The sequence below is a fragment of the Lycium barbarum genome, chromosome 9, assembly GCF_019175385.1.
Source record: "Lycium barbarum isolate Lr01 chromosome 9, ASM1917538v2, whole genome shotgun sequence".
Taxonomy (NCBI): Eukaryota; Viridiplantae; Streptophyta; class Magnoliopsida; order Solanales; family Solanaceae; genus Lycium; species Lycium barbarum.
Window position 1 is genome coordinate 24,043,202 of NC_083345.1, and position 141,317 is coordinate 24,184,518.

Sequence of the window (141,317 nt, forward strand, 5' to 3'; positions counted from 1 at the left end):
TTGTGATAGATCCACGTCATTTAATGAAACTTTGTTTTTTTTAATAAATTCGTCGAAACTAACTAAAAAATTATTTTATTATTTTTCTTTAATTTTTTTCTTCTTTCCCTATTTTCTATTCTTTCCCATATCGGTGGCAACTTATAGAGTTCCACTTCCATGACAAGAAAAATTCAAAGATTCACAACGCCCCCACCCATAGGAGCTTTTCAACATGGTAATTTATTGATGAGAATTGAGATAGACATTAAAAGAAAGATAGCCAGAATTTGATTTTCCGGTGAAAATGCATTCACAACAAGTTTTTCCCTCTACAAATCTTGAAATACCCAGCAAACTTACACATTTTGCATACCCAATTTACAGAATTCATCAAGAAATTAAGCTTGTGTATAGTTGAAGAAGAAGCCCTACGGTTTAATCGACTATCAATTCCTTCTTTATTTTCTTTTACCTTTTTTGTTGAGAAGAAGAAGAACGGAAATTCAAGAAGAACAATTGGGTTTAGTTGAAAAAATTAGTTGAAATGATGGGGAGTAACATAAGGGAAGAAGGGATTGTGATGGTGAAGAATTCGAACGAATTTGCGGCGCTTGATAGTTTGAGGAAGAAGAAGAAATCTGACAAAGGGAAGAGTGAAGAAATTAAATGTACCGGAAGGGGTTTTAACATCAAAGTTTCAGAAATTCTTGAAATGACAATTTAGCTCAAGAATGGATCAATTTTGAGAAATTATAGTCATGAAAATAAGATTTGATAAGAGACAAAGAGGGGCAGGTTTAAGAAAAAATAAAAACTCAACAAATCGGCATAGCAACGATGATGAAAGAGGAGCCGGAAGTTTTGTGGGCTCCGGCGCCATTGACAGTGAAATCACTGTGAAAAAGATGGAACGGGGTGGTGATGGGCGGCGGCTATGAATCTGAGAGAAGGAAAAAGAAAAAGAAATCCTACATGAAAAATGAAATAATAAGAAAAACATAATTGAGTATAACTAATTGCATTTTCAATTAGAATGACAGTTACACCTCGAAAAATTTCATGTCGTCATGTGGTAGATAGACTAACGCAGGGTGAGATGTATATGATGTCCCTATAAGTTAGAAAGGTTACTTGGCGATTCTAATTAAGATTCCAAAGACATTCGAGGCAAGAGAAGAAAGTTCGTTGATATAAGTCGTGTTTTGGAAAGGCTTTGCAAAGTACCAAGCTAATGTTGGTTTAAAATTGTCTTGAGAAAGAGTTAAATGCTTCTTAGATTGATAATGAAGTGTTAAATAAATATTAAGAAGGTTCCATAAGGATTGGAGATCAAACGAAACGACAAGGACAAGTTGGAAAAAGGGGTGAGTTATACGACCCATTATACAGTCCGTATAGTGGTCCGTATAACCGTCACAGTGAGGGGTGATCACTGGGAGTATTATACGGTCACTTATACGGACTGTATAAAATTATACAGACCATATAAGGTACTGTATAATGGTTGCAGAAAGGATGATTATTGCTGCAATTTCACGGTCACTTCTACGGACCGTATAAGTTTATACCAGTGTTTTAAAAGGCGTTTTCGGGGCGAGCCCTGGGGCGGGGTGTACCAAAAATGCCCCGGGGCGATGGGTCGGGGCGAAAGTCTCCAAAGGCGTAAGCCCAGCAATTCGGGGCGTACGCCCGGGCGTTTGGGGCGAGTTTGTTTTTTGTTAGGGCGTGTTGGGGCGTAAGCCTAGAAAACTTCTTCAAACTAAAACAAAATTTGTTAAATAAGTCCTTAATATAATGCCCAAATTCTCAAAAGTCAACATGTAATTACTCAAATGTTTTAAAAAGGAACTGAAACATTAAATTTAAAAGTCAAGACCTTTTTTTATTGCTAGAATGCCTAATATATATTCTTTTCCAATTATTTATCTTGTCTTCTACTATCTCAAAAAAATAACGAGCAGTCACTTGAACTTGTAAGTAGCGTATATTAGATTGTTCTAATTAGTTTTTTTGTGGGGGTGGAGCATATATATATATATATATATATATATCACTTATTTATACTTTTCTTCAATTTTTTACGCTATTTCACCTATTTAAAAATATTTATTATAATTATATCATTTTATAAAATACTAAAAATTAAAATCCCATGGGGTTTACGCCCCGTGCCTCGAGGCTTACGCCTCACTGAGGCAGACATAAAACGCCCCGCCTTACGCCCTCGCCTTTTAAAACACTGGTTTATACGGACCGTATAAGTATCCGTATAATCAATGACGGGTCAGATTTTCCCAATTATAAATATAAGATCCCAAGTTATTATTTTCATTTCTCATTTCCTCAACGCTTCTTGAAATCTCTAGAACACTCCATATATCTTATGAACACAAATTCAAGAGAGATCAAAGATCAAATGCCAAAAATTAGTGAAATCAAGTGCAAGGATGCTAACTAGGGTTGATGGAAGCTAGAAATTTCTTTGGAATTGAAGTTAGGGTTTTCTCCAAGTGAAACATTTCCATCCAAAACCCATTTCTACACAATCAAAGGTGAGTTTTATGTTCATTTCATGCTATTAAGAGTATTGAATGGTTGAAAGACTTGGATTATGGAAGGGAGTAGAAAATGGAGTACAAATACGAGAATAATGGAATTCTTGAATGGTAACTTGACTTGAATAATAGTTCTTGACATGTTATGAGTATAATCTTGTTATGAATGATATTAAAAGTGTTGAAGAAGCATTTTATGTGAATAAATACGACATTGGGTGATAACCATGGTTAAGGATGACTTGAAGAGGGAGTTTTAAGAATTGAATAATATCTAGCTTAACAAGTTTATTGATCATGATATTGTGGATGTTGTTTTTGATGTTTGGGAGTTGTTATATTATATGGAGGAAGTTGTAGAAACAAAGGAAATACTGTCCAAATTTCATTAGCTTTTAGTCGCTTTAGCTTAAGCTTAAGTATATTATCGATTATCTAATCTTAGTACAAATTCTCTTGAATATAGAATCGCCAGCTTCGAAGGAAACCATTTAGTTGATAGAGCTAAGGAGACGAAAAGGTATGTGAGGCTAGTCCCTTCTTCTCTAAGGCATGATTCCTACAACATGACTTCCTTTATCTTTCCATGACTCTCTTATATTCCGGAAACTATAAGTCTATGAGTATTAAGAGCTTCTCATGAGATAAAGATAAGAGATGTGTTATGAATATGACAATGATGATGATGAATCTAAGTCTAGAGACTCTAAAGCTTATGATATGGTAGTCTTGTGAAGCTAATGATCCTTATATGATTCCTTGATGTTATTCATTGTTGTTAAGCTCACCTTATAATGCTCGTTCCTTCAAGGTGAGATATGATGACCATGACTACTCCATAATGGAATCGGGGGTTCTTGACCTTACGTCACCGCGATAGAGTTGTAACTTTTACTTGAGTTCTTATGCATGTTTTATGATAAGTACATAGTGATGAGATTACACCGTGCCTACATGGCCGGGCAGACACCGCTAAGGCGGGCGGCATATACATCATGTCTAGATGGCATGGGCAGACACCACTAGTGGGCGGCATGAGATGTTTACCCCGGACGCAGGCTAATGATGATCACACCGTACCTATATGGTCGGGCAGTTGCATACATATGCTTACATGATATGATGTTGTTTATTATATGAGTTAGCATGCATGACTCCGCCTTAAGAGGCAATCAGTTACAGGTTACCCCGTTACCTTATACTCTTGCATCTCTTTATCATGTTATTGTGTATGCCTTACATACTCAGTACATTGTTCGTACTAACGTCCTTTTCTTTCTATGGACGCTGTGTTCATGCCCAGAGGTAGGCAGGGAGGAGGCCCAGATTCTTAGGAGCTACTCAGCAGATTCATAGAGCACTCCACTACTCCGGAGGTGCCATTGGTTGATACATTCTTTTGTGTACACATTTGGGCACGACGGGGTCCTGTCCCGACCTTATGTTTCAGTACTCTAGTAGAGGCTCGTAGATACGTATGTGTAGGTAGTAGTTGTCTCATGAGTACATTAGTGTATATTTGATACATCGTTTTTGCAGCCGTGAGGGCTTATGTATATATATGTATTGCCTTGGAGATTATGTGCGTTCAGGTTGAGTATGATAATTAGCCTAATGAGTGGTGCTCGGTAGTCGGCCCGGGTACCCGTCATGGCCCCTAGTCGGGTCGTGACAATGACATGTGTACACTTTGGACCATTATTAATGTAATTCTTTCCTCTTCACACGCTTTCCAGAAAGTGATAACGCTTTCCTGTCACGCCATTCATTAAGGGGTGTTAACTTCACTTCGTACTAGAATATGAGGTAAATAAACGCCCGTAAAGTTAAATTGCTAAAGTGAATTTTGGCGACAAGTTAAGGGGAATTTATATGTATTTTCTCCACACTAATTAATACAGCGTTCACATCTTATTAAAGGTTCTTATTTATTTCCTTTCGTCCTTTTCACGAGTCTACTTTCATCTTAAAAAATGATAAAAGTTAGATACATTGTCTCGAAGTATCACATGTTTTCTGGAAGTTATTTCCCCTTTACCTTCTTTCTTTTACGTGAAAGTTCATCACGAAGCCTTTGTTTCAAAAAGAAATTGACAAGATTTGTAATGGTGTGAAGTATAATGGTTAAGCACCAGTATATTTTACCTTTCTCGAATTCTTTAAATAGGACGAAGAAGAAACAAAATTTACTCCATCAGGCAGGAGATGCTGAATGAATGGGTAAGACAATTGGACAAGTAAAAATAGATTATGTGATTTCAACTTGCACAAATCATTTCTTTTTAAAGATCATGGTGTCTAGGCCAGCTTGCGCGCATGCTAATTCCGCTAGTCTGACATATGAGAAGAAATCATCAAATGTTTTTGCCTCGGCTAGTTTAAACATGAGATTCTGGGGTTCTCAACCCACTTCAACTTGCACAAATCTTGTCAAAGGTCATTATGGTTGGATCAAATATGAGTTGAGTAAAGCCAGTCATGACATAACTTGTCCAACTAAAAACTAATTCTCAGACAACTTCTTGTTACAAATTACAACTGGGACAAAGGATTTTTTTTTTTTTTAATTTACTTTAACTATCGTATGTGGACTTTAATATTATATACAGTATATCTAATTCAATGCAATGAAGCACACATTCACTAAAAAGAGCATCTGCAGTAAACAATCCAGTGTTACTAATCCCCATATGACAATGAGGCACTATGATCTCTTCATGACTTTATCTGCGAACCAGCCGGTCAGTCTCCTAAGTGTCTGCCTGCTTAAGCTTAGTGGACGCATGGAGACCGCTAATGCCAAACACTACACCGGCATAGCTTGCCTATAAATTAATGAACGTCCGCAGGGAGAAGAAACGACAGAGGGTATATACAGAAGTCATTTTCTTTAACCCGGAATGAAGGTTAGGATATGGATTGAGGAATTTCCTCAATAATCTTTACACAGCTCAGCGAAGAATAACCTGATGTCACAATGAAAGAGAAGCAATACATTGCAATAGTTGCAGAGCGAAAATGGCCATAACAAGAAGTCAAGAATCAATTTACTTTAAGATGAAGGATTACCGCGTGCTTGATGTCCTCTTGGTTTATAAGTAGTATGCTCTGCTACCCTTGTACAGAAAACCGAAGAATCAACACAACTCCTGCTGTGGACTATAAACTTGTAGGATCCTCAAAGGAGTCCTCACAAAGTACTAAGCCAAAACAACTACAAAGCCCATTTATCCACCTCTTACTTCCATTGCACTTCGCGTACTTAATTTTTAATTTGAACACTGGAGTCATAGAGTAAGAGGAATCTGTACATTATGGTACAACAAACTCCAACAAGCCAATTGTGATCTACTGGCAAGAATAAGATACCCATAGACAGAAAAAAGAAATGTACTACCATCTTTCGTCTCCAAACCAATTGTTCTTCTCCTTTGGTCCAGTAGGGCCTTCCTCCTTAAACAGTTCCATTGGCAACTTATCACAAATACTCTGTACTGAATTCCGAACCATCATTGGCAAGCGACTAACAATTTTCTCAAGCTCCTTTCTTGAGTCATAAATAATGGTTGGACCCCACTCTCTCATATATTGTAACCAACACGGCTCACTGACAGCTGCATGGCCGAGATACTCTGCTGCTATAATTTCATAATGGGTACTTGAATCTACGTAGAGATTACTGCGGGCAGCATCATTTCTAATTCCAACCCCTAGCTTTGAGGACCCTTGAATGTAATTTCCAGGATGAGGAAAGCTAGCATGACCACTTTTTGATGAGTAAACAATAGCTTTATTTCCTGCAATAAACTCCAAATCATAAGCATCCACCCATTCACCACCACTGTGCTGAGAAAAATAGATACTGCACAACTCTCCTGTGAAATTGCTCACTCGAAGAGTGAAATGTTCCCAATCACCTACATGCTGGCCGACTTTGCTAAGAGGAACATTCACTACCCCTACCTTTAGAGTAGCTGGCCCATTGAAGGGGCAAAAAATCCACATTGCAAGATCCGTGAAAGTACCACCTAAGGTTGGCTTCACATGAACATAAAGTTTTGCACTCTGTAAGTTTCCAAACTTGACAATATCCCTCCGAACATCGCTTGGCAAATCAATCCAGCATTGGTGATCGTTTGTCCCATCACCAGGTAAATTGGAACCGTCAGGCTCAATAGGCTTAGCAACTGAATCACCTCTCATATAGAGCATTGCGCCATTGTCGAAGAACCATTGTACAGAAGATGGAAGATAGGCCTCGTCGGGATGGAAAAACAAAGTAGGGCCGTAGTGCCTAATGATTGCATGAATCTGATCAAGGTTTGGCATTGCTTGTAGACTCGTATCAAAGTTCTTTAGGCAAGCGATGTTTAGCTCTTGCTCCGTGCTCCAATAGCTACTACAGAAAAAGGTACCAACTGAAATACCTTTACCATGCAATCCTCTATGCCGCGGTCTTATGCTCCAAATTGCCAGTACTTCTGAAAGCACAGAGCTGGTTTTGAGTATCAAGCGGTAAGCTTCACATTCATCAGTGAGGTCAGCTCGAACACATTTAACTTCCCCTAACTCAGGTTTAACAGGCTTACTAGTCGCAATGAACCCCAGGGCTTTATAACCTTCAGGTGGTTGAGGTAACCAGAAGTAACCAGATCCATCGAAATTTTCTTCAATTCCATCATTAGAACTCCAGACTAACGTGTAATCAAGGGGATTCTGAAGCGCAGGCAAACAAGGATTTCCATTGCAATGATCACCTGGCTCAGGTTTAGCCACTTCCCGAGCAACAAGCACAAACCCTCGTAGAGGCTTGTTGTTAGATTGGCAGTAGTGGCCAAGGCTGAAAAATCCATCAGGCACCCCCCTTGGCTTATAAAAGCTAACACCCTGTTTCCGATCTTGTGACAGATTACAACCCCAGACAAACTCAAACTTGCTGATTTTTTGAACCTCCAATTCCCCTAGTTTAATTGTTCCACTAGCAAACCCTGTACCTGAACGTTCTAAGACTGGTAGAAAGCGGGGAAAAAAACTAGCATTAGAGGTGATCTTCTCTTAATTGCTTTTTCAAGGAAAGGAAAATAAATAGGTTTGTATGCAATCCGCTGGCATGATTCTAACAGTCTATTGGGGTACAGTGCTGATTCGATGACCCATAACCAGACACATCACATCATGTGACTCTGAAAACTAATGCACGTCCAAGAACATATACAATGTCTTTTCCAAGGAAAAGAAAGAAAGTGAATAAAAGAATTCTTGCATTTAACCGCAAAAAGAGATTTTATCACAGTGAAAACTTAAGCTGAACAAAAACCCATTTAAGACGAGAAATAATTAGCTTTGGTCTCAAATAACAACGAAAAATCCTAAACCATCCAAAAAAAACATATCCAAACTCTTACGAATAATCAGTCAGCAGAGTTTTTGTAAGTCTTCTTCAAATGGAAAAGCACATCTTGAGAGATAAGAATGAAAGTATAACATAGTGAATATGGTTAGAGAGGGAAATTGAAGCGAAACTTAATAAATTGAACAAGAACTTGTCAGAAAACAACATCCTATTTTAATATGCGGAAGCTAATTATGAAGGAAAACTAAGTGCATTAGATAAATCTTGAAACCAGTAGAACTTAAGATTTTACTGATCAAAATCGGTTGACCAGATGGGGTACGGATCCCACACCCACACCCATGTCATGTCGACACGGGTGCGGCACCGAAAGTGAAGAGTCCGAGTAACATAGAGAAACAACGTCTGGAAGCTTTCATTTTACTACTCATTATCTCTGTGCCTATCAATCAAAAGACTACAGTAGCATCTTCCCAGACTAGTGTACTTCATAAAGAAACTTGTAGAGCCTTTGTAAGAAAGGGAAAATAGAATTTAGAAGCACGAAAGAGCGGTAAAAAAGAAACTACCAGTTCAGAGTGTCTCATACTCAATAACAAGCTTGGAAACTACAACAAAGTTTAGAATCTTTTCTTTACAGCGCTAAAGAATCAAAAGTTGTGACCACCTCATGCAGATTTCACCAAAAACAGTAGTATACATTATTCTTCTACAAAGCAGTACAGTAATCATTTTAAACTTTAAAGTTGATCACTGTCAGTCACCAGACCACATTAGAAACACGAACCTCGTGGAATACTGAACCTCTATTAAATCAAGCTACGATAAACATACAAAAAACCTAAGACACCCTATAAGGCCCCTCTGGGATGGATGTGTAATTTCCAGTTTGCTGGAACATAGAAGCAGTTCAATCTCAATCACAGTGAGCACAAAATGAGACACGCCAGAGTAGTAATGAAGAAAAAGATGTTCCTTTCTTTCCTTCTTTTCAATGCAAAGGTAGGCATAAAAATTATAGAAAACAATGGCTACATAAAAAAGACAACCCCACATCTTAAATCTAGTGTGTAATTAATTACCCAAGTGAATCCTTCCAGGGCCAGAGCTAGAGCTTTGCCTACGGGTTCGGCAAAACTCAGTAGTTTTGGCTCAAACCCTGTATTTGTATTTAAAAATTCACATACTATAATATATATAAATAATTTATCAAGAACCCATAAACTCAAAATTCTAGAATAAAAAACAACCTAACAATGAGCTTGGATAAAGAGAGTTTATGTAGCCCAAGCAACTAATTTGATATTAAGGGGCAGCAGATTGACTGATTAAAGTAACTATATTTCGCAACAAAATTCTAATAAATGACAATTGCCAGCCAAAAGAAAAGATTAACAAGATAATTACAATAAATTAATTCCCATACCTTGAGGCCATTGTGGGATTGGTGCAGGGAGAGTAAAAGTATCAAGTTCTCTGGAATAAAGATCTGAAATTTTGCTCCAACGAAAACATTTGCATCCAAACATATTGCACCCCCCAACAACACAACCACCTTTTTCTTCACAATTCTAAGATTTAGGTGAGTGGATCTCTATAAATATCAGTTTTTTAGAATACCCAATTGTTGGGAGATGAATCTTTGTTGGTGGGAATCAATTGTGTTGCGTGTCTTTGTGTTTTGGTGGAATGTTTGTGGGAAAGGAAAGAGAGTGGACGATGAATGACAACGTCAACTGTTGTTTTCGACTCATCCTCTCCAACATTTAAGGCCAATCCCGGGCTACTTATTTTAACTGGATTTTGAGCCCGTTTGGATGGACTTATGACTTTTTTTTATCAGGAATTTTAGCTTATTTTTGTTGTTTTACTAAAAAATAAGTATTTAAAAATATTTTTTTATTTTACTCAAACATCACAAAGGTGCTTAAAATCATCTAAAATAAGTCAATCCAAATAGGATCTTTATTCCTTCTGGCCTGTTTTACATGTTAAAATGGTCCTCCCCGTCTCATATTATTTGTCATGTTTATTGAAAATAGTTATCTCAAATTATTTGTTGTTTTAGGAGTTCGAGACACGATTAATTATTTTTCACCATTTTACCCTTAATGGAATATTGTAATTAATGGAGATGACACATAAATAGAGTAAATATTTAATGGAGAGATTATTATAACATACACATAAATAAAGATAAAATTAGTCAAATATCCCTCTTAATGAATATTTCTTAAGAGCATGTAAACAAAAAGCGATAAATAATTTGATAAGGAAGGAGTACCACTTTAAAGACTCCCTCAACCATGGCATACAAATGTTAAGAAATTATTATTTTTTTAAAAAAACTTTAACTTGTAATTTTACTACTATATATAAGTGAGGATAGTGAGTTTTTGTAATTCTCACATCCTCACAACACTACTAAGATGCTTACATGTGACTTCTCTTATTGATTTTTCCTTGCATTTTTTCATTTTTCATTTTTTGCACTCATTCATTTTTTTGAGACCACTCCACATGGATTTTGATAATACCCATTTTTTATAGTCCTCAAATGAATTTGTTTTATCTCTTTACCCCTAATTGAAGTTTTTATGACTTTGTGAATCCTCAAACATTTTGGTAAATTTTGAGAATTTTAGGAACATTTTTATGCCACTAAAAATAATGATGTCATGGAAAAGATTATAGTGGACCCCACAAAAATTATGTATGGAAAAGATTATAGTGGACGTCGCAAAGCATACTCATATATATTTGAGCCTTTTGAGGAAATGTTATTAAACTTTGTTTTAAAATATATTTTTCCTTAAGAATTTATTATAGAAACGTAAAGAATTATCCTGTCATTCAAATTCTATCTTAATGTAAGCTTAATAATTGAATTAAAATATTATTCTTGTAATACTATTTAGTATTTGTTGATGTTGTTTACTAATTATCATTTGTTATTTTCAAATTTTATTCGTCTGGTTAGACGTAAAGTTATTTTATTTTCTCCTGTAATTTTGTGTCGTACATGCTGGCAAAATAAGTAATTAACAAAGATTTCACTTAAGATAGAATTAAGTTTGAAATTAGAGTAATAAATACATATAAACTTATATTGATGTTAAATACTTTTAAAATGTAAATTTTAGTCCTTTCGTTTCAATCGAAAAATGAACTTCGAAGTACAATAATAATTAATCAAATTTTACATGCGCACACTTTTAACATAAAACTTATCTAATACTGTAATATCTTTTGGTAAAAAATAAGTTAGCCAATATGATTCAATTTGAAGTATCAAATGAAATTAATATAACATTTGAAAAGCTAAATTTGGATCATCAGAGACTTTAATCTCAAAAGATTTATGTAATATATAAATTAGAAGAGCTTTCTATTGTTTGATTTTTTTTTTTTTTAAGAATCTAATACAACTAAGAAAAATATTTTCTAACTTTCATATACCTTTTTGTACTTTGAAATTTAGAAGTCTTTTTAAAGTGTCAAATTAATGTTACAAAATAAAGAAGCAAGAGCAGAAAATTTTTAAAAAGATCTACAAATTAAAATTTTAATGTTGGTTTAGACCTAGGCCAAATGACACTAGCTTTTAAATATATCATGATATTTGTATGGTTTATGAAATATATAAGGTATGTGAACCTTAATTAGATCATTCGGCCAATTTCATTTTCTGTTGTAAGGACGGGTATTGAGAAACAAGAACCTCGTGGATAGGACAGCTCTAAATCTCATGTCCATACTTTTGGTAAGACTCCGCACTTGTAATCATGAAAAGACATTTACTTTAACTATTTTAGTCACTTGGCCTATAACAGTTGGCTATTCATTTTGTCTCGTAGAGGTTTCATAGACAATAGTTATTCTTTGGGGTTGTAATAAGTGGCAGATCTAGAATTTTCATTCAAGGGTTTCGAAAAAAATAATAAAAGCTAAATATAAAAAATAATGTTGTGATGGGAATCACACCCAGGACGCTAGACACAATTTTGAACATCCTAAACCGCTTGAACTAACCTTTTGCATTTGTTCAGAGTATTTAAAAGTTAATATATGTACATAAACACAGAAATCTACCCTATATATATGTTGTAATTTTTTGCTGAGAGTGTTCGGGTTGTAGTGTCGAGGGTCAAATCCGCCCCTGGTTGTAATCTATGGTTACTAATATGACACGCATGGATGAAACATTGCTACCTTTATTTATTCTCATCTATCGATAAGTGTTGATCTAAAAGTGTGTTCATGCATGGTTTTAATTACTTCCTCCGTGTCAATTTGTCTGTCTTACTTTCCTATTTTGTCCGTTTCAAAAAGAATATCTCTTTCCTTTGTTTTTCAACTCTTTAATTCCAACTTTTCACATGTCATGTTTAAGACCACAAGATTAAAGGCATTTTGATACATTCTATACATGCTTAGTTTAAGACGAAAAGATTCAAAAATATTTTTTACTTTCATAAATTCCTAGCCAAGTCAAAATTAGATAAATAAATTGAAACAGAAGGAGTATTTAAAATGATTGTATTTTGAAAAGGCTTTCACATGCATGTAGGGGGCATATAAGAGGGGGTTTCTTATATGGATTTGGTCCGCTCGAGTCATGTAGCGTGTCAGGTGTCAATCACGTGGATTTCGTGACAGTATATATATCTGAGGATAGCTACTAAATGTAATCATAAACATATGGAACTAGAGGTTTTTAATTGATTGATATTGTTCATCCCTATTGGCTAAAGAAAATAAGAGTGATTATCTACATATTTAATCTCATCATCGTGAGATTGATCAAGTCTGCTCATAAATGGTAATGTGATAACCCAAGTCTATTCATAACAAATGTTCAAATAGTAAAGCATATGAATATTTTTGTGAGGCATAATTTTTTTTGTTTTGTTTAGTCAGTGTAAAGTCCCATAGATTTTCATTGTTCAATTCGGTTTAATTTCAAGTTTTGGGAGTGTTTAAATAATCTTCAAAATATATTTGAGCTCACACAACGTCAGAAAAATATTTGGAGTGTGGTATTGAATTGATAATATCGATGAAGACGGGTTGAACTGAAAAAAATAACCAAAAGAATACAAACAAAAGTCATGATTTTTATTTTTTTTTCATGAATTTTGGGCAAGAGTTCAGCCGGAGGCGGTCGACTTAGCCCTTTTTTGCCATAGCAATACTAGCCCTGTCCAAGGTTGAGGGGCAACTATGCCCAAACTCAATACATTAGAAGGGATATGTAACAACGATAATTAGAAGGAGCAAGCTGTTAATATGAGCACAGAAATATCTAACACCTTCATAAGTTATAAGTTTAGTTCAAAATTAACTTTATATATGAAAATTATAGATAAAAGTAAAAAGATCCACGTGACTCTCATTTTGTAAAAAATATACAAGTCAAATTTACCATAACCATTATTGCCAAATTCTTAACAGTGTATACATTTATTAGAACCAATATTAACAAATTCTTAACAGTGTATACATTTATCAGAACTAATATCATCTTCTGAACAAGGCCCACCATGTTCCTAGCGGTCTTTCTTAATGAAACCATTTTTGGTGTTCTGCCCGGCTAGTCATAAGTACTTGCAGTAACCTTGGTCCAATAGTTACTTGGTCGTGGGGAGGAACTTGACTGATAAATTGTCGATAAATTGCCTGATTGTGACATGGCATCGGCATGATAGATGGATGTCGATACCAAACAAACTGAGGGCGAGCTATCGATCTCTGAATGATTCTACCATTATCCAATAGTTATTGGATCTCTTCTTTCAAACAATGGTTGTGTGATCTAACATGCCTGAATGAAAGGCATATTGTTTGGTTGGGTTAAAAGAAAGAGAAGGGATTTTGCTAGGCTTTGGTTGCAAGATTCTGGCTGATCTCAACCTTGCAAATATATTGAGAGCGGTTCACTGAAAGGGTGAAAGTTCGGAAATTTCTTGTTTTAGGCACTAGAAGGGGAGCATTTTGTAGTTCATTAACGATTGCTTGCCCTTTGTTCTTGGACTGCGCCTCAACCAATCAACAATTTACCTTATCATGCCCCAAGGTTAATTTTGTTACTCTTTTGAGGTTCCTTTGCTTTCGGACTCTCATGAGATTCTGTAGATTTTCTTTTCAACAGACTGCATCTTTCAGAGGTTTTGCTGGAAAACTCATATTTCTTGATGATATCTTTAACTAGATCACCCCAAAAAAACCATTTCCATGTGTCTTACTTTGCATATCAAAGCTGGCCCAGTAAGCATCCTAATAAAAAGCCTCATCTTAAGTTCATTTCCTTGCCCTATACTTGTTAACCAGTTAAGATATGCCTTCAGGTGGATTTGAGGGTTACCTATCCCCTAGGATTAATGAGGTCATGAGTGTTATCATTTTCATTTTCCATCTTAACTAAATCTGCCTCAGGTTGTAAAGCATGCTCATTTGTGAAGGAAATCTGATTGGTCTCGATATTGAAACGCCTTCCACCATTTTCTCCATCCTTGCTTGTCTCCATCAAACTATTGAGTGCCTCTTTCAGTGAAAATGGAAGCATATTTGGGAAGTGCTGAGCATTGCATTCAAATCTGGCAGGTGCGGTTCTGCGAGTGGGAGAATATCCCTCTGAGTCTTCATTGGATTAGTTCTCAAGGTCATAATCTTCTGAGTTTTCATTGGATGAGTTCATAAGGCTGTCGACCTCTGAGTTTTCGGTGGATGAGTTCTTAAGGTCAGCTATCATTTACTTAATGTTGTCAATTTTTTGTTCCATTTTTGTCATTCTTGCCTCAAGCGTAGCAATTTTGTCTCGGTATGATTCTACTTTTTCATTGTTAAACTCGTCTTCAACTAGTTCAGTCACAGTGATTCGGTCAGCCATATCGTCTTTGAATTTGTGTTGTCTTTGGTGTTCAGCTTAAGTCAACCTTTGGTAGGAAAATGAAATATTTGGTAACGGCGGAGTGGGTATGATTAATGTGGGACAAGAAAGTGTTAAAGGATAAGAGTGGAGCATTTAGAAATGTGCACCTGAGAAGAAATCGACGGATCAAGTCTTGTGTAGGCTATGTTTTAAAAGAAGCTGAAGACGGATCATGGCTTGGACATATTTTGGTATTTTTTGGATTTGTGGTAGACAAGCTTAGGATCAAGATAATTGATAAGAAAATTGGGATTGATCGAGCGCACGAAAGTAGAACTCGATTTATCTAAGGGTTGCGAATGGCTCTTAAAATTTATTTATGTATTGATGGGTTACAAAATGTCAAGGACGGGAGACCCATGAGATTGTCCCTCGACTTACATGCCAAAACTTGAAATACATGGGTGCGCGAAGACAAATCAACGACCCAAAAATAGGAATGACACAAATATTTTGAATTAAATGAGTGAAAACTCCTAAGAGGTATTAAACTTGAAAAGTCGTTCTCGAACAATTGATGGCAAAAAATTGAACAATTATCAACGACTACTATTTGGTAGATTTCGCAAATAAATGTCACAGCCCAACCGGAGGGCCATTATGGGCACCCGGCGCCAACCTGCCGAGCACCTATCATTATACTCCCATAATCATATGTAGGTGAGCCACATGGCTATCTCATAACTAACATGCATCAATAACACAATTGCCATCGGGCTAAGGCACCATTTTATACAAACATCATCAACTATGCCCATATTTATACACAAGCCAGCAAGGTTGTCAAAATAATATACACAATATGAGCCGACAAGGTTGAGATATATCTAACTATACACAATTGTCTACGAGCCTCTAAGAAGAGTACATACTATCATAAAGACGGGACAGGACACCGCCATGCCCATATATGTACACCAAAAGAAAAATACCAACTATTTCGGCTCTGGATCAAATGGAGCACCTTTATGCAATCACTAAAGAAACAGCCTACTGGTCTGGTCTGTCTCCCTATCTACTTGCGGGCATGAACACTGCGCTACAAACAAAAGGACGTCAGTACGAATAATGTACTGAGTATGTAAGACATGAACAATAACATGATACAAGCATGAAGAATAACATAAGATAAAAAATCATTAATACCTTGTAAGACGTTTGTTATGCTTACTTAACCTTCCTTTGACGAGAATATTTTATACATATACTCGTAATGATACCATACCATACCCGACCATATAGGTTCGGTGTCCTGCATATCCGGCCATCACAAGGCTCGGTGTTAACCATACCCGGCCATTTCAAAGCTCGATGTTATCCGTACCCGACCATCACAAGGCTCGGTGTTATTCGTACCCAACTGCAGAGGTGTGCGCGCAATAGATATCATACCCGGCCATATAGACTCGGTGTCACAACATATCCTCATACATTTATAACATACATAAGTATCCAAGAGAAACATTACAACCCTATCGGGGTGACATAAAGTCGGTAAACCCCCGATTTCTATTATTGAATCATCGTCATCATTATCATCATCAATATTATCATCGTCACTATGAGGAGTTTTTGCCAAAGTATTGCAAGAATATTGGAGGTCATGAACTTCTAGCACTTCTAGGAATAGGACATTGCGAATATCTTAGATGGTATCTCTAGAATTGCACTCATTATCATAATTGTTATCCTTACCATCACAAGGAACATTGCCAACAATATCAAGAGAATCTCGAGGGTTTTGAGCTTATGGCATTTATAAGAATAGGAATGTCATGGATATCACGTATAGATTCAAAACGAGTAAAACATGCCTTTAGAAAGAAGGGTTAGCCTTACATACCTTTATGTATTCTTAACTACTTAATGTTCTTCTTCAAGACCCGCAAACTCTACATTCAAGAGAATCCATACTAAGGTCAAGTCATTGAAAACATGCTTAAGTTCAAATTAGAGCAACTAAAAGGCTAACGGAATTTGGGCAGCACTTCCCCTATTTTATCAACTTCCACCAAATTCCAAATCAACTCCCAAACAATAACGACAACATTCTCAATATCATATTCAAGAAGTTATATTCAATACAATCTCAAATTTATTCAAAATCCCCTTTATAAGTTCATCCCAAAGTCATCTTCTTCACTTCAACATTTATGATTTCTCCACTTTAATTCTTTTCCTTTCCAAGGGTCACTAAACCTTTATATCAACTTAATCATGTAAATAATAGGAAGATCATACCTTATTATAGAAGAACTTCACCTTCCTCAACTCCTTCCAAGACCAAGTTTGCCACAACTTTGGAGAGAAGCAAGAACAACCACCTTCTATGGATTCTCTTTGAGTTTTGATGTTGATCTTCTCTCTTGATGATATGGAAAGGTATGGAGGATTATGGAACCTTAAAGAAATATTGAGAAGCCTCTAAAAGTGTAGATAAATAAATGTGGAGAGTTGGAATGAAAATGGGGTCTTTTAAAATTTAAAAAGGTGGCAACTTCGCACCCCCGCACCGACTTGAGGTGGAGATGCGGCCATATCTCCCCTCCCCTCCCTACGGAGGACGCTGGGCAGTGGGAGCTTCCATTTTGGTGAGTTTGCTGCCCATATGCGGTCCAACATATTGAGTATACGGCCGCATATGGCCTTATTTTTTCCGATATCGCAAAAATGCGATCTTTTCGATTCGTCTGACATCCAATCCTTATGGAACCTTCTTAGCACTTGTATAAAATTTCATTAACCATCCAAGGGACCTTATAGCTTCCCCTCAAGGTAATTCGGGACCTTATAGCTTCCCCTCAAGGTAATTCTAAGTAATGCATAACCCAAATGATATGGAAACTTCCCGAAACCATGACTCAAATTCCAAGCTTTCAACAAACTTACTTTCATCGCTTCACGTGACTCTGAAACCTTAAGGTATACACTTAAAATTATTAGATAACATCCTTAACCTTATAAGGGCTTCATATGCACTTTAGGCTTGCGCTAGTTTACTCATAATGTAATGACACGAAATTTCCAAGAGGTAACAATAAATTTGGACATCACAAGATCAGAAAAGAAAGGAAGAATACAAGTCAATTAAATCTCTTGTACTAAAAGGGACGAAAGAAAAATGATAAAGAAATCATGTTTGAACTTACCAATTAGAATTTAACTTTTCATCACGAGATGTTTCATGTCTTGCCCGAAATTGTGAGACCTTTTCTGAAATTGTGAGACCTCTTCCGATTTTTGGATTAAAGCTCTTTGAAATTTTGTTGAGAATGGTTATGGAGAGAGAGAAAAGACACAAATAGGAGCGGTTGTAGAGAAATTTGACAATGTTAGATTTGGGTCAATCCAATTTAGACTTAACTCCCTGTGTGTTGGGCTAACTTATGAGTTTTAATTAGCCAAAATATAATGGGCTATTCCTTTTTCAAATTATTTATTTTGAGCTTCTAATTAAATCAGATAAATTATCTTTCATATTGGATATGTAGTAATAACAGTAATAATAATAATAATAACAACAACAACAATACTAATACTAATAGTAATAGCAATAGTAATAGTAGTAGTAACAATGGTAATAATAGTAAAACTGCCAGTCATAGTAGTACCGGTAATAATTATAATAATAACAAAAATAATAATAACGATAGTAATTGGTAAAATATAAGGTATTTAATTTATTACCAACTTAGAAGCCTGAAGAAATAAATTGGAAAAAAAAAAGGTCAAAATTGGGTGTCAACGGGAATGATGCCTCTATCCAATAGCGAGGGTCGAAAGCAGAGAATAACATCCTATAAGGAAGATGCAGATGCAATAACAATGTAATCATTTTATTGCCTTAGGTGGAACAAAGGATTTGCTCAAGGGAAGATACCAAATAAAGAAACCTAGAAATATTTAAAGAAGTCGATATCAAGTTAGATATATTTGACAAATTAACTACTTTGACAAAGAAAGAAGGAAACTTACAAAGAAAAGAATTGAATAAATACCTCGTGGAGAAGCATGCATGCAATTTCCAAAAGTAAAGTTCTTCGTTGCCCGAAGAAAGTGTATCTCAAGTAGATTCGTTCTTTGCGCCAACAAGGAACAAATCTAGAAATGTGACGTGGTAGGTATACTCGGTAGACTATAAGAACATGGGCCCAAAAAATATGACGTATTCTAAGCATAAACTAGCTGAAAATTTTGTGCGCCTACATTAATCACCAAAACTGGTGAGTGTAGCAACTTCTTCTGAGGCTCCCTGCATTCATTATCTATCAGGTGAGCTAACTTTTGAAGAAAGACACACTGTTCACAAATATTAAAATAGTAAGATGTTAATATGAGCCCAGAAATTTCTAACACGTTCATAAATTATAAGTTTAGTCTAAAGTTAACTTTATATATTAAACTTAAAGATAAAAGTAACAAGATGCACGTGAATTGCACGTGACCCCCATTTTGTAATAAAATATTCAAGTCCAATTTACCAGAACTAATATTGCCAAATTCTTAACAATGTATACCAGAACAAATATTGACAAATTCTTAATAGTGGATATATTTATAAGAACCAATATTGCCAATTTCTTAAGAGTGCTACATTTACCAGAGCCAATATTTCCAAATTTTAACACTGTACTCCAACAAAGTAGAAACTAGAAGTACGTAAGGCCTACTATACTCCACCCGCACTATCATCTCCTGGAAGTAACCTCTTCCAAAACCAATGCGACTTCCAGATCTCTACTTCTGTTAACTCACCTTTTCTTCTTTCCTATCTCAGGTAAGAACTTGTATATTATGCATCCTACAAAGAGAATCACAACTGCAAGGAGAACAAATACCCATGCTTTTCGGGCACACCAAATCGATAACGTAGCTAGATTCATGACTAGTGTCTTGAATGAAAATAAAGTTGTCTCACAACATGTACCTAAAGATTTAATATCGCTTGGGTATGCTATCTCTGTCCACTCTCGAGGGCCAAAAAGCATAGAATAACATCCTCTGAGAAGGATGCTAGATCAGTGACAGGGTAATCACTTTGTTGCATTAGGTGGAACAGAGAAATTGCTTCATGAAAGATGCTTAACAAGGAAACTTAGAAATATTTTTAAAAAATCGATATCAAGTTAGATATATTTGACAGATTAAATTACTTTGACAAAGAAAGAATCAAAAACTGACAAAGAAAAGAAATCAATAAATACTTGGGGGAGAAGCACACATGCACATGCAAAAAAAAAAAGGTTCTTCGTCGCCCGAAGAAAGTATAACTCAAGAATGTTAGCTCAAGAATGTAAGTCCAGTCACTCCGGTCCGAATTGCACCAACAAGAAATAAAGTTAGAAATGCGGCGTGATAGGTATACCCGACTGTAAGAACATAGCCCCGAAAAATATGACGGAGTCTACGCCTAAGACTTGCTGGAAAATTTGCGCGACTACATTAATCACCAAAACTGGTGAGTATGCCAGCTTTTTCCATAGCTCCATATCTTCATTATCTATCAGGTGACCTAACTGTTAAAAAGAGACACAATGTTTACGAAAATTAAAAGGAACAAGATGTTAATATGAGCACAATTTTTTTTTTTTAACACATTCATGAATTATAAGTTTAGTCTAAAGTTAACTTCACATATGAGAATTAACGATAAAAGTAACAAAAGATGCACGTGAATAGCACGTGACCCCCATTTTATATTAAAAAAAAAAGTCAAGTCCAATTTACTAAAACCAATTTTGGTGAATTCTTAAAAGTGTATATATTTACCAGAACAAATGTTAACAAATTCTTAATAGTGCATATATTTATCAGAACCAATATAGCCAAATTTAATTTGTCAAATATATCTAACTTGATATTGATTTTTTTTTTTTAAATATTTCTAAGTTTCTTTGTTAAGTATCTTCCATGAAACAATTTTTTTGTTCCACCTAGCGCAACAAAGTGATTACATTGTCATTCATCTAGCATCCTCCCCATAGGATGTTATTCTCTGCTTTTTGGCCCTCGAGATTGGATAGAGAGAGCATACCCAGGCCGGACGATATTAAAGTTTTAGGTACATGTTGCGAGACAACTGTATTTTTATTCAAGACATTAGTCATGAATCTAGCTACGTTATCAATCACTTTTTTAAGCAAAGGGCAAAAATTAAAGATTTTCAATTTGATGGGCAAAATTAAAGGCCACCCCAAAATAGGGGCAATCATGCGAATTGCCCCTTTACCAGTGAGCCGATACTGTTACTACAAGGCTACAAACTGACAATTCATGCATTTTCATGAGAACCTCAAGTTTTCAATCTTCACAAGCGTATAAAAGACTCTCCCAACAATTAAAAGTAACACTTCCTCTAGTGAATAAACCTAGGCTATTTATGATATTCAAGGGGCAAAGTAGAAAAGAAAAAAAAATCAAACTTATTTTTGAGGAATAAAACTCAAAAGTAAATACTTTTTTTTTCTTTTCGAAACACAGTTACGTGACCATAGTAAAAAATGCGGTTATATCGTGCAACATCCTGGAGCTCATAGGTGATTAAGTTGACCGCAAACAAATAACGCTCAAATAGCGCAACATGCTAGCTCTTCTACGTGGTCAAGCTGGCATGTACATATAACACAATTTCTTCCCTTGGTATTTCTCATTTTTTGACATAAAATTTGTCTTCTGTGTTCCGTTGGTCTTTGAACGAGTAAAAGGCTCACTTTACTTCTTGAGATCATCAAAAAGATTACCCATGTTCTCCTCGATCATTCATTACTTGACTGCTTAAAATCTTTTAAAACATCGTTGATGCTCCTTGGAATCATATTTGAAGGTCAAAATTTCTGACTTGATTTATGATAGGTTACTCGACACATTAACACTGGTCGTTTTGTAAATTATATATCAAATATTTAAAAAAATTCAATGTATAAATCTTTTTGACCATCCTTAATTTTTATTTAAAAGATGGAGTAGAAGACAAAAAGGAAAAAGACAACTACAAATCTACAAAGCATTTCCTAAAACTGAACACCTAATGTGATATTTTTTCGTTTAACTTAAACTTGATGAGGTAATGTCATTTTTGACACCGGGCATTTGGTATTTCGACTGTTTGTACTTTGTATCATGTGACAAATATCCACATGAATTATTTACTTCAATACAATAAATATAATAGTATGATTTTATTATAATTAAACTCATCTCAAATTTGGATGTTAGAATTCTCAAATCTGAATAGGGAGAAGTAAATCACTTTTGTATATAATTTTTTTATTTTTTCTGGCTTACCATTTGTGTCCGATATTCGTATTATAGTCTGACCAAGTTGCGAAGGCTGGCGTTCTGTACCAAGAATTAAAAAAAAAAAAAAAAAAAAGGGAAAAAGACACAAATGGGCATGAAATGAAATTTAATCGGATTAGATACGTAACTTTAACCCTTCTCCTCAGGAAAATAGGTGCTTCATTTTTATTTGCCCTAATCCCCTTCTCTCCTTCCTCCATACATACAACTCAAAAACCCCAATACTCGTCTTAGAGAAGAAAAACAACCCTTTGCAGCTTTTTCTCAAAACGATACGAAGAAGCTTCTCGAAACTCTTCTTCGACCTAACGACGTCATCTTTCCGTCCGTCAGGTTAGTTCCATTTCCGTTACTTAATTATCCGTTATCGGAAACATTAATGCTCACTTTTTTTTTTTCCTTTTTATTTGTTCTATGTTATTATATATGTTGTAAGTTATCCTTTTTTAGTTCCTTAGTTTTCAGAAGTATTATTTGTATCCAAAACTGTAGTTCATTAGCTTGTATTATTATGTGAAGATTTATAGTTTTCTCGAGTTTAGAGTGTAGATTTGTATTCTGATATTTCAAAATTTTGTTAGATTAAGGCGGATTCAGGATTTTAAGTTGTTGTGTGCTGCAATTGGTGCAGCTTCATGACATATGTGGATGTTTTTTCGGTGCTAAGTTCCAACTGTACAGGCATCTGTTTTTATGCATTTTCAGATTGTTTATCGAAAGCCCTGTTAGGATCATCAGATATGGTGAAATTGCTTGCCCTAATAGTAGGATAAGAAGGGTAAAGTAGCGTTTTGCTTTGACTAGGTCTACAATAACAACATACTCAGTGTAATCCCATAAGCGGGCCAGATAAGAATTGATGAAAGTAAAGAAGCCATGACACAATACTATGAATAAGCATTATGAAGAAAAGTAACAGTAACTGCAGCAAACTAATACAATAAACGAAGTACAGGAGATAGCAGATAGTAGCAGAGAGTCGAAGGGCAGACCGACAAAACAAACAAGACTTAATGACTGAAATCTGAATGATTTAAGATTAAGACCTTCATTAAGTGAAACTAAAATGAGGCCTTAGAGGTGGTTGAAATTGTGCTGCGAGGAAGTTTTTCACAGGTAAACAACGAGCATACTGATCGGGTGGAGCCTGTCTGATGGTCTGTATTGTGCACGTGATAGTTAAGTTCACTTCATACAACAACAACAACGACATACCCCAGTGAAATCCCACAATGTGGAGTCTGGGGAGGGTAAAGTGTACTCAGACCTTACCTCTACCTTGGAAGGACTTAAGTTCACTTCATAAATATAGAAAAAAATGAGTAGAAGGAAGAGGAAAGTATATACTCCAACATTTTACTTCATTTTACACACTCACTAGTATATCTCATTTCTTACAATGTTTAGTTAGTTATCCTACTCATTCTTGGAAATATTTATATAGATATGCTAGGGTAGTATCTGTTGCTACATTTGTGTTGTATCTTGCTACTTTGCTGTCTCTTTTCTTACAATCCTATGTCGGATACTTTTCTTTTGAGCGGAGGGTCTACCAGAAACAACCTCTCTACCTTGCAAAGGTAGGGGTATGGTCTGCGTACATCCTACCCTCCCAGACCCACTTGTGAGATCACACTGGGTTTGTTGTTGTTGCTAGGGAACCAATGTGTATAATGTTAATTTTTCTTTCCTAATATTTGCTGCTTTACTAATCAATTCTGCCTTTGATGTAGACAGGTTCTAAACTATGGGCGAAAGTGAAACTGTGGTAGCTCAAACCTCGTCAGTCACTGATTATATATCTGCTGGCTACTCGTCAATAAATCCTGATGATGCTGGCGCTCATGCTTCTTCTGATGCTGGAAATGCTGGTGATCTGGCCACTTCATGTCCAAATGGCACAGGGGAGTTAGCATCTTCTAATGTAGAGGCTGGAAACGTTTATTCTACTGATCCAGTGTCTACTCAGCAAGAAGGTGCTACAGCTATGGCATATGATGTTAGTCAGGATCTTGCAGCTCTAGCAGAAGCACCTGTAGGTTCATCCCAAGTTGCTGATTATGGATCTTCTGCAAATGGTAACAACACTGCTGAAGCAAGAGACATTGCAGAAGCTGGAACTGCTGAAAATGGGATCGCATCTGACGTTCATGGAAGTTCCAATATGCATCAGCCAGAAGATGGCTTAGGTATATTTTTAGCTGTTCGGTGTTCTTGGGTAAACTAAAGAAGAACTTCTTAGATGTTAAGGGATGCTTGCCATCAATTTAATTAGTCACAAGAATCGTAATACAGATACATGATGCTAATATGAATTTCTTTAGTAGACATGTGGTGTTACTCTTTCTTTTCCAAAAGAAATGCTGCATAAACAGTAGAGTTACGCTAGGATGCTGCCGTAGCTCGATTCTATGTGAATGTCTTTGGTGATTGGTAGTTACAGTATTTGTTTTCTCAGTAGTCTTTCATATTGTAACCAGCTGCTTTCCCCAGTCGATTTCCTTTTACTTCTTCCTGCTGCATGTTGTCTACTAATCAATTTTGTTGTCTTCCTTCATCTTTCATCTTTTGTAAGTTATGAAATTTCCCTTTTTGTCCCTTTGTCCTGATTGTCAGTTGCATCAGCAGTTACTAAACTTACTACCTATATTTTCTGTTGGCAGCTTTGTCTCCTGAAGAGGAAAGATTATGGAGCATAGTGAGGACGAATTCTATAGACTTCAATGCCTGGACTGCCCTTATTGAGGAGACAGAGAAGATGTCAGAGGTACTTTAACTGACCTTCTGTCAAGTGGATTTGTCATCTTGGCATTCTTCATTTTCTAGTCTTCGTTTTTGTTTATTGGGTAAAGAGAGTTTCTTATTGTTCTTATTATATATTTCAATTTGCTTCTCTTACTGTCCAACTGGTAAGAACCTATCCAGAAAGGTGCTGTCTTTTCTGATCTTTTGCTACAAATACACCTGGCTTCCGTGCTAGGTAGAAGGATAGTGGGTGGCACAAAATTTCTCAATTACATATAAATTTGGGTACTATTCCTGGCAAATAGTTTCTAAGCTATAAATTAATTGCCCACACGAATTACTGCAGGAGCTTTGTCACATAGCATTTCTTGCCTTAGCTTATATCTTTTTATTTTTATAGCTATTCTTTAGCTAAGCTAAATCTCCTGTTCTTTGAGGCACGGGGCACTATAGAGTTGGGGGCATTTCTCTCTGTCTCTCTTCCCATCCATGCCATGTGTTAATCTACTTAGGAAAAACTTTTGGTGCTAAAATACCAGTATATTTTGTATATGTTTTATTTGGTACTTGGCACTGTTGCCAGGACTGTCATCAGTGATGTTAGTCAGAAAACACCATTTTTTCATTAGCAAGAGATTTAACAGTACAAGAATGGTGATGGCGTGATGCTCTTATCCATGTTACGTTATGCACTTCTCTTTTGGGTCCCAAAAGATTTGATCCATTTGCTTTGATTATAGAGCTTCCTATTTCTATGAAATCAAACTAATACACATTCATATAATAGATCTTAACATGGTATTTCTTGGATGATCTGCCTAACATTTAGCACATCTTAGTCATAGTTAAAGTCAGCTCTAATTTCTTAATTTTACATATCGCAAACAAGCTCATCTATAATGTGGAGCGTGTATTTGTCTTTTGAGAACAAATTTTCTTGTGGATAGAAATTTCCTCCATGCTGGATTTATTATGCATTGTGAAAATGTGCAGGGGAACGTTTTGAAGATTCGGAAGGTTTATGATGCATTCTTGGCAGAATTTCCTCTGTGTTACGGTTATTGGAAGAAATATGCTGATCATGAGGCACGTCTTGGCTCTGTTGACAAAGTTGTGGAGGTCTACGAACGAGCTGTTCTAGGCGTGACATATTCGGTAGATATGTGGTTGCACTATTGTGTTTTTGCTATAAGCACTTATGGAGATCCTGACACCATTAGAAGGTAATGCTATTGCTGATTTGATTTGTTGTAGTTTTGTATGGTGATCATCAACACGAGATGCTTACAATTTTTCTTTGTGCCAAACTATATGATCTTTCAATGCTCTCTGACCTGATTTCAGCATGTCTGCAACAGCTCATATTCATCTACATGGCGTAAGGTTTGTTTGGGTTGCACTTCAGAATTGTATAACTGATGTGCAATCCACGTGATTCTATGGCCTGCTCAGTAGCCATATGAATTTTCTTCAGGATTCAATTCTATTTTGTGGCCTTATTCTCCCCCTTATATTTTCCCTGTCCTTAGGGCTGTGTATAGTCCATGTAGTTCTCCATGATATTTTGCTGTTATTAACCGTCGCACATGAGATGCATCAATAAACACATTGCTGCTGAGAAGATCTCGTCCAGTAAGGCTAAGATGCCCTCTCACTGCTCCTTTCACGGACATTGTAAGATTGTTTCGAGGAAGGTAAATGCAGCATATTTGTGGGAGTGTCTGCTCTTTGAGTGAATTAGTACTTTAACTTGAACGCTTCTCATGTACTGCATTTTCTAGAGCCCATGCAAAGACGTGTGTGTTTTTAATGCTATAGTACGTTATTCTGTTGGTTTGTTAGGTTATTTGAAAGAGGATTAGTCTATGTTGGAACAGACTACCTGTCCTTTCCACTTTGGGATAAGTACCTGGAATATGAGTACACGCAGCAGGCTTGGTCGAACGTTGCTGCCATCTACACACAGATATTGCAGAATCCAAATCAGCAGCTCGATCGCTATTTTGAAGGGTGATTATCTTCTTTGAAGCTTATTTTGCATTTTCATTATTCATTCAAGGCTCTCAGATTCTCTCTGGCACTATCATTCTGGTTGCCTGTAGAAAAAAAAAAATACTCCATTAGTATTTAATTATAAAGAAGCTTAATTTGTTGCAGTATCTTTCATTTGGTATTTTGCTTGTTTAAACATTTGGTTTTTGAAAGTTACTTGTTTAAGTATGGCTAAAGTTTTAGTCTGGGTGAAGGCAATATTGTCAAATTGCCACTTGCTAATGATTAAGGCTCTAGCAGGTGATTAATTATAGTATATAATGCTAGCCTGGGCCTGCCCTTATTGTTTGTTAGCAACTGCGGAGAATCGAAGTTCCATGCTAGTTTTTAGAAATCCACCTGTAGGAGCAAAAATCGTAGTTAATTCAGCTGCTGCTGGTAGTGAAATATATTTCAGACAAGTCAACATGTATTATTTTAAGGGTTTAAATTATGTACACCTATAGTGTAATGAATCTTTTATTGATACAAGAAAAGTAATTGATGTAACTACTGTTCCTTTCCTGGTGCAATTCTATCTGCAGTTTCAAGGAGCTGGTGGCTAGTAGGCCTCTATCTGAGTTACGAACTCCTGAAGAAGCTGCAGCTGCAGCTGCAGCAGAAGCTGGGGGTGAACAGATTGAGGGAGAGGTCAATCCTGGTTCTGAGCCTTCTAAGCCTGTAAGTGCAGGCTTAAAAGATGCCGAGGAGTTGGAGAAGTATATCGCCATTAGAGAAGAGATGTATAAGAAAGCTAAAGAGTTCGATTCTAAGATAATTGGTTTTGAAACAGCTATAAGGAGGCCATACTTTCATGTGCGGCCTTTGAATGCTGCAGAGCTTGAAAATTGGCACAGTTATCTCGACTTTATAGAAGGAGGAGATGACTTCAATAAGGTACTTGCATTTGGTTATTTTGTGGATTTTCAGTTTCTCTTTATTTATAGCTTTAGTTGCCTTGCCATACATTTATTTACAGTTAAAGTAATATCTGCTGCCTCATATGCTATATTGGCTAAACCATCGGATGAAGCATCTTTTTAAACGGGATATTGAACTTGGACTAAAGCATGGACCATCCATTTGCTTTCGATAAGGCTAAGTACTTCAAACCCTCATTTGTGAGTCGACGTTCTGGGTTCATAATCTGTTGTATAATGGAGTATTTGTTTTGAAGTTCCAATGTTATGCATGCAGGTGTGTTCTTATCTTCCTAACCATGTCAGGCTAGAAGGGTCCCCCCCATTGTATTAGAGGGGCCCTGTTCCACCAGCGGAGTACTCTTGTGCATCACTCCTTAGTCCTTTCAGTTTTTTTTTTTTTTTTTGGAATTTCTTTATTGCGGTAGATTATTATTATGTATTTAACCCATCTGTTACTTGTGCAAGTCAGGTGGTCAAGCTGTATGAGAGATGTCTGATTGCGTGTGCCAATTATCCTGAATATTGGATTCGGTATGTTTCATGTATGGAAACAAGTGGAAGTTTGGATCTCGCCGATAACGCCCTTGCTCGTGCCACTCAAGTCTTTGTCAAGGTAAAATCTCATGATTTTTTTTCTCCTTGTGACAATATTTGGTCTGTTCATCATGGGATTCTCTTTGCTTTTAGGGGGTCAGTTTCTGAATCGGATGCTACATCGTTCTTATTTTTTAACAGATTATTTGACTCTTTGCTTGCCTGGATTAGCAGTTTACTGGTTATTAATTTTCATCTCAAAGTTTAGTATTTAAGACATTGTAAGATTTCTGTTCCCTCATCAAGATGATAACTGGCTTTTCTATTGATTGGAATCAATTAGTATCCTTTGAGAAGGTTAAATTTTCATATATACCCTTATCACAAATACACACACACACACACAAAAACAATGAGCGGAAAGATTGGGCAAAAAGAATTACAAGCAAACTCAGTTCGTTAACATTATTGTTGGAAGCTGAGAAATTCTAACATACTGTGCACCACTGTTTTTACATCTTCTAGTCTACACCAAAAAGCCAAAAAAGAGATACATCTATATTTCAAGATATGAAATATTCTCGTATTTGCTTTCAAAGCATCTTTAGATTCTTTCCTTACATATCACCTCTCAAATGCAAGCCAGGATCGTATCCCAGATTCTGCTCTTATGTTTCCCAATGCCTTTACTGTCCAACATTGAAGAAGCTGCCTAATAGTCCTAGGCATAACCCAACTGGTGTGGAACATATTGAAGAATGAGTTTCAAAACCTGATATGTGAAGCTACATTGTAACAATAAATGATTAGCATCCTCCCCATTATTTTCACAAAGTAGACATCTCCTACAATCTCTTCTGTGTAAAGACTGTTGATTGAGCACTGCTTCATAAGTAAGTGTCCAGCAAAAACGGGCTACCTTGTATGGTACGCTAGTGCTCCAAATAATGGGATCAGTATTCTCCTCTCTGTTCTTTCAATATAAGAAATATGTTGACATAGAAGGTTGAACTCTCTGCTCCGGAAAACTCAACGACTGCTATAATATGAATTGGCTGCAACGATGGACAGAAATGGTAGACAGTTATTCCATCGTATAAAGTAAATTGGATTCATGTCAAAAACGTTGTGTCCAACTGTCGCTCCTTGGTAAACTTGCTTGTTTGTCGGGTATCTTTAGCATTGAGATCGCTTTTTGATATATTTTTTGCACGGGTTGGCAATTGCTCCATCTGAATAATCTTAAATGGTGGCTGGTAATGCTAATGCCGCAGTGTTTCACTGGTCATCCGCTAATGTCAATGAAGTATTGCTGGAAATTGAATTGTTTGTGTCTAGAGCTGTTCCTTGAACAGGCTGCCCCTCAACCCTACTATATTTCATTATCAAACTCATTTGTCCATCTTTAACAGAGGCAACCGGAGATTCACCTTTTTGCTGCTCGATTGCGGGAGCAACGTGGTGATATTCCTGGTGCTCGAGCTGCATATCAACTTGTGCACGCTGAAATATCACCGGGGCTTGTAGAAGCAATAATCAAGCATGCAAACATGGAACGTCGACTTGTAAGATTGTTTTGTCACCTACTACAGTTTCAAGACCAGCTTTGATCTTTGTTAACTTATCTGATGTATCGTTTTCTTGGTTATTTTTTTTAAGGGGAATCTTGAGGATGCCTGTTCCATATACGAACAAGCTATTGCCATCGAAAAAGGGAAGGAGCACTCACAGAGTCTGCCGTTATTGTTCGCACAGTACTCTCGGTTTCTGTACTTGGTAAAGTTCTTTTTGTCTTGTGTTTCCATTTTTTACATCTTTGAGTCAAGTAATTGACTACTGCCTTTCCATCTCGTTGTAATGTACCCCTTCCAATTGGGGTGAACAGCTATAGATATTGCTTTCTTCCAGATTTGTTTGTGGAAATTGGAATTAATATTTCCGTTTTGCTAATGTGTTTTTTTTTGTTTGTTTTGGGGGCGATGGGGGGGGGGGATGACTTTTTGATGTCATATAACAAAATTATGCCTGTATTTTCTGCTTATTGCAGCATATGAATGTGGCTATTCCCTGTGCACTTTGTAGTAGGTGGCTGCCCCTCCTGCGGCCTTGCATATAAACACATGGAATGCTGTTATTTGAATTGGATGATATATGAGACTTCTCCCTTGGAATGTTGCATTCATTGCATTAGTTTGCGGATATATGAGACTCCTGTTCCTTAAATTGCAGCATCTTTTTTCCAGAAATATGAAACTCCTGGTCCTTTTTTTAATGAGTAACTTGGAAATTTAGATGTTACGGGTCAATATTTCATGTTCTTATTCTCGATATTGTTATCCTAATCAGCCAGTTTTCACTCCTCACCCTATTTAGTATAATATCTGAACCGACTTCCCTATTTTGTTAGTGTAATCTCGGAAATGGACTTCCCTGTTCTGTTTTTCCCATTACCGATGATTCTCTTTTTGTGGAAGTGCATCAGCATGATTTTTGCTGCAATCATATACTAACACATGATAGTGAGACATAGTTATATAGGCCATAGCTTGTCGCAATATTCCACTTAATCATTTGATTCTCAATCATTTTAGTTCACTTTAACACACACTTCACTGCCCTTGTGGAAAGCTTGTCAGTAGGAAAAGAAAGCAGAATTAGTGTTAGTGCGTGGAGAGTCCTTAAGGACTTTGCCTTGATACCCTGTATTGTTGAGTGGTGACATCATGGGAACACCTTTTTTTCTCTTTGCTGCTCTTCATGATTAGAATCATTTTTATTTTATTTTATGTATTTGTCCTCCTTTGGCTCACTGTCACAAAATTTCTGTTGGAAGGTTTCTGGGAAGGTGGAAAAAGCTAGGGAAATTCTTGACCAAGCAGTTGAGAATGTCCAGCTGTCAAAACCACTTTTGGAGGTCTCTCTCTCTCTCTCTCACACACACATCCAAGGACGTAAAGTGTGGAGGAATTGGTGTTTCTTATTGACATGCTGTTTTCATGTAATATGCAGGCACTGATCCATTTAGAATCCATTCAGTCACTCCCAAAGAGAATAGATTTATTGGATTCATTGGTTAATAAGTTCTTAGTTCCATCTCCTGAGAACCCTAACGTTGCAAGTGTTGATGAAAGAGAAGAGTTATCAAGCATTTTCTTGGAGGTACAAACTATTACATTTGGGTACTTGACAGTGCTTTGGGACTGTGATGCTCTCATTGTTAGAACAAATATGCCTTGCGCTGTTCTCATGGGCACCTGGAGTTATTTGAACTTGTGATCATGATCAGATATTCTTGGAAATGCATTCAATTATATATTTCATGTGCTTTGACAACAAAATTCTGTTTGTATATTCCAAGATTTGTCGCACTTCCATATTCCTGATGCCTGAATTCCCTCATTTTGATACAAACTGACTGAACTGAAATAACAAATGAACTGGACTTGCATACTGTGCTAAGCTGGTAACCCATCCCTGAACTTGTATTCCTGTTGGATGTTTGCCTGGGTTATAAAATGGTTTGTCTTTAGATACTTTTCCAAGTTTGCAATATTGTGTAAAAATGGAGTTAAAATTGGCGTACAAATTTTACGTTTAGAAACGGACACTGTTGTCGGACCTCCCAAAAAGCAGGAGGCCACCATCTTTGGGATTAGGAAGTAAATACATATAAAATTCAGTTGGGAGTTTGGGTATCATGTTGCATTGATGTTCAAAATATCACATGGTTTAAATTTGAATCATATGTATGTACTTGATTTCATGAAAGTTGCTAGTTGTGGTTGTATTAATTTTTGTCTCAATAACCGGACTACTGTACCGGTGGTGGTCTAAATCAAATCGTATGATGGTTTAAATTTGAATCATATTGGGATGTCTTGGCGATGCAACAGGGAACTAAAGAGAAATTTGTGTTATTGGGAATCATTTCTGATTTATGATCCTTTACCATTTTCCTTTTAGACTTCGAAGCGTAAACACCATGGAATGTCTTGGGGATGCAATTGGAATTCTGTAGAAAGATCTGTCTTTTAGGATTTATTTCTGATTCAATCTTGCTTTTTAGACCTTGAAGTGTAAACATTTTGGAATATCTTGGTGCGGAGTCTGGATGGAGATTTGCTTTACTGGGAATCATTTTTGATTCATGAGCCGTCATTTTTTTTTTTTTTTGAAGACTGAAGTGTAAACATTTTAGTAAATCTTGTGGGTGCAAGGGGAGTTCACAGAGAATTTTGTTTGCTTGTGAATTATTGCTGTTTATTGTGATAATGCTTTGTGCTAATTGTTTACCATGATTGTCTTGTCGTGGCTGTTCACTTTTGATGGTTTTGCCAAAATGTTCTGAGACAGAATGTGTTTGCAGTTTCTAGATCTTTTTGGAGATGCACTGTCAATTAAGAAGGCCGATGATCGGCATGCGAAACTCTTCTTACGGCATAGAACCTCTTCGGATTCAAAGAAACGTCAGGCTGAAGATTATATGGTTTCTGAGAAAACAAAGCTGGCAAAATCTGCTGTTGCAGCAACCAACCCCTCAGTGGTTGGTGCATATCCTGGAACACAAAATCAATGGCCTGCAGGTTATGGTGCACAAGGTCAAACCTGGCCACAGGCTACACAAGCCCAATCACAGCAGTGGAATCCTGGTTATGCGCAACAGGTAATATTATGACAATGTAACAGTTTCACTAGAGATAGTTTGCCCCCCTGGATCAAGCCTCTGTCTAGATTTAAAATCCTGATGTGGATCTCAGAGCAATGCAATGTGAGACCACTATGCATGTGTTGCTTGGGCTTCAACCAAAATGTTGATTTGGGTTAAACTGGAACTTCATCATGGAGAAAAACAATTGAAACAATTGAACTTCTTTATTCAAATGAATTTTAGAAGCTATTTTCTCTTTTCCTGTGTATCAGATTTCTGTCAAGATATATCTTTTCTGTGCACAAATGTTTTAGTACTCTGCTGTCAATTTCTCGTGTCACATATTTCTATCCCTCTCCCCCTCTCCCCATGGAGGTGTCCTTCATTACGTATTTGTTTCAGTTGGATGTGCATGTGTGTGGTCTTCATATTTTGCTGTCTGTATGTTCTTTCCGATATATCAAGATTAAATTAAAACTTAATGTATACACTTCATAGAAGCTATGCTATCAGTGGCTTATTTTTCTGTCTTTTGTGTTTGTTGAACTTTAGGCAGCATATGGTGCTTATGGCAGTTATGGAACTGGCTATGCACCTCCTCAAGCGCCGGCAGCATCAGTGCCCTCAAGTGCTGGTTATGGTGCTTATCCTTCAACATACCCAGCCCAGGTATGCGGAATGCCTTTTATATATCAGCGTGTTGTTGCTTGTCTTGCATACAGTGCCAAATGGCATTGTTGTTTCGGCAGGGATACTTTTATTATCTATGGCTTTCATGGTTACCTTTTGTTTTATTGTTAAAATTGATGTCTTTGCATGCTAAGAATGGTTTAGTGAGAAGAAAATTTGATGTCCTGTAAGCTCCCAGCTTTCTATCTGAAAATGGTGGTGAGGCAAAAAGGCTTGCTAAACTTATGTCATCCCCCAAATTGTAGCATTCCACTGTTGGAAATTGAATCGCTTTATTTCCATTTTGACACTGAGAACATAATCATCAGTATGATAAATTGCCAATTGAACTAAGAAGTATTTAATCCATTCATCTCTATTATGTTGATTTCGTTGGCAAAATTACAAGGGGCATTACACTTGGTTCCTGAGTAAGACTAGAAATTAGTCTACTACTGCCAGTAGCTCTTGTACAATTAAATATTATGTTGGAGAAATTGCAATTCATACTTAGTTTCCGTTTAACCTTTGTGTTTGGGGTGGAGTGACAATGAACCTTTATACTTACAGAAGTACACAAGTTCGAGTTCACCAAATTGCCACAACCAAGGGTCCAGTTTACTTCGGCGATCCTCAGCTATTCCTGCCAAATATATATAGATAGCGCATGAGTTCTAGTGGGGGGTTTGAGTCACCAACAGAGCAAAGTTGGAAAAGCCGCTGTGTTTGACTCTTTCGCCTTGGTGTTGGGGTTGGTACTGTATAAAAAAATGGAGAAAGTTGGCTTCAATTGTCAACTAAGGGTATGTTTCCTCTTGGTATTTTGAATCAGTAGAATTTTGGCTAATAAGACAGCTGCAACAGCTTAGTCCATATACCTCCACAAAATTCATAAGCAAAAAGCAAATGTGCTACTGTTTCGTGATGTATGACAGAAGCAAAGCAATTGTCATCAGTCTCTCAATTTTTCCAGGGGATGCTAAGTCGTCGTTGATCACCATCTAGAAATGTCAGGGGATGCTAAGTCCTTGCGGATCGCCAACTAGAAAATAAGAGCAAAAATAGGAGTTGTCTGTGTTACCAACCAGTCTCACCCATTCAAGATGTGGTTCCTTTGGCTGAGGTGATTATAAACACTCTTTATCATGTTTATCTCATCCCCAGTCATCGGCGCGACAAGAATTGATGTACTTCTATTAGGGCTACCCTCATGCAACTGTTGCATTAATATATAGCACACCAAGTTTTTGTAAATGATTGGAAGTGAAGCATGCGGAATGATAGCTTGGTATACCTGAAGGATGTCCCCTCACCATGGCCAATTTGACTGTGAATGTAAGGTTTGATTAGGGGCCTATGAGCATTTTTAGGAAGAAAAATCGACAGAATTTGGTGTTACATTAGACCATATGCACCAATTGTTCACAGTTCATTGTAACAATGCATATGAATATGATGGTAAATGAAGACATGATTACTTGTTATGGTATTTGTCATACCTTCTCTTAAAGACTACAAAGATCTTCCGTTAGATCATATCCTTGTCAAATTTTATGTTGTGTTGGCCATTGGGGCAAGTTCACTCCAGTGGACAATTGTAGCAAAGCTTGAAAGTTGATGAATATTTAAACTGGTCTCCTTTTGATGGTGTTCCCTACCTTGGAACATTTCAGTTATATAGCTCCTGCTATGTTGAATTGGAATTGATAATGTCTTCCTTGTACTTGAACCTTTTTTTTAAAATCAGTTCAAACCCTCCCTCTAGCTTTCCCCCCTCTCCCCTTCTCTGGGGGCAGAGAGGGGAGTTGTGTGTTGTTTCCATATTTGCTTGATATTTCCATAATTTCATGCTACACAAGTACCCTCAGGCGTTGATTGTTTTATGTTACTAAGTGAACTTTGTTATAATCTGTCCAGGCCTTCCCTCAGCAGAATTATGCACAGCCAGCTGCCGCAGCTGCCGTTGCTCCAGCACCACAAGCTACAACTGTTCCTCCTACAGCTTATTACGGCAGTTACTATTGAAATGGCAAAAACTTCTGCGTCAAATTTTTGCTGGATATAGTTTGTATCTTCCCCTCAACGGCCAGACTATGTTGCGATACCATGAGTTCTTCCACATGGTTGTCATTCGAGTTAATGAGCTGTCAGGATAGGAAATTGAGCAACTAGTGATGTCTTACCTTAGGCTGATGGAACAGTGGTTTCTATCCATTGTTTATCTTCTGTTGGCTTTTTTCTAATTAATGTACCATACTTTTGATTTTAATGTGCTAGTATGCAGGAAAAATCTGTCGCAGGATGTTAATGTTTTCCTAGTTACGGGTGGGTTAGCTAATACAATACAAGATGAGATCTGATGGTTTATATTATTTTTTGACAATGTTGTGCAAATTGACGAAATTAGCAAGGATTTCAACCAAGGACTTGAACTAAGGAGAAACACCCTGGAAAGTAAGAATTTTAAGATAAATAGAAGATTGAATATGCACCGCAAGTTTTGTCAAGATAAAAAGAGTGAATTTGGGCTAAGATTAGATAGGACTATGGTACCTAAAAGCAGACAATTCATATATTTAGATTAGTTATTCAGAGAATTGACTAACAGATGCCAATGTTATACATGGAGTCCAATTCGGATTGTTGAAATCGAGAGTGCTACAAGAGTGTTATTGATAGGAGGATGCCCATCAAAGTAAAAGGTAAGCTTTATACAACTGTTATACGGTCATCAATGTTATATTGGAGTATGTGTCGGGCTACTAAAATTCAATAAATCCACAACACAAATTTAGTGCAGATGCAGATGTTAAGATGAGACGCATGGTCATACAAAATTAGACAAGATTAATAATGAGCTCATTCACCAGAAGGTGCAAGTAGCATACATTGAGGAATACCCATTACCCAACTTCACTGTGAACAGCCCATGCTAGTAACTCCTTACTCCTTATCCATTCTTAATTGCAGTGACACCACTAGTTGGACAATTGCTAGAAACAAATATGGGTCACTATTGTCACGTTATAATCAGACCTTTAATTCCTGTTAAGAAAAATGAACCTTATAAATCTTATTAAAATCAGCATATGTTAAATTCTGGTACAGCAGTAATGAATTGACAATTATCTCAATTTTCTGAAGGAAATTAACACAATACATGTGGCCATGCTAAAAGGGACATGTGACACACCTTTTCGTTAAATCTCTTATAATACATATATAGTCTTTTCCAAAGTGGGAAAACCCCACCCACACAAGTGCTGACGGGCCTTTTGTATTTTGGATGAGCTGCCCTCAAAAGTTTATTCGATATCATTTACTTTATCCGCTCTACTTTATTTGCATTGTTATGAATGGTAGTTATGGTAATTTCTGATGGTGATTATGGTGGTTCTGATGAAGGGATGGATGTATGTCCTGTGTCTGTCACGTGTATCATAAGAAATACATACGATATTATAGGAACAAATATTATGTATGTCACATGCATATCATTGTAAATCATGTGTATGTTAAATATATGACCTATGTATATAATGAAGTACATACGACATACAATGATATATACTTACATACAAGTGTACAAGAGAGAAGAAGTTGAGAAAATCGTCAGAGAGAATTCTGGCGAAGAAACACCAACAACAAACAATATCCGATGATCTTCTGACGAAATAGCGACAAATTTCAGTGAACAAATAGAACTTGGCATGGCAAATGATGAATAAGGTCTATGGGAAACAGAACATAGAAAAAAGAGAAGATCTCTAAATTCTTAATTCTGTGAATTTTGCTGAAAATTGTACATATTATATAAAGATTTTGGAGCTATGTTTTGAAAGTGGAATTATATTGAATTTTTGTAAATGTTGATTTATTTTAGTATATTTCTATAAATCTCCCCAAAAAGCATGTAAATACCTCCGTTGATCCGTGACCCCCAAAATAAAAGTAGTTGTGGCAATTTTTCCCTAGTTTTCACACGTAATATATCCTGATATATAAAACCAACAGTTTTAATGAATCAATTTCTGGAAACAATATTCTCAAATTACGATGAAATATGAGATTTGGAGTCAAATCTTGTGAATAATTGTTGTAGAATTCCTCCAGCTGAATTGTATAATTATTATCTTTCCTATTTGATCATTCAATATATAAAGCTCAATTGACCAGACTAATTCGAATTCGCATTTGCATAAATTTATTGAGGAACTAAAGTGTCCCTACCAATTAAGCAGCGGAACGCGTAAGTTATAGCCTTAAAAAACGTGCTAAATGCCAAAAAAATGAAGTGCTAAATGCATACTACCATCCTCGAAAAATGAGGTGCTAAATGTATACCACCATTCTTACCCTTTTACCTTTCCTACTCCTACCAAGAAAACAAGTGGACATGAATGCCAAAACTCAAATTTGTTTTTTTGGTAACCAACGGAACATATCACCCCAAACACACATGTGAAAAAGCAGCCACTCTTGACCTTTTTAAACTAATAAGTGAGGCAGCCTGATATTTTCAAGCTAGCTGGAGCTTCATTCTCCACCACTCCTTTTTCTTTTCATTCCACAGCTATTCATATCTTCTATTAATAAATAATGTCAAAATCTTTTCTTTCTATATAAGAGGTCATATATTTAACTATTGGTCCAGAGAGTTTTCAAGAACTTTGTGTTTCACCCATTTGAGGTACATATCTCTTTGTTCTTCTTGCAATTGATTCTTTTCCTTTTGGATTTTTATAGTTTATGCCTAAATCTTTTCTCTTCTCTACAGCAACTTTGTTAGCACATCAGAAAGATTGAATCTTTTTTCTCCTGATAATCAAGAAAATGATGCTGAGGAGTTCTTCAACACCACTTCTTGGATCTTTACTCTCAGAGAGTCCAAGCAGTCATCACCACCACCACCACCAATCTGATTTAACTCCAAATCAGACACCTAACCATAGTTACAGCAAACTCTCATGTAGCCATGGTGGATATCAGAATTTCAGCAATAAGAGTTTATACCCTTCTAACTCTCCCATCTCTCCTTCAATTTCTGAGCTCAGCAATGGCAACAGCAAGTTCCCATCTCATGGTTTTCGAAGAGCTCAATCTGAAGGGAACTTGGAAGGATTAGTAAAAGCCTCAACTGAAGCTGTTGATGAATTTAGCCTCTCAAAACCACCCAAGATGAATAAACCACCAAAATCACATTTGGAAACCATTCCATCTTTCACCATTCACAATTCAAGGGAGCTTCATTCAGATGACGAAAGCGATGAGGAAGAAGAAGACGAAGATGGTGACTGTGATTACATCAGTAAGCAATACAGTTTGGGAACTAATGCTGTAAAAGAGGAAATGAGTTATATGAGTCAAAATGCAAAGATAGAATTAGTTGAAGGCAGAGAGGAGATGCACTTAGCAAGAGGACTTGGGGTTGCTGATATTGGTTGCTTTGATGATGGTGGGCCTTATGGAGGCCGTGGCATCGGAGGAGGCGGTGGTTATCGTCCAGTAGCCTTCGATAGGGATGGTGGTGGTGACAGTCAGGGATTCCATATAGAAGAGCATTACAAGAGAATGTTGGAAGAAAATCCTGGCAATTCCTTATTCTTGAGGAATTATGCAAACTTTTTGTACCAAGTAAGCCTTTATCCTTCCTCAAGCTACTCTTCTTTTGCTTATTCATAGGCATCTAGGGAATCCACAATAGATAATTTTGCTTCTGCTAAACATCTTCTTTCATGATGGAACAGACAAAGAAAGATCTCGAAGGGGCGGAGGAATACTACTCAAGAGCTATTTTAGCAGATCCAAGTGATGGTGAAATTCTTTCACAATATGCTAAATTAATATGGGAGCTTCACCGCGATACAGATAGAGCCACGAGCTATTTCGAAAGAGCAGTCCAAGCTGCCTCTATTGACAGGTACCAAGAATAAACTGTCATATAAAACTTCTCAATTTAAGAACTGGTTGTTATTTACTTTACAAAACTGACTGCTTCATCTTTTTTGATGTGTTAACAGCCACATACATGCAGCTTATGCTAATTTCCTCTGGGAGATAGAAGATGAAGAAGATGAGAATGGCGAAATGCAAGTGCCACCGTTGGTGCATACCGTAGCTACAGCCTCTATAACTGCATGACTTGAAAGTACATAATTATTCATTGAAATATTTGTAGCAGAATTAGTAGAAGCTTAGCAAGCAAGTAGGAAGAACCTGTAATTTAGCCTCTTAGGTACTAATAAAACTGATGCACAGGACTTCTATTTTCTCCCACTGTCGTGATTGAATGCCTAACCCCATGAATAGCAAGTGCCACCAAAGGGGCATACCGCAGCCACAGCCTCTAGAACTGCTTGACTTGAAAGTACATCATCATTCATTCAAATATTCGCAGCAAAGTTATTAACAAGCTAATCATAATTCGTCATATTAGGTCTCTTATAAAAAAAAATAAAAAAAAAAATCACCACGTTGTTGTCACTATCATCACAATATTTAGTAAGTGTTTTGCCAATAGGTAATTAAGATATGGCCCATCAAAATATTAAGTAAAGGCCACGCGCTCATCTTACCAATTGTAAGGAAATAGAAAAGGTATTCAGATAATCAAGTAAGCAGGAGATTCCTCGAAAAGCCAAATATTCCATCAGTTATGCCAACAGGAGCAAGTTGAAGCTACTGAGGAGCAATTGAAGGGAAGATACCAAAGATCAGGAAACAAGAAAAAAACTTTTTTGGTCCAAAGGTTTGCCCTACCTCTCATCAGCTCCAGGGGAATGTAAAAGATATAGACTTGTTGAGTGGCAGGATCTTCTAGCCAAACGGAAGTGGTAGTCTTCAAGTATTACCAATAATCACCACATGAAAAATATCCGTCTTTAAAATGGTGGAATCAGTTAATATCTCTAGTAATAATGATCTCTTTCAAGATAATCTTACAAATGAACTTGAATGCTATATGGCTGTCCAACATACCCTGAGGTTCTTCTTCACTCTAATAGGAGCACCGGCAGGGGCGAATCTATGCACTAAAAATGGGTTACGTGAACACATAGTCACCCGACTAAACTCAGTATATTATGTATAAAATCCTTAAAATATATCTAATATTAACTGAAGGAACACATGGTCAAACTAGATCGAGTGGAGCACTGGTTAAGTGTTGGGTTTAATCCCTTAAGGTGGTGGGATCGAACCCTACTAAATGCAATTTTGCGTCTTTTTAAAAAAAAAAAAATGCAACAACTAGTTTGTCAATATGGTAGGAGAGGAGGATCTCTTTTTGTCCCTTTTCAACATCATGGAGATCAATCTCTACCGTTGGAACATAACCAGCTTAGCCATTAACTGTCCCACCTCCTCCAATTTGGCATAGATTTCTTCACTTCTAGAATGGCTTTTGTCTCACACTATAAATGTATAAACCCTATCTTTGACCTCAATCCAAATCATCCAAGGTTTCTTCTTTGTTCTCTACAGTCTTTCATCAGTCTTCTTACTTCCGCAACAATTTCCCACAGTCCAACTGATGCATAAATGTCTGCAACAGATACGAGTGCCAGGTTTCTCTGGTTCAAGATTAAAATGCATCTCAGCAACACGTTGCCCTGCCTCTAAATTCTTATGGATTCTTGCAGCTCCCAGACAGATGAACTCGCTTCAAAGGCATCTTATCTATGAGATCAATAGTGTCATCTAATTTTCCTGCCCGGACAAAACATCGACCGTGCAGGCATAATGCTCTTGAGTTGGATCAATCCCAAATAACTGTCATGTCAAAATACTTCCTGCTTCCGCAACTAAGCCAGCATGGCTACATGCACAAAGGACACTAACCAATGTTATGCGATTGGGTAGTACACCATCATTCAGCATCTTTGCAAATAAATGAAGTGCCTCTTTTGCATGTCCATTTTGTGAGAGTTGTCCAATCATTGGAAACCATGAAACAATACCTTTCTTAGGAACCTCACAGAAAGCAAGGTCAATCTCCTCTATACTTCCACATTACGCATATACATTCACTAGGGTACTACCAGCAGACATATCTGACATGAACCAATATATCAAGATATGAGCATGTATTTGTTTCCCATATTCATACGCTGATAGATCTGCACATGCATTTAGGAGAGAACTGCAAATAAATGAATCTAGCTTGAGATCCATATCTTGCAACTTCAGATAGAGTTTCACAGCATCTTCACCTTAGCCATTCAGGGCATAAGCGTTTATAAGAGAGGTAAAAGATGGTAAATCTGGTATGGGGCACTCGTCAAAAGTTCTAGTTGCGTCATCCAGCAGGCTACATTTTCCATAGAGAGGGCATGAACTTGTTTGGAGACATTAGCAGCCTGAGAACCAGCAGCAAAGTTGAGGACGACAAGAAAACTTGTCTGGTCAGATCTAATTCCTAGGTTGTACATCTGAACAAAAAGTCTAGACATTCATCTTCTGCCTCAGTCTTGTGACTTGTGAGTAACCAGAGAACTTGGCATTCAATACAATTAATTCCTTCCCACACACCAGGTCATAGATCAACCTCGCATCCTTGGTCAAAACACACTTGCAATACATATCAATAAGACCAACATTTACAAACGGCTCCAATATGATATCTTTCTTTTTCAAAAGCGAATGTAACCCTTTAGCATATTCTGGAAGCTCCAATGCAGCCCAGGCCTTGAGAGCACTCAATGAGGTGAACATATTAGAGAAAATTCCTGACCTCCTCATCTGATTCAACATGACTAATAGCCTGGTGATGACATTCATGAAGAAACGCCAGCAATAATAGCATCCCATGAAACAATGTCAGGTACCGCAATTCCCTTAAAAACTGTAATAGCGTCCTTAAGACGATAAAGGATCAGAATCATTACCAAGTTTCAACAAGTACCCATTATTTCCTTTCCCTGAACAATATCTCCTGAGTACAAGCATTCAGTATGTTTCATAAAGTATATGCTATACTCATCAGGCTTAACTCCACTATCAATCATGTCACGAAACATACACATTGCCTCACTGAAAAAATCATTTTGTGCACAAAGCATTCCAATAAACAACATAGTTTTCTGGAATTTCCTCAAACAAAAAACCGTGAATCTAAAAGCTCACCAAATTTTGCCTACATAACAACCACAGTATTCACGACGAAAACATCAGACTCAAACCCTGTCACCACAACAATACCATGAAGCTAGTTTCCCAACAAAAGTTCCTTCCCAAAAGAACACGCCTTAAGCACACTAGGAATAGTGAATTCATTAAATTTAAGACGCAAAGAATGCATTTTGAAGAAAACCCAAATAGCATCTTTACCAAAACCATTCTTGGTATACCCAGGCTTAGGCGGATCCAGGATTTGAAGCTTGTGGGTTCCCAGTTAGCAGTGTCTGTTGTTACTGGGTTCTCAGCTCAAATTTCTTATATATTTGAAGGGTTTCACGTTATAAATACAAGATTCGGATAAAAGTTGTGGTTCCCGCGAACCCACACCCAATGGTGTGGATCCGCCCCTGCCAGGCTACAAAGATGACCAAGAAACCAAATCTGGTTCAGGACTTCTATCAATCAGTTTCCATGCATAGTTAAAAGTACCACATTTAGAATACAAACCAATTAAATGGTTCTTATGTTTACTATCATTAGATAATCCAATTTTGGTTAAATGGGCTTGGATTTGAAGACCCAAGTTCAAAGACTGTTTGAGATAGCCGTGAAAGGAGTTTTGTGTAGGAAATGTAGTTGGATATAGAGTTTTTTTACTTATGTGGAGCTTAAAAGTAGCCTACCTTTTTATTGTTATTCACTGGTAAATCTTGAAAGTAAAGGGTAATTTTAGGGATGGAGAAGAATACTTGAATTGCTGGTAAATACATTGATGAAAGAGCTTTCTTCCATTGTCATAAAGGCGCCAAAGGTTTGTCATGTATGTTCTCAAAAATAAAATACTCCGTATTATTTTTATAATATAAAAACAAGATTAGATTTATAGTCAAACTTTTAAAATCAGCTTATTTTAAATTTTTAAAAGTGCTTTCAAAAAGTATCTTTGGTTGAAAAATAATTTGTATTTGGTTAATTAACTTAAAAAGTATTTTTGAGTAGCAATTAGTGTTCGGCCAAGCTTTTAAAAAGTGTTTCTAAGTTTATTTTTCTCAAAAGTGTTTTTGGGGCAAAACTATTTTTTTTTAGCTTCTGAAAAACTGTTTGTGCTACTCTCCAGAAATACTTATTTTCTCCTAAAAATTTGGCCAAACACCTTACTTTTTTTAAAATAAGCACTGTTGAGAAAAAATAAATTTGGCCAAACAAGCTATTACAATAGATGTGTGCGTAGGTGGCTTTGACGGAGGGAGTTTAAAAATACCAAAGGCAAAAATAGAAATTGCATACACGGTTGGGGAACTGTCTACCGTTCGAAGTTAAAGGGTATTAGGATATAACTTATAAGTTGTTATCAGGTTATTAGGACTAGATTTAGGCCTCATTTGCTTTATTAAAATTAAGACGTCCGAAGTTGAATAAGCATCTAAATATTAAGATGTTGTATTTTGTATATTAAATAATTAAGGTAGTTTGTCTTTACAATGCATAAAATTTATCTTTATTAAAAAAAAATACTAAATTAATCTACTACTACATCAACAAATATTTAAAAAAATCTATATGAAGATTAGTGGTGGTGATCGCCAACAGTGATGGTTGTGGGTGCCTATTGAGAATGGTGTTGATTGAAGACATGGTAATGCACAATAGCTAGCGGTGATGGTGGCTGGAACTAGTTATTAATGGTGGTTGTCGATGGTGTTGATGGTAGTAGTTGTTAATCGAGATTGATAATAGTGATGAATGATACTACTAGCTAATGGTAGTGGTAAATGATAGTGGTGGTTAACAATATATAATGGTGGTTGATGGTGGTAATGCTTGTAAATGATAGCTAATATAATGGTGGTGACTGTTGATCATTTTGTTTGTTAGTTTAGGCTCAACTCCTCGCTTTACTTAAGTGCATCTAAAGGTCGGGTCGGGGTTGTATGCTCTTTCTTTCCATGGGAGTCGATACTGGGAAGAGACAGAAATACATCAACGCGGCTAATAAGACAACTATATATGGTTTTTTCCCTCCATAAGATGAGCGGCATCACAAAACTGACCAAGTAAGGATGATGATAATTCAGTCGGTAAGCTAGCAATCTTACGAAATAAAGGAAGAGGGACCCTTTTATTATAAACTAGTGAAATTGTCCGCGTTTAGCGCAGTCCTATAATACATCAGCCAATTTATAATCATATCATGTTTTTAATTTTTTTATTGACATAGAAGATCCTTAATCGTTGAAGAATTTAAATCAAATTAGAGGACTTTGTTGATTTATGTTAAGAAATTCGTGGAAGTTAGTATAAAAATGGAATTAACTTTCATCTTCCTGAGAAATTGAAACCAAACTCAAATTTTGGAGGATTACAAAATTAATACATGTGAGTCAAATTTTTACTGAGCTAAGCAAACAATAAAAAGTCATGTATATTCATATTAAATGAAAAGTCATGTTTGTATCAAATTCATTGAGGTAAGCAAAATCAGAACTTCTTTGTCTCCTTCACCCTTCGCAATTCTCTATCTCCTATTGTGTCGTTTCATTCCTTTATTTAGAGAGCTGGAATTCAAATAGAATTGAAGGAAAATGAATGTGATAAGACAGAACAAAATTCTATTTAATTTTCACCTTGTAAATAAGGATAATCAATATGACAAACAAAATAATTTCATTTTAATTTTACACTTGACTTTTCCATAACATCAACAGATTATAGTCATTCAAATGACGATTTTAATTCATATGTAGTAGAAACCTCAAATTTCTCACACTACACCCATTCACGGGCAAAGGGATTTATATAATTCAAAACACATCATGTTGATATTTTTCGAGACACAACTTGTTAATATTTAAAAACTTTAGGAAGATAATACTACAAATTATCAAGACACTTCACATTCAACCATTAAAATATTGGAAGAAGTAACCTCGTAGTTATCCATATTTATCGATGGCTCTACAATTTTTTAAAATAAACAATAAAGCCTAGCAAGCAAACTTTAAAAATAAGGTGCAGTTCGCCGCTATACCATTCGCAAATATCTCTTATTCGAAAAATATTGTCGTAATCTCAATATCTATAAGTCCAATGTGTTAGTGTCGCACATGGCATTGAAAACATATTAGTGACCCCACAGCAAAAGAATCTAAACGATATGATTAAATGATTTTACTGGAATACAATGAATACCCTATATATTTCTCTTCGGAATATCCTCAGCTCATAAGGACTATAAAAGGCTAAAATAGGAACAATTAAATTGGTGACCAAAATGTGACGCAATGCGTGGAAAATAAAGTGTTATGAAAGAGAATCAAATTTAAAGAATTATGAATATTATAAGAGAAACAAATTTAGACAATTAAGAAAAATGAAGAGAATAGATTGAAGAGAGCTAGACAAATTATTCTTAACCTCCAAGCACATAAAAATGCAAACTCCCCCCCCCCCCCCCCCCCCAAGTCTCATTTCATTTACTTCAAGTTCCTGCAATCACAAAAAAAATAAAAAATTCAAATATCAAAGCTTTGAAAAAACAAAAAGATAGAAGAGAGAGAGAAGAGGAAGAAGAAAATGATACAATTTTTTAGAATTGCAATTTACGTTTAACTATTTCATATCCGGTGAAAATCGTAAATTAAAGGATAGAAAGTGCTATCTCTACTATCGTGAAGTTTCTACAAACCGTGTTACTTTCAAACATGAAACACAAAAGAAAAGCATGAGGAAGGAAAAAAAGAACGAAATGGGAGCTAAGTTTACCTTCAAAATAATGGCTTTGACATGAAAACATTAAGGTGAGCTTTCATGTAAAATGTTTTAATCCCTTTTGGGTAGCTGAACACTATAATTGGTGTGCCTTAAAAACTTCCAGCCGTTACAATATTAATTAAGGGAATAAATTACCATGGAGATGGGAGAAGCTGGAAGAGGAAAAGAGGAGGTATAATGTAAATTAAGTGAGGATTTATTATTGAAAATTAATTAATAATTAGAGTGAAGAAGAGGATGAAGAAAAAATGTTAAAAAATGTAGGGAATTGCTAACCATAAAAATGTGCCACTTCACTTTGTTTATGCTTGATTTTAATATATATTATATTACTTTACTTTACTATACGTAATAAGGGACAATCCAATGATTTTGTCGTCCCTGATTACATCTCAACCATTTGGTTGGGTAATTTGCTAACTAAAAAGATTTGCATTTTGCTAGAATTGGAATTTAGCTATGCATTTGTTGTTGTACATTATTTTCTGAAAGTTGGACTGTTGACTCCACAATTCTTGGGGATTAAGCTGCCACGTGGTTGTTGCTTGCTTTTCCCCGGCAATTTTTTAACTTTTGTTACCACTCCCTTTCTCAAGACATTTTCACATGTGGCTTTGTAAATCGTCAATATTGGAGTAGTACCTATTTGTGATTGTTGTTTTTTTAGCTCCTTAGATATTTTTTACACTTTCATCTCAAAATGTTTGTCACGTTTCACTTATCGATGGTCAAGTTACATAAATTTTAATCAATATATCTTTTTTTTTAAATCACTATATTGATACTATTTCCGTGTAATTCTCGAATATCTCAATTTTAATTTTAAAATATTAAATTAATCTAATTCAATTTAGCTCTAAAAATTAGTCAAATTACCTTTCAAAAAATGAAATGTGACAAATATTTTTAGGCGGGGGTAGTTTATTATTTGTCCTATACAGGTTAAGTCTAAGCAACTTTGGAGCCTTTTTTTTTTTTTTTACAACTGCAGCATTTATTAGGTCTTACCATATTTTTTATCCTTAAACTTTTCATATTTTGTGTCTTTAGTGAGCTCATACGTGCTTATAAAGTCCTAAAATTATTTTTAGGTATAGTTTTAAAATATTTTACTTTATTTACTTTAATTATTATTTATTACTATTCTTGTAAGACCATTAGGTTAATTTGTGTAAAACTCAAAACTAAAGTAATAAATATTGTAGTATAAATTCGGAGTTATTGAAAGAATTTATTGTGTTGGATGATTCTAGAGAAAGGATGAGTACTTGCTAATACATGTGAGAATAAAATACATCATTAAAATCATAAATGAGTTTAAGATAAGCACAAAATGAGTTTGAAGCAGGGCAGAGTTAGGGAGTCGGCGAGTTTGATCAATCTGACAACTTTGATTTAAACTCTATGTTTGTCTTAAAAATTCATCGATGATGTATTGATTGTTAATATAGAACCGAATAACTTGAAAAGATTAGAATTCAGAACACAGAAACTTCAAAACCTGATTCTTAATCGGATTGATTGAAGTAAATAGTTTCAATAATGAAAGTTAAAATGTTAAAAGGATTGAATTGAAAGTCTTGCTTTTTATATATTACAAATTTACTTATTTGAAATTTTATTACTATACAGTAAAAAGTGTAACACAAATAATTTTTTTCTTTTAATTAAAATGTCTGCTTTTACATCATGAGTTTGGGCCCGGGCTTAGCACAGATCTGAAACTAGTATATGGAGAGAGAGAGAATTTCTATTATTTTAAGAAAAGAAAAGAGGATCTATTTAAGAACCTACTTTATCTTTATTGCATTAAAAGCTAAAAACTTACATAGAGAACTGTGGAACGTGAATATTGGGTGGAGGTGTAATAATTAAGAGATTGTGGGATGTGACTTTTGGAAAGAAATTATATGATACTAATTGAGAAAAGAATTAGAAAAGGAAGAAGCAAACGGCCGAGAAATAAGCAAGGAAGAGGAATTTAAGGAAAAGTAATAAAGTGCAGTAATAAGTGAGGTAAGAGATAAATAAGGTATTTTTAATGTTTTTGCAGATTTTTAGATTAAAAAATGAGAGAAAATCTCAAAAATTTGAGGAAAAAGATAAACCGTAATCCTGACCTAAGAGAGGTGTCACATCTCTCTTGTGCCCAGCTTTATTAGATATATAGATATAGATTCAACGCGAAGTCGATTGACATCGTATTTTACCTCTAAGCTGAAAAGGGTAATGTGAATAGTTTTCTTGAATGATTATGTTCTCTTTATTGTGAACAAGAGAAAGCTCTATGGGCGAAGCATGCAGTGAGTAAATGCTTTTTCTTCTTAGTTCATATCAAGATACAGGGAAAGACTTTTCGCTCACCCTCAAAAAGGTGTATGGGTTGACTCTTTTTCTTTTTACGAGTTAGGATGTGAGAAGAAAATATTAGTGCTTAGAAATTCGACTGACATAATTTGTTGGCTTAATACCTAGATGGACCCTTAAACTTGACATGTTTTGTAAGATAGACATATAAACTTATAAGGTGACCAGATAGACACTTAAACTTACTCAAAGTGTATTTTTCAAGTTTTTCAGTTGTTTTGAAAACAAAAACTATATTTTTCAAACACTCACAATTTTCATGGCCAAACAAGCCCTAAATATATCACAAAATATTTTTTTTAAAATGCAAAAATAAGGCAAACGCATATACATGAGACTATAAATGTGCACTTAAACCAATAAATACTCGCTAATCGCAATTTTGCAGCTTTCAATTAACTCGGATTTTTTTTTACACTTGAATAATTAAAAAACAATAACTTTAACCAATAAAAATCCTTAAAAAAAGAAATTTCAAATTAAGAAATTTCTTTTTTTTAAAGATTTTCTTCTCGGCTTTACAGTTTTCTTAATTTGAAATTTCTTTTACACTTGAAATACTGAACTTAGAAATTTCTTAATTTGAAATTTCTTTTTTTAAGGATTTTTATTGGTTAAAGTTATTGTTTTTTAATTATTCAAGTGTAAAAAAAAAATCCGAGTTAATTGAAAGCTGCAAAATTGCGATTAGCGAGTATTTATTGGTTTAAGTGCACATTTATAGTCTCATGTATATGCGTTTGCCTTATTTTTGCATTTTAAAAAATATATTTTGTGATATATTTAGGGCTTGTTTGGCCATGAAAATTGTGAGTGTTTGAAAAATATACTTTTTGTTTTCAAAACAACTGAAAAACTTGAAAAATACACTTTGAGTAAGTTTAAGTGTCTATCTGGTCACCTTATAGGTTTATATGCCTATCTTACAAAACATGCCAAGTTTAAGGGTCTATCTGGGTATTAAGCCATTTAACCGATTGATATTAAGGAGTAGTAAATATTAGCTTGCTTGCTGATGTTGGGTCTTTTGTCCAACTTCTCAATTTGTGTTTTTTCTGTTTATTTGAGCGTTACATATTCCCATTTCGATAACAAAAATTCTTAATGACCTAAAAATACAACAATTAAAAGTAAAATGAGAAAATTAAAATCTATTAATTTTTATATATAAAAACATTTCATGGCATAAATTACAAAAAGAGTATTTAAACCTAGATTTTTTTGAGGTTATTCAACCGTTACAACAAAATAGTACAAATGTATGAAAAAATTCTTGCGAGAAAACATTCTCTTATACGGGGCGAATTCGGATTACTCGAGTTTTAACATCGAATGAAAAATAAAATAAAAATACAAACGATTCAAAGAGTATCCGCAGATAGAATCTAGTAACTCAATTAATTGACTACCTGAACTTTTACCATCACATTGTAATTCCCTCCCCGTTTTTTCTTTCCCTACCATATGTAATAAAAAAATTAAAAAAACAAAAAAATATCCGCCAATCACCATGATGGACTTCACGACGACACCTGTATGAGGAACGTGACACCACGCGCTACTTAAGCGCTGGGGCTAGCGTACTTCCCTCAGCGGTGCTACTGGTAATAGCAATTGAGCACCTGGGTTTTTTTTAGGTTCCCTATATACGCGCTAATATTGAGGCACGTGGGTAACACGCACTCCACTTTGCCCTATTTGTTTCACTCTTTTCAGTAACAACAACAATCTCAGGTCTCAATCTCTCATTCTTTGGACTCTCCGAATTCGTCATTTTCAGCGCTACACTTGGTACATTTTTTCCTCTCTCTTTTTTTTTTTTTTTAATCATTTCATCTCTGTTGAAATCAAGTTTTTGTTTTATAGCACTAGTTTATTTTTGGTGTAAATATTGGGTTTCCAGTAAGGCCTAATACACTCCTTTTGTTTTAATTTGACTTGAAGGGTGTGTTGGGTATGAAGGAAAATGTTTTTCAAGAAAATAAGTGAGTTTCTTACTTATTTTCGTTTTTGGTATGTAAGTTAAAAATCTTATTTTATTAGCATTTGTAAACAATGTAGACAAATACTGTAGGTTGGGTATGGTGGGGGTGGGTGGGGGTGTAGATGAGGTGAGTTTGAGGGTGGAAGGAGACAATGAAGGTGGAAGGAGACAATGAAGGTGGAATGCCTCCCGTGGGACTTGTTTTTCCTACTTTTCGAACTTGTTTTTCTAAAGAAAATATTTTTCAAAAATTTTGACCGATCGAACGTGAGAAAATTGGAAAATGTTTTCCTCCATACTGAAGACACTGGTAGAGTTAAATTAAGTCATCTTTGTGTAAACACCAAGTATTTCTTGGGTCTATTGATCATGCATTGTCCAACTTTTTTGGCTGGACGTTAGAGTTGCGTTTGTGTGTTGTTGAGTTTCTGCTTCATCTGCGGAAGACTGGTTTTTCTTTATGTCTAGTTAATTTGCAACAGTAGGAAAGGATGCTGTCAATATTTTGGGTACCGGTTTGCCTTGAACTACCTGAATTTCAAGTTTAATTGGGAATGCTTGCGATTATGTGCCCATTTTGCGCGTTCCTTGCTCTGCTTGTCACTATGTGTTAAAATTTTCAAGTATGTTCTTCCCAATTTATATGGCATTCTTATCATTTTGGAACATCCCAAAATGTTTGACACAATTGTATTTCTTTATGATTTCTCAATTTTGAAGAATTCAAGTTCATTCATGATTGTTGAATTTTAACGTGGTTTACGCTGCCAAATTTTCTTTCAATCTGTGCTTTCATATTTTTATGTCACTATTAGGAATTAACATCTTAAATTCTATGCCCATAAGAGGGGCTATTCACTAAGCACTCTTTAATCCGTGTAGAAACTTTGTTAATCGTGTCACTAGTGCAGTAAATTTTCTTTTCTTGCTTTGGTTTCAATAATGTTTAGCTGCTCTACATTCACAAATTCTAAGTCAAAGGTCATCTTGGTTAGTTTGACAAATTTAATACTAAGAAGGAAAAATAATTTACCAATTTATAAATTTTATTGGAAGGAACCTAATTGGTCTACTTTCCTGCTGCTCGCCAGTGTGATTCTGTAGGTTTAATTCTTCTTTTATCTTCCACTTTCTATTCTTTGGATTGTGGACTTCAATCTCAGAAGCAAACAATCAATAGGTTTTGCTATGGATGCTTCTGATCCGCAATGGTGATAAACTTTCAAGTTTTGACTTTCGAGTAATTCTATGCTTGGTTACCCTTTTATTCCTTTATGATGGTCGGTTTAAAATAGTTGATACTCCATGGTTATTTGAACTGATTGCGCATCGCGTCAAAAATAAACAAATTGTTTTGGGTAGTCTTAGATGCACAATACACTCATTTATGGTAAAGCTTTAGAATATGCTCACAACAGAGAGATGCTCTTGAGTGAGTTTTAAAGCAATAAATCACCATGTGTGTGTTTCAGGCTCACAGAGAATATAATATTTCCTAGTACCTTTCCCCCTTTTTTACCTTCCTTTCTGGGTTGTGGGGAGGGGTGGCTGGATTTCTTTTTTGGGTTGAAAGGTAGGCTGATCAATATGGCCAGAAGACAGATCTCGTCAACAGTAACTTAATGCGCGACTTGACTCTCTCATCAAATGATGCAGTATTTTGGCGCCTTCTTGTTTGAAAATTGCTACATCCATTCCGACTTGTTGCTGACCAAAAAGCTTGGTATTTAAGTGGAGAAAGGTAGAGAGGCATACCCATTATCCACCGAGTTTCGAACCATGCACCCTCCATTTTGCTTATGCCTTGATCATAGTCATGTTTCCTTATGCACCTTCCTTAAATTTTGGTTGTTGATTTGGTGTTTATGAAAAGTAGTCTCTATCTCCCAAATATATATATATATATATATATATATATATATATATATATATATAAGGAAAAGAAAAGGAAATGCAGTTTCAGAAGGTATTGGTTATTTGTCAGATTATGCAACATCCTAATCTAGATACTATTGAAAGCCTTGTTCGAATTCTGTCTCTGGTTCTGCTCATATGCACTCTGGTTTCTGTAGGCTCACTGAGTAATTTGGAGGTTGCTTTTAAATCCACAAAACAATGCCGCCCAATCCGAGAGTTAAGAAGGCATTTCATGCTATGAAAACTATTGGCATCTCTGAGGCAAAGGTGAAGCCAGTCTTGAAGAACCTTCTAAAACTATATGACAAAAATTGGGAGCTTATCGAAGAGGAAAATTATAGAGCACTTGCAGATGCTATATTTGAAAAGGAGGAAGCAGAGGTTCAATCTATCTTTCCTTCTCTCACATTTCTGGCCAAGTCAGAGTTTCGTTTTTCTTCTTTCCTTAGCAAAGCATTAAATATGCTCAATGGAGTCTGAATTCTCTTGATTGACATCCTATTGCAGGCGGCGGAGCATAAGAAGTGTGACAATAATGAAGTACGAGATGTGGTATGGTTGCATGTGTTTAATTTTAAGTCTTTAATTTTAAGTCTCCATGTTACCATGTAATTTCTATAGGATCTGATTTTTTTCCTTCCCCATTTCCCTTGTGTCATTTTTTTTTTTTTTTTTGAGAAACTGGTGCTGAATTTCCCTTGTATCTTTATTTGGTCCCTTAGCCTCCTGTGCAGCGAGAGGAACTTTTAGAGGAAGAAACAATGCACGAGGAGCCTGAAAGACCACTAAAGAGATTGCGCTTAAGATATCAAGAAGGTCAACCTTCACCTTCCGCTAATAATTCTAGTGCCAGGACATCTCTTAAAAGGCTTAGACGGGGGGAGGAAGGTGAATTACCTGGATCTCATTGTCGGAACCAGTCACAAGGGGAAGCAATTCCTAGTTCTCATAGGGATAATCTCAGATTGAACGAAACTCAAACATCTCCAATCATGTCCAGGGGAACGAGTTCGGTTGCTGCTAAAGCTTCCCATGCATCAATACTCAAAGAGCCAAAGAAAGAACCGGGTGGTGAACTGTCCCCTAAACAGAAGATGTTGGGATCCCTTGCCTTAATCAAGCCTAAGGATGAACCATATACTGATGATATGCCACAGTTTGAGGCTCCTATTGCTGTTATTCACCCAGGTATTTCATCTTGGAGAGTCGAATGTTGTGTCACGAATTAATTCTTCATGGTTATTAAATTTCCTTGGCCGATATACATTTGTTTTTTTCTTTCTCTGTATGGGAGTTAGAAATCAATACAAGACATAACTAGATTGGCGTACATAGTTTACCCATTTCGTGTTCTGGGATTGTATCCATTATATTTGGAGAATTCTTGTCTTGCAGAAGCTATGGAGATTACGAATTTAAAATTTTGACATCTTGCTAGATCTGTATGGGATCCTGATGATTGTGCATAAATTAAGCTACAACTCATATATTATTACCTTCTTTCTTCTTTGATGTTCTCATCAGAAAGTTTCCTGGAAACATCTATAAAGTTTTCCCTTCTAATAAATGGCCTTGTTTTGATTCTTTAGAGCCGTCAAACAAGGGAGATACTTCAAGTGGTAACGCCTCAAGGAGACGTTCAGAAACTTCTGAACCTTTAGCGATAGAACTGAGAGGAGGAAGAAATGCAGGTGAAGAAATTACAAATTCATCAAATGGAGTGGCAACCAGTCGTGAGCTGGTAGAAGTCCAAGATAGGTGTTACTCTGATGTATATATTGCCTCCTCACTGTCTGGAGAGATAAAAGTCTCTATAAACTGTGACCCAGCTCGTTGTAGATCAGACTTCCGTATGCCAAGTCTAGAATCTGTTCTGAAAATGGTGGAGCTTAAATGTCTTAAATCATACAAAATCCTGGATCCTAACTTTTCTGTGAAGAAGCTGATGAATGACGTGTGTGAATGCTTTTTAGAACTGGGAACTCAACATAGTCATGAATTGCAAGCAACCACCGATGTTGCTGCAGAGAATGATTTTGGCGCGAGAAACAGGACTGTTAATTCCTCGAATGGAATTATGAATTTTGAAATTGATGCTGGGGATGGTCAACCAAAGGTACTTCAACTCTCTCCTCCTCGTATTGGTGAAGACAGCACTCAAGCTGGTCATATAGCATCAATGGGCAACTGTGGTAGTACTCCAGAAACTGATCAGAATGGTCTTGAGCAGACTAATCCATTGAGTATGGAGGCTCCAGGTGAATTAACTCCAGGTGAACTAGGTTTATTTGATTCCTTAAATGGGTTCCTGAATTCTGATCTTGGTGCTGGGGAAGCTCCCCCAGAGATACCCTATCTCGCTTCTTATATTGATGAAGAAAGCACTCAAGCTGATGATACTGCATCCATGGGCAACTTTGGTATTGCTCCAGAGACCGATCAGAGTGGTCTTGAACAGACTAATTCACAGAGTCTGGAGGTGGTTCCATGTGAATCGACTCCACATGATGTACGGTCTGTTGATGTCATTGATATAACCAAGGGGCAAGAAAATGTTTTAATTTCTTTGGTGAATGAAGTTAGTAGCAACTGTCCACCATCATTCCACTACATAGCTTCCAATGTCGTTTTCCAGAATGCATTTGTGACCTTTTCTCTGGCCCGTATCGAAGATGATAATAGTTGTTCAACTTGCACTGGTGATTGTTTATCATTGTCCACACCTTGCGCCTGTGCGCACGTAATTGGCGGTGATTTCGCATACACAAAGGAAGGCCTTGTGAAAGAAGAGTTTCTTAATGAATGTATTTCCATGAATCGTGACCCCAAGAAAGACTGCCAGTTCTTTTGCAAAGAGTGTCCATTGGAAAGATCAAAAAATGAGGACATTATAGAAGCTTGTAAAGGTCATCTGATGAGGAATTTCATCAAAGAGTGTTGGTGGAAATGTGGCTGTAATAAACAATGTGGCAACCGTGTAGTACAGCGAGGTATAAGCCATAAGTTGCAGGTAATAATGTGTGGAATGTGGCAATGTGGGAATAGCTAATGCCTTAAATTTCCTATTATGCTCGTCCTTTGAGCATCGCAAAGCTTCTTCCAAAAGCATAATTGGTTTCCACTATTAACTTGCTCTATAATTGTTGCTCTTCTTTCAGGTCTTTATGACTCCGGAAGGGAAAGGATGGGGCTTGCGGACCCTTGAAGACCTTCCTCGAGGTGCTTTTGTCTGCGAATATGTTGGAGAAGTTCTGACCAATGCAGAACTCTTTGATCGTGTTTCACAGAGCCCCAACGGGGAGGAACATTCTTATCCAGTCCTGCTGGATGCTGACTGGGGTTCAGAGGGTGTCCTGAAGGATGAGGAGGCTCTATGTTTGGATGCTACATTTTATGGGAATGTTGCCAGGTTCATCAATCACAGGTAAGTTCGCAAAGATGGATCCCAAATTTTATCTCTTTTTCTGTAACTTTTCCCCCTTGGGTTGACTTAGTCACTAAAAACAAAAACAACAATCTGATTGAATTTTAGGTCTAATTTTTTGTTCACTTGCCCTCAAGTAAATCTCCTACCTGACTTTGAACTAGATTTCGGTGCTTCTTTGAACTTCTGCATTTTTCCCTTACTTTTCAAATTCCCACAAGCAAGCTTTCTTTTTTTTTTTTTAAAAAAGATGATTTATGGTGCAAGTCCAACAAAGCCTATTTTGAATGTCAACTGCTCAATATCCCTTCCGTTAAACGTTCATATCTTGTTTTTTAAATGTCTTCTGCTCACTTCATGCTTCTTTTCTTACATTCCCACTTCTAGCTCCTTTAACTACTCTGCCAATGGCAGACCAGAGAGACCATGCGCCTATCAATTTGCATCTTCTTGTCATGTCAGAATATCCAAAAAAAAAATGGAGAAAAGAAACAATAAAGAAAGAGGATAAAGAGAACCAGGCATGTTGTATCTGTTTGATGTTTAATACATAGAGTCGGAAACATATGTTGATGCATTTACTTTATTCATTGCTGTTCTGTTCCAGATGCTTCGATTCAAATTTGGTTGAAATACCAATTGAAATAGAGACTCCTGATCACCACTACTATCATGTAATGAATCTTAAGCTCTCTGAATCTTTAACTTCATTTCATCCTCAAGAGCCATTCCCTCGCAGTGACAGCTTTGTTGGATAATTTCATGTGATTGCTTGTTACAGATTGCTTTTTTCACTACAAGAAAGATTAAGGCAATGGAGGAGCTCACTTGGGTGAGTAGGCTTTTTTCATTGTCACATGCTCAGGTTCATTGTGTCATTGTGCGCTTGTTTTGTTGCTTTTGATACACCGATATAAGTACACCGGTCTGGTTTGCTTTGGACCAGTTTTTTTTTTGTGTGTTTTCTGATGAGTGTGCTGATAATTCCATTAACAATGAGCCGATGTTGCACAGCGAATTCTCTTCCACTTAATCCCTCTTTCATTGCCACATATCTCTCCAGTAAGGAGTGGGAAATCTTTCTCCTGTTACATAAATCCAATTTTCATTTCATCTGGGAAAAGCCATCGTTTTCTCAACAGATTTCAGTTACATATATATATTGAGTTGGCCTCCTGACTTGAGGGTTAGGAGGAGGCCCTATTGTAGTACTGTGCAGCTAATGTCCATAATAAACAGTAGCGAATTGTGCTGAAGTGGCTTGTCCACCAACCACCTAAAAAATATAAGAGAGTAGCTTGAGGCAGAAATGACTGAATGAGTCTTTCCCACCCCACAAAAACAAATAGGAAACGAAAATTAATGGGATTTATGTGTGTATGTATAAGGCCTTTCTAACCTACTACATGGCTATAGTGGTTTTTTGGTCATTTCAGGAAAAGTTAAAATGGGTTCTCTTTATGTAACCCACGATCTCCCTCCCTCCCTCTTCTCCTTCTCTTAATTCAACAGAGTTTGAGATTTGGCTTCCTGGTTTGTTGGCAAATGTATCAATTTGAAGATCACATTTAAGAATATATCCACCGAGTTTCTTTCTCCACTTACTTTCATTCAAGAAAGATTGTTTGGTTCAAATGTGTTTCCGCGGGTATACGCATCATGAGTGAAGGAAAAAACAAAGCGAGAAAGAAATGGATGATGCAGTTATCTGGAAAGAAAATTTGGGGACATTATCCAATGGAGATATGTTTCAAGCAAAATTTACTAAGCAGAGATGAAGTGAGTTTAGATTTTAGGGTAAAAATTATTTAGTGACTGGTACAACAAGGGCCACCATTGGCAGGCTCGATGGCATCATCAATGGCAAGTCCACGGTCCGGCATCTCCCGATCTCCTAGCCATACACCCGGGAGTTGGATCGCAATTGAGGAGGGAGAGGTTGCTCAGATGGTAAGCACCCTCCACCTCCCACCCGAAGGTTGTGGGTTCGAGTCACCAAGGGATTAAATTGGGGGAGCTTCTGGGAGGAGGGGAAAAAAAAATTAAGGAGGGAGAGAAGAAAAGAAAAGAGGGAAAAGAGAATTGTGTTTAGGTTTTTGGTTCAAAAGACAATAAAGACCCTCCTATCAATGTGTTGTTAGTGTGTTGGCAGGATTGTTTTTGAGAATTAAATATGGGGAAAATGCTATTTAGTAGGTTAGCTAAACCTATATTATATATATATATATATATATATATATATATATATATTCCTTTATCAAGTCACTTCCTCATTTGTTCTTCAAAGAAAAGATGGGCAGGTGCTTCTCAACTTTGGTTAGTTTCTTTCACTCTTAATACTTTGTAATGATGTGATATATTCTGAATATGATAAAGTGATAAAGGTAAGGCTGCGTACAATAGACCCTTGTGGTCCGGCCCTTCCCCGGACCCCGCGCATAGCGGTAGCTTAGTGCACCGGGCTGCCCTTTTTTTTATGATAAAGTGATATCTATGTTTTAGGTTACTCTAATCATAAACAGTTAAGCCCAATGGACGTCTCCTCTTAATTCTGAAATTATGGTTACCATGTTGATTATAAATGGAGTAAAATCAAATTTAGGCCCCTCATTGTGAGAGTTAATTCCAAGTGTCATCTTTCTGTGTTCTTTATTGGGATAGTCAACAACTCTGAGCTATGTCCTAAATATGCCAAGTAGCAGCATAATTAGATGAATTTGTGTTGATATCCTTGAGGAAAATGTAACCAGTCATTACAAAAAGCTCAAAATTGCAAATTGAAATAAGTCAGTAACACAAAGGATGTCAAACTACTCCATCATGACTTGAAAGATTAGCAAGTAACGGTGTCTCACCATTTTAAATCTAGTTTTTCTGGTAGCATGAGTGTTCACCTGGTAAATACAAAAAGGTGCTTGCCTCAATGCCTTTCAGAATATGTGCTTTGCTATTTGGTTGTTTATCTGCTAGATGAACTTTGGATTTGGCTCTTGCAGGATTATGGTATTGATTTTGATGATCTTGAACATCCAGTAAAAGCATTTAGCTGCCATTGCGGTAGCACGTTCTGCCGAAATATGAAACGTCCAAGCAGTAAGTAAAATTGGGAATCATCTCGTAGTTATTATGGTTGGAATTTGCAAGCTATAGTTTCCTCGTATTTTCACTTGTGTAAATTGTTCTATTTGAGTGGTAAACTTGCCCAAATTCTCAAAAAGAATATATGACTTATGTTTGGTACTTTGATATTGCAGTTTAAATTTTTGTGACCCCGACATGCTTTATTGAACAGTCATTTCTGCTATGCTACGGCAAGACTTGTGTCATTGTTTGGCATGAGAAGTAGAGCTGTCAAAACGGGCTGGCCCAGCCCATCCGGGCTAGCCCATGCGGACTTTGGAATTTAAAGGGCTTGGCCGGGCCAGCCACCTTTTTTAAAAAAAAAATATTGTTGATAAGTCTTTTAATTTAAATTTTAAAAATTGTAACATAAATATTTACAAGACAATATTACATCGCGTTACTACTTGCTAACTAAGTCTGAAACAGTGTCTTCAAATACGTTTTTGGGGAGTCCCGGGACAGGGTGTACACAAAACGCTCTGGGGTGCGAATGAAAGGCATAGATCCATAGGGCGTACACCCTAAAGATTGGGGCATAAGTCCTGGGCACAAAAGCGTACTCCCCGAGCGTTAAATTTAATGTTTGTTGTTTTACAAGTATTTTTGTTATAAATCAAGCTTATGGGCCAGCGGACTTTTCCGGGCCAGGCTAAAAGGTCTCGTTTTTAAATGGGCTCCAAAAATCATAGCCCAACACTATTAAATCACTGGCTGGGCTGGGTCAGCCCTACTGGCCTAGCCATATTGACAGCTCTAATGAGAAGGGGTTGGAGAGGCAAAGCCATAGTACATAATACTACAATTGTGCATGAGTGTCTACCTTATGAAGGTTTGAAAATGATGTGAAGTAGGAACTTAGGCATACTGATACTCTTTTTAACACATATAGGGTGAAAGCTGATGAATCATTTGAAATGGCATATATTTTGGCTAAAATTTCATTGGTGCTCCTCATCGCTAGAGGTTTTAAGTAATGAACTGTTTGATTACTAGAAGACTAGAATTAGATCACTCAAAATAGACATGTAAGAATAGCAGTTATTCTTACATGTGGAGAGTTGGAAAAACCATTAGAAGGATCTGGAGAATGATCCCTACAGTTATTTTTTGGTGTCTCTGGAAGGAGAGAAATAGCAGATGCTTTGATGGAATCTCAACTCCTGTTAGTACTCTCTCAAGGCTAGATGTTTAGAGTGCTTATTTAGTTGGCATCTTCTAACCCCTGTAAACGGTGTGGATACTTTTTTGGATTTTGTTAATTCCCTGTCTTTAGCTTAGCTTAGTACAATAGGCAGGATTCCTTTTGGCTGTTTTACAGGGTTTTTGTCTAAGTTTGCTTCCCGTTTTGATTGAAGCAGCTTCTTTTGCCCACCTGTAACCTTGCATCTTCTTGATGCTTTACTAATGACATTTGATTACTTTACCGGAAAAAAAATAAACATGTAATTTGCATTCTATAGAGTGCATCTGTTACAGCTAAAACCTAGATTTTGCTGACCTGGAAATAATATTATCTTTGATGACTTTCTTTTGGTTTTCTTTTCCTTGAGCTGAGGTTCTATCGAAAACAGCCTCCCTACCTTGGGAGGTAGGGGTAAGGTCTAAGGTCTGCATACACACTACCCTCCCCAGACCCCACTTGTGGGATTACACTAGGTGTGTATGTTGTAATATATGAATTATTTCTATCTGCAATTATTGCAACAACACACCCAGTGAAATCCCACAAGAAAAAATGATTATTTTGTGTTATGACTTCTTAAAGGAAGTTGGTAATCCTGGCATCTGAACAGATATTGCCAATGGAATTGGTAGTATGGCCTGTCAGTAGATTCCTGAGAGAAATTGCAGGATCAGTAACTTTGCTTGTTCATTAGGTTTCAGCAGATTCCCGATGGAATTGCGGAATCAGTAACTTCATTACTGTTCATTAGCAAACTGCTTGATTGATGATGTAGTTTCTAATTATTTATTCTAAAGTGCATGGTTGGTCTTTGTTATTTTCATTAGCAACTGTAACTCCACCAAAGAAATGATTCGTTGAAGTTAAAGTCTGTCTAGCCCTGGGGAGAAAATAGAGGTGGTGTTTCTAGAAAATTGCTGATTATTTTTCCAGTTTTTTTCCAGAATAGCTTTTGACCTGACACTAGAGGTACTTTTCAGTTTTGCAAAAACAGAAAAACTTTTCTCTAACAACGTTTGGTTGAAATTTTCCAGAAACAACTTTGACCAACAAATGTCACATAGGTGTTTCAATGGAAGAAAACTTTTCTCTAACAACGTTTGGTTGAAAAAAAAAAATCTAGAAACAACTTTTTGACCAACAAATGCCACATAGGTGTGTCAATGGTGGGTTGAGTTAAGTTTCGGCGGGTCAAATGAGAACTCAACCCAACCTAAAGTGCTTGAGTAAAAAAATATGGGTTGGGTCAAAATGGACAACCAACGGGTCATAACCAAACCCTGTCAATTCAAAACCATTTCCCAGTTTGTTTTTTTGTAATTTTTTAAACATCTAAATAAACCAAAAATCTTTTCTTTGTAGAGAGTTTGTGTTTTAGCATCTCTTTGACATAAATTAATCATATTTTTAGTTAAAAGAGTTCTTTTTAGGTGAAATTGTTGAGAGGAAAATACACGACAAACCCAATCAAACAAAGTTTGTTCCTTCAAGGTGAAAGGTTGAGAAAGATATCTTTCTTTCCGTCCACATATAGAACGTGAGTGAAGCTTTGTTTTCCTTAAATAGATAAAGGGAAAGTGAGTGAAATTTCAGAGAGGGAAATATACACCAAACAAAATAATTTTTTTTTTCTGTTCTGAAATTTCACTCACTTTCCCTTATCTATTTAAGAAAAACAAAGGTTCACTCAAAAAAAAAAAAAAAAACAAAGGTTCACTCACGTTCTATATTGGTTTTCTTTTCTCTTCTTTATATGGGAAAAATGGGTAAAATCTAGAGACACACATACCCATCAAAACCAAACCAATGAATACATTTATTTTCCTGACGGAGAGAGAAAGCAAGTGAAAGTTCAGTGTTGAGAGAGATGTATATCTACCGAAGCAAAGTAAAAAGGTCTAGGTAAAGTTACTGAGTGAGAAATTTACCCACCAAACCATAAGAAAAAAACTTTTCATTTCTTTGTAGAGAGAAAATTGGTAAATATGCAGAGAAATAAACCCCAAAACTAAAAATGATTTTCTCCTTTATGGATAGAGGAGATTGTGTGGAAGTGAAATGTAACAACTGAGGAAGGCAATATCTTCTTTTTGACAGGAATATCTTCTTTTTGACATAGATTTCCCTAACAGAAAGTTACCCGATTTTTGTTAAGATGGAAAAAGATGACTGAAGTTAATGGCTGAAGGTCTGGTTGGTAACATTTTGCACATGATGAGCCGTTTCGAACTCCCTTGTGTATCCCCTCAATCACTTTCCATGAATTAGTGCCTTAAAACGTGTCCCTAATCTCCATGAGCTGTTATCAGCACAATTATTCCACGTACTAGAGGTCATGAATGTTATGCTAAAGATTTGGTACCATTACTCATCGGGTATTATGCTACCTGTAGGATCTAGATCAAGAAGGTAGACCTGAGATGGTGATCTTCTCCCAGCATGTTTTTGGCAATTTCCTGGTCTTGGGCGGTTCACGAAGCTGTTGTGATCAAACTCAGTGAAGGTGATGTTTTTGTATCTCTGAAGGGTTCTAGCGCCGATGTGCATTATATGTACAATATGCAATGCTAAACATGTTTATAGTTTAAATTATACTATTAAGGCGCTATTTTGTATAGAGATGTGGCTCAGAGCTGGATTAGCTGCACGTTGGTTGTATATGGTGATGTTTTTGTCCATAAGACTACATGCTGGAATACTTGGCCTTTGCTCTATGGCATGCTGTGGCATATTGCAGACTGCCTTTTCTTGAATCTTACCTTTTGTACCTTTTTTTTTTTTTCTCTCTCTTGTGCCTTCTCTATTAAGCTCTTATATCTGCCCATGTTGTTTCCTTTGAAGTCAATGAATCTCACGATATTTTCTGGACAAGAACACATATGGTGGCTGTGTATAGGCTGTAACAGGTTGTAACTTACCATTCAAATGTTTAATACTTTCTGGGATACGATTATTATGTTTTCTCTGCTACCAAGCTATTAATCCTAGTGTAAGTAAAACGTTGGCCTAGTACATCTAAGAGACTTACTGAACTGTATAGTAATGAAATGTAATTTAAGGACAAAGTTAATTCTTATTGAAGTGTGTTTTAGGGACAACATCCACACTACTGGCCGTTTATTTACTTCATCACCTATTGATGAAATTACTATTGCATGTTCTCGGGAAATCTCATTGGTGGTGAGAGTAAGAAGGAAAAAAATAATTGTGAAAGTGGAACTGCAAACCTGTTAGATTTCAGCAAATCTTAGGCCCTTTAAATTCCTAGTATTTTATCACCACGACTTGGGGATAAAATCCTCCTAAGTTTTTGTACGATTTGCAATTTGCACACCTAACTATGATGTGCTCATATTAGAACACTGAACTAGTTTTGTTAAGAGTCTTTGACCAACCTATTTAATTTAAATTAAAATTTTGCAGGCGTTAACAGAAAAAGTATTTTATTTTATTTAAAATTTTGCATGTTCAAATGTAGAACTGTAGTTACACTAAAAATTCCGGTCAGGCTTGTTACAAATCTGGTAAAAAGATGAAATCGAGAAAATATGTGAGGTTAAGCAAAAATAATTTATTTAATTTAAAACCAAATGGCAGGTTTATTAAGTTTAGTATTGTAGACTGTAGTAGCGCCGGAAACAGAGAAAGTAATTTCAGCCAAGCTTTTGGCAGATTTTGTCGAAAAAAATGGTTCCAAAACGCAAATTGAAATTAAAAAAAGAATCAATTTTAAAATTTTCAAGTGTTTGGACTTTGGCGAATGAGAGCACCTCCCGCCAAATTTGGTTCAAGGTGGTTACCGGTGGTCAACAAACATTACATCGTTTTGCAAAGGCAAAAGATGTAGATTGCACCTAAACTATACTCGTCGAGTTCAAACTCAAATCAATCAGGCGACCAATTATTCCCCTACACATTTAAAAAATGAATATAATAGCACCAATTATTCCCCTACACATTTAAAAAATGAATATAATAGCATCCTGAGGGCTGATGTGGCACAAAAAATAAAATAATTAAAAATTAGGCGCGTTTTGTTTAAATTTAATTATTTTTTCCTTTTCTTTTTATCGCAAAATACAGTTTTTCGCACCCCCTTCTTCATCTTCACATTGTCCTTCCATTCTTCTACCGGCGAGTGTTTGCCAGAAAGTTAGATCGATTTCAAGTGAAGTTTTCTTGTCTCCATCGATTTTCTGAAAAATCTCTTTCCTGAACCAAAAATAGAAGAAGAAATAAGACAGAAGACTTGATCGAAATTTTTTCCGGCTGAGGTAAATCTTACAGTTCTTTAACTCAATGGCTTTTGTCTCTCACTTGTCGTTCTCCCCCAGTAGATCTCACACTGGCTGAGATCATGAGCTTATTTTTGTTAACCTCAAACTCTTCACACTGCTCTTCAATAATTCTTATTTTTGAACTTTGCATTTCATTTCACCTCTATTTTGTTTTAATAACTCAAAACTTTTATAGTGATTTTATTGCAGTAGATGTGTGGAGGTGGGGAAGAAGAGGTGATGCTGGTGATTTTTTTTTTTCTTGTGATCTTGGTGGGTATGGACATTGATGAAAGAGGAAGAGAAGAAAAATATGGAGAAAATAAAAAAAGAATAGCATCCATGTGTAAAAGAATATAAAAATAAAAATAAAAAATCTGATGTGGTGCTGAAGTAGCGAGTGTAATGCACCACATACTGTGAGAGTGGTGTTTCAGCGCTCAGGGTGGTATAAAATTATCTTTTTAAATGTGCAGAGAAGTAATAAGTCGTCCGATTAGTTTGAGTGTAAACTCGACATTTCAGCTATAGTTCAAGGTGCAATCTATGTCTTTTGCCTTTTGCAAACCTAGCCAATGTGTGAATATATATTTTTTTATGCATTATTCTGTTATTTTTATTGTCATCTTTGTTTAACTAGAGGCTTATCAGTATTTTACGCATCTTCGGTCTGAGGTTTTTGAAACCAATTTAAAAAAATCCTCAACTTAAAAATTATTAGCAGCATCTATTTGCATCTGCGGGGAAGTGAAGCTTTCAACAGTGTAGACTCATCATGAGACATGTTAATGACTAAATGGGATGAATTGTTATAAAATAATCAAGAGAAAGTGGAACAATCTCAATGCATTGTCCATTCCAAAAGCAACAATGCTTGCTAAATTCTCTAAAGATCATTTAATTGCCAAATCCAACTTTCACATGTAAATTGAGCTGGAAATTCTGATTACAGCTGTCGGTGATAACTTCAGATTCAGAGTCAAGACCCTCAAGATGCCAAAAATGTAACAGAACAAATAAACACAGACGAAACCAGTGAATGATGTACGCAAGAGAGAAATATACAGAGAGAAAAGGCCTAACTTCTAAACATTCTACTCCAAATGCATGAACATGAAGAAATTTCCGCAAGAAAAAGATACTCAAGTCTTTCTGTAGATGGCTTAGTCACTCTGTAGCCTTGCAATGTATTGATCATAGTATTTTGCAGCTCGTTCCATATCTCCAAGCTCAGTATAACAATCAGCTATTGCTCCATAAGCTTCTGTGCTCCCAGAATCCTCTCCGTTTTTTGCAGAGATATCAAGAACCATAGAGTGGTATTCAATAGCTTCCTTGTACTTGCCCTGCCTTTGTAATGATGCCCCTGAAAAAGAGATAAAGCTTTGAGGTTCATTACATCGTGATACACACACATACAAGAGAGAGATACAGCAGCAGTTTGTATGTGGATAAAGTTTCACTTTGTACATCTATCCTCTCTGCTACGAGGACCAAGATTTACCAAATGATAATGTGATAAACCAAAGATAGCTAAGGCCTGGAATGACGAAAACACTGGGTAATTTCTTCCCAACTGTTCTAGCCTTGGTGGACAGAGTTACCCGGTACCTATTGCTGTGGGAGGTGGCATGTATCCCGTGGAACTAGTCGAGGTGCGCGCAAGCTGGCCCGGACACCATGGTTATAAAAAAAAAAAAAAAAAAAAAAACTAAGGTAGAAACAAGATCTCATTTCCAGGGAACATATTCATTACATTGTTTAGACATACACAAGCAACCATAAAAATCATTTCTGGAAAGTTCTAGCTAGATCAAAGAAGACAAAAAATGCATGCATGTGTAGTTCCAGTCAAACAGCCTCCCTACCCGTCAAAAGGTAGGGGTAAGGTCTGCGTACACTCTACCCTCCCCAGACCCCACCTGGTGGGATTATAGTATTATACTGGGTATGTTGTTGTTGTAGTTCCAGTCAATGATGCAGCCTCACATACAGAGGAAATTTTTATTTAACTAAATTCAAAACTCCTTTACTGCCTAAACCGTGTTCAATCAAGAAAATATAAGGCTAAATTAAACAAGCAGATTTGACATACCTAAGCCCCTTGCTGCCTTCTTTTCCTCTATAGGGTCTTTTACATCCTGTGCAAGCTCAAGAGCTGTTTTAAACTCCAAAAATGCCTTTTCTGGGGCTTGATTCCTCAGAAAAGTCTTTCCACTTTTCAGGTGAGAAATTAATTCCTGCTTTCTTGGATCAATAATCACTTCACTTTCTGAAATCCTACTAGTACCAACAGGAGCATAGCTTAAGGCAGGTGCATAGGACTCTATTTTGGCTTGCCTTCTTAGTGCCGCATTAATCTGGCGGAGCTGCTCATTCAACCTCTGCAATTCCGCTTTTCTCTGACGTGCTACCAGTCCTGAAAGTACAATTACAAATGTGCACATACACATACTTTAATTCAAAAGGTGGGGAAAAAAGTAAACCAAAGAAAGCAATGTTCCGCCATTGAGAGGATCAGTACACAGTAGAGCCTTGAGAAGATGAGAAAGAAGACTAGATTAGATAGGTTAATTGTAGTGAAGACATTTTGAAAACGAGATCTTTTCACCCTACACCAACTTCCATGTTTTCACATAAACAAATCATGCTGTTGTACTCAGAATCCATTCAAATTTGAAAAGTTTTTCCTACAAACAACCATTTCAAATTTCCATACTTTCTGGCAGAACAAAAAATAAAAAAAGAAAACAAAGGAGGAAGAGAGGAAATCCTTAAAAACTGAGCACAGCTATACCATTTCCACTATGTTCTCTTAGCCTACTCAAAACCACCTTTTCTGAATCACCATTCCTTTGGGATAATTTCTCGAATTGTCCCAAAAGAGAAGTTATTAAATATAGAGTGAAATGAGCGCAGATGGACCAGAATGGATATTGAGGATCCATATGTCGACCTCAACAGGTTTGGGATTGATGCATAGTTCTTGTTGATAAGTTCTTAAATAGGCTCATTCTTGTAGGTTATGGCATTTATAATGTACTGCTCTTGGCCATTGCCACAAATATACATTAGGAAAATCTGATGGCAGTTGTAAGTCTCATGCGTTAAATAAGATTTTGATCAATTTTTTTGGCAGAGGAACTGCTGAATGGCCTTGTTAACTCCCGGTTCCTATACTGATCTCAATGTATTTTAATGCATAAAATGTCTTTTAACTTCTTTTCACTGAAGCCAAATTCTGTCTCATATGTGCATGTATTAAACTTAAGCTTTGTGAATATGGCAATGCAAGCCAAACATGACTAGTCTTATGATCTCATCCAAGTTGCTTGCTTATGTATGTAATCTTGAATGCCTCAACCAAAAAGAGTAGTTTCTGCATCATATGGGATGTAATTTGATGTGAAGTTTATGCTCATACTCTATGGTTAACTTGGGGTATATGATTTAGAGTTTAAGCTAACCATAACAGACTTTCGGTCATTTCAAAGTTGAAAGTCCCCAATATGCAATAAAACAGTGGCAGTGCCAGAAGTACCTTACCTCCCACGGTGGCCCCAATGAGGGCAACAAGCAGCAATAATGGCATATTGAAGACAGAAGTATTGCTTTCACATGTTTGAGCCAAGGCGTCTAAAGGTGTAGCCATCATCAATGCATTAGTCACGGTTAATGCTGCTGTAGGATGTCTAAACTGCAAAATTTCCTCCCATGTGTATAACAATTGAAATTGAACAAGAAATGGAAGCTAAGAAATTAATTCAGCTAGTTACTTTTTGCATACCTTGCATTTTCCACTAGAGTAACATGAGTTTTATCTACTCAAACATAATAAGAAAAGAACAGAGCAAGCGAAGGAGTGTGTACACAGCTAATGAATGGTTTGAGCAAGAGAAATGGTAGCAAAAGGACATCACTTTCAGTCTATAATAGTTTCATGATTTTGCAGTGGAATTAGGTAGTAACGAGCAATTTGGACAAGCTTTTAGTAGAAAGTGTCTTATAAAAAAACCTTTTGACATTTTAGCTTGATCGCCAGTGAGGCCAATATTACTTACGCAATATGAATCTTCACCAGCTAAATCTGAAATCACCACATACATATATCACCTAACAGTACGATATATCTTTTACAAATTAACCACTTTGACAACAACTACAATCTATCTGTTGTAAATTCTCAGTCGAAGCATTTTTACCTCGCTAATTAGCATTATTACACTTATACATATGCTATGCTTTGAACACAATGAACTCCTCCTTTTTTTCTTATTATCTACTTTGTTAGTAACAAATGATAGATCAAGGCCTCTCTTCTATTCCTTCTTTTTATTTAGTTATTTATTTGTTTATACTACAACGGATTCGATCAAAATTGAGTATGTTTCTCTAAGATATGTTAAAGATAAAGCTTATTCTTCACTTCACTTCCTCCAGTAGATACTTGTCAAACAGTAACTTTCAGTTAGGTGAATTCCACCAAGTTTTTCCAATAAAGGGCCAAAAACCATGGCATTGCTTACCAATCAAAATACAACAAAAGAAGTAATTTTGCAATAGACCCACGAACTGAAACATTAAAATAAATAAACCCAAAATCCTAAAAGTCAAAATTCAGTTACCTTGAAATCAATGTGGATGCATTTTAAAGTGTTGTTGGTATGTTTGTGAGCTTCGAGGGATGCCAAGAAAATGCGTTTAACAGTAGATTTTGGTGATGTTAACAAAGGATCACACAGAAAATGACTCTGTGAAAGATGCAATTGCTTCACCATAATTGTCATCTTCAATTCTTGAGAGTTGGTTTTGTTTCAATGATTTTTCTGTCCGATAATTGTGTTCTGTGGATGGATAAGACTGTTTTGCCGTTTTCTTTTACTTTTCCATAAACACAATGCTACACTAACCGGGGGCTTTTAATTATATATATATATATATATATATATTTTATCTCAGATGACTAAAGTTTTAATTATTAAGTGGAGCTCATAGTCTTTTATAAGTGATTAACGAATTTTGAACTTGATCAAAAGTTTTCATTTTGACACTTTAACTCTTAACTTTCTTTTTAATATTTTGCCCTCAAATTTTAATTTTAACACTTTGATCCACCCCCGCCCCCCTCTCCCCGTGCCTCACCCCAAGGCCCCCCTCCCCCCTACCCCCTAATTTTTTTTTATTTTCTTTATTTATTTTTGGAAAAAGGCTCACAAATATCCTTAACCTATGGAAAAAGACTCACAAATATCCTTAACCTATGGAAAAAGGCTCATAAATATCCTTAACAAAGTTGATTTTCTCTTACCTACCAAATCTGTCTTCTCCCTCACCCCTCTCTTTCTCTCTTTCCGTTTCCTACCCCAGATCTTTTTCCCCTTACCCCTCCCTCCCTCCTTCATCTCCACCACCAACGCCGGAGCTCCGACCATAAATAAGCAACCATACCAATAAGACTTTCCTTTTTTTTTTTCCACAAACCACAATGATATCATAAGGAGGATATGAAAATGTCTCGGATAAAAAATAACCTAACCAGGCATGGAAAGAAGTACCTTTAAAGAAGACAATGTAGCTACTAGAGTACAAATCTCCACTTTCCCTCTTTTTACGGTCTCCACAGTATCATTCGTTCGGCAAAGCACAAATGCTTCTCACCCGAGGACAGCAAGATCACCACCGTTAGTTTGGAAAGTTAAAAGTCTTAAAATCCTCATCTCAGTTGTGAGTGTTCCAATGGCTCCTCATCTCAGATATGAGTTTTCCGATGGCTCCTCATCTCAGATTTGAGTTTTCCGATGGCTAAATGTGTTCATCTTTTTTCGGTGTAAATACAGTGGTATTTATGTATTTCACTTGTTTTTTTTTATAGAGTGTATTTTTTTTTTTGTATTCGCTTGTATTTCAAAGAAGAAAATGTGTATTTGAATAATCAAATACACCCGAATACAGTGAAGATTTTTTATAAGAATTTGAATGTGTTCATTTTTTTTTTTTTTTTGTGTAAATACAGATTTCGCATTTCGCTTGTATTTCTGTATTTCATCGGAGATCCGACAGGTGTTATTGTATTCTTCCTTTTTAAATATAGTGTATTTTATATTTACACCAGAGTTATGATTAGATTTGATTGTATTCTTCATTTTCGTCATTTTGTGAGTGTAAATACATTAAAATACAGTCGAATACATTCTACTGATGCAACGTCAGGCGGCAACTTTACTGATATGAACTCGGATAATTAAATACAGCCAAACCAAAAGGATTATCAGTATATAAATATAATGAAATACACAACTCCTTTGTGTATTTAAAGGATTTACTCCATTATGTTTTTATGATAGATGTATTTCGCTGTATTTAAAACACAGAAATACAGCCGAAACTCCTTCGTGTATTTAAAGAATTTGCTCCACTATGTTTTTATGATACATTTATTTTGCTATATTTAAAATACGAAAATACAGCCGAAACCACATAAAAGGCAGCTACGGTTTGTAAATTGCAAACTTATAGTTATATATTGTTAGGAGCTTATAAAAGAATGCTGGTTATGTAAGTTACATAACTGGCCAAACGAGCACAAGCGCACTGGATCGGCGCCCATGGTTACTGAAATTATTGGGTAATTTGCACTTTATTTTGTGTTGGTCTTTAATTTTTGCTCCAAAAATAATTTTTTTGCAGGACATAAATTTATATTTTCGCATCACAATATCACATAATTTATGTCAAGGCCTCAAAAAAATTATGCCCTCTAAGCATATTTTTGCGCGGATTGGCCTTCAAAGGTGCTGGTCTATAATTTTCCCCCCTTACATTGCTGGCCTTTGCTTAAAAAAATGGCCGAAAACACCCCGAGATTCTAGGTTCAAACCACTGCTCAGTAAAAAAAAAAAAAAATTTGGAAGGCAAGGCTTCACGAAATCTCTGAGCAATTTTTTTTCTCTATAAAAGTTAGGTCTTAAGGCCTAACTTTTGCCCGAATAGGCTTAGTGTTACGGTAAAACTCTGCCTTGAGATTTTTTTTTAATGAGCTGGGGTTCGAACCCAGAACCTCAAATATTTTAGGCGAAGGCAAAAATTAAAGACCAGTAATTTAAGGGGCAAAATTAAAGACCACCTCCGAATAAGCGCAATCGGGCAAATTGTCCTTGACTAGTCATAAGTTCAATTTCAAGAGCAAAAATTGAAAACTAGTCCGTTTGAAGGGCAAAAATTAAAGCGCAGCCCATTTGAAGGTCAAACCGTGGAATTTCTTTAGAAAAACCCTAGTCAGTTTTGTAGATTTAGCAGTATATAAAACCCTAACGCCTCCAAATATCATTTTTCTCTTCAGTTTCTGGGAGTTAATTTTGCAAATTCGCACGAATGCCCCTATCTTGGGGTGGTCTTTAATTTTTGTCCCTCAAATTGCTGGTCTTTAATATTTGTCCTTCGGCACTTTAAGTAACAAAAAAGTGGCCGAAAATATCCTGACGTTGAAAAAACAAAAAAAAAAAAAATCGGATCTATGACCTAATTTCGTAAGGCAAAGTTTCATAGAAACTATGCATTGCCGAGCAAAGTTACATAAAAAGTATGCCTTGTCCGGCATAGTTCGGTCGAAATTAAGTTATTCGGCATAATTTCATTTCTACAGAACTTATGCCGGACATGATAAAGTTTCTATAAACTTATGCCGAGCGAATTAGATACTACACAACTTATGCCGAATAACTTACTTTCTACCGAACTATGCCAGAAAAGGCATAATTTCTATAAAACTTTATCTTGTGAATTTTTTTTTTCCGACTCTGCTGGGGTTTGAACCCAGAATCTCTGATTTCGTAAACTAGCGCATCAGGGTACTTTGACTCACAAATTTTCATTAAACGAGAAGCAGGGGCAAAAAATTAAAGACCAGCGATTTGAGGGACAAAAATTAAAGACCAGTCTGTATGAAGCACAATCCGCGCAAAAAAAAAAAAAAAAAAAAAAGAAGAAGAAGAAGAGAAACTCGAAGCACAAAATAACTGGGCCACATGACAGGCCTAACTTTTTAATTATACTTGGGCCAAACGAGCATTTGAAGAAAAACCCTAGTCTATTTGCGGATTTAGCTGTATATATAAAACACTAGCGCCTCCAAACTCCATTTTCTCTTCAGTTTCTGGGAGACAAGACTAGGGATCAGCAATGTCGAAACGAGGTATCATTCATTCAACCTTATTCCTTTATTTTCGATTCAATGTGTTTTCCAGTTGATTTTTTTTAGCTGAATTTTACTTTTTCCTATGTTAGTATTGTTTGTTGTTAAGGTTAATGAAAGAATTTGAGTGAAGGGGTTAATGCATCAGTGTGGAAATAGCTAATATTTTATACTAATAGAAGATGTATTAGTATGGGATTTTGCTGTGATGGATGTATGTCTTTATTCCTCTTAATCATCAGTTAATAGTTGTTTTCAATTTCTTGTTGTTTGAGCTGCTACATTAGCTGTTATTACCCGTTTTTCCATTTGGAATCAGAGGAACTTGGGTTTAGGGTGTGTTCGGTATGGAGCAAAATGTTTTCAATGGAAAATGTATTCCTGGAAAATAGGTGAGTTTCTTACTTATTTTCTCATGTTTGGTTGGTTAATGGAAAACACTTTTTGGGAATATTCGTGGTGGGGGGTGGGGAGGTGGAGGAATGGGTGGTGAAGAGAAGGTGCGTTTGAGGGTGATGGTTGGGTGGGGTGGGGGGTAGGGGTGGGTGAAGATGAGGTGCATTAAAGGGTGATGGTTGGGGCTGGGGCTGAGTTCGAGGGTGGGGAGGAGACAATTAATTTGGAATGCCACTTTGGGACATGTTTTCCTTACTTTTGTTAGGGAATTCATTTTCCTTTTTTTTAGGAACTTGTTTTCCAAAAATTTTGACCAAACAAATGTGAAAAAATCGTAAAACATTGTCCGGAAAATGTTTTTCTCCATACCGAACACACCCGTATTGGAAAACAGGCTGGAATATGCTGTATCGTATACTAGATCCTATAGTTTGGTGTTGATGTGTTAGATATCTAAATGTTGCTTTGTAATGAATCTTCAATTTCTAAAAATCTATGTAATCTTTTAAGGACGTGGAGGTTCCGCGGGGAACAAGTTCAGAATGTCACTGGGTCTACCAGTGGCAGCGACGGTGAACTGCGCCGATAACACTGGTGCTAAGAACTTGTACATCATTTCCGTGAAAGGGATCAAGGGAAGGCTTAACAGGTTGCCTTCAGCTTGTGTTGGAGATATGGTGATGGCTACTGTTAAGAAAGGTAAGCCAGAACTAAGGAAGAAGGTTATGCCAGCTGTCATTGTTCGTCAACGCAAGCCCTGGCGCCGAAAGGACGGTGTTTTCATGTACTTCGAAGGTATATTTTAATTGTCCTTTTTCTTAGTAGGCGTTGTTACTGGTAATGAAGAATTTGAGTGGATAGATTAACATAATAATGAGGAAGCAGCTAGTATAGAAGATATATTTAGATATATGAGTAACTATATTGTGAGATGGATGTATGGCTTTATTTCTCTTAATCATCAATAAGTGGATATCAATTTTGTTGTTCAAGCTGCTACATTAGCTGTTACTACATATATCTCCATTTGGAATCAGATGAACTCGAATTTAGTGGAATGTAAATATAGACTGCCCTAAGGCACTAACTGATTCAGGATTGGGGTTTCTTTTCATGGATCTGCTGTCATGAGTTCGTTTCGGTCTTGTTCTTCTTGCACTGCTGATTGTTTTTGTTGATATAAGGATGGTTGATTGATCCTATGTTTCTAATCAGTCCAATCCTGTCTCTTCTATGTGAGATGGCTTGACGCTTTATTTCTGTGCGAACCACTGGGTAGTGTATACATTATCATATCATAACTGACTGGCCTACACGAAGTCAGTTTTTTCTGGTGTAAGTCTTGTTATAAAATCCTGTCTCTAATTCAGTTTATTTTGGTTCTGCAGATAATGCAGGTGTCATTGTGAATCCCAAAGGTGAAATGAAAGGTAATTCTCTCTACTTTGCTTAATGCAGAATTTTGAAGTTATTATCCCCTTTCTTTGAAGATACAAGTTGCTTGGGTTAACTTCTTAATACAATTGCCTTCTTCTGTTGCTGGTCTTTTAGGACCTAAATTAATATGAACCTGTCTTACCCTTTTCCTTACCATATTCTTTTGATGTCATATTTTGCAGGGTCTGCTATCACTGGCCCAATTGGGAAAGAATGTGCTGATCTCTGGCCTAGGATTGCATCTGCTGCCAATGCTATTGTGTAGAAGTAGAGCCCCCAAGTAGTTTACAGTCTTGTTTTTGTTGGTTTGTCATTTAGTTTTTTGGATATCCAAGGGTTTTGTCGTTGTAAGAATTGTGCTGAGAATTTTGCAGTACTAAAAGGTTTTCATCCATAAATGTCATCAAATGTTTTCATTTCCATGGTTTGGTGCTTTTATCACATTTTATGCAGGAATCATAGTCTAATAAACGAAACGACCCCTAAGATGCTTGAATATGTATTTGCCTAATTATTAGATATTATCTTGAAATAAGAGCAGTAGGTAATTAAAATTATTTGTTTTTCAGTATTTTGACTTGTATTTTGTCTTTATTTAAAATTAATAAGTATAAATTTAATAATAATAATAATTAAATATCATATAAACATAATTTTGAGAAAATCTCAAAATAAAACCCTTTTTATTACTGCTTTATAGAAGGAAAATAACTTATTAATTATTAGGAGTACCATTTTTTTTTTTTTGGTAACTGACAGATTACATTTAATCAAAAGTGATCATTACAAACTAAGCAGGGCTGACCCACTCACAGCTTTCTCAAATAGCAACATGCTGCTACGTACAATAAAATAAAACCAGAAATAAGCAACATAGCATCAGTGAAAAACTTGCTGACACACAACTCCTATAAAATAGCCAAGGTATCGAGTTCAAGCAAAGTAGTGCATTCTTCCACAGTTGAATAAAATGAAGTGCAATCTCTCTGCAAATCTTGGCAGCATCAAATTTTCCATGTTTGAACCTCAAATTGTTCCTCTCCCTCTAGATGATGTAGACAGTCGTAGCAAAGCTGCAGCAATAGAGCTCTTACGATTCTTCCTTTTTGCCTTTTGGCAGGCCCAGGTCAATTCATTAGGCCAAGACCCGGCATTTCTAGCACATACTAGCCATGTTAGCGGTCTGTTCCAAACACTTCTAGTTACACAATAGCTAAAGAAAAGATGATCAAATGTTTCTCTGGTTATGGCACAGAATGCACAATCTGTAGGCACTACAATACCAATTTTCAAGAGCCTATCAACTGTATTTCGCCTATTTTGAACAACTAACCAAAGGATGAACTTGAATCTAGGATGCAAAGTTGTATTTAAAACCACACTCTTCCAGGCTACTCTTGGGTATTGAGGCGGAAGGAGCAAGTAAGCCTTATGGATGTTAAACTTACCCATATTATGCAATGTGGACAGTCTAGTAATCAGGTCACCTTGCAGTTGTCCATGTTGCAATAACAAGTCTCTTGTTTGCAATATTTTCCTCACAACCCAAGCAGCTGACTTAGGTATAGGAAATGATTCAAGGGGCCTGTTCTTTGTATAGTAGGTATTAACCCACCAGATCCACAAGCAGTCCTTTTTTAGAGCAATGTGTCACGTCCTTAGTCTTCAACTAAGCGCACGTGCGACACTTGACAACTCACTCACGTTCTTGCACAACTTGCTCACGATCTTGCTATGCCAAGTCAGCCTATTTTACTACACTCAAGATCGCTAAGGGAATAGTAATTGAGAAAGACAAGAGAAATTTGCTAGAAGGAAGCTTTTTATTAGAGAGAACTTGAATTGTTTTTCTTGATGGATTTTACAAATGTATGCCTCTCTATTTATACTACTCACCTAGGGACTAATGGATAAATAATAATTGTTACACAAGTCCCTCTATATTTACAAGTATGCCCCCTCTCTAGAATTCTCTACATGTCTAGAATATTCTAAGGTTTTTCAAGAAAGTCTTCCAAAATATTTTATAAGGATCTAGAGACTCTCCCAGAAAACTCTCCATGGCTCTAGAATCTTCCCATAAATGTTAACATCTTTGCCATGTAAGCATCCACATGTCTAAAATATGTGCTTATGTAGCAAGATGACTTGGAAGGTCATCACATTCTCCCCCACCTGATGTTGCGACGACCGCGGCGCATTGCTGCAACATAAACTCTTGAATCTTGTCTTTAAATTGCCACAAGTCTTCATAACGCTCCCATGTGGCCTCTTCCGGTGGTTGCCCCTTCCAATGGACGAGGAACATGGCGGTGGCTTTCTGCCCTTGTTTTCGCCTAGCCTGGTAATCAATGATAGCCTCAATTTCCCGATCATGAGAGACGGTGATGGTAATCTGCGCCCGACTCGACTGACCTCGGCTGGGATCATCCTTGTCTTCATGGTATAGCTTGAGCACGCTAGCGTGGAAGACGGGGTGAATCTTAAGATGAGGCGATAACTCCAACTTATATGAGATCTTACCCACCTTGGCCACGATCCTAAACGGCCCCTCATACTTCCGTACCAAGTTCTGGTGCATGTCCCGTAGTGTCTTAAACTGACTCGGATTAAACTTCACCAAAACCATGTCCCCAACCTTATAATCTGTGGGACGACGCTTGCGGTCAGCAAACTTCTTCATCTTCTTTGCTGCCTTATCCAAGTAGGACTTAGCAGTGTCAAGCTGCTCCTCGAACCCCTTGGCTATATGGTAAGCCCCCAAACTCTTCCCCTCGAACGCTGCCGGTAGTGAATGTGGAGTTTGTGGTTGCTGGCCTGTGGCTAGCTCAAATGGTGTTCGTCCGGTGGACTCACTCCGTTGCAGGTTATAGGAGAACTGGGCTAGGTCTAAGAGCCTTGCCCAATCCTTCTGGTGTGCACTCACATAATGCCTCAAATAGCACTCCAATAAGGCATTGACCCGTTCTGTTTGTCCATCCGTTTGTGGGTGGAAACTAGTGGAAAAGTGTAGCTCCGTTCCAAGTATGTCGAACAACTCCCTCCAAAAGTTCCCAGTGAAGCGGGGGTCTCGATCACTGATGATATGACTTGGTAAGCCCCAATATTTCACCACGTTCTTGAAGAATAGTTTGGCGACTTCCTTAGCTGTACATCCTGGTGAAGCGGGCATGAAAGTGGCATACTTCGAAAATCTATCCACGACCACCATGATAGTTCCATAACCGTCGGACTTCGGTAGACAGGTGATAAAGTCCATAGTCACGCTCTCCCATGGACGCTCCGCTATTGGTAGTGGCTCCAAAAGTCCTCCGGGCTGCCTTTGCTCAACCTTGTCTTGTTGGCACACAAGACAAGTCTGCACATAACACTCTATGTCCTCACGCATGCGCGGCTAATAATAGACTGACTCAACTAAGGCTCTAGTGCGACGTTGACCTGGGTGACCAGCCCATAAGGTGTCGTGGCTCTCCTTCATAATACGCCGCCTAATATCTCCAAACTTCGGCACGTAGACTCTCCGACCTGTGGTGAGCAATATACCGTCTTCTACCCAAAAGCGCCTCGTCTTCCCCTGGATGGCTAACTCCATAAGCTGCTTAGCTGTGGGATCATGTTGCATTCCTTCCTTTATAGCCTCCCGTATATCCCAACTTGCTGAAGTCATTGCAACAAGCTCGGCCTTTCTACTCAAGGCATCGGCTACAACGTTACCCTTGCCCGGCTTATATTCCAACACATAGTCGAACTCAGCCAAGAAATCTTGCCACCTAGCCTGTTTTGGTGTGAGCTTCTTCTGTGTTTGGAAGTAGCTAGTGGCCACATTATCAGTCTTGACCACGAACTTCGACCCCAACAAATAATGTCTCCATATGCGAAGACAATGCACAATGGCAGTCATCTCCTTCTCTTGCACCGTGTAACGCCGCTCCGTATCATTCAACTTGCGGCTCTCGAATGCTATGGGATGCCTATCTTGCATCAGGACACCCCCAATGGCAAATTCAGAAGCATCTGTATGCACCTCGAAAACTTTTCTAAAGTCGGGCAGCGCTAGAACTGGCTCCTCTGTCACGGCTTCCTTAAGGTCTTCAAACGCCTTTTGGCAGTGCTCCGTCCACCCCCATGATTTGCTCTTCTTTAACAACTCGGTCAAGGGTGCTGCCTTACCTGAATAGCCATTGATAAAACGCCGGTAGTAATTAACAAGGCCAAGGAAGGATCTCAACTCGGTTACCTTTGTAGGTGCCTCCCACTCTTGGATAGCTCGTACCTTAGCATCATCCATGCGTAGCTCGCCATTGCTAATGACATGGCCCAAGAAGTGCACCTTTGATTGTGCAAACTCGCACTTTTCCCTCTTGATGTATAGCTCGTTTTCTCGCAAAACTTGGAAAACCTTTCGTAGGTGTTCCACGTGCTCCCCCAAGGTGTTGCTGTAGATGACTATATCATCCAAGTATACTACCACGAACTGATCCAGGTAGGGATGAAAGATCTCATTCATGAGAGTGCAAAATGTAGCGGGTGCGTTGGTTAACCCGAAGGGCATCACCAACCACTCGAAGGCTCCGTACCTTGTCACACAGGCTGTCTTTGGTTCGTCCCCTTCTGCAATCCGAACCTGGTAGTAACCTTTGCGAAGATCCACCTTGGTAAAGTACTTGGCTTGTCCAAGTCTATCAAATAAGTCGGCAATGAGCGGGATCGGGTACTTGTTCTTCACTGTGACCTTATTAAGTGCCCGATAGTCTATACACAGGCGCAACGATCCATCCTTCTTCTTTTGAAACAACACCGGTGCACCAAAGGGTGCCTTCGATGGGCGAATGTGGCCGGCATCTAGTAACTCCTTTAGTTGTTTCCTAAGCTCCTCCAACTCAGGCGGTGCCATGCGATAAGGGGCAAATGCGGGTGGCTTAGCCCCTGGCTCCAACTCAATCTTATGATCCACCTCACGTCTAGGAGGCAGGTGCTTAGGTAGCTCATCGGGCATGACATCTTTGTTCTCCTCGAGCAACTTCTCTATGCAAGGAGGCAGTGTGTTCTGGGGACCCTTGTATTCTTCCAAACTTGCAATGGTTGCCATGAATGTTGGCTCTCCTTTCTTGAGACCTTTGATTAGGTGCATAGCTGAAAGTTGTGTTTGTCCCTTTGCATGCCGTATAGTCACTGTAGGCACCATGCAAGCTCCTTCTCGCTCCAAGACTAAGAGACGTTTGAGGTAGGGGCCGATCATCGCGTGGCAATGCCTAAAGAACTCTTGTCCCAGAACATTGTCAAAGATATCCATAGTAATGGCGGTAAAATTTGTCGTACCTTTCCAATCGCCCAATTTGACACCAACGCCATTAGCTACACCACGAGCATTTTCTGGCTTAGCATTCACAGTCTTAACGAGGGCGTTAATTGGAGCGAGCTTCAACTCTAGTCTCTTCGCTGCAGCCTCGGTCACAAAATTGTGAGTTGCTCCAGTGTCCACCAATGCCCGAGCGAGCTTGTTGTTTATAGTGAGATCCACGTATTGATTTCTATTCTCGTAGGGTTGGATGGGTTGCTCCTTGACAGCGCCACATATGCCTATCATACCTAACTGTGCGGTGTCTGAACTCTCTCCTTGTGTCTGCTCCTTTCGATCACGAACCATTGCATTAAGGCTCTTCAAGTCGGGGCAATTTCTGAAGCCGTGTGGTCCTCCACATATGTAGCATCCCTTTTTCTCGACCTGCGCCTTCTTCTCAGCATAACCCTGACGACCATTTGACTTTTTGCCATCGAACTTGTTGGCATTTTGAGTCCTGGAGTAGTATTGTTGAGACTCCTTGTTCTTACCACGGTCTCCCCCACCTGTGGTATTGCCACCCCTTGACTCATGACCTTTGCCTTTGTCGCGTTTGTCATGCTTGAAATCCATCAAAGACTCGGCCTCCACTATGGCTTTGTCTATATCACTGACTTGTCGGCGTTGCAACTCTTGCTTAGCCTAGTTCTGTAACCCGTCCATAAAGTGAAATAACAAGTCATCACTAGTGAGGTTGGGAATTTGAAGCATAAGGGTGGTGAACTCCTTGACATAGTCGCGAATGCTCCCTGTCTGCTTCAACTCTCTAAGTTTACGTCTTGCCTCATACAAGACATTATTTGGGAAGAACTGTCGCTTGAACTCATGCTTGAACTAATCCCACGTGTTGATTGTGCATAGACCTCTGTCAGCATCGGCGACCTTTCTTCTCCACTATAACATGGCCGTCTCTGTTAGGTACAACACAGCGGTGTTGATCTTGGCCTCATCGTCCCTCACTTTTCCATGCCTGAAATAATTCTCCAAGTGCCAAAGAAAGTTCTCCACCTCTTGTGCATCACGAACCCCTTTGAACACTGATGGTTTGGGAGCCTCGATCTTAGCCTCCCTCGTCACGACAATATTGTTGGTTGCCTCGGTCACACCAACGTTGACCTGCTCTTCGAGTGCCACTATCTTTGCCTTTATGGCATCTATAGTACTCAACGCCTCCATGAGTCTGCACTCTAAGGCAGTGATGGTTTGCTTTACCTCAATCTCAGCCTGCATGTGCCCTTCCAAGTCATTTCGGATGCTTTCAATCTCTTCAAGAGTATGCCCCTCAAGAACGCTAAGAGTGCCCTCCACCTTGCCTAAACGTTGGCCAAATATGTCGATGGCATCCATCCCCACATTAACCTTCATAACCCACTCTTTGCCGAGCGAGATGTCCTCGGACAGGACCTCCACGTCATCCTCGCTCGCCTCAGTGGTAGATGATTCTTGGGATGTAAGCCCTTCATTTGGCGCAACCTTCGCTCTGATACCACGTTGTCACGTCCTTAGTCTTCAACTAAGCGCACGTGCGGCACTTGACAACTCACTCACGTTCTTGCACAACTTGCTCACGATCTTGCTATGCCAAGTCAGCCTAGTTTACTATACTCAAGATCGCTAAGGGAATAGTAATTGAGAAAGACAAGAGAAATTTGCTAGAAGGAAACTTTTTATTAGAGAGAACTTGAATTGTTTTTCTTGATGGATTTTACAAATGTATGCCTCTCTATTTATACTACTCACCTAGGGACTAATGGATAAATAATAATTGTTACACAAGTCCCTCTATATTTACAAGTATGCCCCCTCTCTAGAATTCTCTACATATCTAGAATATTCTAAGGTTTTTCAAGAAAGTCTTCCAAAATATTTTATAAGGATCTAAAGACTCTCCAAGAAAATTCTCCATGGCTCTAGAATCTTCCCATAAATGTTAACATCTTTGCCATGTAAGCATCCACATGTCTAAAATATGTGCTTATGTAGCAAGATGACTTGGAAGGTCATCACAAATGGCCCACAAATGCTTCAGAATAACAGCTTTGTTCCAAAGGATCATGTTAAGAATGTTTAGTCTCCTGTAGTTTGGGGTTGACATATCCTTGCCCAAGAAACTAGAGCTTTTTTTGAAATATCAGCAGCACCTGTCCATAAGAATGATCTACACAATGCATCTATCATTTTCATGATCTTCTTGGGTAGTACAAAGATTTGGGCCCAATAAATCTAGACACCAAACAACACAACTTTGATCAACTGGACTTTGCTTGCATAAGACATCAATCTAACAGACCAACAAGTTATCCTAGAAGTGATTTTCTCAACTAGAGGCAAGCATTGGCTCACATTCTATGCAATTGAACATGAATATAAGTCAAGCCAGTACCCTGTTGAGATCAGATGCAACTTCAGGGAAAACAACACAAAGAAAATAAAATACCCAATTAATTAAAAGGGCAAGAAGAACTATAGAAGTTATCATAAGCAGATGAACTACCAACTGCGGTGTAGGCCAGGTAATTTAAAAATGATACAGGCTCTATCCTATATAACTCCAGAGAAAGTTAATGAAAAAATAGTGAAACTTGATAAAAATGAAAAACAGAATAATGAAAATGTACGTTAGTAGTTTATGTAATTCGGAAAGTACCTGGGTACGAATATGACGAGATATATAACTCAGAATTGTTGGGTTTTAAAGGTTTGAATGAGAAATAAGAAAAGATACCTTTTGAAGTGCACCCAAAAGGCATCTTTTGGATTGCAACTCTCCATCTCACCATTTTATTGTCTATAAATTCAGAGGTCTTGCCTCAGATTTTATAAACAGAATCTGAAATTTCTCTCCTCTTTTCTGCATTATTTTTCCAAAACAAACACAAGTGTCAAGAGTGATTTGCTCCGTTTGTTGAGTTCGACGAATTTATCGGTGTTTGAGGAGCCGCTACTCCAACAACAAGTATATCCATTCTATTATGGGAGGAAGTCATTCAAAACCTCATGTATAGTGAGGAGATTATGTTCCTTAAGGACACACTGATTTTCTCGTTCAGTCGTTTTCAGATTATTTCGTATATTCTAATTTACTGTTTTGAACATAGGATGCTAACAAGAATTAGTCAAAAGTAGCAGATTAAAGATGTTTACCAGTATAGGGACGAATAGTAAATTGTCAAATTTCAATCAACGACAGATTTGATGGAGATGTTGTATTCTGATCCATACTCATACAAAATAGGTTAATAATATTGAAGCCATGATCTCTACATTTTGATCTAAATAAGGAATTTTTGACTAATATTTCTCTTTGAATAAGTTCTCTAAATTGCCCTTGAAATGTTGGGGATATGATGAGCAAAATGTTAAGTGCAATTTGAACTCCACTATTTAATGATCAATGCACTGCTAAGAAGACAAGATTTTCTTTTGTCAGGATATTGATTGAAGTAAATATAACAAAAACATCACCAACGGAAGTGTTAGTTATGGATTCATCTAGTAGAAAATTTCCACGAAAAGTGGTTTCCAAATGAAAGTCAGGATTTTACCCTCAATGTATGATCACAAGGCATAAATATGCATCAGACTACATAAATGCAACAGGGCAAGCGGGGCAACAAAGAAGAGGAGAAGACAAAGATAGTACAATAATGAACAAACAACAATAACAACAAAGAACAATGGATCGAAATACAAAAAAAAAAAAAAAAAAAAAAACATATGCAGCTGAAGGGTTAAAGAAGAGCACATTTACAAGCAGATCAAATACAACGTGAGCACGTAGTCGCTAATGTTACCCAACAAGACTGGAAAGTTCATACAAAGAGTGGTACCAGAGGTAAATCCATTGCAACAACATCGGGACAACCTCAAAAGAATTATTAGCAGGTGTCTATTACATCCAGAAATGAATTTGAAGTAATATTGCATATGAATGAGGTGGGGGAAGAAAATAACTCTAGAAATATTTTTTGTGTATTATTTTCAGATTTATTATATATGAAAACAAAGATTACTTGCCAAAAAAATATAAAATTTAAAATAAATTAGTAATGACTACAAAGTCAATTGACTCAAATTAGTAATTAGTCCATTTCGGTGATTTGAATGTAAATTTACCACTTATAAGAGAACTAGTCTTAGTGTAAGTGCATTGCACGTGTGCATAGACATATACAAAAGAAAGAATAAATTGTTATAAAGTAGCTTTTTTCCGGTTCAAGGCAATACACTTCAATATGCATCCCAAGGTATTAGAAAAATATCTTTGCAACAGTTACATTATCCAGTAAAATGCGTGACTTCTAAGTGAATATCTCTTTACAATTTTAATAAAAGAAAATGAGTCCGCTTAATATTAGTTCAAAAGTTTACTATTTTGTTACTCTATGAAATTTTACATATTTGATAGGGCTCACCCGTATGGGCACTTGTTGTGTTTTCAAAGAGTTAGTTTAATACCACACTAATCCTACTCGAATACGTACCATACTGTAATTTCTAACATCTCAGTTATCTTGATTCTTTTAATAATAAGTTGTTTGAATAATTTTTGGAATTGGACACGTTTAAATAATGAACTCATGAAAAGAGAATCACGATTTAAATAGACGAAATAGTCATTTACTATTTTCCTCAAATTATTATTTAATAATTTTTATTATATTTCACTTATTTTATTTTTTAAAAAAGTAAAAAAAAAATCCATTGTTATTTTTTGAGTCCTATATTATTTTGACAAATATTTTTTGGAAAAGTAAAAATCCGTACCATTATTTTGGCAAAACAATAACAACATATAAATTCCTTTTTGGCTTTGGACTCGATAGAATTTCTCCACTTCCAATTCAGGAAAGTGGATCTATTATGTATTCGACGAACCTGAATTTTCATCAAAACCAGTAATTCCTTTCTTAGCTTCAATAATTATATTTTCCATTCAAAGTTGTTTTCCTAGAGAAGTGTAATTATAAATGACTAAAGTATTGTTACCTCTAATAAAAGAACACGAATTGACAATAGACAGATTCTATAGTGATAAGATATGATACGTTCTATGTTTTGATGATTGTCAAACCGTGAAGAACTAGAGCGAGACATGGTCTTCTATATATTCCCTCTGTACAACTTGCAGTCAACAGTCACAGCTATAAAACTGCAACTGTTCACTGTGTGCAAGGACAGCAGTGCTGCAACGAACTAAAGGTCAAACATAAAGATGAATTGTCTCCATCTCACTTCTCATGTTTCCCTAGTATATAAACAACATGTTACAAGGTCTTACGTGAGCCTTGAAAAACCTAAGTGAAGAGCAGTCGACACATGGTTCTTCAAGTGCCTCCAAGTGCAAAGCTACAACAAACTGCAGGACTTGCTCCTTACAAGTGAAGATGTTTTAGGTCTTTAAGTTTGTTGAGTCTTTGTCTTTTGTTCTATAAATTGTAAACCTACTCGATCTTCTCTAAAGGAAGTTGTTGTGTAGGTATTCTGAATTCTCAAAAGTTTCTTGTAGGAAGTTTATCTTCACAAGTTTTTGAGTGATACACTTGTCTAGAGGTAGTTAAGGTGTATTAGTTGGTTTGGCTAGAGGTAGTCAAACTTTGTTGAGTGCTTGGCTAGAGGTAGTCAAGAGTGTGTAACTTATAATAGAGTTATTGTAAGGGTGACGGATTAAGAAGTTAATTCCTAGATTGCAAGAGGTTGCAATCTGAAAGTTTCTCAGTTAGTGGAGTTGAAATCCTACGTGGTAGGTCTTGGTTTTTAATCCCTCGAGCAAGGAGTTTTCCACGTGAATATCCTGCATTATTTATGTTATACCCCGTACATTTATACGACGAATTATCCGCAAGCAAATCGACTCAAGTTAAAGGCGGAAGTATTTTCGGACATGAAATAAGAGCTTTTAATTTTCAACTTTGATTATCACAAAAATTGCTTATAAATTTTATTTAGCATAAAAATATTAATATTGGAGATTAGGAATTAATTTAATTATCGAAAGTGGGCCCCACGACACGTGGCGAGATTTGGTTGGCCTTGAATACAGATGGACACATGTCGTGAAAATTGACACATGTCCACTTTGTAAAGATTATATAAATGAGCATAAGTGGATGACTACACTACAATTAATCTTGCAAATTAGGTTTTAGAGAGAGGGGCTCTGAAGCCTAGAGAGAGAGAGAGGGGTTCGGGCACTGTTCACGGCGACTGTTCACGGGCACTGTTCACGGCCAGCCCATTTTTGCCCCCTTCTACACAATTAATTGGAGAGATTTGAAGATCAAGAGGAGGAAAAAGATGGAGCTCATGGTAGCCATGGCAACTCACGGCCATGGCTTTCTTGAAGACATTTCATGGTGAAAAATTAAAGCTTGTCTCTAAGGTAAGATTTAATTCTTTTCTACATGTTTTGGAGGTAGTTTAGACTTGTATAGCTTGGTAGATGTGTGTTGAATACAAACGGGTTATGTATGTTGATGTTGAATTATAAATTGAGTCGTGTGAAGAGGAGTGTGTCCGTGAGCCATAGTAATGAAAGAGAACATTGATGACGTAGATAAAGGGTTAACGAGTTGAGTTGGTGTTGAAATTGGTTGTATGTTGTTATGAGAAATTATGTGATTTTTATATAATTTTTATGCAATTATGAAAGTAAGATGCTATATGTGAACTATGTTTGTTATTAATGAATTTGGAAGAAAACAATGCGATTTGGTAGTTTCGTTGCAATTGTAGAAGTTTCGAATGGAATATGGAAATGGGCGGAATGGTTCGAATCCTTGGATATTGTTTAAAATGTTATTGAAATATGTTTGGGTAATCTTGAGTTAGTTAATGAATATGGAAAAATGTTGATATTAGTTGGATGGTGTGAAGTTAGAATGGAAGAGTTACATTATGTGGAAAGGAAGGGAAATTTTTTGGATTGTTGGAAATGTTGTATGAATTGCTTAGAATGTCTTTAAGTATTGTTGGTATGGATTCGGGTTAGTATTTAAATATATAAGCATCGATGTTGGCTTGAAGGTAAGTCGTCGAGTTGAATTTATGAAAGTTGTTGAATGATGTACAAGAGAGTTACTATTATTATTTTGCCTTTCGAATTGGTTATCAATGTTACTAGGTTGGTTATTGTGGTTGTTGTTGTTGATTTTGAGCGAGATAAATTCTCGGGATGGCCTATTTACAAGGGAAGTGCTGCCGAATTTTCTGTAGAATTTAATGATTAGTTTGGAATGAATGGCTTAAGTGCGCTAATGATTGGTATTCGTTGGCGTAATTGTAGACCTTGGGGAGCCCGAGGCGTAGATTTGGATTAGCTTTAGATTGGCTATCTTGGAAGTACGTTCGAGGTATGTAAAGCAACCTTCTTTCTTTTGGCATGCCTTAGTTTTACATAGGCTAGATTAGAGCCTTAAGGAAATTCCAAATCCGAAATCCGAGCATGATATGATCTATATATAAATATTCCTTGGCACTCCTATGTATGATTTGATGAAAAATGAACCATTATGTTTTTGAAAGAAGGGATTTCCAAACTTTGTACAAAAAGGTTTCACTTTAATGAATTTCGTAATATTTGAATGCCATATCTTTCGCATAAGGGCTCGGATTGTTCCAACATTTTCATAAGAGTTTGCATGATGGATAATGAGTATATTTTCCATAAGCGGGCCTGATTCGGGTCAATACCCGTCCGTGGGTCCCGCAACCTTCCCTTATGTAATTTGGAGAACTTTTGAAAGAATTTGTTATGACTATTACTTCGATTTGCGAGTATGGCTATATTAATTACATTTGAGTCTATGATAATGATTTTATGCATATGGTTACTCATGACTCTGCTCGTGCGTTCTGTTATATCTTTCGCCGGTTCCCGGGCCGGTTCTGTTGTCGTGCGCACTTTGATATACTCCGGAGTTATGCTGTGTTTATGGTTCACCGAGCTACTCGCAAAAGAGGGTCGGGTTCCACTTATATTTGGTGTTATGCTGTGTATGGCGTTATGCGGTGATGTGATATGTGACGGGGATACGGAGATTTGAAACTTTCTGGTGTTATGCTGTGTTATGGCGCCATCGACGGGCGGACGACCATATTCTTCTGTACCCTATGCATGACTTACATGTTTGAAACAAAACATTTTGATATGATTGGATTTGCACTTATGTTCGGCACTTCTGTTTCGTTTATGTCTCAGGTTTGATTTCTGTATATTCTGCTTTGCATACTCAGTACATATTTCGTACTGACCCCCGTTCTTCGGGGGCTGCGTTTCATGCCCGCAGGTACAAACGCACAGTTTGGTGATCCACCAGTTTAGGACACCCTCTTATGCTGTTTGGAGTGCTCCTCTTATTCCGGAGCCTACATTTTGGTATATATACTTGTTTGATGCATATGTATATATTTGTTCAGGGGTACGGCGGGGCCCTGTTCCGTCATATGATCTGTTTGTTCTGTTTAGAGGTCTGTAGACGTATTTGTGGGTGTGTGTGCCTACTTCTGTTCAGATGTGTTTGTATGATCCTATTCGCTATGGCAGCCTTGTCGGCGTGCATTTGTATATGTTTTGGGCCGTTGTGCCATTTGATAGCCTTGTCGGCTTTTGATACATTTGATAGCCTTGTCGGCTTTTGATACATTCGATAGCCTTGCCGGCTTTTTGAGATATGTGCATATGTTCGGCGATGTATATTCCGCCGCCTCTGTTGATTCTGATATGATGTTTTGTACGCGCAATCGCGCTAGATAATAATTGTTCCCAACTCTGTTTAAAAATGATGGATATGAAATCCGTGTTAAGCTTTGCTATGATGATTTAGTTTGTATGTCCGTTTGGGTGCCCAAGTAGGGCACCAGTCGCGGCCCACGGGGCTGGGTCTTGACAATTTACTTACTGCACTGCATAAGAAAACTGGTAGACAACCAGGTCCCTTCATACGTTGTTTTGGTGGACGCATAGCTTCTAACATATAGCTAATCGCCCCTAATTCTGTTTAGCAATGGGTAGACAAATTATTAAAAATTTTTATTATCTACCGACTATTTAGCGACAGATCAGGCTCGAAATTCGTAACTAATTTCAATTTTTATAATTTACGGGCATTGTGAATACAGGTCAAAACATTGTTCAACTCTTTTTAGGCTTCTAAAGTAAACACAAAACCCATATATCAGAATCACAATAAGGCATCAGAGGATTTCCGCGGGACATGTATTTCTTCCTTTACTAAGAGGGTCTTTGAATTAGCTATTTTAAGTGCTTTTTAGCTTTTAAGCATTTATTTTTAGGTCAAAAAAGTATAAAAATAAGTTAAAAGTCAAAAATTAGATACTCTCGACCTGTGACCTTTGACTTATAAGTTATTTTTAATAAGCCAGTGCAAATGCCCTCTAAGTTGCTCTCAAGTATGTGTTATTTGACTCCTGTGAACCAAGTACTGTATATTATGATAAAATTTTCACATGTATTCAATCCGGCCCTTCCCCGGACCTCGCGTATAGCGGGAGCTTAGTGCACCGGGCTGCCCTTTTTTTATTCAATTCTTATTACGGCTTCAACTCTATATTCATGATTCATTCTTATTCTAAATTATATACACATTTTTATTAAGAGAAGCAAAATATACGTGCAACCAGTGGCGGAGCCACATAGAGCCGAGGGTGTTCATCGACCCCCTCGGCGGAAAAAAATACTGTTTTTTATAAGGTTAAAACTATTTTTTATGTATATATAGTAGATGTTAAACCCCCTTAGGCTTCTTCGTTTGTTTACTTTTTTATATTTTGAACTCTCTCAACGGAAATCCTGACTCCGCCACTGCGTGCAACGTGCGTATATTAAAACTAGTATTTTCTTCGTTTCATTTTACATGAAGGTGTTTGACTTGACACGAAGGTTAAGAAATAAAGGGAGACTTTTGAAACTTGTGGTGTAAAATAAATCATAGAAATTTGTGCATCTATAGATCATTTATTACAGATAAATAGGTAAATTTAAAGTTAACAAAATATAGAAAGTTGCCTTGCAAATTGATAATGCTAGTGTAGTTCAGGTGTTGCGGGCTGGAAGAACTATGCCTCATCTTGGCTAGAAACCGTGATATTGTGAACCTCATTCCTAACCTCTTGGCTAGGAACTGGGTGGTCTTTGTTGCCCATATTTACTGGGAGGCTAATTCAGTTGCTGGTTTAGCCAATTTGACATTTAGTTGAAAGTCTCGCTTTGAACGACATTTACACGTGTCTTCTAACATTTCTTCGAATGCTGCAGGAGAGTTCTTGGGGTCTCATCCCCTCGCTTATTTTCAAGCTAGTTTCTTGTTTTTTTAGTTATCTTTCAAAAAATAAAAAAATTACTACTACTTAGAAGAGGGAGTTTGGTCGTCCCTCTTCGTCGTAGTTGATGGGCCCCAGAAAAAAAAAAAAACTTTTGGGCCCTATATTAAACAGGCCATAAAAAAATTTTTGTAAAAAAAATAAATTGTGGATCCCATATATATTAAACAACAACTAATATTTAAAAAAAAAGTGGGCCGCATATTAAACACCATGCGTATTCGTAGCAAACACTAATATAATAAAGTTTTAAATACGGAGCATAAACTAAAAATTGTGGATCCCATATATATTAAACAACAATTAATATTTAAAAAAAAAGTGGGCCCCATATTAAACACCATGCGTATTCGTAGCAAACACTAATATAATAAAGTTTTAAATACGGAGCATAAACTATAATGTTATATTAGTCCCATATTGACAAAATCAAGCAACATATAAAAAAAAAGGGTGCAGATTTTGTATTCTTAGCAAACACTAATATAATAAAGTTTTAGATACGGAGCACAAATTACAATGTTATATCAATCGTGTTTTGAACATAGTACATATAAATACGAACATAGTATCCCATATTGACAAAATCAAGTAATATTAAAAAAAAAATGTAGGCTCCATATTAAATACCATCCAGTATTAAAAAAAAAGGTGGAACCCACCACATCTAAACTCAGGGAAAAAAAAAAAAGTGAACCCCATATTAACAAAATCAAGTAATATTAAAAAAAAAAAAAAGTGAATCCCATATTAAAAAAACAAACAATGTTATTTTTGGGCCCCATATTAAACAGACCCATAAAAAAAATTGTAAAAATAAATAAATTGTGGGCCCATATATATTAAACAACAACTAATATTAAAAAAAAATGTAGGCCCTATATTAAACACCATCCAGTATTAAAAAAAAAGGTAGAACCCACCACATCCAAAATCACGAGAAAAAAAAGTGGACCCCATATTAACAAAATCAAGCAATATTGGAAAAAAAAGTGAATCCCATATTTAAAAAATAAACAATGTTAAAAAAAAATGTGGGCCCCATATTAAACACCATGCGTATTCGTAGCAAATACTAATATAATAAAGTTTTAAATACGGAACACAAACTACAATGTTATATTAATCGTGTTTTGAACATAGTATTCCATATTGACAAAATCAAGTTGTTATGTTCACTAAATATACTTAAAATATTTATATTTTAAAATTAGATAGAATTTAATACAAAAGACAACATGACAAGTAAAATGAGCTAAACCGAGAATATTTACTAAAAAATTAAAAAATAGTAGTTCTTCGTTTAGATAGAAAATCAATTTCTATAACAAGTCTTCTCTTTTAAAAAATATTAATAAATTTGCTGATTTTGTATTCGTAGCAAACATTAATATAATAAAATTTTAGATACGAAACACAAACTACAATGTTATATTAATCATATTTTAAACCTAACATATACTCTCTCTATATATATATATAATCACTATTCAACGATAACTACGTACACATAGATAAACTATAATCTAAAGTGTTGGACACGTGCGCAGCCCGGGCATAAGCCGTTAGTATATATAGAAAGGCTGTTATTCTTGTTGGACCGATCCAACAAAAAAAAGTGTCGACGGAGGGAGTACTGTTTTAAAAAAACGAGAAAAAGAAATACAAAGAAAGAACATAACTTCACCTTAAAGGCGGGAAAAGCATGGGATATTGAGATTGTAAGAAAATGGCGGTTTGGTCATACCCAGATATGTCTCTTCAAGATTTGATGAAAATGGTGAAAGGGTTTATAGATATGTTGATTCTTGCTTGTGGGTATCAATCATCTGGTCGTCTTGCTCACTGGGATTCACATAACATCAAGAAAGCGCTTCAATGGGCTCTCTTTCTTGAACATGTAAGTGCCTCTTTAATCAAACGTTACAAACTCCATTATTTTCATTGTTGTTAAAACTGCGTGTAAATTGCTTTGTCTGCTAAATTCTTGAAGTTGCTGTTGTGCCCTTATATGTTACTCTTATCTTATTAGTTAAGGGGCGATTTTAGGCGTAAAAAATGGGTCACGTGAATACATGGTCTCTCCGTAAAACTAGTTATTTTATGTATATATTTTCTAAAATTAGTATAATACTATTTGCTGGAACACATGTTATAAAAAAGGTAAATGGTGTACCTGGTTGAAGATTGAGTTATTTACCTAGAGGTCTCGGGATCAAGCCTTACTTAATAAATTTTTCCTCTTTTTTTTTTTTTTAGTGGTGAACCCATGTTCCAGAAATCCTAGATTCGCCTCCGTTAGTACTCCCTTTGTCCCGATTTATGTGACACTTTCGAGAGTCAAAACAAGAAAGTCTTTTACCGCGATTTATTCGTATGCCCTTTAAATATTTCTAAATTGTTAATTAACGTGGCTTATAGTACTTTTTATGTAGTTTCTGAATATGTAAATTATTTTTCAAAAAACTTAAAAGATTGTATGTCCAAATTCACGGTCAAATAAAGAAGTTTGACTTTCGAAACCCGAACTATGTCACATAAATTGCGACAGGGGGAGTATAATGGATCTACAAATTGAGACAGTAATTGTATTCTCCTTTCAACTCAACCTTGTGAAAAGCCCATAGTTGGTTCTAAGTTACGGAATCCGGGGCGAAGTCAGAGGGGGTAACAAAGGGGGTCAATTGAACCCCCTTCGTTGAAAAATTGTACTATTAAGATGTTTTTTTTTTTTGCATATACTATAAGTTGTTAATCTCCTTGACATAAGAACTTCATATATAGTTGTCCCGACTAGTTTGGGATTGAGGTGTAGTTGGTTGATTGCTTGATTCGTATTATCATAGCTGTCATTATCACTAGTTAATATAGCTTTTGGTTCTTCCTTAGCCCATTTGCTTTTTCAAGTATAAAGGTCTCAGTTAGGAAAGAAGGGGGGAGACAATTCCTCAATTGCAGTTTGTTTCCATGAAAATTATACTCCCTCTGTCCCAATTTATATGAAGTTCTTTGACTGGGCACATAGTTTAAGAGGAAAAGGAAGACTTTTGAAACTTGTGGTTTAAAACAAGTTATAGAAATTTCTATGGCTATGAATCATCTCATTAAGGGAAATTGAGAAATTAAAGTTAAATTGTTACTAAACATTGAAAGATGTCATTCTTTTTGGGATTAACTAAAAAGGAAAGAGTGTCGCATAAATTAGAACGGAGGGAGTAGATGTGTTTTTTTGATGCTAATGTTTGATCAATGTCACGACTGCTTAATTGTGCTATTCCGGTGGAAAACAAAATGTTGATGGAAATGCTAAATTTTCTGTGCTTCCCTGTTACCTTCCTGGAAAACGGTTGGTAGAAAAAAAATTGTAGCTTTCGTTAATTTAGACGTCTTATTCTGTCTTTGCCTACAGGTGATGAGGGACCTGAGTAGCTCAGATGACTACAGAGAGTCTTTGAAGGAGCTTGATGCAGCTTTACGTGAACTGACCTCTAATCCACATCTTCCTCAGGTAGTGCATTTGTTACATTCCTTGATAAAGAATTTATTAGTTTTGTTTTTAATGCTTTGTATATCTCTAACTTCTTCTATCGGTTTCTATTATTTCCTGTTGCAACTTTAATAATACTGAAAAGAGGAAAGGCTCCTTTCTGTTAATATTTTCAACAGGGTCTAGCACATATTTGCTCGAAGGTCCTTAGCAAAGCGAGTGAATTCATGCTAGAACATCTCATCAGCGTCTTTCCACTGAGAGATGAACACCTCAAAGCTTTACTGACTGCAACTGTTGAGATGGACTTTCACATGCACCAGAAGACAGATAGTAGATCTCTCCTTGGAATTTTTGAAACCTTGATGTGCAATACATCTAAAAGCCCCGTTCCTAATGAGAGAAAGTTCCTAATGGAGGAATCTCTAAACTCTTCTTCAAGTGGACAAGCTGATGATTCAATCAGCTGTGGGTTTTCTCACTTCACTGCACAAGCGCTTGAAAGGAGGCAACTAACGGTTTCATTGATATCTTCAGCAGAGACAGGTTTGAACATTTTGTCCAGTGGCTTAAGAGATCTATATGAGAGGGAGGATGACAATGCCTTAAATGTAAATATGAAGCATGCAACAAATTTCATGTAAGTGATGTAGACACTCTATCTATTTAACTAACATGAAGGCACTTTTTAGGTCTGCAGTTAGTGTATCGGCTTTATGAATTCCATAAGCATGTGTCTTTTCAAAGAAATTAAAAGCAGAATGTCTGAGCTTCTTCTGCATCAGGACGAGGGTTGGAGTAGTTTCGTATCTTGTTTTTTTTTGACTTGTTTGGGTTTATTTCTTAAAATAGAACACTTTTCAAACTTCAAACCCTTTGAAGTAACATAAAAAACCATAATGCACCTTACCACTTGTCATGAAAAGGAGCATGTTTCTCGCATCCCATAAACAAGCTGGATCCAATATGACGAATAATCACCGTAGCACCCCTGACCCTCATGACCAAAAAATTCTTATTGCTTAGTCCACTAGCATGTGTATTCACAACTAGATGCAGTACCTCGGAATAGTAACTCGTAAATGACGGTTCAAATTCAGTAAGCTGTCTATCATTATTTCGTGACTTCTAACATGCAACATTAAACCCAGTCAAATCCAGAAATTGGGGTCTGGTGGAGGGTAGAGTGTACACTGACCTTACCCCTACTTCTCTATAATTGGGCGGAGAGGCTTTAGTTAAAACCTCCTAAGCTGTAAATGGTGGAGTTGCAGAAGTATTTTTTTAAAAAGCTCGATTACTGCCCTTGTGACAGAATGTGATCATGTGTACATATTTTTCCTTTCTTCTTACATGAGTAGTTAAGTATGTACGGACCTCATTTGTAATGCAGCAGAAAATAAAGTCTCTTCTTGTTAATGCCCCAAGGACTGAAGAAATACCAATCGGTTCTGCTGTCTGGAATTCTTGGAAATCAAGAAGCCTATCATATTTGCTTGACAAGAGAACTATTAGACTGGTCTCAGGTGCCAGTCTTCTGTTTTCTGCACCGAAGAGTCAATGGATTCAAGTGTTTCAGCGGATAGATATATCATCTCAACTCGAAGATAGTTTGCGCGAAATAGTTGTAAGTCAATTTAGCTATCTTTCATAGCATTCTCTGGTTCAAACCTTCTTTTTTGGAAACATTTTTATTTTATATTTTATGACGGTGGCGTCCGGCCAGCTTGCGCACCTCGATTATTCCACCCGATACCTGCTACCTCCCACTAGCACGGTTACCGTGTAACTCAACCAACCAAGTAAAACAAGTTCTTTTCTTTAAGGTCTATTTGGAAACATATCAAGATAAAGAATAAGAAAGGGTCCTTAGATTTTTGTAACATCTAAGATGCCGTAGGAGGTGAAAATCTCTGTAAGAGCAGTGGCGTATATGTTATCGCTATGATTAATTGATTTTCTAAATGTTCAAGTGCAGTTGAGATAGTGGAAGTGTTGTTGAATTTTTTTTTTTTGAGGACGGACTGGAACAGTTGTGCAGGGGCGGTGGGGATTTTCTTTCCATGGAAGGGGTGGGGTTGAGTGGGTGGTTGGGGGACTTAGTAGCTACTAAAGATAAAACCTATTTAGTCATTTAAGCTATAGACTTGACTTGAGACAAAAAAAAATAAAAAATAAAAGGGAAGTGTGTTCTTTATGGTGAATTAGAACAGATTGGTAAGTTCTAATTGCCATCGTCATCGAAGCTTTCTTTTAACACTTACACAATACTTAAAAAAACTAATTCAGTATTTTAGCACTCCTCTGTTTCTACTTGTATGATGGTGTTTGGTTGGGCGTGGAATCTGAAAGACTAAATTCAACATGTGTATTGTACTAGCAGTAGTGGAAACATATATTAATGATGATTGAAAAGTTAGTTTAATAAAGAAACATCACATCAAAATCTAAAATCTGCATAGTTAAATGAATTTGAATTCTTGAAGTCGTGAAAGTATATAGAACAATATTATTAATGGAATGGTATGAAACAATTTGGGACATCCCAAAACGAAAAGAGTGTTAAATAAATTGAAATGAAGGGAGCAGTTGTTCTAAGTTTTTTTGTTTATTATTTTCTCGGTTCATAAGCTATTCTAAACCTAAAATCACTTGGAGGGAAATTGTTTCAAAAGATTACAAATTCTTACATAATAGAAAAAAATGATTAATACAAATGACACTAACTAGTTGGTGCTGTTTGTTATGGTGTAGGGATAATGGTGAGATTTTAGAATCGTAATTTGTGTCAAAAGACAAATTAGCTAACAGTGGAATTAATTGGGGGCAAATAGAGTGGAGTGGATATACAGAATTCATAATCTGAAATACTTTGGGATTGTGGCGTAATTGATTGATTGATCGATATAAGCTATCTCAAACTGTAAGGCAATTACCTTAATGCAGCAGACTGCTGAAGTTGCATCAGTTCGTTTTGTTCTTTTGAAGTATATGCATGTTTAATCAACATCTGTTATTCAAGCGCCGTTCTGTTAAAACCTATTTGGTACATGGGATTGATTTCTTTGATATCTAAAAACAATCTATTCAAATTGAATTGTTACACTAACTGCTGCTGCAAGTATTCTTAAAAGGTAATTACGTTTGTTGGTTGGGCTATTCGAAGTATGCGATTTTCTTGATGCAGCTAGATCTTCTTTGAGAGGGGTAATTATACTGATATATGACTAGTTTACTTTGTTGAAACCCAACTTCTGCAGGAGCTCATGTTACTGGGATGTGTAGTGGATAAATGGAGTTTTCTGATTGACCGTCTGATGTTGACCTCTTATGAGTTTGTCACCACTTCGAGGTTATACAATGAGGTGCATAAATTTGTACAGAGAGGTTGTAGAGAGGATATCATCAACTCCAAGGTAATTATTTCTTGGAACGAAATCCCTTCCATTTTATAGTAGCAAGAGCTGCACGTTAAGCCTATTAAAATAACGCTGCAATGGTTTAACTGAAATTGATAGTATTATTTGTTCGTCATATGTGGATTACACAGCTGTATAGATCTAGGTATAGGTTAGATCGTTCTATTTTTTCCTTAATAATTTATTTTGTTTGTTAGATTATCCCACATTGGTTGAGGAAATAGCTGTTGTCTCCTTATATGGTTTTGGACAATCATCATCTCACGACGTAGGCTTTAGGATTGAGTTAGGCTCAAACTCTATTGTCTTTACATGGTATCAGAGCCATACCTATTTCTTGATTCACCCAATTTTGGCCTGTTTGTTATATTCTTTGTTTTCTTGAAAACTGGTAATGTTATATTCCTCAGCATTAAGGACATGCTGGAGACCTCCAAAAAGTTTCAGGACCAAAGAAAGGAAAAACAGAGAGTATTTGCAGAGAACCTAACAAATCAACTAACTGTTCTACATCCTCTAGACTATTTTCTTTACACCAAAAGGATACAGTACAATTCCCTTTCACTTACAAAATGGAATTAAACCTATCCTCAAAACATCTACCATTTCTTTCTGTTTGTTATATTCTCCATGCTCCAGATATTCATTCCCGGTCGTGGGGTTGGGTGGGGGGTGGGGGGTGGTTTAGATTATCTCGCATTGTTGAGGAAGCGGGTTGTTGTTTCCTAAACGGTCTTGGACAATCCTCACCTCGTGAGCTAGCTTTTGGGGTTGAGTTAGGTCCAAGCTTCCAAGGTCCATTTTCTTTACATTGTCTATTACATTCTAATGTACATACATCACTATGGGAGGAAAACGAAGTTCTAACGTCATGGACATGGTTGTGTTTAGTTAGCAGAGATAACATTCATTTGAGAACAATGAAATTGAAACGTCTAATTTATACTGTGCAATGAAGCAAATCTATGACGTATCCAGCTATACTTCAACAATCATTGTGTACATACCAGGTAAGGTGAGGTTTACTTATTTGTCGGGTTCTTCTTCATGTCACACATTTCTGGATAGATGTACATTATACCCGTTTTGATCTCTTTTTGAGCAAAGTCTTGTATCCTTTTTGATTTTGTTCACTTTAAGTTTTCTTTTTAAGTTTATCACCTATATCTCAAACGGAAACTATACCCTGTACAAGTAGCATTCGCAATATTGCAAAACCACTTAACCAGACGAGAATGTGAACATTCACCTTAAGATATTCAACTTGTATTGCTCTAACATGCACTGTATCTAAATTTTACTCTAGATCTTAGACTATCTCTCTTGTGTTAAACTATAAGCAAAGTGTGCGTTGTTAGTCGATTTGCATTCATTCAATTTTCCACATTATGAACATTCTTACATTATTGTTCTCCCTGTGGATGGTTTTATAGTGCTTTTCTCTCTCTCTCTTTTTTTTTTTTTTTTTTTTTTTTTTTTTTTAAATAGGAAAAAGGAATTATTGAGTACCTTGAAGTTTTCTTACACAATCGGCTACATCTCTTGTGGGAACTATCTCCAGTGCTAGCAGCATTTGCAATTCCTTCGTGGTATACCTATTGAGATTCATATCTGTTGTCTGTTGAGACTTCTCATGACAGTAAAGTGATCAATCCTTTTACACTAGTCAGCTTACAGACTTTATATTTTTCTGAGGTTATCAATGAATAGCTGGTTTCATTAATGCAGGTCAAATTTGTTCAGAAAATATCTGACAGAGCTTGACAGTCAAGTTACAGGAGATTTTTCAGTAACTAGGTAATTTAAAGCTGTCATGTTACATGCTTCAGTTGGTTATAGTGATTTTTCAGTTTTTTAAAATTTCTTGTACCTCCGCTTCTTATCTTGGCTGCTTTATTCTGCTGATTCTTAATTTGCTCTTTTCTTTTATGCAGATCCTGTAGTAGTTCTAAGGAAAGGAAGGAGCAGAGAGAATGTGGGTTTGCGATGATTTCTTCCTATCATTCTGTATTAATGTTGTATGCACATTGATTGACTATGACAATATCTTGCATAACTATGAGCTGAAATGTTTCACAGACTATTTTATATACTTGTTGAAGGCCTTTCTGCATAACATTCAGTTAATTTCTTTCATGTGGCCAAGAATTTTACTTAGTTCAAGTTTTATTATTAGGCCCAAGGGAACAGTTTATATTATTTCTGAAATTCTTTTTAATTTGTAATTACCAGATTTTGAAAGGAAATCTGGAATCTTGGTAGGTGGGTTGGATCAAATTTTCATTGTTGTTATAGTTAACTTAAGTAGATAAAAGTCTTCAGGCATAAGCAACCTTTCCTGTTTCAGTTACACCTAGCTATAGGTAATATTACTTACCTTCTCTAGGTCTGGGAGGTTTTCTGTGTTTCCTGCCATTAGGATAAAATTTATACCCTTATCCAATACTTATTTAGAAGCTGGACCTAGCAGCTGCTTTCTATTAAGGCTGATTTGTCTATGACATTATTCAATATGAGATCACTAAGAGTAAACAAATTTTGCTGGTGAACTACTGGTAGGTGATACCTTTGCGGGCATTATATAATTTGTCTGTGGATATATGGGTTTCCAGAGACCATGTAATTAAGTTTGTTTGTTTCTGCTATTTGACTTATCATTAAGTTTTTATTTTTTTATTTTTTTATTTTTACGTTAGACAGAACATTTCTTTCTATTTGGAGGATACTACGTACTCTCAAGCCTGATTTATGTTCAACACTTTGCAGGTGATGTTGCTGAGAGAATTTGGTGCCTTCATGTTTGTCATGTTGGTGGTTCTGGTGTAGAATCTAGTTCATTTAGCGCTTGACAATATTCCTCTTGAAGGCATAATTGGTAAGCCTTGCTTTCTTAAATGAATTAATTGTGACTATTTGTTTTTGCGCATTATTTGGAATATAGCCAAAACATTCTTGCCATTGAGTTTCAACTATTAGTAAGGGGGTCACACCGTTGGAAGAGCCTAAGTTTCATAATTTCATTTTTAAGGGTGATCAGAGTTGTGAAAGAATTTGGATGGCATGTAGACCCTTAGTCATGATAAAAACCTAACCAGATAGTATTTCTGTTGTTTCTTGCCGTGTTTGATTAAGATGGAGTGGACAAAGTATCAAGAACCATGAGGTCTCAGGTACAAATTCCAGCCGAGACAAAAACACAAGGTGATTTCTTGCTATCTGTCCTAGCCTTGGTGGATAGAGTTACCTCACCTGGATTTGTTGCTAGTGGTAGGTGGCAGGTATTCCGTGGAATTAATCGAGGTATGCGCAAGCTAGCCCGGACACCACGGTTAGCGCAAAAAAAAAAAAAAAAAAAAAAAAAAAAAAGAAAAAAGAAAACCGTTCTTTGTCAAACTTCCTTCGCTTCCTCGTCTAATAGGATTACAACTCACTTCATGTTGACTCCTTGAATTAGGATCATGTCTTATTATATTAGAAAGTAAAAGGTTCAAGTTGGATCTCTTCTTCATTCATAAGCCTCAATTTTTCTAATAAATTATCTTTCTCTTATCCACTTAAAGGAACGAAGAAAAGAATAAGAAAAAGGTCAATAAAGGAAGCTAAAATTGCGAGAAAAGTGGAAAACAAAGAGATGCATTCAAAGATGTCGAGGCGTTCTATGACACAAGTATCCCTTTATGATCTTTTTTTCTTTACTTGTTTGGACGTTCGTCGTTTCAATCCAATGGTCTATAATGAATGAGTTGGTGGGGAGAACTCTTTTTTTTGCATAAGAGCTGAGGTGAGCCTTCCCTTGACATCATAACAAGCTCCTGTCATAATTATATTAGGTAAAGAAAATATCACGGGCAATAAATGGAATGTGCTGGTAAGATTGTATCTAATCCTTGATTAGTGCCTCCGTACAAAAGAATGATGTTACATCAATAGGAAGAACCTTTTGTTATCTTTGAAGTTTGGACCGTCAGGACCTACAAGAAACAACACACAGTTAGCGCGTTTGGTATGAGAGAGAACCACCTCCACTCAGTGCATATGTGAAAAGGACATCCAATATCAAAGAAGCTGATGCCGACAGATGGAATATATACACTTGAAAAGCACAAAGATTATTATATTCCTCTTTAAGCATTCCATTAACACTGTGGTTTTTGAAGTCCCATAAAACCAACAGAGATCTACTTTCTTATGTTGGTAAGCAGGCGAAGGTCGAAAATCTTTATGAAGGGAAGTTCAAAGAAGATCCAGATGTTGAAGTGGCGCGGACAGAGAGTTGCACATAGCAGCTCCGATGTTACACTGGTTAGTGTTGAAAGAAGAGCACCCATGGATTGTTTCAAAGGACTTTACATTGCTAGGCAGTTAAATTGGAGGTTAAAGTCACAGTGGAGGCAACTTCTGTCATGGCAGAGAAGTTCTGTTCGCTTTAGCTATGATGCTTACAGCTACTCTCAGAATTTTGATGATGGATGTTCCAAGGAACATCGTTCACCTTTAGCTCCTCGGTAATTTTCATCTCTTTAGAGCATTATAATCAACAATTAACGAAAGAGTTCCTGCTTCAGTTGCCTGTTGAAGCATGAAGAATGGCAGATTGCTCCTTCCTTCTGTTGATATCAGGACTTCATCAGTAAAACAATTTAGCAAGCTGAGTAGAGAATTTGGTCATGTTTCCATTCCATGAAGTTTTACAGTCAACATATTTTTATGAATTATTCACTTGAGCATATGTAAGCGATTAAAAGTGGAGGCTCTCTCATTCCCAGCTTATTACTGTACATATATAAGAGCTGGATGAACTTTATCAAAAGAAACTTCTGTCAGAAGTTTGATAATGCTAATAAGCTCTATTTCCCCATTTTAGCATAGTATGTTAGTATTTTGGTTCGATGAACTTTGTCAAAAGAAAATAAAAGTGTTTGAATAGCAAATGTGGGCCTCAACTCTATCTTGTCATAGCTCTTTTCAAAGCCACAGTTTCTGGGATTATCAATGGAATAATATACACCCCTTCTTAGCATAAACACTGGTTGGGGGTGGATACAACCGGTGGCTGAGCCAAGATCTTTCATCAGGGGGTTCAAAAATATAAAAGAGTAAGAAACGAGAAAGCCAAGGGAGTTCAACATCTACTATTTATACATAATTTTTTTTTTAACCTTGTGTATGCATGATAATTTTTTGCCGAAGGGGGTTCGGGTGAACACCCTGCCCACCATTTGGCTCCGCCCCTGGGTACAACGTTATCTTGTTATATGATTTTGGGCAATATTCACCTTATGAATAATTTTTGAGATTGAGTGAGATCTAATGTATTACTAATATTATTTAACATTTTTAATAAATCTTTTGACTCTTTAGGTCTCTAATTTTTCACGCTTTACAGAAAAGCACGCTAACAGGGTATCATTTACCATATTTCATCATCCTTTTGATCATAATACTGGCTAGTGGTTATATTGGATAATATCTGAGCCTGTTTCCTCAGTCTAAATGATCACAATCATTAAGGGAGCATAATTAGTGTATCCCAACAACAAAATCCTAATTATTATTACTGTCACACTACCAAACTATAAAGAGTAGCAAATAAAGTTTAATTCGTTTGAACAATAAATGGAAGTCTAAGCTTAAAGTTTGAATAATTTAAATATTACATTATGTTGAGATTGGTAGAGATGTAACTAATTACAATTGATCTTTATATATAAGGAACTCACGAAAATCTTTGAGTGCTCAAGCATCCAATCAATTGAAATAAGGGTCAACAAAAAAAGAATAGGACCTATTATTCCTTCTAACAACCTTTCTAGTTATTTCGTTCTCTATTTCTATTTAATAGGATCCTGAGGAAAAGGATTTTGTTTCTACCGAGCTAAAACAATATGTTGATGTCTCTAGTAAACCAAAGTCATGTTTAATAGCTAATTTGCTTCACTTTCTTCTTTACAAATAAGAAATTGAAGATTTTGATCAAATTATATCTGGTCTTCTTTCCACCTTTCCAGTCATTCTCGATACAATTTTTAAATATTAGATTTTCCGTTATTTAAATCGTCTGTCTCCGTCACTTGTAGTTATTTATCATTCAATGAATGACTGATAAAGAATCCCATAGATTCGATCGTGGTTTACAATTATAGCTTTCATACCTGTTTGTTTGTTTGTTTTTTTTTTTTTTTCCATCTTCCGGATAAAGAACGAACAAAGAGAAAAAATGATAAATAAAGCTAAGTGGACAAAGAATAAACGAATTAGAACTATTGCAATAAATCATGTGGCAAAAGGTGACTAATACTCGATGTAAGCCCCACTCAGAACAATTCTATGACTACCATGGCAATATAATGGATACCGAATGATTAAAGTGAAAAAAATTGAGTTGTATTTGTCAAACATGAAACTGTTCTTTTAACAAAAGCAGACCAAAATCTACCCCATGGCACATGCGACGCATCATTGATGCTTTTGCAAATCCTTAAGAAATTAAATTAAATTATTTCTGAAAACATATCAATTGATTGAATCCTTAATACAAGAAAGAGATGTTATGTATAAATCACTCACACATTCTTCTAACGCTCTCGATGTTTCGTTACTAATAATATATTCTTAGAACACATATTTTAGTTTTCTCCTTTAGCAAAACACTAAAATGGGTAGACAACTAGTGTTCTTTCTGGTTCTCACTAGCCTATTAATTGGCTTAGGAGAAGCAGATCATTGGAACATCTTAAATTCAAGAAAAAAGGCAAGTAATGTTGTTGGTGCTAGAACAAGTTTGAAAAATTACTGTGAGAGTTGGAGGATCAATGTGGAGCTAAACAACATTAGGGGCTTTGAGTTTGTTCCACAAGAATGCACACATTATATATGGAAGTATATGACTTCAACTCAATATAAATCAGACTGTGAAAGAGCCATTGAAGAAGCTCAACTCTACTTGGGTAATCACTGCAATTTGAAAGGTGATGGTAAAGATGCTTGGATTTTTGATGTTGATGACACCCTTATATCCACTCTCCCATTTTTCAAGAAACACAGTTTTGGGTATGTCCTATTTCTTTCTACTTCCACTTCAATATTAAGAGAGATCTGATTTTGCTATCCGTTACAACTTACAAATGTTACTACATAATTTAGTTATATGACTTTCATTGGAGATCAATAAAAAAATAACACAAGAGATCTGTAAATAAAATACATGAGATTTCTGTAAGGTCATTTTCTTTTATTTAAATTTTAAGTGGGCATTACAAATTGTTACCTCAAGCATTCTCTTCTCATCAAATAATAGTCGTTTTGGCATAATAAATTTATTACAAGACATTTGATGTTTTAAAAAGAAGTCATTTATTATTTTCTTCTATATATATATTCTTGCTGTTCTATTTAGCGGAGTTTTAATTAAGTTAGACTATTACGGAGACAAAATATGTAATTTAAACAAATACACCCTTTTTTTGTGATTTGATTTTGTCATGGAATTAAAATAGGGGAGAAAAGCTGAACCTGTCTAATATGGAAGGGTGGATGAAGGAGACAAATGCACCAGCATTGGAACATGGTCTTAAACTCTATAATGAGATTAAAGCAAAGGGCTATAAAACATTCTTGATATCTAGCAGAAGAGAATGCCTAAGGGATGCCACTGTTGAAAACCTAATCAAGGTTGGTTACCATGGATGGTCTAGTCTCATCTTGAGGTACATATCTTCCTTCAAGAATTTTTCTTTTAGTTTCTAAAAGTATTTTTCTTATGATATATACACCGATAATGTAAAGTTTTTGCACTATTAGGATATAAACAAGTTATTAAGACAGCAGTTTTAGTCGTTCAGGCTGTCAAATTAGGATGAGTTTAACATTTAATCCATCAACGATATAAACAATTTTTATATTATCAGATCATCTTTAATTGTTATAGCAGATAATTTATCCTATTTTTAAGATTACTAATCTCCTTTTTTTGGATAGTTTCTTGTACATTTCTTTCGGTCACTTATATTATACCATCAGGTCAGCTTTACATGTTGTAGCAGGTATCATGTGACATGTCTTATTTTCAAGATTACAAATTTCACATTCTAAAAAAACTACTTAAGATATCCTTTTGCATGACCTGATCGTAAAAAAATTATTTAACCGATGCATATAACTTTAATTCTAAACTCAATTAGGATACTTGTTTTAGATCATTTTAATCTAATGGTGCAAAAAAAAAAACTTCACACTATTAGGATACATAAGTTAAATTCATAAATTCTTTCTAAAATGTTTACCCTGTGACAAACATTATTAACATTTTGCTAGAATGAAATGAATGCATTGATGAATTAGCCTAAAATTTGGATTATGCCTTGTGATAATATGTGTGCATTTAGGGGTCTTGAGGATGAACATACAGGAACACAAAACTATAAAGCAGAGGCAAGGAAACAACTGGTGGATGAAGGTTACCGCATATGGGGATTAATTGGTGATCAATGGAGCAGTTTTACTGGAACTCCAGCTCCTAAAAGAACATTTAAACTCCCTAATTCCTTATATTATATTTCTTGATTAATGGACTCAAGTGAAATCCTTTTTTGGGCTCATGTTGTCATAGATTTTTTTTTTTTTTCTTGTGTGATTTTGTTTCCCATTTCAATCCATTGCATTGTGGAATGAAACTAAAAACATGTTAAAGCCAAGATTGGCCGGCTGGTTGCTGCTATACATAGTATTTTCCCCTACTGTGAGAGTTGGGAACCAAATAATGGCGAAAAACAATTTATTTCTATGAATTTGCTTGTACAGACTTCATTTCAATAGGAAAAGAGGGGTTAATTTAATATACTCCCTAAAAGAATGAGTTGCGACTCATAGCCTGTTTGGCTAAGCTTTTGGTAGGTTAAAAGTGTTTTTTCCCTTCCTAAAAAGTGCTTATTTTTTAAAAAGTGAGGTGTTTGATTAAGCTTTTGAGAGAAATTAAGTGCTTCTGCTGAGTAGCGGAAGTTGTTTTTTAGAAGCTTAAAAAAGTAGTTTTCCCCCCGAAATAGCTTTTAAGAAAATACACACTTTTTAAAAGCTTCGTCAAATACTAATTGCTGCTCAAAAGTGTTATCTCAATTAATTGGCCAAACACAACCTGCTTCTCACCAAAATTACTTTTTTTTAAAATCACTTTTGAAAAAAACACTTTTCAATATTAGCTGATCTTGAAAGCTTGGCCAAACAGGCTATCGACTGGTCAATAAAAAGATTTTTCTACAACATTTACTCCTCCTAACCTAGTTGTTCAAGCCATTAACCACCGTCAAACTATGTTAATAATTAAATAAGGAGAAAAGGCAAAAAAAAAAAAAATGGTGTTTAACTTCATATACACCGAGATTGTATTTTTTTAAAAAAAAATTATATTATCAGATCACGAGAGTAGTGATCTTAAAAATAAGACATGTTATTTGTTAAACTTGTTGAAGAACAGCCATAAATTTCCCCATTATTGCATCGATTAAATCAAGGAAGAAGGAAGAGACGAAGAGGAAAAGTACAAAATATCCGACAAGAAAGACTTCGGATTCTTCAAGAATAAGTGAGATGAAACCTTTATATTTCCCTCACAAGAATGAAACACGTGGACAACATCTCGACCCTCTAACACTGTTTTGATGGATTAAATATAAGGCATTGGATCAAACATTACCGCTGGTACAGAATAGAAGGATCCAGAAATTGGTCACATGACCAGCACAGTTTTTTTGGCATCATTAGTTAGTTACAATTTTGTTATATACTATACAATAGGAGTAAGACAAGTGTACAAAGTTCATGTATTTTCTTATTTTTCTAATACACATACTTGTATAAATACATACAAGGCCAATTAATAAAATTACACAGAAATTTTCTATCATCTTCTTCAAAATCTTGACATGGTATCAGAGCAGTGAAGGCTCGATCCATTTTCAAAACCAAATAGCTTTGTTGCTTCTTCTTCTGTGATTCAAAAGGACTCAAGGAAACACAACCTCAGCAACCACGAGTGATGGAAATGCTGTCACCTTCGACTCAAACCACCCATATCATTTACACCCTTCAGATTCACCTGGGATGAGTTTAATCAACACTGTGTTTGATGAAAGAGGTTTCCCAGGCTGGAGGAGGTCAGTTCTGATAGCTCCTTCTGCAAAGAAAAAGCTAGGTTTCATTAATGGTACATGTAGGGGTGTACATGGACCGGGTTGGTTCAGATTTTTTAAAGACCAAACCAAACCAATTGCATCGGGTTTTTAAATCTATAAACCAAACCAAACCAACAAAAGTCGGGTTTTTCAACCTCGGGTTTTCTCGGTTTTTTCGGGTTGCTCGGATTTTTCGGGTTTTTTTCGATAAAGTCTTCATACAAAACATATAACTTATACTTCAAATATTTCTTTAGTCCTAGTAAGATACAACGATCTAATTAAGATATTTATTAAGAAATAAATAACACAAAACGTGATGAGAGATGACATTGTACTAAAATATTCAACGAAAAAAATTAACGAATTGCATAAAATAAAATTATCATAATCTAAAAGTACTAAGTCATGCTATAATAAATACAACTAATTTATAAGGCATGTCAAAAATGATTATAATCTAAAAGTACTAAGTTATGCTAAAATAAGTACGGCTACTAAGTATTAATTACATGACTAAATATTAAAGAAAAAAATAAAATTAAGTTATGCATTTTCACTTTCTAAACTAATATAAAACTAAATAATAAATATCAAAATTATTGTCATTCCAGTGTTAGATATGAATTTATTTTGTTAGCATTAGTATTGATTTGATTTTTGTTGAGTTTTATTTGAGTTACTAATATCATTGGGCTATAAAACTTATTAAACCATTCAAAAGTATAATTCCAAGCTTGAAATAATATGTTAAAAGACAAAAAAATATGAAAAAGTTAAAGAAACATTTATAAATTACATTATAAATAAGTATTTCTATGTATAAAATGTGTTTGAAATTTTATAAATGTAATGTCGGATTGGTTTGATTCGGTTTGACTTTTTTTGGTTAAAACCAAACCAAACCAATAGTGTTCGGGTTTTTCTTTTTAAAACTAAACCAAGTCAAACCAAACCACTAGTCGGGTTTTTTTCTCGGTTTGGTTTGGATTATCGGTTTGGTGCGGTTTGTCGGTTTGCTTTGTACACCCCTAGGTACATGTAAGGAACCAAATCTAGACTTAAATGAGTACTCACAGTGGAGCTGCTGTAATGACATGGTCATTCCTTGGCTCCTCAGTTCATTGTCAAAAGAAATCAAAGTCAATGTCATTTACTCTAAAATTGCAAAGGAACTTTGGGACTGCCTGCAGAGCAGATTTGGTAAGTCAAATGGAGCTAAGCTATATCATCTTCAAAAGGAACTAAATGGTTTGGTCCAGGGAAATTCAGACATTTCAGGATATTTTACTAACCTAAAAAGGTTGTGGGATGAGCTAGAGTCTTTAAATTGTGATGTGATATGCACTTGTGACTGCACATGTCAAGGGAAAGAAAAACTCACTAAATCTATGCAAGATCAGAGACTGATTCAATTTTTGATGGGTTTAAATGATGTCTATTCACATGCTAGGGGACACATTTTGATGATAAACCCTTTGCCTAGTATAGACCATGCTTACTCTTTGCTGATCCAAGATGCAAGCCAAAGAGAAATATATGCCAATTCTCATGTGTTTTCAGACTCTTCTTCCTTCATGGTAACTAATCAGGGAAGAAACGACCAAAAGCCTGGAAATCAAGTCTTCAAAGGTGCTAATAATTTTCAGAAATCTGGAAACTATCCTAAAAAATTCAGAAATTCCTATCCTCAGTCATACTATCCTCAAAAATTTGGAAACTCCTATCCTTAATCATACCCTCAAAAGTTTGGAAACTCTCAGTCTAGAGGAAAGGGTCAGAGAACCAAAGGAAAGGGTCAGAGAACCAAATTTAACCCTACTGTGAGTTGCACCTACTGTTACAAAGTAGGACATGCCATGGATGTTTACCATAGGCTATATGGGTTCCTAGAGGATTTTGAATTCAACAAAGGCAAGAATCAAAACCCCATTAAAGGAAATGCTGCAGTTGGATGTGATAAGTTGCAGGAACAAAGAGAAACACATCACATTCAGGAATCAAACAACACTTTTCAGCATCTGAGCAGGGAACAGAAAGCAGAGGTTGCTCAAATGTTCAAACAAATGCAAATAGGACAGCAAATGGGACAACAAATGGCACAAACAGTCTCTATATCTCCAGATACCAATGCAATAGCTGGTACAATTCTTAAGTATTCAAGAATTTGCTTATCAGTTTTCAATTCTAGCACCTGGATCATTGATTCAGGTGCATAAGAATATATGTGTTTTGATTCTAGCTACTTTTCTTGTTTGACACTTCTTGTTCTTTTAAGTATTAGCTTACCCAATTCTTATAAACTGATTGTTACCCATATAGGAAATGTTCCCATTTTGCCCAATTTAACTCTAAAAAATGTTCTCCATGTCCCATCTTTCAAGTATAACTTACTTTCTGTCAATAGACTATGTCTACAAATACATTGCAATCTCTTATTCATTCCTTCTGCATGTATGTTACAGGACCTTTTACTGAGGAGGGTAGAGGTTTTTGGTGATGTCAAGGAAGGATTGTGCTTATTGCAGCCTTCAGTTTCTAAGTCTAGTTTCTCTTCTAAGAATGATGTAGTTTCTTTTCCACAAGGAAGTAATTCCAAGTTTATTTCAAATTCAGTTTCCTTTCCTGTTTTTACTAGTGTTGTTCCTGATGTAAGCCTTTGGCATGTTAGACTTGGGCATTTGCCTCTATCAGCAATGAAACATTTTAGTTTTATCAATTCTTCTTCTTTTTCTGATTCTGTGTGTGATGTTTGTCCTAAAGCTAGACAAAGAAGAACATCTTTTCCTATCAGCACAATAAAAACAAATGCAATTTTTGATCTAATTCACATTGACACCTGGGGACCTTTCAAACACTCCACTTACAATTGGTACAAGTATTTTATTACTATAGTTGATGATTTTAGTAGGGGTACTTGGACATTTTTACTCAACAACAAATGTAATGCCTTTCCCATTTTGAAGTGTTTTCTTGCCCTCGTAGAGAGACAATTTGACAAGAGAGTCAAGTGTATTAGATTTGATAATGCACTAGAATTGGGATCAGGGTCATAAGAAGGAGCCTATTTGACTGAATAGGGCATTTTGCACCAAAGAAGTTGTGTTGCTACTCCACAACAAAATGGAGTTGTGGAGAGAAAACATAGGCATCTTTTGGAAATTTCTAGGACATTATATTTTCAATCACAAGTTCCTATTTCTTATTGGGGAGAATGTGTTCTCACAGCAACACATCTCATTAACATGCTGCCTTCTAGTGTTTTAAAAGGGAAACCCCCTCATGAGATACTTTTCAATAAGTCACCATCCTACCAATCCCTCAGATCATTTGGTTGCTTGTGTTATTCATCTACTCTTTCTCAGGGAAGGGGGAAATTTGACCCTAGGGCTCTAGAGTGTGTCTTCTTGGGTTATCCACAACAACAAAAGGGCTACAAAGTTATGGATCTAAAAACTAAAAAGGTGTTTGTTTCTAAAGATGTCCAATTTCATGAAGATATATTTCCTTTTGTTTCAAACCATTCTACACAACCCAATCTGTTTCATTCTGATTTCACCCCATTTCACTCAGATGGTCTCTTTTCTCCATCATGTGATACAAATGAACCCAGTCCTCCTAATTCTTCTATCCCAACTACTTCACCTCATCCTACACCTACTTACCCTGATAACAATCCTCAACTTCTTCCTACTCCTTCCTCCCCACCTAGAAGATCAGGCAGAACCACTCACAAGCCAACCTATTTAGATAATCTTATTAGCAACAATGTCCTTTTCACTAATCTCACCACATCTTGTTTTGCATCTCCTCCTGTTTTTCCTATTCATTCCCTTTGTACTCTAACTTCTTCTAATCAACATATTTTGCATTCTTTATATTCCATATCTGAGCCTACAAGTTACTTAGAAGCAGCATCACATCCTAGATGGAAGGATGCAATGGATAAAGAAATTGAAGCTCTACAATTGAACCACACTTGGGATATAGTTCGTTGCCCTCTGGAAAGAAGGCTCTTCCTTGTAAATGGGTTTACAAGGTCAAACACAACTCAGATGGGACTATTGAAAGGCTTAAATCTAGATTGGTGGTGGTGGTGGTGGTGGGGGGGGGGGGGGGGGGTACATTCAAAAGTATGGTATTGGCTACCATGAGAAATTTTCACCAGTTGTGAAAAAGACCACTATCAGGTGTTTATTAGCTGTTGCTATCAAGAAAGATTGACCAGTTTCCCAATTGGATGTAAATAATGCTTTTTTACACGGGAATTTAGAAGAAGAAGTTTTTACCTTCTGGACTGACACCACCTACACCTAATTATGTTTGTCTCCTCAAGAGGTCTCTATATGGTTTGAAACAAGCTTCCTGACAATGGTACGCTCGGTTTGCTGGGACACTAAGCTACAAAGGCTACGCTGCATCTCAGAATGATTATTCCTTTTTTTTTTAAAGAGGAATGGTGATCTAATTTCGATTTTAGCAGTATATGTCGATGATATATATTCTCCTTACAGGTGATGATGCACAGGAAATTGATCACATTACCAACTTTCTTCATTCAGAATTCAGAGTAAAAAATCTTGGCCCTATTCACTATTTTCTTGGTATGGAAATTATCAGAGACAAACAAGGTTTTATTATCAGCCAACGTAAATTTACCTTAGACTTATTAGAAGAGTTTGATTGCAGTCATCTTCCCAAGGTGTTTTCTCCATTGGATCCTGGTATCAAATTACACTCAAATAGTGATTCACCAATGACAGATCCTACTATATATAGACATTTTGTTACACCCCGAAAAATTTCGCGTTACTAAGGCTGCAGACGGCTTAATGTGAGCTCAAGGAGGAGCAAATATTACAAGTATAAAGGATGATTTAAGGATACGTTTTCGGGTGATCTAGCTTTACGAGGCCAACACGCCATTATAAGTTTAGAATTTAGGAAAACAAAAAATAAAAGTTGTATATAATTGAAATGCCTTTCCAACCATAGGTTGTGGGCCTTCACAGGACATATGGATAAAAAGTTATAGACGTTTTAAGGCAGAAAGGTCAAGCTGGACAGTGGGCTCGGCCCAACCCGACTCCAACTCGGGTCGGGCCCACTTCCCTTGTTATTTAAGGGAGGTTTTAAGCCTTATCTTCCTCATTTCATACCAAAAAGATCCAGAACATTTTAGAGAGAGAGTGAGGAGAGTTAGAGAGATAGAAACCAAGTTTTGATCAAGTTCGAGGTCCCGAATCCCGAGGCTCGTGAAGGATAAAGTGTAGTACAAGTTGTTGCTGTCGTTTTAAGCTAAAGGTTGAACTTGGGGGATGTTGGTTTCGTGGTGGCTGCTCATATAAGGTATGTTTAAGATGTTAATGATGTTCTTACCATGATCATTGATAGATTTGACGGGTTAGAATAGAGATAATGACGTTGAAAGTTCGGTTATCGTTTTTGGATATCAAATAACTTGGGGGCTATTTTGGTATGATTAAATGGATAGGATTAGTTAGATATTGATATAAAATGATTGTTGATATTGTTGTTGATGTTGTTGATAAGTTGCTGTTCTTGAATTTGGGAGAATAAAGAGTGTGAAGATATCGTATACAAAGCGTATACCGGGCTGTTTTGGTGTATATCTTTGGGAGTTGATGCTTTGAGTTTAAAGAGGCTTATATGAGATGGTTCTTGGTGTTTGTTGTTTGCTGATTGTGTTGTTCAATTGAATTAGAATTAGAGGGAAGCGAAGATTACAGGGAAAATGCTGCCCGAATTTACGGAAGTTAACTACGAGCTTAGAGAAGTATATGAACCTCTTTCAAGTTGTCTATGGTTTCCTTTACCTTGATTGTAGATTGACCAGTGTTTGGAAGCATAAGTTAAGCTAATCACGTAAGCGAAAAGGTATGTAAGGCAAACCTTTCTTCCTTTGGCATGATTCTTGTTGTTATTCATCCTATATGTACTCCATATGATTCCATTCTTAGACGCGTAAGGTCTAAATGTTTCTTGTGATGGCTTATTGATATTGTACTCCTATTCTATTCCGAAGGGAACACCCATAAGGTGCCAAGTTCAGTTGTGTATATGGTTTTACTAATGATTTCGAGAAAATGAGTTTTATACTAAAGGAAACATAAAGTTTGATTTTCAAAACCACTCCGAAGGGGGTTCGAGATTTTACTACTTCATTTCATTTACGATTTCTGTTTACATTCCATAGTATCATCCCTTTGTATTGATATGATCATTTATTCTTTGGGTAGGGCAATAAGATGAAATTGAGTAGAATATAAGTAGTAAGAATTTCACAACAATTCTACCCTCAAACTTGGAAGTAGGTCCTCCTAAGTATAGTGAGATACAAATTTGATAACTTCTTATGAAAGACTAAGGCTAATAACTGGATTGTGATGAATTGATTAGTGACTTATGATATGAATTGAAATTGATATTTGTGGATTGAATTGTGTTGATATGATGGTGATATTAAGCCGGAAGCGGTGCCCGAAGGGGCCATTATTATTATGCCGGAAGCGGCTGCCGAAGGGGCCATCATTATTATGCCGGAAGCGGCTGTCCGAAGGGACTATTGTGATACTAGCCAGAAGTGACTGTCCGAAGGGACCATCCTGTTAACATGTCGGAAGCGGCATATGTGTTGGATTGCATTATTTACTTAAAGATTGTTTTGAGACTTCGTGTGCATCTTTATGTTTCTTCTAGCGAAGGCTGCAGCAGGTATTGAGTTAGATTGTGATTTCTTCTCTCCTAAGTCAAATTATGATTATGATTTGTTACCATCTTACATACTCAGTACATTGTCCATACTGACGTCTTTTTGCATGGGGATGCTGCGTTCATGCCCGCAGCCCCAGATTGTTTGGCAGGTTAAGTGTATAGCTAGGATGCTTGACGTCAGCTGGGATTGGCAAGTTCCACCTCATTTTGGAGTTGTGCTAAGTCATGTATAGATATGTATGATTATGGGTATATCAGGGCCCTGTCCTGACTCATAATGTTCAGTTTACTTCTTAGAGTCTTCTGCAGACAGTGTCCTGTGATATGTTTATCGAGATGTCGACAAAGTGATGTCAGTTGAGTCATTTGTGGATTTTAAAAGAGTATGTCTTTTAGATGATTTCAATTGGTTTAAAGTACTTATTTGATTGAAAGTTTTCATAATCGGTATAAAGATAATGATTTCCATTTGGAAAAGTTTTATGTTCTTAAAAGTTTTTGATATGACAGGTTTTGATAGAGCGAATGTCTGAGGGTTCGCTCGACTCTGATGAGAGTTGGGTGCCCGTCATGCCCTACCATTGTTAGAGTGTGACATATTTAGTGGGTAAGTTAAATTACCTGACTCATACACGACCAGATTTGGCCTTTCCAGTCCTCAAACTTAGCCAATATATGCAAAGCCCTTGCCTTTCACATTTTTCTGCTGCCCTTAGAGTTCTCCGATACGTCCAACTAGACCCAGGTCAAGGGATCCTACTTTCAGTTGACCCATCCTTTTCTTTACTTGCTTTTTGTGACGCAGATTGGGCGTCTTGCCCAGATTCGAGACGCTCAGTCAGTGGGTTTTATATCACACTCGGAGGGTCTTCTATCTCTTGGAAATCGAAGAAATAGGCTTCAATTTCCCTTTCATCGGCTGAAGCCGAGTATCGATCGATGCGTAAGGTTACTGCAGAACTCACTTGGCTTGTCCGTCTCCTTGCAGATCTCTCTATTTCACCATCTTTGCCGGTGCGAGTTTATTCCGACAGAAAGCTGCGATTCACATGGCACGAAACCCCGTCTTTCATGAAAGGACGAAGCACGTGGAACTTTGTGGGACACCGGTACCTTTCCAGCATGATTTCTCTCTCTTGTCCCATCGAAAAAACAGATCGCCGACATCTTTACCAAGCCTTTAACTAGGGCTTCACATCGCAATATCATGAACAAGTTGGGGTTTTGTCTCTCCCCTCCAACTTGAGGGGGATGTTGAAGAACAACCTATAAATTTCCCCACTGTTGCATCGATTAAGTCAAGGAAGAAGGAAGAGACGAAGAGGAGAAGTACAAAATATTCGACAAGAAAGACTTCGGATTCTTCAAGAATAAGTGAGATGAAACCTTTATATTTCCCTCACAAGAATGAAACACGTGGACAACATCTCAACCCTCTAACACTGTTTTGATGGATTAAATATGAGGCGTTGGATCAAACATTACAACTGGTACAGAATAGAAGGATCCAGAAATAGGAAGGCAGCAGGCGCGCAAATTACCCAATCCTGACATGGGGAGGTAGTGACAATAAATAACAATACCGGGCTCTATGAGTCTGGTAATTGGAATGAGTACAATCTAAATCCCTTAACGAGGATCCATTGGAGGGCAAGTCTGGTGCCAGCAGCCGCGGTAATTCCAGCTCCAATAGCGTATATTTAAGTTGTTGCAGTTAAAAAGCTTGTAGTTGGACTTTGGGACCAGCACAGTTTTTTTGGCATCATTAGTTAGTTACAATTTTGTTATCTGCTATACAATAGGAGTAAGACAAGTGTACAAAGTTCATGTATTTTCTTTTATTTTCTGATACACATACTTGTATAAATACAGGCAAGGCCAATTAATAAAATTACACAGAAATTTTCTATCATCTTCCTCAAAATCTTTCAAAACTAGGTAAAGAAAATATGATAGTGTAAATAATCAATGTATTAATATAAGTTAAAAAGATATTAGGTGATATATGGCAGAAAAAATTCGAACCATTTTCCTATTTTCATTTCCCTATACGACTTTAATTTTTAATCTACAATTAGATTATTTCTTTTCATTTTCTAAAAGTGGAACTTGCCGATTATAAAATCACTCTGCCTACATCCTGCAACGATATGATCTTTCAAACAAGACAAAAAATAATTTGTTTGGGACTTAATATGCTATATATTAATAATGTAAAGATTTTCTTTTGTTTTTAATGTAATTTAACATATTATAGCATGTTACTTGCCATTTTAACCATAAGTAATAACAATCATAAAGATTTACCTGTAATTACCTTATAAGTAATCTGATAATGTAAAATATTCTTGCAAAGAACAACTTAAACACTTTAATTTGTTTTAGGCTACCATGTCGTGAAATTAGAGAAGCAAAATGAAATCGGCCCAAAGATATGGAAGAGGAATAAAAAGGAAACAAATCTTTTCTTGATCTAAAGCCAATTTAATATATGGAAACCATTAATTAGTAGATGAAAATAAGATCTTCCAATTAATATATAGTAGGTTGTTTCTACGTACTCCATCTATTACTGCCGCCTTAGGCTCTTAAAATTAACACTTTATTCGAACAATTAATCTCTGCGCAAAGGTAATTAATTATTCTCTACTCTATAATCTGGTTTTCTCTTAATTATGTTAATGTTGATTGCTTACATCTTGGCATTTCTGCAAGTTTGTGCTTCTACAACTTAACCTTTCATGGCCAGTACTGTGCAAAAATATGTTATTATTTTCATCATATTTATTTTCTTCTTTTATTATTATATCAAACTAATTGGTAAATTCTTCATTTGATACAAATACAAAATACTATAGAAATGGATTCCATGACGTTGATTATTTATGTTTATTTCCCTCCTTAACAGAAGAGTAATATAATGAGTTTCAATAATTATATAGAGTCTAGAGATGAATGATACGGCAATTCCCACAATTTTATGTATCAGAAATTGTGTTGTCTTCCATTTATCACAATAACTAAGGCAGCGGCGGAGCTAGAAATTTTGTCAAGGGTGTTCGAATTCATATAATCTATATATTAAGGGTGTTCAATATGTAATATATGTCTGTAATACTTAATAATTTACATGTCTACACAGTATATTTTTTCGACGGAGGGTGTTCGTTTGAACACCCTTGCCGGGCTGTGGCTCCGCCACTGAACTAAGGGTGGAAATCTTTATTAGCATTGATCTTATAAGGGTGGTTTATTTACCTAGTCATTTGCACCAAAGACAGAAATTAAGCCGAGGAATCTACAAGTTGTAAGTCCATTAAAAGGAGTCAATATTACATAGTTGAACTGAATAGCTTCAAAGTTTAGTCAAATTGACACTCAAAAAACGAAAAGTGTCACATAAATTGAGACAAAGGGAGCAGTTAATTGGGTGGTAGGCTGGTAGCAAATAGACGATAGTTAGTACAACACCCTCTGTTCCATTTCCATACACTATTATTACTTCTTGAGTCAAAAATATAATTTCCTTGACCGCATCTTTTTTCACTTGTTATTGTATAGTAATACTTTTCATATAGTTTTACTCAAAATATATAAATTTTATTTTTAAATTTTGCAGTAATTGAAGATGGAAGAGTATCCTTCATTCATGGTAAACAAGAAATATACTTCGACCTTAATTTTCTCATCTTTTTGTGCTGTTCGGACATTCAAATGTTGGCAATTAGTTGACGATTGATTTGTTTCTTTTCCGCAGACCTGTATTCTGAGGGTTGATATTAAAGCTGACAGATGGCAAAGGACTGTTATGAAGGTGTTGAAAAATGTCCACGGTATTTCTTTTCCTTTTCTTTTGTCTTTTTGTGTATTGTTAAAGAGTTTGAAGTTTTATAAGTACTTACATAATCATATCAGTTACTTATAAGGTAATTATAAATAAATTTTTATGATAACTCATTGACTCACAACTCATTAAAATTGGTAGTGTAGAAACTAAATTGCTGCTACACTGATAGTGTATATAACTTAAATTTATTGTTAAAAGCTAATTCTTCTTGGTGGTTGTACCATGTTTATATAAATTCCATTTAACCTGTATCCATTGAGAGTATAAGAATTTGATATTATCAATGTAGTTAAACATGTTGTAACAGCTAACTTGCTTTATTTTCCGTTGCTTTATTTGATAGTGTAAAAAATCTCTTACGCTATGAGTGTATAGAAGTTAAACTTTTAATCAATATTATATTTACATGTAAGGTTAAATGAAATACTAGTCTAATTTGAGTATCTATGATGCGACTATTGCAGAAGTGACAAACTTCAGAATGAATAAAGATGGAACAGCGGAGATATCAGGAACTGTGTTTCCAAATGAATTCCTGAAAATACTAAGAAAAGCAAGGAATAAAGCAGAATTATGTCATTTCCAGTTTGGAGAGTGTTCAAGCAACTTGTTTTTACCTCCTCGAGTAGTTGATTATGGAGTTAACAACAAATTTGGAGGGCCAAATAACCTGCTTTCTAGCCTTATTGGACAATTAGAACAAAAGGAAGCTCAACCAGGGTATTATGGAGGAAGAGATGGTAGATTTCTCCATTATGGTGATAAGCCTTCACAATCTAAAAAGTCAAAGGATTCCTCAAAAGAAAAGACTCACCACGACCACGATCATGACCAGAACCACAACCAGAACCACAATCATAACCACATTCATGACCGTGACCAGAACCAGAACCACAACCATAACCACGTCCATGGACGTGACCACAACCACAAACACAAACATGACCATGGCCGTGACCACGAACACATCCATGGGCACGGGCACGGCCACGATTGTACAAATCCTGACCAACTCTTGCATGTGGAATGGGACAAACATGAAAAGAAATTAGAGCATGCTGAAGGGTGCATCAATGCAACTCCAAGGCCAAAAGTGCAACTTGATTGTGAGAAACATGACAAACAGATGAAAGGGCGTGCAGAGACAGTACAGAGTCAAGGCGTTAATAGTTGCTGTTTGATGTGATATTTATCTACCCATTTAAGCCAGTTATACATATATGGACAAGCATTAAGGCAATGAAATTATTTATTTTTGCTAGAGGTTTAGTACTTGCAGTAGTCATTTAGGATTTCATTTTTGGAAGAAGTCAAACATCTGCTGGAGTTACAAGTAATTCTACATTATTTATAGTGCAAATTATCAGAGATCCCAAATCAAGCCAAACATTCTGGATTCTAGATAACAAGCAGCTCTTCAACGAACACAATCTCGTAATCAAGAGGTTACAATTCAAATTGCAGTGTCATTAGTTTAAATCCGAATGACATCTATTAAACTATACATATGACAAATGAAAATCGAGACTAATCTACAAATCTAGGACAACATATCATTGAGAGCTCCTAAAATGCAGCTTCTATACTACTAATATAATGGGGCATTCCATTTGCGAAAAAGATATGCATATTAAAGCATATAAGTTGTTTATCTAGGTTGATCCAAGTCTTATATATGCTATTATAATGTTGAGTTGCCATACAAATTTGTGACTTATAGTAATTTTTGAGTCGTTTTTATTGCTACGTTAAAAATATCCCTTACAGGGAATTCGATAATTGGTATATAAATAAAAAATACTTTTCTGTTGATAATTGGATAGAGATGTGAAGAAGATGAATGTACAGAGAGTAATCAGAAACTAAAGGCATTATTCCGTTTAATGAATTGAATCAGAATCAGGTAAATGAGCTCCTCATCACTATTACATACTTACAAAATCGACTATAACAACCTCTTTAACCTTTCTTAACTCACTCCTAACAGTGTAACTAATCCTCTTTGCACATCTGTCCACTATTTAGATCCTGGCCATTACACATATGACTGCTAATTAGCTATCTTTAATACTTCCCCTCAAGCTAGTAGTTGTGATAAAAATAGTTCATGCTGTGATCGTTCCAGTCCTCTTTCGTCATGATGTCAGCTTGTTGATCTTTAGTTCCTAAGACCTGTGTTTTGATTAATCCATTTTGTATCTTCTCCTTAATAAAATGATAATCAACCTTTATATATGTTTCGTTCTCTTGTAATAATTGTAAAAAAAAGAGAGGAAAGATTATAATAATTGTGAGTTGAATTTAGTCTTTCTGGGGTGGGGTTGGGAAAAATTATAATAATTGTCAATTGAACTCTAAGTGTAGTCTTTTTTCGGTGGGGTTGGGAAAGATTATAATAATTGTGAGTTGAACTAAGTGTAGTCTTTCTGGGGGGTGGGGTGCTGAATTTCATTCAAACACTCGAACCGCAACTATTAGATACTTCTGATTCAAATTTTGGAAAAAGCTTTTGCACGTGTTCTCAAGTGTCTGTTACGTAGATACATTAAACACTTAAAATATATCATCTCCTTTAATTTCGTAAAACCTCAAGCATTTCCAATTGAAGCTGATGCGTATAATAAAAAGAAATGACATATTTTATGTGATTAACTTAACTACCTAATAGACTATTGAGAACACACGACAATAGAAGTTCAACATTTAAATCGAAAAGTATCTAATAGAAAGACTATCTTGTGTTCAAGTATTCAATTGCAAGCTGTCATTACCGCCGAAAAACTACACTCGAATTCAACTCACAATTAATTACGTATAATCTTTCCTTTTTTCTTTCCCTTAGAATATTCACGAAATAAAAAGGTTTTAGATTATTAAAATCCAAACGGAAAAGGGCCTAAAATGCCTTTGAACTATCGTGTTTGGTACAATAATACCCTCCATCCACCTTTCGGGCTAAAAATGCCCCCATCGTCAACCTTTTGGCTCCAAAATATGCTTATTTTTAACGTCCCTCTGAAATTAAAATTAATGAATTTATTTTTTATGTGGCGCGATTCTATTGGCTAACTTTGAAATGATCCAAATTAATTAAAATTCCAAACTGGATCCAACTAAGAGCCATACCGTCCCTCGTAATAGCCCCATTGACTAAGAAAACAACACCCTCAACTCCCATTTTGTTAGTTGTTCTAAATCTGATTTGGTCTTCAAAATGTACATCATCATCATCTTGGGTGAACTCAGCTTCAAAATAGATCTAAGCCACCTTAATCCAGCTTCAAAGCACTCCAAAATTAAAATACAACTTCACAATGGTGCTAAGAACAATAAGCTGAATCACCCACTTCAAAATAAGCAATAAATTATGGATAGAAAATTCGAAATCTTCATTAAAGGTTCATCCGAGCTTCAATGGTGTTCAACAAATTTTAAAATTTTCTTATCAATATTTAGCTCATATACAAGGAGTTCTAAGTTTCAAATACAACACCAATCAGATTTAAGCTCAAAATCGCACATTTACCAAATTAAATATATCTACTGATTTGGGGGTTCAAGGATTTGGAATATGTTTGGGGTTCTGTTTAAAGTTGTAAGTTGTTGAATCTTTGAGTATAACCATCTTTGAGGTTGTTTTGGTTTGACCAAACTTAATTTTAGTTGTTAATTTGGTGAATAAGACGGAAGAAAAAGTTAAAGGAAACCATTGGAACTCCATTTTTGAAGCTGAAGGATTTCATATCTCAATTCAAAATCTAAGAACCAAAGTTTGTAGGTTATCCATTGTTAAAATCGTTTGGAAAATCATTTGTTGTACTTTCGTATAAATTTACTTACCAATCTGGGGATGTATTTAAAGAAAAATTATAATCACCATTGGATGGTTTGGAAAAGCTTGAAGAACACACAAATGGGTCTGTTGTGAATCCATGAAAATTGAGGGTGTTTTCCTTAGTTAAATGGGCTTTTAGGCCGGGCGAGTATGACTCTTAGATGGATTTGGGTTTGGGCAATTTGCAGGATTGCCCTTCACTAGGGGTGGTCTTTAATTTTTGTCCCTCAAAATGGTGGTCTTTAACTTTTGCCCTTTCAGGTAGAATTTCATGCAAATTCTGCCTTAACCTTACAGGCAGAATTTGCAAATTTCTGTCTTAAGGCAGAATTCTGCCTTAAGGCCCAAATTCTACGCATGGACAGATTTGCAAAATTCTGCCTTGCGTTTTTTTTTTACTGAGCTGGGGTTCGAACCCACAACCTCGGGGTATCTTTTTTTTACGCGGATTGCCCTTCATTTGGGGTGGTCTTTAAATTTTGTCCTTCAAATTGGTGGTCTTAAAGTTTTGCCCTTCGCCTAATACCCAAGGTTGTGGGTTCGAACCCCAGCTCAGTAAAAAGAAAAAAAATTCGCAAGGTAGAATTTTGCAAATCTGTCAATGCAAATTCTACATGGGCAGAAATTCTGCCTGTGCTCATGCAAATTCTGCCTGAAGGGCAAAATTTAAAGACCACCATTTTGAGGGGTAAGAATTAAAGAACACCGACAGTGAAGGACAATCCTGCAAATTGGCCTAGGGGTATTAGGCGAAGGGCAAAACTTAAAGACCACCAATTTGAAGGGAAACAAAATTAAGACCACCCCAAATGAAGGGCAATCCACGCAAAAAAAAGTTCGGGTTTGAGTTGAAATTTTTAATTAATTAGAATTCTTTTTTTTAAAACATAATTAATTTTAATCATTTCAAAATTAGCCGAATCGTGCCACGAAATAAATGAATTCATTAATTTCAATTTCAGAAGGGGCCATTAATAAAAAGGGTACTTTAAAGTCAAAAGATTGACGGCGGGAGTATTTTTGACCCGAAAAGTGAATGGAGGGTATTATCGTATAAAAAACGATAGTCAAGATGCATTTTAGGCCCTTTTCCGAAATCCAAATAAACGAAATTGAGATTTTAATCACACGTGTACCGCACGAGGCAAGTCACCTCACAAACCAATGACAACTCTATTATCAAACTGGGACCCACCACATGACAGTCACCAAGTTCTCCTCATATTCCTCCACTACCTTCGGACGCGCTCTTTAAGCGCGCGTGTTATCAACCCCCTATGACAACAATCTCTGCAACTAGGCACTGTTGTACTAAAATTACAAAATTAGCAGCCAAACAAAAAAAAATCGAACGTTCACCATTCAATTTGTCTTTCGATATCTCCGGTTATGAAATGAAACACCTTAAAATCCGCACATATGATTTAATCTTCACCATAAGATAGATACGCCTAGTATACAGGTGATTATTGATATAGTTTTATCAGCTCTATGATTGGTGTGTGCCTTGATGGAGCTGTTTGATTCTCAATTGATAACTTTTTTGAGTGTTTAGGTAATAATTCTTTACACCCTTTTCGTCTCTTTCAACAATTTTGATGTTTTTGTGCTTAATTTGTGGAAATGGCTTATCTTGATTTAGCTTGTATTTTTGTATATATTTTTTTTTTGGTGTGTCTGTGTGTTTGGGATTGGTGATAATCTGGTGGTTATGTTAATTTTTTCTCGTGTATCCATCCCAAAGGAGTGATTTTTGATGTTTGCATGACTTCAAGAGTGTAAATTTATCTTATCTTTTCTTTTTGCTAATTTTGATTGTTTTTATTGTTCTTAATACCATGCTTCACATCTTTGTCTTTTCTTTCGAGCCGATGGTCTATCGAAAACAACCTCTCTACCCCACAAAGGTAGGGTAAGGTCTGCGGATATCCTATCCTCCCTAGAGCCCACTTGTGGGACTACAATGAGTATGTTGTTATTGTAGCTCTAATTGGATTTCTCTTGTGGGGTCTAGGTTGGGTTAAGTTTCCTTAGAAGACCTATAATTTCTCTAATTACGTGTACTTAGGCTAAAAACAAACATTAAAAAAACAAAACTTTCATATAGGCATACCAAGTATTTGGAAATAACTTAGTGGATAATCTGGTTAAGTTAATATTTTCCCGTTTATCCATCCCAAAGGAGTGATTTTTGATGTTTGCATGGCTTCATGACTGTAAATTTATCTTGACTTTTCTTTTTTGTAGCTCTAATTAGATTTATCTTGTGGGGCCGGGGTGGGTAAGTTGCCATAGAAGACCTACAATTTCTCTAATTAAACGTGTACTTAGCTAAGAGCAAACAGAAAAAAAGGAAAGATTTCATTTAGGCAACAACAACAAGAAGAAGATACCCCTTGTAATCCCACAAGTGGGGTCTGGGGAGGGTAGACTGTATGCAGACCTTACCGCTACGTCGGGAGGTAGAGAGGCCGTTTTCGATAGGCATACCAACTATTTGGATTTAACTTAGCTGATATAAAACTTGCATAAGGGCAGGAGTTTGTTCGGAGCATTTCTAATCTAGTTAGAGACTAGGAATAAGTGAGATTTTAGAAAACCTCTAGTTTGAGAATTTAGGGAACCCCTAATTTGCCTTAAAAGACAAATTATTCACCAATATTAAAATGAAATAAGTCCGAGTAGAACATAATGAATGTTAGAGGATTCATATAGCCCATTTAGACTAATTTGGGCTTGAGGCATAGTTGATTAATTGAGTTGCCTGTTTTTATTTAGATTAAGTTGGTTAGGATTGGAAGTTCAAGATTGAATCTGAGTCTGGACTTCTTACAACTTTATATTCAGTTTATCTGGTTGGGGCACTGAGATAAAGGTGGAAGCTTTAGGTTATAGCTGATGTCTTGTGCTAAATTAACTTGATATGATCAATTCTATTCCGAGCAAACGGGAAAAGATGAGATAGGAGGTTAGCCTTGTAAAGACATGGTTTATAGCTAGTCGTTCTTCTTGCATTCTGAAATTTATTTATCTCTTATCCAGGTGTGATAGTACTACACAACATTTATTACTATCCAGCTCAGAGCTACATTAATTTGGTAGTGTCTCATTAAAGTCCTAGGCTCTTTTGTCATTGCAACCAAAGACGTCATTCATGCCTTTTTCTTCCAACAGAAGCTTACTCTTTGTGCTAATATTGCTCCATTTTGCGCATTATCTTCACTCTAATAACTTTTCTCTTGCATGGTTGAATCCTTGCTATACATGCAAGAGAATGAAAGCCTTGATGTCAACCTAACACCTTCCCTTCTGAATTTATGGAAGAATTCATTAACCTTTTCTTTCATTTTTGATAACCTTGGTTTTTGGCTAGCTTTCTCGCACCTCGACTAATTTACAGGGTACCTGCTACCTCCCACCAGCACAGGTACCAGGTAACTCTGTCCACTTGGATAGGAAGAAATCACCTAGTGTTTTTGCCTTCACTTTAGAACCTGGGACAAGAAATCATAAATCTTCTGGTTTTACTTCTCAAATAAATAATTCTGTTGGGATTTAGCCTGGTGCACGAAGCACCCCCGTTCACGCAGGGTCCGGGGAAGAGCCGCACCACAAGGGTGTGTGATGTAGGCGGCCTACCATGACACAAGCATCAATGGCTAATTCTGTTGGGATTTCTAACATGGATATATCTGAAAAATGCATAGTATTTCCATGTTACTACAATGATGCAATTCATCTTTACTTTAGCCAACATTTCGACAACTTAAAATTGTGAATGTGATGAGTATCTTTGGTTGGCAAGGGTGCAGTATTAATGATAATTTACATTGAATTACTATGGTTACAAAAAAAATTCCAGATGTACAATATGTTCTACTTGGCAGTGCAAGGGTCTTGCATCATCTTACTGGCAAATCATGCTTGATATCTTTGCTTGGTTGTAAGTTAGCTGTCATTATGACATATAACTTTCATTTCTGGGTTTTAGCATGTAGCTATCATGCAGTTTCTCTGTTTACAGAATTTTCACCATTGACAAAACTATGCTTGGTGATCTAAATTTTCCTTTAGTATGACAAGACTCTGAATCTATATTGTATACTCCTTTTCAGTTGTAGTACGCTTGTTGCTTTCGTTCATAATAATCCATGCTACCACCTATCCTGTTGTTAATCACTTAATTTTTAAAATGGATCCTTAGAATTGTGTCCAGTCATGAGCACCAAGGGTTTTTAATAATCCTACATGCAAGGTATGCAACGCATTGGCTTTGAGGTTCTTGGCATTTTGATTTTGATGTCCTGATAATTATGCAGAAATCAATCTTGGCCACCGGTTACGAAGGAATTAAAAGATACTAATCGAGGAGAATATAGTAGTGTGCGGTACTCCTTCACAAAGTTCAAATGGAAGCACGTCCCGCGGTGTCTGTTCAAAGTGTGGTTGCAAGTCAACTCAGTAATTGTGGTGCATCACTTTCTTCTTCTTTGCCTATGTATCCAACATCCCTAGGAGAGAAGTACCCTAAGTTTCCAGACTTGCAGCAGGCTTCGACGGAGAAGGAACTCAAGCAATATCCTGGAACTGTTGTCTCTTCTTTGCCTTCCAGCAGTGGAGCTGTTGGTCTTATGTTCTCATCATCATCAGGATTTTCCGCGGATCTTCATTTCTCATCTGTTCCACCCCAGGAAAAGCATTCAGGACCTGCACCTTTCAATTCTCAGTCAACAAATAGTGAGACATCAATCCAATTACCTCATTCGGGAGTTCTTCAATCCACAGCATCAAGCCAATATTTGATTGAAAACAATGAACCCTGGTGTATAGATCCATTGCCTAATTTCCTTGATCCATTCCCTGTCCAGAATAGCCAGGTAGCTTGTAGCAATAAACAAAGTGATTGGCAGGAATGGGCCGACCTTGTAATCAATGATGAAGATGCTCTGGCTTCTAATTGGAATGACATTATGGCTGATACAAGCATTGCCGACTCAGAGCCGAAGGTCAGTTTTATTCTGCACTAAATGCTGAATTTCTGTTCCTCATTATTTACATTTGTTGTTCTTACTCTTCTTACTGGTGAAAAGAGGAGACCCATTCTTATTTTGTCTGTTGTGTGATCAAAGATGCAATATCAGGAGGAAAAACAACCTTTAAATTTCCCAATGCAGCAAGTCCAAGCATCACAGCAAATCCCAGCTGTGTCTGTAGAAACTTCGGTTATTGCTCCTTCATCATCCGCTGCAAGTGGTGCTGCAACAAAGCAACGCATGCGTTGGACACCAGAACTTCATGAAGCCTTTGTGGAAGCAGTCAACAAGCTTGGTGGAAGTGAAAGTGATTCCTCTCCTTGTTGTGCATCATTTTTGATGAAGCTCTTCTTGTTGTGCATCAGAATACAACTTTTAGTCTTAGACTGTTGTCTGACTCAGTGATTTTACATGAACTGCAGGAGCTACTCCCAAAGGGGTGCTAAAATTGATGAAAGTTGAAGGTTTGACCATCTATCACGTAAAAAGCCATTTGCAGGTTTGTGCTATCCCATGTCCTGAAGTTGGTTCCCTTTAGAGATGGACCTGTTGTATTTCTTTATCGATGATTGTGAACCATTTTCCTGAAATGCAGAAATATCGAACAGCTAGATATAAACCAGAAGCATCAGATGGTATTTAGAAATTTCTCACTCTTTTGCTTACACGTGTCTTTTTTTTTTTTTTTTCATTTTCTTTTTTATCTTTTCTCCTTTTAAAAAGGTGTTTGGTTCTTATTCTGGAATTAACTTTGCTTGTTGTAAAGCTGTGAAAATCTTTTGAGCCGGTAGATGTTTAATTTTTGTTAAGTACTTGAGATCTAAAACATTCTTCTTCACAAGCAAGTGCATGCGTGTGTATTTGTGTTTGCATGTTTTAATTATTTATTCATATGTCAACTTATTGTTTTGTATTTAATCTCATGTGATTTCAAATACCATCTTTGATTTGAGGCAACTATCATGTGTATATAGTGAAGTAATGTATCTAATCACACATACATTCCTCAATCTATATATACATGGTAGCAGATGATGAAATTATTCTTAGGCAGCTATTCATATGGTAGCTTTCTAGTGCATGATAGATGAGCTTTCCTTTGCTGTAGCAACAGAATGCCCAGCAAGTTCTATTCTGTGTTGTATCCGAAAGATTCGAACCTGTGAGTTATCAACTAGGTTTTGGAGCAATGAGTCTCGGATCTGGTCTTTATTTGTTGCTGTCTCAGCAACATGGACTTGTGCTCTGTTTGTGTCAAGAATTGAATGAGATAATACTGTGGGAAAGTCATAGCGTAGGAAACTTCAAGAGTTTGGTACTACTTAAGCGAAACCGTAAACTTTGTACAGAATTTCCAACATCATGTGCTATGTTTTGTAAATCCACCCCCCCCCCCCCCCCCCCCCTCTTCCTTTGCCGAATATGTTCGCTCAATGACACTGCATGCGGTCTTTTCTTCTGTACTTCTATCTTTTTTCTTCGGTAAGACATAATTTTATTAATATAACCACAGTACTCTCTTGTAACTGCAGAGGTTCCAAAAACTCCCAACATTACATCAATGTCATTAGCAAAAGAAGCATTACGCCAATTTTCTTTTTTTGAATAAGGGCATTACGCCAAAATTTTAAATTCTGGATACATTTCTTTTCCAGTCAAAAATAACTTCTCATATCAGAGTACTACTCCCTCCATCTCTTTTTTTCCTGCATCTGTCGCTTTTTTCACTCAATGTAAGAGCTAAAACAGTTTCCACGTTTCTCCCCCTATTTTACCCACTTTAAGTGAAAACCTGTTCCATAAAGGACATATTTTGGCGAAGGCTAGTTTGTGGATGGTATTTTTCTATCTGGAAGGACGTCAATATGTTGAACATCCCTGACAGGAAATAGTGACAAATATTTGAGGATAAAGAGTATTATGAACTTTATAATGTTTTGTAAAAAAAAGTCGAGCCTGTCTTTTTCTGACCTGAGTCAGATGCTCTTCAACTTAATGGTTAATCAGCTTAATTATTTCATTTCTAAAAATATCCTGTGTATTTCTTGTCATTTATTATTTCTAGGTTGTGACTAATTAATTTCTCCATTCATTCTTGTCTTCTGATGATTTTGGTTGCTGACGTCCTTTTCTTTGATCTCGTAGGAGGGTCTTCAGAGCAGAAACAATCTTCAATTGATGATTTGTCATCTCTGGACTTAAAAACGTAAGTTGCTGTTCCATGTCCACAGCTTTATTGATCAGCTATTATATATCCTCTGAAATATTGGTATAATTATTATAAGTCACTTTATATTATTCCATGCATAAAAGAAACTTCCGCGTTATATTTTTTGAAGTTATAACGTAAACCTTCCCCTTATCTTCTCCATTTCACCTTCTACCCTGACCCCCTCCCCCAAATTTATTCCTTTCTCTCACCAGAACTTCCATCTTACACAGAAGACCTTGGCACTGCATCTTCACTGCTACTGTGTTTTCCAGCATAAAAATCTCTTCTACAGGCGGCGTTTTCTCCCTATCCTCTAGCTAGTATTGGAAATTTTCAAGTTATCTCTTCCTCAACTAAAATAGCAGATTATGGAATTTGGAGCAAGGGCCAACTTGAGTTTCCGGTAATCAGGGGTTGGCCCACCGTCATTCCAGAATCTCCTCTTCATTGACGCCTTTTTTTTTTTCTTCTTCTTTTTCCGGCACCACTGGATTCTTCCTTCTCAAAAGTCATCTTTGCATATGTTATCCACATCCTCCGAAGAACAGAGGCTGGCATCCATGGCTGCTTCAGTGATGTCTCTGTCTTTATAAAGTAGTGATGTTTTTGTCTTCTGCGATGAGCCAATTCTGTGACATGCAGAATTGTTTTCTATTGGGCTTGGGCTAGTGCTTATGTGATTCGAGTCTTGGGGTCATCTTATTTTATTTTCTTGTTTTCTTTCTTTGTGATATGGTTTGGTTTTGGTGATAGTGTAATTTCAGTTACTGGTTTTGGGATTTGGGGCATGGGTTCAGATATGGATGTTGGGGTTTTGATCTTGTGTTTGACCCCTGTCTGTGTTGATAATGTTTTCAGATTGTGGGTGTGGCTTAACTTGTTAGGTTTGGATGTTTTTAGAGGGATGGGAGTTGTCTCCCCCCCCCCCCCCCCCCCCCCCCCCCCCCCCTTTTTTTTTTTTTTTCTGTGCCATTGTGCTGTGTTATTTAACAATTCCTAGGCCAACAATAACACTCACATCAATATCGTGTACATACTTGTGTTGTTTGCCGTCTTATGGAAATATCCTTTGCCTGGTTTATTTGGATTGAATTAACCGAGTATTACCAGCTTTATCTTCATCATTTGCAATCACAACATAGTTTTAAGAAACAGTTTCTGCTGGAGTATTTAGAACAATAAAAATGTGAAATGTTTGTCCCTCCTTTATTTCCTATCCTGCTTCGTCCTCAATGGGTCCCTTCCTGATGTGGATACCACAAAGCAGTATCTCTGAAATGCATTTATATAACCTTAGCATGTGGTCTGTCCCCCTTTCTATATGCATCACATGATGCTTAGGTTCTGTTTAATTAACTTTCTGATTGGTTTTCATTCATGATGGGGTAGGGGTTGGAGTAGGAATATGATTTGCAGGTACCTATTAATAATTTAATATCATATACGTGCTCAGTCCCAATTTATTCATTTTGTTTCACCTTTCGTAGATGAAGTTACCAATTTCTGATGTAAAGGGGATGTGAATAAATTACTATCTAGAACATTAAATTTAGAGATTAAGAAACTTAAAATTCTACAAGTTTGAAACTCTCCATTTCCATAATTACAACAGAAACTTATACAATAGTTAATATTGACTGAGGGTAAAGCTGAGCTAATCTCTGAAGAATTAAAATTCTCTTGCACATAAATTAATGAGAGGAATTCCTACTTCTACATGAATTGGAGTATAATTTAAATCATTAGAAGTTACTGTATAATGGACTTCATTAAGAGTAATATTTATGCATATTCCTGGAGACCGCAATCGTATAATAAAAAGAACCTAAACAAAAGATGGCGCGCTCAAATTAGTTTCTTGGATCTCCACACCATGAATTAACTTATTTACACCTGTTATTAGGAAACATGGAATGTATTAGTATGGCATATGCTTAAGCTATCCTGACAAGAAGGCTGACAAATAGTAGTAAGTAGCAGTGGATGATGTTTAGTTGAAGGATCTATTTGTTCCACAATAGAGAGAAAGGAGGAAAGAGTTGGTTTTGGGGGGGGGGGGGGGGGGGGGGGGGAGCGAGAGAGAGAAGTTGAAGGATATCAACTGAATTTCAAGGTACAGAAAAGGAAGAGATTCAAATAGTTGAAATTGAGGGTTCTGCAACTGAGGCCAGCTAGTTGGAGAATTTTGTGCATCTATTAGGTAGCACGGGGAATAATGGTGCTCCGAATACAGTGACTGGGCGGTAGCTTCAGGGATCTGTTTATGTAATTTCGAGTTTAATGTTATATTTTATTGTCGTGTATACTTACGCAATTGGCTGTGATACAGGGGAATTGAGATCACCGAAGCATTGCGATTGCAGATGGAAGTTCAGAAGCGTCTCCATGAACAGCTTGAGGTATGAATTCTTTCTGTTGAAGTATGAAGTACTAACAAGTTGATTGGTGGTCATTGCTTGCATCTTCAACAAAGGAATTGTGTCTGTTATATGCTTGTCATGTTTTGTTTTCTTATGTATAGCTTTTGGCTGCTTATGGCCTTTCCGGTCTTCCAATCATAATAGATAGTTCTGACGATAACGAAAAGTGCACGTTAGAGTTTTCCTTTGTACATTTTCTGTTTAATTTAAGATGTAAACAATTCCTGTAGGATTCTCTTCCTTCTTGTTGATGACTAATGAAGATATAAGCAGTCAAGCTTTTTGATAAGTCAATTTTGAGTTAATCATAGTTCAGTCTTGGGGCTAAGGATCTTCTCTATCATGGGTAATAGAATAGCTTTCTTATGGCCATTGATGAATGAATAGCCAGCTTGTCCTATCTCTTATTTGATTGTCTCGTGGTAACTAAGTTACAGCACTTTGTAATGTTATGTGCACTTATATTGTCATGTACATTTGCAGATTCAAAGAAATCTGCAGCTGCGTATAGAAGAACAAGGGCGATACCTCCAGCAGATGTTTGAGAAGCAGTGCAAGTCAATGCCTGGCGTGGACTTGGCTAAAGGCTCATCATCCACGGCAGATGATGCCTTTGCACAGTTGTCAGATGGAGTTCAAAATTCGTCTGGCAAAAATGATCCTGGAGTGTCACAGATTGATACTGCTAAAGAGGTTGATGAGAAACGGAAAGGGCGAGAAAGAGAAGTTCCTGGAGATCCTGAAACAAATATAACCAGCACATCTGATTCACCACCTTCAAAGCGCTCTAAATTGGATGAATAAGCATTCGTAGGTTAAAAAAAAAACCTTTGTTAGGATAGTTATTTTGATGATTGGAACATCAAATCCTTGAGTAGAACGGTGTTGGCTCGTGAAGGAGCTAAAGATACCATGGTATTCTTTTCATAAACAATATCCCTAGAGGCCATGGCTTGTCCTCTCATTTGACAAAGAACATAAAGAAATATCGAACCTTGATGTTAAGATTTGTCAATATGTGGCATTCCGGAGTAACCTTGCTGATGTCTAATTCTTGTTCAGTAAGGTTTGAGGTACCGAGATTCCCCTGTAATTTGAAATTGTAGGATGTCTGAACATGAGTTGTTCGGTTAAAGTCTATGTATCAGTCAGAGAAGTAGTTCTTATTGCTTGGATTCTCACCAGTTGCATTATGTAAATGTAATCTTTGCTAAAGATGGTGGATTTATCATGTTCTAGCAGGGTAAGGAATTTCATGGTAATGACTAGTTTTACCTGATATTTCCTTTATCATGTAAAAGACTCGTTAAGTTATGGCTAATTACAAGAAGCAAGCATTAAAAAACTTCATTAAAAAGAAGCAAGCACTAAAAACTTAGTGTTTCAAATGCTAAGACGCTATTCACAAAACTTTGATAAAGCATTGTTGATTTTTAGAGTTTTGTCTTTCTGATTAGAGGTAGATTTACATTCTCGACGAAAGAAAAAGAAAACATAACATACAAGAAAGGGAAAAAAGATCAAGAAAGGATACGTAACCTAAAAGATTTAGAGGGGATTTGTATCCTGTAGACCATGACCATTCAAAAACCGCTTGATGTTCCCTACCAAACCAACTAAATCGAGTATCAGATATTTTGTTTTAGAATTAATTGAATTTAACTCGTACACCTTGACAGTGTTAAGAAATTTTATATCATCTTACTACTTATAAGTCCAGTTCAATTGACTTTATACAGTAGGCATGTATTTGGTAACATACAAAACATGGTAAACAAATTGATACATCAAATAAAAGTCCTGCACGGATAATGTACAAAATTTTGCACCGTCAGTGTATATTCCCTCCGTTTCAAAATGTTTGATTTGGCACAGAGCTTAAGAAAATCTTATGGTTGTTAACTAAAACTATATTGAATGTACCAAAATATCCTTTAATATTGTGGTCTTAAACATGCCATGTGAAAAGTTGAAATTAAAGAGTTGCGAAAAAAGGAAAGAAACATTATTTTTTAAACAGACTAAAAAGGAAAGTAAAACAAATGACGGAGGAAGTATAATTTACGGAAAAGGGCCAAAATTACCCTTGAACTTTCGAAAATAGTTTATTTATACCCTTCGTTATACTATTAGGCCAATTGTGCCCTTACCGTTATACTATGGATCAAATATACCCCTCGACTTTCGGAAATAGTTTATTTATACCCTTCGTTATACCATTGGGCCAATTGTGCCCTTACCATTATACTATGGGCCAAATATGTCCTTAAGTTACAAGGTCTGCCACGTGTCACAATCATAATGGCCCAACCCATTTTCCCCTATAATTACACCCAGTCACTGGATCGACCAGTCACTTTATTTCACCCAACCCGTTTTGTCTATTTCAAACCCAAATAAAGTGCCTGTACCCGTTTTGTTTATTTCATTATAGGTTTCAACATGGTAGTTTACAAAAAGAAAACCCAAAATGAAATGAAACATGTAATGAAATAAACAAAATGGGTACAGGTATTTTATTTGGGTTTGAAATAAACAAAACGGGTTGGGTGAAATAAAGTGACGGGTCGGATCCGGTGACTAGGTGTAATTATAGGGGGGAAATGGGTTGAGCCATTGTGATTGTGACACGTGGCAGACCGTGTAACTTAAGAGTATATTTGGCCCATAATATAACGGTAAGGCCATAATTGGTCCAATAATATAACGAAGGATATAAATAAACTATTTCCGAAAGTTCAGGGGCATATTTGACTCATAGTATAACGGTAAGGGTATAATTGAGCCAATAATATAACAAAGGGTATAAATAAACTATTTTCGAAAGTTCAGGGATAATTTTGGCCCTTTTCCGTATAATTTAAGTCCAAATGAATAATTTATCCGTTACCATTGGCCGATATATGTTAGGACCGAGTTTCGATACCTTTGGGTCAAAGATATATATGTGCAGTCTAATCATACATGATACACACTATAATCTTAGTATAAAAATATTACAGAACTATATAGGGAACTTTTTTAAAAAAATTAAAATAAAAAAGAGTGCGTCTGTCAAGAGAATTAAATAGCCTGTGGAAGAAGCGATGTCCTCCTACCTGTCGGGTCCCAGATCCAAGTAACGTCTCTTCTAATCAAACCAACGACACTTCAACTATTTGTTAGGTGAAAAATCTCAAACTCCCACCAGAAAGTGTACATATTCTCTTCTTAATATACCCTCTTTTACTCATTCCCTTTCCTACCTCATTTTGCCTTAGTGGCATCTAATTAACACCATGGCTGGTTCTCATTCTCGCAGTGAACTTCATGTTTTCCACACGGGGGATGATGTAATTACAATATTTCTTATACTCTCTCTTTTAGTCTATTTAAAAAAGAATGCATATACTTTTTCATTTTAAATTCCTTATATTTGCTAGTAATGACATGCATGCACTTAATTATAGTCACATAAATGTATATGTCGAAAAGTCTTTCTTTCTTCATTAAATTGTGTGCTGACGATTTTTTTCATTCGTGTGTATAGCAGCGGCATCCAGTAGAAACAAGAGAGTCTGCAATATCACTGAAGAAGATATGCAAGATTTGTAGAGACGAGATTGAAGTGAAGGAAAATGGGGAGGTGTTTGTTGCTTGTGGGGAGTGTGGATTCCCAGTTTGCAGGCCATGTTATGAGTATGAGAGGAGTGAAGGCAACCAGTCTTGTCCTCAGTGTCATACTCGCTATAAACGTCATAGAGGTGCTCTCTCACTTTTATTTTTGCAATATGTTTAAGTAAACATACAATAACATGCACTTTACTTACTGATACAGTGATCTTAAAAAACTGTTAAGTTTTACGCACTGTCAGTATAGGAATTATTCAATTAGACGACTTTTAAAGTAATTTCAACCTTATGTTTCGATGATAAGTATTAGCTGACAATAACTTGTTAAAAATGGTAATTGACCAGGTATAATATGTCAAACTACATTAATAGCTATAAAGTATAATAAAGTAACTTGAATCCTTTAAAAAATAGTACAATAACTCGCTAGCTATAACATATTAAATTGTCCTGTCAATTCTTTATACTGCATGTGTATGTGCATTCATTTATCCTTTGGATATATACGCCATCTCCCGGTTCTCTAAATATGTGCATGCATTCATGGCTATCAAAATATATTAAGATGATCTATACATTCTTGAATTTTTTTAGCTTACCAAGTTGTACTAAATTGTGGAATATATATGGGTAGGCTGTCCAAGAGTTGCAGGTGATGATGAAGATGATTTCTATGATGATTTTGAACAAGAATTTCAGATCAAGAATCATCTTGCTTCTCCCAACCACCACCACTCGGTTAGTTCATTTCAACTATATTTCACCAACCTAGCTACTAGAAGCATTAATTAGCTACAAGATTGTGTTGTCTAATAGCACTAGAGATAATTAGCTTGTCTTAAACTATCATGTCTATCAAATTCTTGGTAGAATAAAAATACCATGTGGCATAATAATCCCATTGAAGTTGGCAAAATCAATTTATTTTTTAGTAACTCGATGTCAAGGAATGGAATTATGACTTGTTTGTTAACTTGATCCAATGGATTAAACTTGAAATGTCCTCATCGAACTATCGGATCGTATAATGAATCCAACGTGTCAAGATACAACCCAAACATACAAAATCAGAATTGGAAATTAGAAATTATGTAAATTTTGACTAATGAGTATACTTTTACAAAATGCATTGGCTTCACTTTTTCTTTAGAAAAGAAGGAAGGGATGTCAGATCATATTAGGCGGGTCAAATTATGACCTGTTATTTAATCCACGTAAAATTTGAGATTTTTAGGCTATATAGCCTCCCATTAAATAATAGTCGAAAATATATACTTTTTGTATATAATATACATACTGTATATATAATCAGTATATATTTTTTTGTATATATGGTTAGCTGTTGTACTGCCTCCGGTTCAAACTAATTGATGTTTTAGGCTTGGACTTGGATACATGAATAAAGGAAATCACTTATTATCTTTAATAAGTAATGATTTTCTTTTGCTAAGGACAAATTTGATAAAAAGAATTAAATACCTTCTTAATTTTGTGAAATATTAATTATTTTAGACCAACTTTTAAAGATTAAAAGCACAAATTTGACTCAACCGCCTTCTCATTTGAACTACAACAAACAACATTTTGAGTGTAATCCTCCGCCAAACGGTTTAGAGAAGGTAAAGTGTAAGCAGACATTACCTTTTTCAAGAATGTAAAGAGATTTCTGATAGACCTCTCATTGAATTGAAACTAAGTTTGTGTATGTTGGCAGGAGAATGGAGAGTATAATCAACAACATCACAATGCCAATAGTGCTGCTTATAATCAATCAGTTGCTGGAAGTGGTAAGCTAAATGTCTAATTATTTCCCAAATGAGTAATTGTTACACTTTATTGTTTATTGGAGCATATGTCACTCAAAAGTGACTCTCTTTTCAATGGAAAATGACAGTGGCAGGCAAGGATTTGGAGGATGAGCAGAAAGAAAGTTATGGTGATGCAGAATGGAAGGAAAGAGTTGAGAAATGGAAAAACAGGCAAGAAAAGAGGGGTCTGGTTAGCAAATTGGGTGATGGGGGAAATGATCAAGCTGATGAAGATGATGATTATCTGTATGTCTTTATTTTCACTCTTTTATTGCTCTCCCTTTGATAGTATTTGACTAAACTTGCATTTTAACATCTTATCTATAGTATATTAGTATGCTTTGAAATGCTTTACTTGATGTCTATCAGAAACAACCTCTCTATCTCTACGAGGTAGGGGTAACGTCTGCGTTCACTCTACCATCCCTAGACCCCACTTGTGGGAATATACTGGGTTTGTTGTTGTTATTCTTTAGTCTCTTAGTAGTAGCGGATGAAAATATTATGATAATAATTGAAAAGTTTGTTTGGTAATGAAAACATAGTATCAAAAAATTAAGTTCTTCATTTACCAGCATTACTTCTTGACCTTCTATCCAACTAGCAGAGCCAAAAATTTGTATAAGGGAGTCAAGAATGTCACACCTGGGATTTGAACCTATAACCTGAAGAAATTTTCAACCCCCTTTGCAACCTTACTAGAATTTTCCCTTTGGTAAGGGGGTTCAACAGCTTACATGTAGCCAAAACAAACTAGTTTTTTCCTATTTGTGCAGTATAATTTTCAACGCAAGGATTCAATTGAACTTCCTTCCTTCAAGCTATCTGCCCTAGTTCAATCGTGTTGAAGTTAGACAATCATTAATACGAGAAGGTTTTATGTGAGGAAACATCAATCAAACAACAAATAATTTTTTGTTTTAACCCAACAACATTGAAGGAATAGGAAAAGAAACTATAGAAATACTTTAAATTTATAACAAATCAGTCAACGTGGCCTGAGGATTTGTTCATAATGGTCACATTATATCTGATCTTGTTTCCACCTTCCCCGTCATTCTCCTTACAACTTTTAAATATTGAATTTTCCGTCTCTGTCACTTGTAGTTATATATCATTCGATAATTGACCGGTATGATCAAGAAATTTGAACTCCTTATAGTTGTGAAAGTTATATACTGCATGCGACATTATGAACAAAATGGATCAAATACTACAATGTTCCAAAAAGAAAAGAGTGAATTGAAACAGTTAAAGTTTAAGCATATTATACTTGCAGAATATTTCAATGTTCTAACCACTTCACTGATTTCCAAGCAGTTTGGCTGAAGCTCGGCAACCACTCTGGCGAAAAGTTCCACTTCCACAAAGTCTAATTAGTCCATATCGTATAGTCATTATCCTCAGGCTTGTAATTCTTGGGTTCTTTTTCCATTTCCGGATCTTAACACCAGCCTATGATGCTTATCCATTATGGATTATCTCTGTTATATGTGAAATATGGTTTGCATTATCATGGATACTTGATCAGTTCCCCAAATGGTCACCCATAAACCGTGAAACTTACCTTGATCGATTGACATTGAGGTTTGAACGTGAAGGCGAGCCAAATCGATTAGCCCCAGTGGATGTGTTTGTGAGTACAGTTGATCCCCTTAAGGAGCCTCCTATTATCACCGCAAACACTGTTCTGTCAATCTTGGCTGTTGATTACCCTGTTGAGAAAGTTAGCTGTTATGTATCAGATGATGGTGCTTCCATGCTGTTGTTTGATACATTAGCAGAAACAGCTGAATTTGCCAGGAGATGGGTGCCATTTTGTAAGAAATATAGTGTAGAGCCTAGGGCACCTGATTTCTACTTCAATGAAAAGATTGATTACTTGAAAGATAAAGTTCAGCCTACCTTTGTCAAGGACCGCAGAGCCATGAAGGTATGAATCTATTACCTTATTCGTCTCACTTTATACGACTTTATCAGAGGAGATACAGTGCCTAAAAATGTTGACTTGACTTATATCGTAATAATTGTTTGATGGAGAATCATATCAAAGTTTAAAAAATTCAAATAGTGTATCGTGAAAGTTGTACAATGAAATACTTATAAAAAAATGTAGTAGAATGGAATCATGTCAAACATTTTAGGACGTGCCCAAAATAAAAGAATGAGATATATGAATTGAGATAGGAGTATCATTTATAAGGGGTTAAGTTTCTTTGGCTTGAAATAAGATATTTTCTGCTAATTGAAAATTCACTATCTTGTGGCAGAGAGAATATGAAGAATTCAAAGTAAGAATTAATGCATTAGTAGCAAAGGCTCAGAAAAAACCAGAAGAAGGATGGGTAATGCAAGATGGAACTCCATGGCCTGGTAACAATACCAGAGACCATCCTGGTATGATTCAAGTTTATCTAGGTAGTGAAGGTGCACTTGACATTGAAGGTAAGGAGCTACCTCGCCTTGTCTATGTTTCCCGCGAGAAACGACCGGGCTATCCGCACCACAAGAAAGCCGGTGCCATGAATGCTTTGGTTAGTAATTAGTAGTCTTTATTGTTGGGTTGCCTCCTTGACATTCTGTTAAGTCCTTTTCTTCATGTTATGTAATTTGTTCGCTTTTTCTAAATAGGTTCGAGTCGCTGCAGTCCTGACCAATGCACCATTTATGTTGAACTTGGATTGTGATCACTACCTTAACAACAGCAAGGCAGTTAGAGAAGCCATGTGCTTTTTAATGGATCCACAAATTGGAAAGAAGCTCTGTTATGTCCAATTTCCCCAGAGATTTGATGGTATTGATCGCCACGATCGATATGCCAACCGTAATGTTGTCTTCTTTGATGTAAGTTGACTTATAATTCAGTGATGTGTTAACAAAGGATTTATTCCCAGTATTTTGTTCTGATTCAATCCGTTTTTTTTCCCTTCATGGTGGCAGATCAACATGAAAGGCCTGGATGGAATTCAAGGACCAGTTTATGTTGGAACAGGTTGTGTCTTTAACAGGCAGGCATTATACGGATATGATCCACCTGTTTCTGAGAAGCGTCCAAAGATGACATGCGATTGCTGGCCTAGTTGGTGCTGCTGCTGTTGTGGTGGTTCAAGAAAGCCCAAGTCCAAGTCCAAGAAGAAGAGCATCAAGGCCTTACTTGGACTTGGAGGACTATATAGCAAGAAAAAGAAAACAATGAATGGAAAGAACTACACGAGGAAGCCATCTGGACCTGTCTTTGATCTTGAGGAAATTGAAGAAGGCCTTGAAGGATATGATGAGCTTGAGAAGTCGTCTCTCATGTCCCAAAAGAACTTTGAGAAACGGTTTGGGCAGTCCCCAGTTTTCATAGCTTCCACACTCAAGGAAGATGGTGGGCTTCCTGAAGGGACAAACCCAACAACGCTCATAAAAGAAGCTATTCATGTTATTAGCTGTGGGTATGAAGAGAAAACTGAGTGGGGCAAAGAGGTCAGAATCATATTTTATGAATAAATTACTATGAATTATGGGTGTTCTCTTAGCTAACTTCTAATAAACTGGTTTTCTCTTAGCTAACTTCTAATAAATTGGTTTTCTTTTTTCATTTTTGACAGATTGGGTGGATTTATGGCTCTGTTACAGAGGACATTTTGACTGGATTCAAGATGCACTGCAGAGGATGGAGATCGGTTTATTGCTGTCCGAAGAGAGCAGCTTTTAAGGGATCAGCTCCAATCAATCTATCAGATAGATTGCACCAAGTCCTGAGATGGGCTCTTGGTTCTGTTGAAATCTTCATGAGTCGTCATTGTCCCCTTTGGTATGCCTGGGGTGGTAAACTCAAATTGTTGGAAAGGCTAGCATACATTAACACCATTGTTTACCCATTCACTTCCATAGCTCTGGTCGCTTACTGCACCCTTCCAGCTGTATGCCTTCTCACTGGAAAATTTATCGTCCCCACAGTAAGTGAACTGAAGTCATTTGGTTCAGTAATATTAAAGATTTGATTTCAATTTTCTAATTCAAATCCCATGTTACTTTTGCAGCTTAACAACTTCGCAAGCATTTGGTTCATGGCTCTCTTTCTCTCCATCATAGTCACAAGCGTACTCGAGCTGCGATGGAGTGGAGTAAGCATTGAGGCCTGGTGGCGTAACGAGCAATTCTGGGTCATTGGTGGTGTTTCAGCACATTTATTTGCAGTTTTCCAAGGCCTTCTTAA

The 141,317-nt window shown here is 36.4% G+C and overlaps 11 protein-coding genes, 2 long non-coding RNA genes and 1 pseudogene across 23 annotated transcripts in view; 11 read left to right on the forward strand and 3 right to left on the reverse strand.

The window, feature by feature from the left end:
• Positions 1 to 5,076: 5,076 nt before the first annotated feature.
• LOC132610396 (hypothetical protein At1g04090) lies at positions 5,077 to 9,670 on the reverse strand. 2 transcript variants are annotated; one of them, XR_009571138.1, is made up of 3 exons: positions 9,317 to 9,670; positions 5,607 to 7,546; positions 5,077 to 5,503 (listed from the first exon to the last, which is right to left on the reverse strand). XR_009571138.1 is itself a non-coding variant. In XM_060324692.1 (2 exons), the coding sequence occupies exons 1-2, from the start codon at positions 9,417 to 9,419 to the stop codon at positions 5,931 to 5,933; spliced, it is 1,719 nt and encodes a 572-aa protein (XP_060180675.1). In that variant the 5' UTR covers positions 9,420 to 9,670; the 3' UTR covers positions 5,077 to 5,930. The 2 variants fall into 2 exon arrangements, 1 of the variants encoding a protein (XP_060180675.1); XM_060324692.1 differs by having other exon boundaries at positions 5,077 to 7,546.
• Positions 9,671 to 22,260: 12,590 nt separating this feature from the next.
• LOC132610398 (pre-mRNA-processing factor 39-1) lies at positions 22,261 to 36,042 on the forward strand. Of its 2 annotated transcripts, none has more exons than XM_060324696.1 (14): positions 22,261 to 22,453; positions 23,854 to 24,309; positions 24,784 to 24,887; positions 25,859 to 26,088; positions 26,708 to 26,875; positions 27,442 to 27,793; positions 28,289 to 28,432; positions 29,766 to 29,918; positions 30,013 to 30,129; positions 31,187 to 31,267; positions 31,363 to 31,512; positions 32,720 to 33,016; positions 33,554 to 33,670; positions 35,588 to 36,042. In XM_060324696.1, the coding sequence occupies exons 2-14, from the start codon at positions 23,868 to 23,870 to the stop codon at positions 35,693 to 35,695; spliced, it is 2,463 nt and encodes an 820-aa protein (XP_060180679.1). In that variant the 5' UTR covers positions 22,261 to 22,453; positions 23,854 to 23,867; the 3' UTR covers positions 35,696 to 36,042. The 2 variants fall into 2 exon arrangements, with proteins under 2 accessions (XP_060180679.1, XP_060180678.1); XM_060324695.1 differs by having other exon boundaries at positions 23,858 to 24,309.
• LOC132610401 (uncharacterized) lies at positions 33,679 to 35,159 on the forward strand. The gene is made up of 2 exons (XR_009571139.1): positions 33,679 to 34,473; positions 34,644 to 35,159. It is a non-coding gene; the product is annotated as an uncharacterized LOC132610401 (long non-coding RNA).
• Positions 36,043 to 38,201: 2,159 nt separating the features above from the next.
• On the forward strand, positions 38,202 to 39,941 carry LOC132610399 (uncharacterized). Its single transcript, XM_060324697.1, has 4 exons — positions 38,202 to 38,360; positions 38,448 to 39,304; positions 39,418 to 39,590; positions 39,691 to 39,941. The coding sequence occupies exons 2-4, from the start codon at positions 38,504 to 38,506 to the stop codon at positions 39,809 to 39,811; spliced, it is 1,095 nt and encodes a 364-aa protein (XP_060180680.1). The 5' UTR covers positions 38,202 to 38,360; positions 38,448 to 38,503; the 3' UTR covers positions 39,812 to 39,941.
• LOC132611781 (pentatricopeptide repeat-containing protein At5g04780, mitochondrial-like) lies at positions 39,160 to 43,431 on the reverse strand (annotated as a pseudogene).
• A 7,000-nt stretch (positions 43,432 to 50,431) lies between these two features.
• Positions 50,432 to 63,309, forward strand: LOC132610405 (probable inactive histone-lysine N-methyltransferase SUVR2). Of its 3 annotated transcripts, none has more exons than XM_060324702.1 (10): positions 50,435 to 50,716; positions 52,982 to 53,207; positions 53,334 to 53,378; positions 53,549 to 54,014; positions 54,416 to 55,836; positions 55,985 to 56,250; positions 56,858 to 56,924; positions 57,032 to 57,082; positions 59,247 to 59,343; positions 62,950 to 63,309. In XM_060324702.1, exons 2-10 carry the CDS (start codon positions 53,025 to 53,027, stop codon positions 62,967 to 62,969), a joined length of 2,616 nt encoding a protein of 871 aa, XP_060180685.1. In that variant the 5' UTR covers positions 50,435 to 50,716; positions 52,982 to 53,024; the 3' UTR covers positions 62,970 to 63,309. The 3 variants fall into 3 exon arrangements, 2 of the variants coding, with proteins under 2 accessions (XP_060180685.1, XP_060180686.1); XM_060324703.1 differs by lacking the exon at positions 50,435 to 50,716 and adding an exon at positions 51,064 to 52,650; XR_009571141.1 differs by lacking the exons at positions 56,858 to 56,924; positions 57,032 to 57,082 and having other exon boundaries at positions 50,432 to 50,716.
• A 1,067-nt stretch (positions 63,310 to 64,376) lies between these two features.
• On the forward strand, positions 64,377 to 65,438 carry LOC132610408 (uncharacterized). The gene is made up of 2 exons (XR_009571142.1): positions 64,377 to 64,830; positions 65,030 to 65,438. It is a non-coding gene; the product is annotated as an uncharacterized LOC132610408 (long non-coding RNA).
• Positions 65,439 to 65,707: 269 nt separating this feature from the next.
• Positions 65,708 to 69,745, reverse strand: LOC132610407 (protein FLUORESCENT IN BLUE LIGHT, chloroplastic). Its single transcript, XM_060324705.1, has 4 exons — positions 69,459 to 69,745; positions 68,380 to 68,530; positions 66,929 to 67,252; positions 65,708 to 66,199 (listed from the first exon to the last, which is right to left on the reverse strand). The coding sequence occupies exons 1-4, from the start codon at positions 69,618 to 69,620 to the stop codon at positions 65,997 to 65,999; spliced, it is 840 nt and encodes a 279-aa protein (XP_060180688.1). The 5' UTR covers positions 69,621 to 69,745; the 3' UTR covers positions 65,708 to 65,996.
• A 3,124-nt stretch (positions 69,746 to 72,869) lies between these two features.
• On the forward strand, positions 72,870 to 75,277 carry LOC132610411 (large ribosomal subunit protein uL14-like). Its single transcript, XM_060324707.1, has 4 exons — positions 72,870 to 73,024; positions 73,931 to 74,215; positions 74,809 to 74,850; positions 75,040 to 75,277. The coding sequence occupies exons 1-4, from the start codon at positions 73,012 to 73,014 to the stop codon at positions 75,120 to 75,122; spliced, it is 423 nt and encodes a 140-aa protein (XP_060180690.1). The 5' UTR covers positions 72,870 to 73,011; the 3' UTR covers positions 75,123 to 75,277.
• A 16,852-nt stretch (positions 75,278 to 92,129) lies between these two features.
• Positions 92,130 to 101,791, forward strand: LOC132610421 (uncharacterized). Of its 4 annotated transcripts, none has more exons than XM_060324714.1 (10): positions 92,130 to 92,439; positions 93,949 to 94,047; positions 94,206 to 94,666; positions 95,455 to 95,653; positions 97,287 to 97,442; positions 98,934 to 99,034; positions 99,174 to 99,242; positions 99,380 to 99,420; positions 100,212 to 100,320; positions 101,006 to 101,791. In XM_060324714.1, exons 1-9 carry the CDS (start codon positions 92,269 to 92,271, stop codon positions 100,292 to 100,294), a joined length of 1,380 nt encoding a protein of 459 aa, XP_060180697.1. In that variant the 5' UTR covers positions 92,130 to 92,268; the 3' UTR covers positions 100,295 to 100,320; positions 101,006 to 101,791. The 4 variants fall into 4 exon arrangements, 3 of the variants coding, with proteins under 3 accessions (XP_060180697.1, XP_060180699.1, XP_060180698.1); XM_060324716.1 differs by lacking the exon at positions 101,006 to 101,791 and adding an exon at positions 100,578 to 100,999; XM_060324715.1 differs by having other exon boundaries at positions 92,131 to 92,439; positions 101,648 to 101,787.
• Positions 101,792 to 103,956: 2,165 nt separating this feature from the next.
• On the forward strand, positions 103,957 to 106,231 carry LOC132610422 (acid phosphatase 1-like). Its single transcript, XM_060324717.1, has 3 exons — positions 103,957 to 104,495; positions 104,942 to 105,151; positions 105,830 to 106,231. Exons 1-3 carry the CDS (start codon positions 104,101 to 104,103, stop codon positions 106,005 to 106,007), a joined length of 783 nt encoding a protein of 260 aa, XP_060180700.1. The 5' UTR covers positions 103,957 to 104,100; the 3' UTR covers positions 106,008 to 106,231.
• Positions 106,232 to 108,708: 2,477 nt separating this feature from the next.
• On the forward strand, positions 108,709 to 109,344 carry LOC132611782 (uncharacterized). The gene has a single exon (XM_060326155.1). The coding sequence runs from the start codon at positions 108,709 to 108,711 to the stop codon at positions 109,342 to 109,344; it is 636 nt and encodes a 211-aa protein (XP_060182138.1).
• A 13,988-nt stretch (positions 109,345 to 123,332) lies between these two features.
• LOC132610425 (protein PHOSPHATE STARVATION RESPONSE 1-like) lies at positions 123,333 to 132,908 on the forward strand. 3 transcript variants are annotated; one of them, XM_060324720.1, is made up of 8 exons: positions 123,333 to 123,583; positions 126,348 to 127,034; positions 127,170 to 127,368; positions 127,484 to 127,560; positions 127,657 to 127,696; positions 129,207 to 129,267; positions 131,603 to 131,672; positions 132,177 to 132,908. In XM_060324720.1, the coding sequence occupies exons 2-8, from the start codon at positions 126,438 to 126,440 to the stop codon at positions 132,495 to 132,497; spliced, it is 1,365 nt and encodes a 454-aa protein (XP_060180703.1). In that variant the 5' UTR covers positions 123,333 to 123,583; positions 126,348 to 126,437; the 3' UTR covers positions 132,498 to 132,908. The 3 variants fall into 3 exon arrangements, with proteins under 3 accessions (XP_060180703.1, XP_060180701.1, XP_060180702.1); XM_060324718.1 differs by having other exon boundaries at positions 123,336 to 123,583; positions 127,158 to 127,368; XM_060324719.1 differs by having other exon boundaries at positions 123,337 to 123,490; positions 127,158 to 127,368.
• A 1,978-nt stretch (positions 132,909 to 134,886) lies between these two features.
• Positions 134,887 to 141,317, forward strand: part of LOC132610428 (cellulose synthase A catalytic subunit 4 [UDP-forming]) — a 7,046-nt gene continuing 615 nt past the window's right edge. The window contains exons 1-11 of one of the 2 annotated variants that reach the window (XM_060324722.1): positions 134,887 to 135,025; positions 135,223 to 135,436; positions 135,940 to 136,043; positions 137,020 to 137,092; positions 137,200 to 137,359; positions 138,434 to 139,046; positions 139,384 to 139,647; positions 139,745 to 139,957; positions 140,054 to 140,581; positions 140,707 to 141,057; positions 141,142 to 141,317. The exon at positions 141,142 to 141,317 is cut by the window's right edge and continues 615 nt beyond it. In XM_060324722.1, the coding sequence (XP_060180705.1) occupies positions 134,972 to 135,025; positions 135,223 to 135,436; positions 135,940 to 136,043; positions 137,020 to 137,092; positions 137,200 to 137,359; positions 138,434 to 139,046; positions 139,384 to 139,647; positions 139,745 to 139,957; positions 140,054 to 140,581; positions 140,707 to 141,057; positions 141,142 to 141,317 (2,750 nt within the window). In that variant the 5' untranslated portion in view covers positions 134,887 to 134,971. The remainder of the gene's footprint in view (positions 135,026 to 135,222; positions 135,437 to 135,939; positions 136,044 to 137,019; positions 137,093 to 137,199; positions 137,360 to 138,433; positions 139,047 to 139,383; positions 139,648 to 139,744; positions 139,958 to 140,053; positions 140,582 to 140,706; positions 141,058 to 141,141) is intronic. The other variant, XM_060324723.1, reaches the window with a different exon arrangement.

What these genes read in the sequence shown, in the direction of transcription:
- LOC132610411 (XM_060324707.1), top strand. An exon ending in TGTTTTCATGTACTTCGAAG is followed by an intron (nt 74,216 to 74,808) that starts GTATATTTTAAT and finishes TTGGTTCTGCAG; the next exon opens with ATAATGCAGGTGTCATTGTG. An exon ending in TCCCAAAGGTGAAATGAAAG is followed by an intron (nt 74,851 to 75,039) that starts GTAATTCTCTCT and finishes CATATTTTGCAG; the next exon opens with GGTCTGCTATCACTGGCCCA.
- LOC132610399 (XM_060324697.1), top strand. Translation starts at nt 38,504, where the DNA reads ATGATGCTGAGGAGTTCTTCAACACCACTTCTTGGATCTTTACTCTCA. An exon ending in ATGCAAACTTTTTGTACCAA is followed by an intron (nt 39,305 to 39,417) that starts GTAAGCCTTTAT and finishes ATGATGGAACAG; the next exon opens with ACAAAGAAAGATCTCGAAGG. An exon ending in CAAGCTGCCTCTATTGACAG is followed by an intron (nt 39,591 to 39,690) that starts GTACCAAGAATA and finishes ATGTGTTAACAG; the next exon opens with CCACATACATGCAGCTTATG.
- LOC132610396 (XM_060324692.1), bottom strand. Translation starts at nt 9,419, where the DNA reads ATGTTTGGATGCAAATGTTTTCGTTGGAGCAAAATTTCAGATCTTTAT. An exon ending in AATCCCACAATGGCCTCAAG is followed by an intron (nt 7,547 to 9,316) that starts GTATGGGAATTA and finishes GCTTTCTACCAG; the next exon opens with TCTTAGAACGTTCAGGTACA.
- LOC132610398 (XM_060324696.1), top strand. Translation starts at nt 23,868, where the DNA reads ATGGGCGAAAGTGAAACTGTGGTAGCTCAAACCTCGTCAGTCACTGAT. An exon ending in CAAACATGGAACGTCGACTT is followed by an intron (nt 29,919 to 30,012) that starts GTAAGATTGTTT and finishes ATTTTTTTTAAG; the next exon opens with GGGAATCTTGAGGATGCCTG. An exon ending in TGTCAAAACCACTTTTGGAG is followed by an intron (nt 31,268 to 31,362) that starts GTCTCTCTCTCT and finishes TGTAATATGCAG; the next exon opens with GCACTGATCCATTTAGAATC.
- LOC132610421 (XM_060324714.1), top strand. Translation starts at nt 92,269, where the DNA reads ATGGCGGTTTGGTCATACCCAGATATGTCTCTTCAAGATTTGATGAAA. An exon ending in ATAGTTTGCGCGAAATAGTT is followed by an intron (nt 95,654 to 97,286) that starts GTAAGTCAATTT and finishes CAACTTCTGCAG; the next exon opens with GAGCTCATGTTACTGGGATG. An exon ending in AGGATATCATCAACTCCAAG is followed by an intron (nt 97,443 to 98,933) that starts GTAATTATTTCT and finishes TTTTTTAAATAG; the next exon opens with GAAAAAGGAATTATTGAGTA.
- LOC132610407 (XM_060324705.1), bottom strand. Translation starts at nt 69,620, where the DNA reads ATGACAATTATGGTGAAGCAATTGCATCTTTCACAGAGTCATTTTCTG. An exon ending in GCATCCACATTGATTTCAAG is followed by an intron (nt 68,531 to 69,458) that starts GTAACTGAATTT and finishes GAAATTTTGCAG; the next exon opens with TTTAGACATCCTACAGCAGC. An exon ending in CATTGGGGCCACCGTGGGAG is followed by an intron (nt 67,253 to 68,379) that starts GTAAGGTACTTC and finishes TTGTACTTTCAG; the next exon opens with GACTGGTAGCACGTCAGAGA.
- LOC132610425 (XM_060324718.1), top strand. Translation starts at nt 126,438, where the DNA reads ATGGAAGCACGTCCCGCGGTGTCTGTTCAAAGTGTGGTTGCAAGTCAA. An exon ending in CAAGCTTGGTGGAAGTGAAA is followed by an intron (nt 127,369 to 127,483) that starts GTGATTCCTCTC and finishes CATGAACTGCAG; the next exon opens with GAGCTACTCCCAAAGGGGTG. An exon ending in ACGTAAAAAGCCATTTGCAG is followed by an intron (nt 127,561 to 127,656) that starts GTTTGTGCTATC and finishes CCTGAAATGCAG; the next exon opens with AAATATCGAACAGCTAGATA.
- LOC132611782 (XM_060326155.1), top strand. Translation starts at nt 108,709, where the DNA reads ATGGTCATTCCTTGGCTCCTCAGTTCATTGTCAAAAGAAATCAAAGTC.
- LOC132610422 (XM_060324717.1), top strand. Translation starts at nt 104,101, where the DNA reads ATGGGTAGACAACTAGTGTTCTTTCTGGTTCTCACTAGCCTATTAATT. An exon ending in TTCAAGAAACACAGTTTTGG is followed by an intron (nt 104,496 to 104,941) that starts GTATGTCCTATT and finishes GAATTAAAATAG; the next exon opens with GGGAGAAAAGCTGAACCTGT. An exon ending in TGGTCTAGTCTCATCTTGAG is followed by an intron (nt 105,152 to 105,829) that starts GTACATATCTTC and finishes GTGTGCATTTAG; the next exon opens with GGGTCTTGAGGATGAACATA.
- LOC132610405 (XM_060324702.1), top strand. Translation starts at nt 53,025, where the DNA reads ATGCCGCCCAATCCGAGAGTTAAGAAGGCATTTCATGCTATGAAAACT. An exon ending in CTGATCACCACTACTATCAT is followed by an intron (nt 56,925 to 57,031) that starts GTAATGAATCTT and finishes TGCTTGTTACAG; the next exon opens with ATTGCTTTTTTCACTACAAG. An exon ending in CAATGGAGGAGCTCACTTGG is followed by an intron (nt 57,083 to 59,246) that starts GTGAGTAGGCTT and finishes TGGCTCTTGCAG; the next exon opens with GATTATGGTATTGATTTTGA.